Here is a 144,179-nt window from a genome sequence, read left to right on the forward strand (position 1 = left end):
ACCCTAATGGTTAGGGTTAGGATTTCGGGAGGGTAAGCTGATCCTAGATCTGTGCCAGCTGCCTAAGGGCTCTACCTATCCTCTGGGAAGTCCTCCAGTGAGTGTCAGGAAGAGCAGCACAGCCAGTAACATGTCTAGGTAATTACCTTTTAGTTACCAAAGTAATTACAGAGCAATTACATGTGAGGGTAACTTGGTGTTAAGTGCTGCCTCAATCCCTTTGTCTTTGAGTCGAGACAACACAATCACCTTAAAAAACGCCAGATCACCATTATTTTAGATTAGTGAATGAGGGAGTGAAGGGGTTACAGGTCAGGGTTCATCCCATGGCTGGTTGATCTGGCTGATCCCTATGGTGGAAGTGAGATCTGTTGATGTTAATTACCTGCATCTCCACATAGCTCAGGTCTCAGGACCAAAAGACAGAGACCAGTGTGTTCGGCAGACCTGGGTTCAAATGGTGTCTTTTCTCTTTCAAATACATTAGCTGAGTTTGATTGAGCTTGCGTGACGCAATTGGGCCAATGAAATAGTCCCAAAAGTGCAAACCCCCCCATGTGACATCTCGCACCCCAGGCACACTCAATCTAACGCTCAAAAAAGTACTTGACAGAAAACCAAGACTGTTGGAACCCAGGTAGGGCTGGTGGATGGTGGCTAATCTGTTATAGAAGCAGTGTTAGACCCCGGCCGTCAGAGTAGAAAGCTACGCTTTAAGACAAATCCTCAACTAATGAGTCATCTCTCAGTTATAATCTCGTGACATAGCCGTCTTTTTTCTCTCCTCTTTTAATCCCTCCATACTGACACTTCACTGCTGGCAATATCTCAATAACATCTTATAACAGGCTGGGAAAAGAGTGGGCTCTTTCTAGTACGCTATCCTTCTATGATGTTACCTAATCAACTATGGCTGTTGGCTTATCAGGAAGGCATAAATCAAGTAAAATATTGAATGTATCAGTAACCTTGAGGACGTACCTGAGAAGTTGAAAGGCATTTACATACTTCACGTTGACATAGTTAAATGAAATAGCTAATGAATAATAAATGTAAGTCGAGGCAAAGAGAACAAACATACGAGCACCACAGCATTTAACTCATGTTATTCAGTATTCACATTACAACATCCACATTGTTCAGCTAGTGACAATTTCTAATTATCTCAATATACTGTATATTTACTTTGTAATACATTATACCAAGAGGCACTTTCAGTAATTCTGGCCAAAAAGGAGCTACAGTATAGTGTCTAAATTACAAAAACAGTAAAAATAAATAAAGTTCATCTAAAAGACTTTTGTTGTCGTTTTAATTTGTTATATCTGTACAGCATATATTTTGTACAAAATGGAACAATAAACCAGTAATAAAATGAAATACTTCACAAATACTGGTGAATCACACGTCTGTTTTCCCCATCCTACAGGTATTGCTACATGTGTTAAGTGCAAGATACAAGAGAGAAGAAACAGTAATAATTATTCAGTTTGTGAAGTGCCGGCTATAGACAAATATAGAAAACAAGTCTCTTTTAAGAAGGTGTAAAGCTCGTTTGGTTCTCGTTGTGCCTAATATGTGAGCCGATGATGATTATGGTTATCAGACATATGCCCACAAAGAGAGAGACATATTGTTCCTTCCAAATGGCACCCTATTGCCTATACTGTATAGTGCACTACTTTTGACCAGAGACATATGGGCCCTGATCAATAGGGAGCCATTTTTTTATTTAGGACACAGACAGAATGAATGGCACCGACAGGACTACATTAACTTGGCAATAGCCTGAAAAAACATCACACAGGACAGAGTTAAAACATGAAGCAAAGTCTGAGGAAGGATATTGGGCTTCAAACTGTGTCTGTTGTTGTTTAAACCACAGGAGCTCAATGCTTTCAATGCCCAATTGCCCATGTTTGGTTCCTATTGTAGAGTTGGTGCTGCCCACTGATAGGGTGGAATTATGGGAATAGTAGTACTCTGAAAGAAATGTGCCAACAATAGCATGTGACCACTATCATGTCCATCAATTACTAAATGCCAAGATATTATTCTTAGTCTAAGGTTCTGTTCTAAATAAGATGTATTAGACACACTTTGGAATTGCGTGCAAGTGAGCTCTTCTAGACAATTGCACATTACTTTGTAATTGCACGAGGCAGTCTACAGTTGGTGTGTGTGTGTGTGTGCGCATGTGTGTGTGTGTGTGTATGCGCGTATGCGTGTGTGAGCTCCCCCAAGCACAGACAGATGGAATCGGAGCAAACAGAGCTAACCTCTCATCTGATTGGTGGTCACATGAATAACCGTGTTCTCACACACACATAACCGCAACACATACTGTATAATCTACATGTTGAAATATAAATCATGGGTGTGTTTTGAACAACATGCATGTATAAGAGAGATCAAAGATAGAAATAGAGGGCTAAAAAAAGAGAGATAAAGAAGGAAGAAATGTACTGGAGGACAAACATTTGGAGGGTTTCTCTCTTTAGGCGCTCAGAGGACTGTCAGACCATGCAGTCAAGCTGACAAACACACACATGCACACAGGGTGCCATTTGAGACACAGCGAGTGTCACTTAAAGACAAACCAATTATCCGCTATGACACACAACATCCCTCTCTCTTCTGCTGCTGTCCCTCCCTCTCCTCTCCCGCTGCCTCCCTGCTCTGTATCCATTTGTCAGGGACGCACGGTGCTGTTGCCAAGGATCATATCCATCCTGCGTTTACCGATACAGAAAGAAGCTAGCATGCAACAATAGACAAGAAGGAGGGAGGTAGAAGACAAAGTGTAAAGGATGAATCGTTGTTCCAAGACCCAGCATTTGAAATGGCCCTCACCCTATTTCCCTATATATTCACTCCTTTTGTCCACAGCTCATTAAGGAATAGCGTACAATTCCGGACTCTTGTCTCTCTCCATCTCCCCTCCACCTGTGGTAGTCTGGAAACCAAGCAGTGGAGAAACTGATGTTTCTAGAAATCCACGTAGAAATATACCACTCCAAAAGCTATCTGAAATCACTGTTGGTGACGGAACTCATTGGTTTTCTCTTAGGTTAGGTGTTGTCAGACTAGAACAGATACAGTGGAAGTGTGGTCACGTTGAGGAATTAGAGATGGACTATTCATACATATTAGGAAGAGCAATATAGTGCTGTAGCTGAGCTGGTAGAGCACGGCGCTTGTAACGCCAAGGTAGTGGGTTCGATCCCCGGGACCACCCATACACAAAAAAAAAGATGTATGCACGCATGACTGTAAGTCGCTTTGGATAAGAGCGTCTGCTAAATGGCATATTATTATATTATTATTATAGTATCTTATTAATGTTGGCCACCAAATCACATTCACAATATCCCTTGAACAAATGCTACCGCAGAACACACACCACGCACAGGTCATCATAGGCTGTGAACATTGATTTTGCATTCACTCCATTGGTCTGTTACTGTTCACTTCCCCTAGGCCACACTGAAATCGTGAAAGGCTTTATTCAGATGAGGCAGTGACTCAGCAGATGTATGGGTCGGGGGTTGACTAGCAATGTCTGATTCCTCTTCTCTGTATCGTTTAATATGGGCCAATAACTATTATAACGATTCACGCAACCACCTGGCCTCTAGCCCATCACAAGATGTTATGTCAGCTACAAAACTAAATGCCACTGTTAGATAATGACCCATAACAGATTACACAACAAAGAGGTTGGTGTTTGAGAGACAGAGAGCGAGAGAGAGAGAGAGAGAGAGAGAGAGAGACGCACATGATTTGGATGAAATACAAGAATTTGGTACATAAACTCGAGTTGCAGTGTTACATAAGACATGGTTTCCCTTGACTTCGCAGCTCACGAAGTACAACTCAAATGCTCCAGATACGGAATATGTGTCAGTATTGCTTTAAACATTGTCATCCTACAAATACTTTTTCCTGATAATATTAACGGCTACAACAAGCTGTCAAGGGTCGAATCTCAAAGGAGAACCAGACAGACAGACAGACAGACAGACGGACGGACGGACATACAGCTGAAGTCGGAAGTTTACATACGCCTTAGCCAAATACATTTAATCTCAGTTTTTCACAATTCCTGACATTTAGTCCTAGTAAAAAAATGTCCCTGTTTTAGGTCAGTTAGGATCACCACTTTATTTTAAGAATGTGAAATGTCAGAAAAATTGTAGAGAGAATGATTTATTTAAGCTTTTATTTCTTTCATCACATTCCCAGTGGGTCAGAAGTATACATACACTCAATTAGTATTTGGTAGCATTGCCTTTAAATAGTTTAACTTGGGTCAAATGTTTCGGGTAGCCTTCCACAAGCTTCCCACAATAAGTTGGGTGAATTTTGGCCCATTCCTCCTGACAGAGCTGGTGTAACTGAGTCATGTTTGTAGGCCTCCTTGCACGCACACGCTTTTTCAGTTCTGCCCACACATTTTCTGTAGGATTGAGGTCAGGGCTTTGTGATGGCCACTCCAATACCTTGACTTTGTTGCCCTTAAGCCATTTTGCCACAACTTTGGAAGTATGCTTGGGGTCATTGTCCATTTGGAAGACCCATTTGCGACCAAGCTTTAACTTCCTGACTGATGTCTTGAGATGTTGCATGATGCCATCTATTTTGTGAAGTGCACCAGTCCCTCCTGCAGCAAAGCACCCCCACAGCATGATGCTGCCACCCCCGTGCTTCACGGTTGGGATGGTGTTCTTCGGCTTGCAAGCGACCCCCTTTTTCCTCCAAACATAACGATGGTCATTATGGCCGAACAGTTCTATTTTTGTTTCATCAGACCAGAGGACATTTCTCCAAAAAGTACAATCTTTGTCCCCATGTGCAGTTGCAAACCGTAGTCTGGCTTTTTTATGGCGGTTTTGGAGTAGTGGCTTCTTCCTTGGTGAGCGGCCTTTCAGGTTATGTCGATATAGGACTCGTTTCACTGTGGATATAGATAATTTTGTACCTGTTTCCTCCAGCATCTTCTGGGATTGTCCTGGGATTGATTTGCACTTTTCACACCAAAGTACGTTCATCTCTAGGAGACAAAACGTGTCTCCTTCCTGAGCGGTATGACGGCTGTGTGGTCCCAAGGTGTTTATACTTGCATACTATTGTTTGTATAGATGGACGTGGTACCTTCAGGCATTTGGAAATTGCTCCCAAGGATGAACCAGATTTGTGGAGGTCTTGTGGAATTCTTTTTCTGAGGTCTTGGCTGTTAAGCTTTAACTTCCTGACTGATGTCTTGAGATGTTGCTTCAAATATCCAGTACTTGCGTACTATTGTTTGTACAGATGAACGTGGTACCTTCAGACATTTGGAAATTGCTCTCAATGATGAACCAGACTTGTGAAGGTCTACAATTTTTTTTCTGAGGTCTTGGCTGATTTATTTAGATTTTCCCATGATGTCAAGCAAAGAGGCACTGAGTTTGAAGGTAGGCCTTGAAATACATCCACAGGTACACCTCCAATTGACTCAAATTATGTCAATTAGCCTATCAGAAGCTTCTAAAGCCATGACATCATTTTCTGGAATTTTCCAAGCTGTTTAAAGGCACAGTCAACTTTGTGTATGTAAACTTCTGACCCACTGGAATTGTGATACGGTGAATTATAAGTGAAATAATCTGTCTGTAAACAATTGTTGGAAAAATTACTTGTGTCATGCACAAAGTAGATGTCCTAACTGACTTGCCAAAACTATAGTTTGTTAACAAGAAATTAGTGGAGTGGTTGAAAAACGAGTTTTAATGACTCCAACCTAAGTGTATGTAAACTTCCGATTTCAACTGTACATTTTAATTGGCTCCTCATTCAAAGTGACGTTTTCACAGAGACCATCAGTGAACAGAAAAGAGACATCTGACCAACCTCAGAAAACCCCCACACGCTTCTCTTCCTCCCCTCTTCATCTCCCTTTCTCTCTCATCCCCTTCCTTCTCCTATACCATTCCGTCTTATCTGCTCGGAATGGCTCTCTCTCATCTCCTCTCTCCTCTCTCCTCTCCTCTACCTTTCCCTCTCATCCTTCTGTCACCACCAATTTGTCTCTCTCTCTGGACATCAAATGGGGCTATGGAGCTATGGACAGCCATGTGGAGCCCAGCACTGGTCCATGTGCTGACTGCAGCATGCTGCCTGCTTCAGGCTGGCTGGCTAGTCCACGTGGGCTTTGTCCCAAATACCACCCTTTTCCCTATATACTGCACTACTTTTGACCAGGGTCCCTAGGGCTACGGTCAAAAGTAGTGCACTATGTAGGGAATAGGGTGCAATTCGGGACGCACACCTGCTTGAGCCTGATCTGGCTGGTCATGTCATGGAGCTGGATGTATAGGGAGAGATGGGATAGCTGCAGGTACAGTATCATGTGATAGCTACAATTGGGTAGCTACAGTTCAACCATATTGGCCTTCTTCGACAGGTTCCTGGTTGAACCAGTTGGACCTATGGTTGAAATGTTAAAACTATCAGAAAGGTAATAAATACATAACTTCTTTGTGGGAGTCAGCAAACACACACTAAGCAGACATCTGTCTTTCTGGGCATGGATATTTTTTACTGCATTCTCTTTCTTCATACTTTTGTTTGCTTTGCATTCAGCCTCATGAGTGATTCACCATGTCCTATAGAGCAGCACAGTCTCTCTGAGGGTTTGTGGAGTATAACTGTAACCTTGTTCTCTTGGTTGAACATCTGGGCTCCTCCACATCTCCTTCAAGGCTTTCCAAGGTCCACTCAGCAATGAACTTTTTTTGATCACTTGACTAGCTGAAAGCTATTGGAGCCCAAGGCCTGTTATCATTTCAGCCTGATGGAGAAAAATATGATTTCCCAGAGTTAAATAGAAAATGCCTGGTTACGACTGTAACCTTGGTTCTCTGGATCTGAGTGAGACAGCTCACTCTATGGGGAATGATGCTCGCTGAAGAAACTGAAAGAGAATCTGTGTACTTTCGACATTGGCTCTCTTGGCTGAACTTCCTGTCAGGGTATTGGGTGGTAGATCCCATTGTGAAAGAGGACAGAAAGACAGGCTAGAGGTCAGTTAACCATCAAAAGAGTTCTACGAGAGAGTTCTACGAAAGAGTTTATCAATGAAGACGGCTGTAGAGAACCTTTCAAAAAGGTGAATCTCCTTTTCAGTGTCATTGTCAGATTGACATCCAGAGATTAATCCTAATTTGAATGCTTCTTCTCTAGTGAGGTGGTACATGTCTTCATCTACTGGGTCAAGGCTATGAAGAGAGACATTCTGCACTTATAAAAGCATCTTATATTGGAATACGTAACTAGGCTTCTGAATAAAATAAAGATATAACTCTATAAGAAACCATGTGATTCAGATTCAAAGTGATTCCCTTTGCGGGTGCAGATAATCAAGATACAGGGTACGTAAAATAAGAAAGGCAATAAAATAAAGTCCCACACCATATTTACAAAACACAAACGCCACAGAGTGAAAATCTTACGGCCAATGTTAAAACAATAAGAAAGTAAAGCCACAAACCAAACATAGGAAAGAACAATGACTTGTGTTGGTTGAAGCAACAATGACAAAGGGTACAAGGACACTGTGATGAGGGGTCTGTGTTGTGTCCCATTGGGCAGATGTCAATTCAATGCCAATTCCACTATGGTTCAACGTAATTTCATTGAAATGAAGTGGAAACAACATTGATTCAACCAGTGTGTGCCCAGTGGGGTGTGTCTGTGTTCCTGAGTCCTGTGGAACTGTGTAGGAGTGAGAGGAAGAAAGAGTCTGATGGACACAAAAGTGGAGTGAGTGAAATAAAGAATGAATGAAAGACAGAAAGAGAGAAAACATGGTATATTGGGAACAAAGCGAGAGATGAAGAATGTAAAGAAACACTGTGCTGTGTTTGATTTTTTCCTCCAGTGAGTATAAAGCTTTTTCAGAGCTACAGGTTTCTCTGTTAGACTTCCCATTCCCTCTTCCTGGGGTAGCTAGAAAATCTTCTGATGGGTTTGTGTGTGTGAGTGTGTGTGTGTGTCTGCCTCCATGCGTGGGTGTGAGCACACTCTGTATCAACACTGGCCCTCCTCTCCCCAGTCCTCAGTCCTCTCCTCGCTCCCTGAGAACCAACAAACAGCAGACACAGCTTTTTCCCTCACTTTCATCTCATTGTCCTCAGGAGCTAGTACTTGTACTGTCTATTCAGTACAGTCCACTGTGTACACCTTGGTTCTGTGGGGGCGGACAGGTGGATGCGGACCACTAGTATGTGTCTTGAGGCTGGCAGTGGGGTCAGTGTTCTGTGGGCCCGTATTGCAGTGTGGGTACCTCGTCAGGGAGAGGGCTTCTGAAATGGAAACCTGATCCAATATAATATGTATTTAAAACAATAAATCCCACCCCTCTCTCATCCTCATCCTCAGCTCCTCCCCCCACCCTGTTTTCTTTAGGCACATGTTACTCCAAACTTCTACAGTGTTGTGTCTAAGTGATTTGCTGGCAACCAAATATCAGGGGCTGCGTCTCAAACAACACCCCAATCCCTGTATAGTGCACTATTTTTGGCCAGCTAGTGCACTACATGGGGAATAGGGTATAATTTCTGACACGAGTCAGAAAGTCTAGTTGGGAGAGGGTATGAGTTTGGATAAATGTTCAGTTTCCTGATCTTCAAGGGTCAAAGATAATCCTCTCACTCCAGCTCCTCCTCCCTTTTCTCTGCAGTCTCTTATTGCTTGGCCACTTCCTCTTCCTCTGCAAGCCCCGTCTCTTCCCCTTCTGTCTCCTCTCCCTGGACATCTATTGGCTCCTCCTTGCTGGCTGGCTCCTCCTCCTCCTCGTGGATGGCTGTGATTGGCTCGGCGGGGTTGCTGTGGCAGTTAGGCGCCTCTCTATCTGGCGTGTCCTGGGTTTCAGAGGCGATGACTCTCTTCCACATTTCGTGGTTGTCCAGTAGGTGCTGAGTGATGGGACAGAACACTCTCCTCCTGCTCTTCTTAAGCTTCACCACGTTCTTCTCTGTAGAGAAGAAGAAAACAATCCCTCAAAACAAAACCTACTACATCTCTATCCCCTTATACTGTACATGCAAACCCTTATTATACAACCTCTGGACAGGGGTTACAAAGCAGGGTCTGATAACCTGGGAAGACCAAATACACTTAAGGCAGACCAGGTAGCCTCGTGTTTTTGAGGCTTCTACATCTACTACTAATTATAAACCTGGATGCTTATTGGCTGACTTGGCTTACTTGTTTACTGTTCTATTAATGTTGGTAACCGCAGGGGTTTGTGGTATATGGCCAATACACCACGGCTACGGGCTGTATCCAGGCAATCCACTTTTTGTCATGCCAATATACCACACCACCTTGGGCCTTATTGCTTAAATCCACTACATGCATTATCGATGGGCACTATGTCAACAACTCAATACCTGGGCCATTTCAAGCTGAGCTTTGATTTCAATAGGTTTCTGTTAACTGAGTTCTTTCAACTCAAAGAAGTTCAACATGAACGTCAACATGCTCTTACGGGAACTCTCAGAGCTAGTCGATGCATCCTCCTCTGCTGTATCCTCCTCTTCCCCCTCTGTCTCTCGTTCCCCCACCTCCTCTCCCTCCTTCCTCCGTGCGTTGGCGGGGTCGACCCAGTTCCCCGGCATGAGGGCGGCGGAGTCGTAGGAGGAACAGAGCGGACCCACGATGTGCGTGATGAAGGACTCCTGGAGCTTGGCGAGCTGTGGCGCAGAGCGGTCCATGAAGGGGCTGATGGGAAGGCCCAGACTTGCCTCCTCATCGCCCTGAGGAGTGGTGCAGTATGGGTAAACATGGCAGAATGTTAGATATAAACGTCTGAAAACCCACCTCTTCACAAAGTATTATGATTAATCCAACAGCACCACCCCACCCCCCCACCCCATTTTTTTAACCTTTATTAAACACTTGTCTTTTCATATTAGCACTGACTTTGCTGATAGCTACTTTATTGAGAATAAATGTACTTACTATGACTGTGATATATGGTTGTGCACTAACTAAGTCACTCTGGGTAAGCACTTCTGCTAAATGACAAATGTAAATATAATATGAATTACCTCTTTACATCACCATTTGACACTATCTGAGGAAACTCAATCAATCAATCAACCAGCCAATGATATGAGGGAAATTTGAATCAAATGCACTGAGGGAGTCACAGCTAAGATACTACTACATGTAGCTCAGTTGATAGAGCATGGCGTTTGCAACACCAGGGTTGTGGGTTCGATTCCCACAGGGGGTATGAAAAAAATTATGTATGCACTAACTGTAAGTCGCTCTGGATAAGAGCGTCTGCTAAATGACTAAAATGTAAATGTACACAGAGAGAGAAAATGACCATCAGAAATGATGTAAAACTACATTCAACTGCATTCTAATTGATGGTAGAAAACATACCACCATTTGTAACTCTCTCCTTTTATTATTCACCAGCCAGCCAGTCTCTAAGCTGGTAAACCAACAGCAACCAGCAACCACCAGCGCTCAGAGCCTGTGGGATTAGCTACTGAATAATCAAAGCTGCAAACTGGGTCAAGAAGATAAACAGCAAAACACACACGTCAATCTAGAGGAAGCCTACAAGTTCATCTATAGGTCCAGCATTGGCTGACTGACAATATCATGTATATGCATGTATAGTAAAGTGATGTATAGCAGGATACATATATATGTGTCTATTGACGTCAGGGGCTTATACACTCAAAGTGGACCGCAGCAGGCAATGTCTCCTGTTGCCATAGTAACCAGCGGAGCTTTCGTCAGTCAGTGCAGTGGACTGAAATTAGTGTCTGAAGTGAAGAGGGAGAGAGAGGGGGTAAAAGAGAAAGAGAGAGAGGTGCTACTCTAGAGTAGAGGGGCATATTGAACCATTTAAACGTCTTCTAAAGACAGGTGTCAAGGAGAAGGTAAAGTTACAACCTAACCACTGATACAGGGTCAGATCTTTAAGCTGTTTTCACCGCATTAATGGTCAGCGTTAGGATTGTGGGTATCCTACTACTGACCCCAGTGTGTTTATGTGTGTGTTCTCCTGTGTGTGTTCTTTGTGTGCATGTCTTGAGGGATAGTGCAGTCAGTGCAGTTGAGTGCTCTGTGATCTGATGTGTTGCTGCTGCTTTATCGCTGTCTGTGTGAATGAGGACTGTCACTGATGACACAAGTAGGTCAGCTATACTGCAGTACAACAACACTTTCTCTCTCTCTCTCTCTCTCTCTCTCTCTCTCTCTCTCTTTTTCCTCTCTCTCTCCTCCCTGTCTTTCACTTCCCTGTCTTTCTATCTCTCCCTCCCTCCCCCTTTATCTCTCTCTCTCTCTCTCTCTTCCTCCCTCTCTCTCCAAGGACACAAGCAGATCTGACATTTGAACAAGGGTTTGGGTTTTATCATTGAGTGAGCTCAGGCTTTGAAGAAACAGACAGACAAAAACAAGATGACTGCACTGTCAATCACAGTAGCACTGATAACCTACACACTTGGTGCTCCTATCACTGTAGAGTGACATATTGTGCATTTTGTTTGTCAATAAATCAACACTCTCCATTCCAAGTGACAATCTAATTTTCTCTCCATCAATGCCAGGGTCCCATTTTGAAGAGATTATGCATTATGCAGTACATTGCCTACATACAAGGATGGCTTCTTCAATTAATGTGTATTGATGGGTGTTACATCAACATTACTGATAAAGAAACAGAAGATGTTGGGTATTTTTTCAGTAGACCATACAGAGCCATGGTACCGAGTAGTACCCAAGATCAGACCATAGGTTAAAAATAGTAAATCTTTCTAGACTATAAAGGTTAAAATATAGCTAATTATAAAGACAGAGTGTGGTACAGAGTGGTACAGAGGATGAGGCAATAAGACTAAGTGATGTGGAGTGTGGTACCAAGTGGTCCACAAGGAGGGAGTCTGAGCCAGAGTCAGGAGATGGCTCTTGATTGATTATACTGTTATGTATGAGGCAATGCATTAGGAAAGTCTTAAATGTATATGGTTGAGAATGGGTTATGGATCTGCTATGTTTAAACCATATTCAATTATCGATTGATGGGTTTTGGAATAAACAGAGCAGAGCCGGGAGATGGCTCTGTTATTTTTTACATGAGAAAGTTTGGTTTGGCCACCATTGTATCCAAACTAAATAAATATATGAGGAGAAGTCAGATTTCGCCACTATCATAAATTAAGAGAGTGGGTGGAGCGTTCAAAAGATGAACGTTTGGAAACAATGGTGGAGAACTGAACTGGGAGGGTTTTAAGCTAAAAAGTATGTAAAGTGAGCAGGAATGGCCATTGTATATAAACTGAGGGCCGAGTGTTGTGAGTGAGTTGCTCTGCAGACCAGCTCGGCTTCTGTTGCTCTATGTAATAAAGTCTATCTTGATTCTACAAAAACTCTGGAAGAACTTTGATTTTTAATAAGTATAGTGATAATTTTCCACGACAAAGAACAAAAGTAGTTCTACATTTCACATTATTCCTCACAGTCTATCAATGGTCACTGAATAGAATGGTGTTTTTCTCATTGAGTACCCCCAACCAGTCCACTTATTATATGGTCAACTAATCATCAAGCCCCTCATTAGTTAAAAGTGTTAGTTCTGAAATACATCAAATAAGTGGACTGACTTGGGGTACCCGAGGATAGGTTTGGGAAACACTGGCATAGAATATTCCAGAAGTGGTAGACCCAGTATGGCCACGATTCCACACTTCACATCAGAGAACTTTGATTTGAATGGGAGTATCCATTGGTTCTACCTATTCTGATGATGGGACTACACCAGAGATGCTTTTGAGGAGATGGAAACTCCATTGGAATCGTATTAACGGCCATTGTTTACGTTGCCCATGCGTCGTCAATGGGCCACGCGGTGCATTCTGGGCGATTCTGGGACAAGAAGAGCACTCCTTCAAGGAGTAAATGGGAGTCAATTGGGGGCTAGTTCAAAAACCTAACATTAGCATGAATTATGTGAACAATAAGTACAACATTACAAATATTTTCCGAGATGTGAGATAATTAACTTTGTCTCTGCAATATCGTATAGCTTTGGAATCGTGACATTACGTACTTTTGAGGAAAATAGGCAGGTTTCTTGACTCATACCCTGACTTTTAGAAGGGATTGCATGACAATTAGCTTAGCAACCTCATGACACAGCATGACAACGTGAACGCGATTGGTTGACAGTCTGCTAAGTGGGGTGTTATACGTTCCTCCATTCATTGCCCAATAGGATTCCTATCTCCTCCTTTCTGTAATATCTCTGCCTACATGCTAATCGCTCTCTGACCACTTAGAGTCTCTCTTCCTGATCAGTGGTGTGGTTGCTAGGCACCTGTCCTTCTCTGACTAATGAGCAGCATTGTTACTGGAGAGTGGGCTGTTTCCAGGCACCTGTACCTCTTCACACTAAGCAGTACTGTGAAGGACTAATGAAGTGGCCTGCCTTCTATTTTAGTACCAAGTGGAACACATGTCAATGTCATTTGATGGAGAAATATAATTGCACCTCTACGCCCTCTCAAGTCTATCATAGCTATTTATGCAGAAGGTAGTGTAATGACCATTTCATGATCAGGCAGTTTCATGGGGTGGGACATGGGTGCACAAGAAAGACAACAACAACAAGGCAACTGTATACATCTCGTCATCGTCATTCACCCAATTTCCACTCTGGGGATCAATAACGTTTATTCAATTCAATACAGGTCACCCTAGTGGTGGCTACTGCTAGCTAGTATGAGGACGAAAAGGGCAGTTTTCCGGGAAAACTAGCAGAATTTCAATCTTCTCGATGGAGCAGTGTGGATAAAAGTACAATTTAGAGTACAGTGGCATATCCCATTCCTGCACTGAGGTATGTTTTCTGACGCATATCTCTCGCCGGCTCCATGGTGTCTTAATGTAACCATGATTGCATTCTGACCCCAGTGCAGCTCAGTGTAAACAAGCGTAACGGTAGGGTCGGTATCTTCTGGCAAACCTAGACCTAATAGATGTACCTGTTTGTAGAAATCTTTGATGATGCCCTTGGTCCACTGTAGATGCAGGTCCTTGTGTTTCAGATCTAAATCAGTGGCTAGGGTGTTAGGGCTAGGGTGTAAGGGCTAGGGTGGGCAAACCTTTTGGCTCAAGGGCCACATTGAGTTTTTGAAACCAAGTGAAAGGCCACATACTATATGCGTGACAAAACATGTGAAGCCTTTATTAATTTTCACATTGACACGCAACTACTAGTGTACTGTAGGTGTACATATGCTTGCAGAACAATTCTACCCTTGTACCATCTCTACCCTTGTTTTTTGTGAACAATTTTCACAAAATGGATATAATTTATAACATCACAGACACACTCAAATACACACACAGATCCTGCATCTCTACCCTTGTAAAGTACAATCAAACTTACAGTCACAATATGCAAACTTAAAATATATATATATATATATATATATATATATATATATATATTATATGACTGGAGACATGTAACAGCAGATGTGTAAAAAATAACTATTCTTAAAATTTGAGTGAAACATATGGTAAGAGCATCCGCTTAATTTGGAATGGTCTGTTTTTGAAAGCATATTAAGGAACAATTCTCATCTCCATTGTGAGCCATATTTACAGTTATCCAATCACTTCAGCCCAAGTCTGACTGATTAATTATTAAGTGTATCCAAGTGCATTGCTGGATAATTCTCACTGCATAACCATCACCGTGAAAAAGCATAATCCTTGCCTACCCCAGTCACGGTTATTCGAGTCTTAATGTGAAAAATGGGTCTGGTCACCTCTCTTGGCAAGGGCATCAAAGTCTGGTGTCAACTTTGATGTAGAGATGCTCAGAACAGCTGAGCATTTGTTAAATTTGACCTGTGTTGTAATTCATGACTGAGAACATTTGTTCACACACATATGTGGACCCGAATAAAACAAGCATCCTTTGGGCGTGCTTTTTAATGTTTGGAAACTTTGTTTCATTCAGTGAGCCATAGAACTGGTCTATTGTTGCTGTTTTGTACTTCTCCTTCAAAGCACTGTCACATTGGATGTCGATGTGCTCCAATTGTGTGTCTGGTGGTGCTTTCTCACTGTCGAAAGACAGGGGGCATGATACAAGCTCCAGCTCAGTCTCAATCTTGGTGAAGTCTGAGAAGTGGCAGGAAAACTCAGCATGCAGGTCGATCAAAGTGCTACTGTATGTCTCAGTGTAGCAATGCGATGTGGGCGCGTTCAGTGCGGCCAGTGTCGGAAAATGAGCGAGAGACCGGCTGCTCATTTGTCTGGAGAACAACATAAGTTTGGCATTGAATGCTTTCACGTTGGAATACAGTTCATGCACAAAAATACAATTTCCCTGCAGTTTGACATTTCGATCGTTCAGATGCCCCAATATGTCCACACCAAAAGCAAAGTCGCCCAGCCGGTCTGTGTTTTTCAACTCTGAGAAGTCGTCAGCTTTACCAACCGTATCAAGGAACATACCTATCTCCCCTCTCAGTTCCCACACATGGCAAAATACTTTTCCAGGCTTAGCCAGCGCACATTTGAATGGTACAACAAGTCCTGGTGCTCTGCCTCTGTGTCATTGAGCAGTTGAATGAACTGACGATGGCTAAACCCCCTTGCCCGTATAAAGTTGACAAGTTTTACAACCACTTTGACAACATTTTCCAGCTTTAACACACTTTTACACAGGGCTTCCTGATGAATAATATAGTGAATAAATATAAATTCCTCAGAGTTAAGGCTTTCTTCTTTTACTTTGTCTTGTAATCTTTTTAGTAGGCCAATGTTTTTAGCAGTTAGATTTGGTGATCCATCTGTTGTGACGTTTGTCAGTTTGCTCCATGGTAGATTCATTTTTTCCAAGCAGGCAGACACCTTGTCATATAAGTCAGAGCCCCTGCTTGTTCCCATCATTGAATCCATTGCAAGAAGTTCCTCTGTTATTTCAAAGTTCTCATTTATTCCTCTGACAAAAATTAAAAGTTGAGCAGTGTCTCTGATGTCAGTACTCTCATCCTGTGCAATGAAGTGGCTCTGTTGACTAAGCGCATTCTGAATCTGACTATAGGCCCAAATGCAGAGCGTGCTGCCAGACTATAGCGCCATCTATTGGAGGTTGTTTGTATATCATGGAATGAGTAATTTTAGGCCAAAAATCGTAACTCAAATATAATAATATTTAATACATTAAAAAAATGTCTCGTGGGCCGTACTTTGCCCCTCCTTGGTGTGGAGGGTGTAGGGGCTAGGATCGATTTGGATCTCACCTGTTCATAGAACTCATTGACGATGCCCTCGGTCCACTGTAGATGCAGGTCCTTGTGTTTCAGTGGGCCGTTGATGTCCGCCAGTTTAATGCACATCTGACACACCAGCAACCGGTCATTCTCATTGGACCAGTCGATGCCCAAGCAGCCGTTAGCACCCACCTGGAGAGAAGCAAGGGGTAAATGAATCTCAAATGTCTTTCTCGCGTCCTCACATCCTCTATCCCTACCTCCTTTCAATTTATCAGAGAGAAGCGAGGAGAGCATAAGGGAAAAAGTTCTGAGGAAAAGAACCTCAGATCTTCTCCTACAGGCTTGTTCCTGACATACTGTAAGTTGTCAACCATCAGAGAAAATGACATAGTGCTTCAGTCCATTCAGCTGTAGATACGTTGTACATACATCAAAGAGAAATGTATAGAATAGAAGCTCCAGACCATCGGTTGTGTTTACCTTGGCGTTGAACTCTGCCAGGAAGTCAAAGTGTTTCTTGAGGTCGGTGGCGAGGATGGCCTCGATGACCAGGAAGCGGAAGCGTTTGAACTCCACATGCTCCAGGTTGCCCAAGAAGTTGTACTCTGGCCGGGACATGAACAGGTTCCAGGCTGACGCAGCGTGGTGGTTCTCTAACACTGAGCGGTCGTTATATAGCACGGCCTACCGGGGGAGACAGAAAGCAACATGTCACTCATTAGTTATCATTGGTGCATCTCAGTGGTCCCTTTGTCTTCCTCCATTTATCTCTTCACTGATCTGAGAAGAACACAAGATATTCAAGTATTATTGGTGGACATCTACTGGGACTTTGCTTTCACCTTTCCAATTCCTTTAGTTAGATCCATCCATCCATCCAACCACCCATCCTCTCCATCCTCTCCCTCTTCTTCCTCCCTCCTTCCCTCTCTCTCTTCCTACCTGAGGAGCGCTAGTCGCCACGAGGAAAGCGTTGGTCCGTCCAGGGTGGTCGTAGTCGTGCATGGCTGCAGCCACATATAGAGCCATGAGCTCCAGCGATGGGATGAGGCCAGACAGACAGCCATAACCCTCCTCCATCACTGCAGACATCTTAGAAACCAGGAACCCTGTATGGCCTATATGGCTGGGATGGCTGGGGGTGAGGAGCCCACTGTCAGAGTCTGGACACACACACACAGGGATAGAAGGGTCAGAGAGATAGATACGCAGGTAAATGAGATGAGGGGTGATGGGCATTGTCGTAACAAATCGGAAGCTTTAGTACAAAACGCTTGGGTCAACGGGTGCAGGCACACTTGCATGTGTGTACGGTCAGCGTGCTAATGTGTGGGCAAATGTGTGTATGGGATGACATGAGCATCAGAAAACAACATAGCTAGCCAGCCTGACAGACAGCCAGTCACCCTGCCCCAGACAGACATCAGACCTCAGCCATCAGAGTAGGCCATCTGCCAGCCCAGTCAGACAGGTTGTGTAAAGATCAAACAGGTCAAGATCAACGTGTTGACATTGTGTCTGTTGTGTAACTATGACTGGAGGAGATAGGCTTCTTGTAATAGCTCTACATAGTGAACATGAGGTAAAAGAACTGTCGATGACTATGAACTAACAGTCATCCGATCTCACTGGAAACACTATTCTGTGAACTTCCACTGCCTCCAGTCTGCACACTGTAAGGCGGATGTTATACAGTATTATGCCATTTCACATAACCTACTGATGTGGTTGGTGTGTATGAATGAATATACAGCAGCTAATTGAGCCCCAGAGGGAATGGGTTTACCTGGCTCCCATCAGCAACAGGCATACAACAGTAGGCTTATAGACATAGGATATTAGCCTCCGTCAGAACACAAAGGAATTGCAAGTGGAGGAAAAGAGCCATAGTACATGATGGAAAATGTGGGGCAGAAGTTAATAAGCCTACTGTATACCTGTCCTCTTTCGTGTGTGCGCACGTGTGTGTGGTTGTGCGGTTGTATGTGTCGGTGCATGTGTGTACACTTGTATTTGCATATGCGTGTGTGTGTGTGTACTCACCAGAGTCTGAGCTGTGGTCTGTGAGGAGGTTGGGCAGGCCTGGCACGGCCTGGGTGGTGAGGTACCACACGGCATGGAGCACGTCAGTGGCATGGATCCTGTTGTGGTCTGCATGGGGAGGGAGAGGAGATGCCAACTGTAATACTAACTTAGTCCACTAGGTGATAATGACACCTCACAAACCATACAGAGACGGAGGTAGAGGGAACAGAAATAGTGCTGTGATTGCATTGAGAATGCCAATACGTCCCTCTTGTGGATAAAATAGGCAGTGCTGCCAACACAACCGCATAGAGTTTGGATTTCGGTAGTTTATTCAAATGTTTTTGATATTCTCGAGTACTTGATGTAACTGTGTGTGTATTACAAAGCCTTTTCACAAAGAGGATTGATTGTAATGTTTGCTCACATGGAATGTCCCTGTATCCATTCTCCAGAGCATGGAAATAGTTCATGAACTCCCTGACAGGAATCTTGAACATCTCAAACAGTCCCGTGTCCTCAAACAGGCGGTAGGAAACCTGGAACACACATAGGACAACAGTTATCCCATCCACCTAGTTATTCTCTTCACACCTGAAGCTGTGATGCTGCTACTGAGTCATTCCACGAAATGAGTCACTTTTGCATCCCTTTGATATTTTAAGTAGAAATTGTGCACCAATATTGAATTAAAAGCCTGTTATATTAAATCAAGTGCCCTTTAATATAGCCCCATGGAAAATTCAATACATCTGATTGTTTTATATGATTAAAGTCTTTCTGCAAAATTCTGTATTTTGACATGCATTGTGCATAGCCGGGTGAGTATGGGGGTGGGGGTCAATGTTCCCTCTATACCGCGCAGCAGCCCCGAGATTGCCGCGCAGCTCCCCAGGGACTGCCGCGCAGAAATATTAGCCCACTGAGAAGCACGAGATTGAATTCCACTCAACTTTCTAGAGCAGATCTCCAAGGCATTCCTAATTGTTCGCCAAACATTTCTGTAAAAAAAACAACGATAAAGCCTCGCGTTCCTTTTTTTCTTTTATTCGTCTCCGGCTATTGGCATTAGGTGCGCTCGATTCAGCTGCCCTGCGCGCATTTCATGTGTCTGAAGGTACAAACTCTGCCTTCCTGGCGGGCCCAGAGAGCAAATCAAGTGCACTATATGCCTACCGCTGGCCAATCGAATGGCTCAGATGACCGTATCTGCAGTAACGTAGCAGGCATAAAAGAAAGCTACAGCAAAGTTGATACTGTGAGATTTCAAAACCATGACTAGAGAGAGACTGTCAACGAATACAGCAAAGAGATTCTGTTTTTATGAGTGAGTTCATGTTTAAGTTCTTACTCTGTCAACACTTTGTATTCAACACTTTTATAAGACATCAAATGCACGTTCCTCCTATTTCCACTCAGCTCTACAACAAGCACTGCAGCAGAAATGAATGAGTAGGAAAGTGTATCTATAGGCTTGTGTTATTATTAGCGGCTTGGGCCTTTTTTAATATCGAGGAATATTTCACTTTCTCTGTTCACAGGACCATCAACATGAATTTGTGCATGAGGCAGAACTAATGAGGTGCAGGTTTCGCCATCATCTGGAAGACGGTGTCCCTTTATGGTAAGGGGGAGCGGAGGGATGTTGAGAGGCGGACCCTCAGTCTGCTGCTCGCTCCCTCCTCTGAGACTGACCATCAGATGCAGGCAACATCAGCCCAATAAAACAAGCAAATTATTTAAATGTATGCTAACTCAGCTGTGCTTCACAAGTAATACAACAACGGACCTTTTAAAATATAATTAAAAAAAATGTCCAGAACAACAATGCATTGGCAGGGCAATTCAAGCAAAGCCAATATGCGGGTATAATGTATTGGGCGTATAGCTTACTGCACAAACCTCATTGCTACAGTGCTGTTTTTAATTGGTTATAGGCTTACGTTTTTTAAGTAATGTTTTTTAAAAATCTGAGTGGTAGATTTCAGCTTGCATTTTGACTCAAAGTGATCTAGACTCAGAAAATGTTTTTTACCACTGTTCTAGAGTATTCCCTGTTAACACTATCAACATTTCCCTTTACTGTGGCAATTGTGATCGAATCCAACGCAATATTAACCACTTTCAATGCAACATACCGAAACAAAACGAACTATGCAAGAGATTTTGTTGTAGGCAGAACGCATCGGAGTAGGATTCTATTGCATTGACACTCACTACTCAGCTTGTACTCTACACAGACTGGTGTGGCATTAACAATCAGAGCTGCAGTAGGCCTATATGCAAATAGACCATTGCCATATATACGGATCTGTGCTATTTACTTTGAACTGGACTGTGTTTACAGAATGAGCGGTTGTGAGTAGATGCATTTGTTTTGAGATCAAAGCGAGAGCTGCATGTAACCACATGTGCCCATTTTGTTCACGTAAAGGCCCATGTAAAGGCCCAGTGCACTACTTTAGTGAAAAAATAATCATCACCCCCCCCCCCAAATACAAATGTTTATTAATACAAAAATCTATTCTGATTTTTCAGTGCTGCAGCACCCTCAGCACCCCTACTTCCCGTGGCTATGCCTCTGTGCACCATATGTGACATCTTGCAAGATTTTAACCCACTTAATCCCAAAATCTCTCCAAGTTTTCACCATCATAGTAAAGCCCTAGTTATTTTGTTGCTTTGATAATGTCAAAGCTTTTTATTTATTTCAGGTGATTAGTGATTAAGGTAAAAAACAACAACCCGTCCCTCATTTTAAGTTCAGCCCTGTTACGTGAAGTGAATTCTCGTTTTAATATGGTGAAACTATTCCTTTTAAATATTTGTTTCAAAAGAAAAATGTTACATCTAATAATCAAATCATATTGTAAAAGCAAGTGAGCTGGTTCTACTCTTTCTGGCCATTTTCTGGTGCTTTGTGTTGGGAAACTTAGTGGGTCGAGTATAACACGTCAACCCTGTTACCCATAGATAGATAGACAGTCTAGACATTTTTAAAAGTAACTTTACAGTGAAAATCTCACTTTTAAAATGTTATATTCTGTTAACTCATACCCAAATAATGTTGTTGACTGATCCTATACTCGTATTTGTGGCCAAAGCATAAATTGGAGAAGAAAAACATATAAAAACCTCAAATCTGTATCTCAAACAGACTGTTTCAAAAATGCTTGCTATTTCCTCATAGGGGATGAGCTGGCCAATCAGTGGTCTACTCGTATTCTGTTATTGGGGTAAGCCCACACCATTCGAACACAGAAAATATGTTTTTTAACATACTTAATTAACACAATTTGGAAGGAAAACGATTTCACTCATATTGTAATTCATTATAGGTCAATAAATAAATAACTAAATGTAAAATGTAAAATGTAATATTTCATAGAAATCTGGAAACACATAGTTACTTTAACAATTTGATTTTTGTTGGTGAAGCTTGCATTCAATTGGCCCTCCCTGTTGCACACAACAATCTTCCATTCCACCTGTCACAAGGACATTTATGGCTGATTTAAGATGAAATCGTTAACCCTGTTACGGTCAACTCATACTTTATTTGGCACTTAATAGGCACTTACTATATCATTTTTTATGAACCTCTTGAGATGGGAGAACATGTTTTTTATTAAGTTGAACATGTGCTCTTCATGACAGACTGTTAAAATTTTGTGAAATAAAAAGTTGTTTTTCACCAAGTTACACTACCCAAATGGGACTCATTTCGTGGAATGACCCTACTGCTGTCTTGGTTTGCAGTACACTGCAATTCCAATAACTTGTAACTCCTGTTTCAACCAGTAGATGGCAGTGTAATCCCACGCATATCTCACAGTGCTTTATTCACAGGCGTCACTTGATGGACAAACCGGGGAGCAGAGCATTCTCTATCTATCAAAGCCCCTCAGTTATGGAACAGCTTGCCCTGTCAGGTAAGAGGGGCAGACACCATTGAGGCTTTTACATCACCTTTAAGTTTTTAGCTTGGCCTAGTGACTGTTTTAACGTAATTTGTGTTTTATGTTATTTTAATTCATCCTTTTTACTGCTTCCTGTTAGCTTTTTATTTCATTGTATTGTCATAATGTATTTTCTTAATTGTGTTGCGATTTTAAATGCATTTTAAATAAAGTTTGATTTGAAGTCTGAGCCATTATCACTTGGACTGTTTTCACCGCAGTATGCTTACCTGTATACCTATCCTTACCTGGATGGGTCTGGGATTTTCTCACTTGGCTCAACAGTAGCTAACCTTACCTGGCTGAGGATGCAGCCTAATCGGCCGTGGGTTTTCTCCACCCGGTTGAAGACTATCCTCACCTAGCTAAGTCTCACCTGTCCTCACCTGACTAAGGCTGTATCTACATTTACGTTTACATCATTTAGCAGACGCTCTTATCCAGAGCAACTATCCTTACCTGGCTGAGGATGCAGCCAGACTGTCAGTGTGTCTTCTCCGCCAGGTTGAAGATGTGCTGTTCTCATCTGTACTCACTGGTTCTCACCTAGCTAAATCTCACCTAGCTAAGTCTCACCTGGCTGTAGCATGTTGTCACCTGGCTGAAGCCTGTTCTCACCTGGCTGAGGATGCATCCTGAGCGGCCATGTGTTTTCTCCACCAGGTTGAAGATGGGGAAGTTCCAGCTGTTGAGTTGAGTCATCAGAGGATCCAGCTCTGACATCACCAGAGGCTCCGGGGCCAGGATGGGCTGTGTGTCCTAGATGTCAGGGGTCAGGATCAAGGGTCAGGTATCATTTAAAGTGGCTATGGGTAATAGTAAGTTACAAGTAGGGTAGTGCACTGTATAGGGAAATAGCGTGTTATTTGGTATTTGCTCTTCGAATCAAGTGCATCATTTCATAATGTGTTGATTGATTGATAATGCAAGCCATGAAATGTTTAGCATATTTGTAGACCCATTTTCATTCCACTCAATGCATTTCTATAGTGGAACCTACCTCTGGAGGTGGCAGTAGGGGGTGCAGGACGATGCCCTCAGGCTGGTACGACCTGCACCCGTCCTGGGTGTCAGAGGGATTCTTGACCCCCTCCCTGTCCTCCTCGTTCTGTGCAAAGTCACTGCTGTCACTGTGGTTGGTCTCGTAGGTGCTCTCATAGTCTGACGACGCCACTGCCGGGTCATCTTATTGGACAGGACAGATCAGGGGTCAGGGGTTAAGTCAGGTGGTTGACACGTTCACGACGCGGCAGATAGAAATGTAACACTAAGAGGCAAGACATATATGGAGAATAATAAACTGGGTGGTTCGAGCCCTGAATGCTGATTGGCTGTAAGCCGTTGTATATCAGACCGTATACCACAGGTATGACAAAACAGTTATTTTTACTGCTCTAATTACGTTGGTAACCAGTTTATAATAGCAATTAGGCACCTCAGAGGTTTGTGGTATATGGCCAATCTACCACGGCTAAGGGCTGTATCCAGGCCCTCCGCGTTGCGTCGTGCATATGAACAGCCCTTAGCCGTGGTATATTGGCCATCTACCACACCCCCTCGGGCCTTATTGCTTAAGTAGATAATAGTGTCCTTTTACTGCTTACCAGGGTGGGGTATTCTGTCCCCTTTGTCAATAGATCCCTCCCCATGGCTCAGCCTGCTGTACGGTCTACCACAGCTGAGAGATAAACAAAGGATATTCAAAACATGTAAACAACTATATGAAAAAAGGCTCTCCATTCATATCTCATGGGAGAGGAGAAAAGAGAACAAGAGGATAAGAGAAGAGTTAACCGCCTCAGTAGCATTAGAGGAAGCAAGGCCAGCTAAAAGGCTAAAGAGTCCAGGTCAGTGATCACTTCTCAGATCATCAGACCAGCTGTTCTAGCTGAACCAGGATCAACAACATTATTCCTCTCAACACAACCAGATCCAGGGGTGTATTTTTGTATTTGTATTTATTAAGGATTCCCATTAGCTTCCTGGGGTCCAGCAACATTAAGGCAGTTATATACAATTAAAAATATTACATGACATTACATTTCATAACACTTTTCACAACACATTAAGTGTGCTCTCAGGCCACTACTCTACTACCACATATCTACAATACAAAATCCATGTGTACATGTGTGTAGAGTGTGTGTGTTATCATGTGTATGTGTATGCTTGTGTCTGTGCCTGTGTGTGTGTCTCTTCACAGTCCCTGCTGTTCCATGAGGTATATTTTTATCTGTTTTTTAAAATCTGATTCTACTGCTTGCATCGGTTACCTGATGTGGAATAGAGTTCCATGTAGCCATGGCTCTATATAGTACTATACGCCTCCCATAGTCTGTTCTGGACTTGGGGATTGGGAAGAGACCTCTGGTGGCATGTCTTGTGGGGTATGCATGGGTGTCCGAGCTATGTGCTAGTAGTTTAAACAGACAGCTCGGTGCATTCAGCATGTCAATACTTCTTACAAAAACAAGTAGTGATGAAGTCAATCTCTCCTCTACTTTGAGCCATGAGAGACTGACATTAATATTATTAATGTTAGCGCTCCGTGTACATTTAAGGGCCAGCCGTGCTACCCTGTTCTGAGCCAATTCTATTTTTCCTAAGTCCTTCTTTGTGTCACCTGACCACATGACTGGACAGTAGTCCAGGTGCGACAAAACTAGGGCCTGTAGGACCTGCCTTGTTGATAATGTTCTTAAGAAGGCAGAGCAGCACTTTATTATGGACAGACTTCTCCCCATCTTAGCTACTGTTGCATTAACATGTTTTGACCATGACTGTTTACAATCCAGGGTTACTCCAAGCAGTTTAGTCACCTCAATTTACTCAATTTCCACATTATTCATTACAAGATTTAGTTGAGGTTTAGGGTTTAATGAATGATTTAACCCAAATACAATGCTTTTAGTTTTTGAAATATTAAGGACTAACTTATTTCTTAGCACCCATTCTGAAACTGACTGCAGCTCTTTGTTAAGTGTTGCAGTAATTTCACTCCCTGTAGTAGCTGACGTATATAGTGTTGAGTCATCTGAATACATAACATTAGTAAAGATTGAAAAACGGAAAAGGGCCTAGACAGCTGCGCTGGGGAATTACTGATTCTACCTGGATTATGTTGGAGAGGCTTTCATTAAAGAACACCCTCTGTCTTCTGTTAGATATCGATAATGTCAAAAGCCACACTGAGGTCTAATAAAACAGCTCCCACAATCTTTTATCATCAATTTCTCTCAGCCAATCATATCCACTAGTGCAAACCGTTACAAAATGTTTCCTTTATGTCCACAGTGCCCTTCATCATTGTCTTTTTGTATTTCTTCTGTGGTGGACTTTCCTTCCTGAGATCACTCATCTTGACTGAAAATCTTGTTGCCGCTATAAAGACAACCTGTACTCCTTATCCATGTCCTCTTGTCTTAGAACATTGCAGCGTGAATCCAAACGCCTCAGAGGAAGTCTCTTTCTATTTCTCTCTCTCTTTGACTGTCTCACTCCTCTCTCTCTCTCTCTCTCTCTCTCTCTCTCTCTCTCTCTCTCTCTCTCTCTCTCTCTCTCTCTCTCTCTCTCTCTCTCTCTCTCTCTCTCTCTCTCTCTCTCTCTCTCTCTCTCTCTCTCTCTCTCTCTCTCTCTCTCTCTCTCTCTCTCTCTCTCTCTCTCTCTCTGGCGTGAGTCCATGTGCCTCAGAGGAAGTCTCTTCATCTCTCTTTGTCTCCCTCCCCCTCTCTCCCTCTCTCCCTCTCTCCCTCTATCTGTCTCGCTCTCTGTCCTCTCTCAGTACAGGCTCATGATGTGACTGGTTACTCATCTCTCTCCCATTGTAAGACACACACATGCACATGCGAACAGACAGAACAGAAACACACACAGGACAGTGAACCAGCATGATGCCATTAAACAATGTCTCATCTCCGATTCAGCGAGGCTGAGCTTATAGCTACATGCATGACTTCCTCAGTCTCTGCTTCAGTGTCTTCTAGACAACGCTGCCAATTATCAGTGAAGTAACGGGCAAGAATGCAATGTTCAATATTTTATCTGTGTGTATGTTCTGTATGTGGTACCTCTTTGTGACAGCAAAAAGGACAGTATCTGTTTTGTGTATATATGTAAGAATGTGTGTGTGTCCACATGTGTGTGTGTTACCTGCTGCAGAGCGATGGTGGCCCCCAGTGCGGTGTGGTGGAGCTAGGTGCACTGATGCTGTGTGTTAAAGCTCTGTGTGGGGCCCGGGGGGCCACAGGCCTCTCTCCCTGGCTGTCCACAGGGTCCGGTAGGTCCACAGAGCAGGACTTGGTGGTGGGGCTGGAGACAGGGCTCCCCTGGACCGGAGGGGAGTGGAGGGGAGAGACCAGAGGTGATATGTTGGAGGGGGGGTAACCTGGAGAGAGAACAGGGTTATTAGGAGGGAAGACTGATTCAACGAAATGTAACAAATCAGATCATGATTTAAACAAAGACTAAATAGAAATTGCACACACTGCCCACACACAATTACACACATGCACACACACATGCACCGACATAGGCACACACACACAGTGAATGGACAGAGAATGGGTAACCCGTCTCTTGCATCTCTTACATGGCCCCGTAAAATCTGAATCATTCTAAATTACCCGTTCTGTGCTGATGGGACACAAATGTCACTCTCTGTTTGTCACTCAGTGTCTGCTCACACACACACACACACACACACACACAAACACGCACACACACACCTGGTCTGGTCATTCGTCTGTTGTAGAGGTGGTTGGAGGTGGCTGAAGCAGCGTAGGAGGCAGACATGGAGCGACTCTTAGAGATGGTGAGCATGACAGAGCTGTTCCACGACTCACTGTTCACCATGCTGGAAAACACACAGGATATCAAAACCTCAGTCAGGAATGAATCCCAAAAGTGGTGTGCATTATCGTCTTTATGTCTCAAAGAATCCTATCATCTCAGGTTAGGTGGTTTATTCTGCATGTTCCTTACAAATAATCCTATCATCTCAGGTTAGGAGGTTTATTCTGCATGTTCCTTACAAAGAATCCTATCATCTCAGGTTAGGTGGATTGTTCTGCATGTTCCTTACAAAGAATCCTATCATCTCAGGTTAGGAGGTTTATTCTGCATGTTCCTTACAAATAATCCTATCATCTCAGGTTAGGTGGTTTATTCTGCATGTTCCTTACAAAGAATCCTATCATCTCAGGTTAGGTGGTTTGTTCTGCATGTTCCTTACAAAGAATCCTATCATCTCAGGTTAGGTGGTTTATTCTGCATGTTCCTTACAAAGAATCCTATCATCTCAGGTTAGGTGGTTTATTCTGCATGTTCCTTACAAAGAATCATATCATCTCAGGTTAGGTGGTTTGTTCTGCATGTTCCTTACAAAGAATCCTATCATCTCAGGTTAGGAGGTTTATTCTGCATGTTCCTTACAAATAATCCTATCATCTCAGGTTAGGTGGTTTATTCTGCATGTTCCTTACAAAGAATCCTATCATCTCAGGTTAGGTGGTTTGTTCTGCATGTTCCTTACAAAGAATCCTATCATCTCAGGTTAGGTGGTTTATTCTGCATGTTCCTTACAAAGAATCCTATCATCTCAGGTTAGGTGGTTTGTTCTGCATGTTCCTTACAAAGAATCCTATCATCTCAGGTTAGGAGGTTTATTCTGCATGTTCCTTACAAAGAATCCTATCATCTCAGGTTAGGTGGTTTATTCTGCATGTTCCTTACAAAGAATCCTATCATCTCAGGTTAGGTGGTTTGTTCTGCATGTTCCTTACAAAGAATCCTATCATCTCAGGTTAGGTGGTTTGTTCTGCATGTTCCTTACAAAGAATCCTATCATCTCAGGTTAGGTGGTTTATTCTGCATGTTCCTTACAAAGAATCATATCATCTCAGGTTAGGTGGTTTGTTCTGCATGTTCCTTACAAAGAATCCTATCATCTCAGGTTAGGAGGTTTATTCTGCATGTTCCTTACAAAGAATCCTATCATCTCAGGTTAGGTGGTTTATTCTGCATGTTCCTTACAAAGAATCCTATCATCTCAGGTTAGGTGGTTTATTCTGCATGTTCCTTACACATATCCAAATCTTTAGGATATACAAAGTGCTAGGAGTTAGGGGTTGGAGAGTAAAGGGTAGGAAGTAGAGGACTAGGGTCAGTTTAGGATTAGGCAACAGACTGCTGGACGCTAAAACTCTGTCTCTCTGTACAGATGTAGGCCAGCTGCCTTGGAGGAGCACTCCACAGGACTGGAGCCACAAACAGACCAGTCTCCTTCAAAGACAGACATACACATATAACATCCTACATTCTCCAGTTCAAACTCCCTCATGACCTATCCATCATTCACGACTAAGAAAATATGTCAGTGTTGCACGTGCATTATAGGTCTAATATTTCACTACTGTGACGGGCAATAAAGGAGGAGGGTTTGCAGCTGGGGAGGGCCTTATGAGGACTGCTGGCCTCAGGATGACCCCTACGAGAAGCATCTCAAGCAGCAGGAAGCAAGTCTGATGTCTGGACGTAGCGAGAGAGAGAGAAAGACGAACAGAGAGAGAGGGAGTCTATCGAAGAGGAGAGGGGCTGCTACCTGCATAGTGGTTGTCTAGGAGTGAGAGAGGGAGAAGGAGAAAAAGAGGGAAAGAGAGAGAGAGATGGAGAGAAAAAGGTATTAGGGGATAGTGCATGCTACCTGCATGGTGGACTGTCGTGGAGGGGTTTGATGCTGGCAGAGCGGTCTCTGCGTACAGGTCCTGGTTCTATGGTGGGCAGACCTGTAGCTGAGGTGGTGGTGGTCCATGTAGAGGAGATCCTTCTCAGCAGGCCTGGAGGCAGGCTCCGTCTCAGACGCTACAAAACACACAGGCACACACATAAAGTTGTTGGTCAGGTCCAGCTCTCTGAATATCGAAACAAATCTAATTGTATTGGTCACATACACATATTTAGCAGATGTTATTGCGGGTGTAGCGAAATGCATGTACTTGTAAACATTTTATTCTGTACTGTGCACTAACAACAACCTGAACGGGAGACCAGAGGTCCACCGCTGCAGACAGACATTTATGAAAGGAGAAGAACATTTGAGGTGGGCAGATGATGGTTTTCCGGTTGGGAAGGGAACGTGACAGATGGAAGACCTGGAGGAATGTCCCCAGAATCATTTGGTTGGAAAAGTGTTACTCTGTTACCACAGTAAAATGTGGCAAAAGAAATCTGTGCCATGTCAAATATTCCAATGACTGAAGGATTAAATATTCTCAGTTCAAATAACATAACACATGCTTGAGAGTTTAGATTGAATGAAAATATGAATACAAAGGACTGTATAGTCTAGTAGTAGCTTAATCTTAATGAAACTCATTTTATCCATGATTTGGATAGATATGTTTTAAAATGGAGGATAAAATCACCATTATTCATTGACTAAAGAGAGAGAGAACGGAACCAGAGAAAAGCCTTGCTGACAGGAACATTAATATTTCACTCTTTCCTAGGCTTGTGTGTGTGTATGCATATATGTGTTTGTGTGCCTCCCAGGACATTAATTCATCTGAAACACACACACACACATACACACACTGTGTGCATACCGGGACAGTCTTGTCACCCATCTCTTTCTAAAGCCTCTCTCTCAGGACCATGGATTAGTATTTCCCTTGGTTATAACATGAGTACAGTTATCGTCGTCCTTATGACATTTATATGACCTGATGGTGAGATAGACACAGTGTGATAGGCTCACAGACTCAGAGGCTTGGAGCAGGATTCAAAGGGTTACAGAGGTCCAGATGTCTGATGCTATTGAGGTGAGCCATGTCTCTTCCAGTTACTCACAAAGACAGTCTGTGTCACAGCCAAGGGGGAGGGGTCAATTCTCGTCCTATCAGGGTCTGGCCCACTTCCTCATATCAGCCCTGGTTTGTGTCTAACGGGCTCTAAACATTACCTCATTGAATCTATTCTGAAATCTATCTGGGTCTAATAGCATGTCAATACTACTTTGCTATGCATAAAGTACTAGTGAATGAAACTACACTGAACAAAAATATAAACGCAACATGCAACAATTTCAACAATTTTACTGAGTTACAGTTCATATAAGGAAATCAGTCAATTGAAATCAATTAATTAGGCCATAATCTATGGATTTCACATGACTGGGCAGGGGCACGGACATGTGTGGGCCTGGGAGGGCATAGGCCCACCCACTTGGGAGTCAGGTCCAGCCAATCAGAACAACTTTTTCCCCACAAAACAGAATTATTACAGACAGAAATACTCCTGCGTTTCATCAGCTGTTCGGGAGGCTGGTCTCAGATGATCCCACAGGTGAAGCCGGATGTGGAGGTCCTGGGCTGGCATGGTTACACGTGGTCTGCGGTTGTGAGGCCGGTTGGACATAGCGCCAAATTATCTAAAACAACGTTGGAGGCAGCTAATGGTAGAGAAATTAACATTACATTCTCTGGAAACAGCTCTGGTGGACATTCCTGCAGTCAGTATGCCAATTGCACGCTCCCTCAAAACATGATACATTTGTGGCATTGTGTTGTGTGACAAAACTGCACATTTTAGTGACCTTTTATTGTCCCCAGCACAAGGTTCACCTGTGTAATGATCATGCTGTTTAATCAGCTTCTTGATATGCCACACCTGTCAGGTGGATGGATTATCTTGGCAAAGGAGAAATGCTCACTAACAGGGATGTAAACAAATTTGTGCACAGAATTTGAGAGAAATAAGCTTCTTGTGTGTATGGAAAATATTTAATTTCAGCTCATGAAACATGGGACCAACACTTTACATGTTGCGTTTATATTTTTGTTCAGTATATTTAATACAATGAATCCATTTTCTGGTGAGAGTGCCTTGGTTTAAGGATAAGCCACTTTTTCCATATTACGCCATTGTGATATACACCTGGGATGCTGAACTTGAAGTGATTGTTTTTGTTTTTTTACTACAGTCTAATATAAAACATTGGTTTGGCTGCATTTGTCCAAGAAAAAGGTTTTGGGGAGCATTCAAGCATAAATAACTTCTCTAATCTAACCCCATTATTGTCAGAGGTACACAGTGCAAGCAAAGCAGCTTTTTCTCTGGACTGCATTTAGCCCCAGGCCCTTAGGCCCTCAGACCGAGTTACCAAACCAAATCAAATCAAATCAAACATACACATATTTAGCAGATGTTATTGCGGGTGTAGCGAAATGCTTGTGTTTCTAGCTCCAACAGTGCAGTAGTATCTAACAATTCACAACAATATACACAATACACACAAATCTAAAAGTAGAAGAATAAAATTATGAAATATATAAATATTAGGACGAGCAATGTCGGAGTGGCATTGACTAAAATACAGTAGAATAGAATACAGTATATACATATGAGATGAGTAAAGCAAAAATATGTAAACATTATTAAAGTGGCTAGTGTTCCATTATTAAAGTGGCCAGTGATTTCAAGTCTATGTATATAGGGCAGCAGCCTCTAAGGTGCAGGGTTTCGTAACCGGGTGGAAGCCGCCTAGTGATGGCTATTTAACAGTCTGATGGCCTTGAGATAGAAGCTGTTTTTCAGTCTCTCGGTCTCAGCTTTGATGCACCTGTACTGACCTCGCCTTCTGGATGATAGCGGGGTGAACAGGCCGTGGCTCGGGTGGTTGTTGTCCTTGATTATCTTTTTGGCCTTCCTGTGACATCGGGTACTGTAGGTGTCCTGGAGGGCAGGTAGTTTGCCCCCGGTGATGCGTTGGGCAGACCGCACCACCCTCTGGAGAGCCCTGCGGTTGCGGGTGGTGCAGTTGCAGTACCAGGCGGTGATACAGCCCGACAGGATGCTCTCAATTGTGCATCTGTAAAAGTTTGTGAGGGTTTTAGGTGCCAAGTCAAATTTCTTCAGCCTCCTGAGCTATCTGTGTGGGTGGACCATTTCAGATCGTCAGTGATGTGTACGCTGAGGAACTTGAAGCTTTCCACCTTCTCCACTGTGGTCCCGTCGATGTGGATAGGGGCGTGCTCCCTCTGCTGTTTCCTGAAGTCCACGATCAGCTCCTTTGTTTTGTTGACGTTGAGTGAGAGGTTATTTACCACCGACACACACACGCACGGACGCACGCATGCACACCCACATGCACTCACACACAAACTGTCCCCTTCAGGAGGGAAATCTCAAAAAAGAAAACTTCAATATTCCGGAGTAGCACATCTCTTCTCTGGAATTTCAGAAAGTGTTTTGTCTAGCAGACCGAGCTTCACGACGTCGAAACAGCTCTTACACAAGAAACAGAGACGGAACTGCACAACCAGACATCCCCTAAAACAAACCAGTATTCTGATCCGAGGGAAGGAGGAAGGAAGGAAAGGGGCAATGTGGACTGGGTAGCAGATGTAAGGGCCTCACCTCCTCACTGCGACCTTCTCTAAATTGTGCTTTGATTACTTTTAACCTTCAGAGAGAGTAAGAGAAAGAGGGGGGAGAGAGAGAGAGAGAGAGAGAGAGAGAGAGAGAGAGAGAGAGAGAGAGAGAGAGAGAGAGAGAGAGAGAGAGAGAGAGAGAGTGGTGAACTCTTGTTCCTTACATTGGACGGACACTGTTTTATTCAGATAGACTCTGTGTTGACACAGCTGTAGAGAACCCCAGAAAAAACAGAAGCAGCTCAGGAACCAGAGGCTCTCAGTGGTGTTTGTCTGCACTCAGAAACTGACACAATATCACCTTTAATTCACAGGCTGAGAGTCTGGAGTGAGTCTGGAGTGAGTGGAGACCAGAAATGTGGTCAACAGTCTAGCTAGGAGAGTAGAGCGCTACAGTATCAGATACAGTAGATGGTGAAATAGCACAGAGGAAGAGACAGAGGGGGTAAGGGGTAGTGGGGTCTAGACTGCTGATGTAAAACTAAACACACGTGTATGTAGAACTTATAGGGAGTAAGGTAAGGGTCTGGGGACCGATACAGGATCAATACATGTGATATAAGGAGCTATATGTCTGTAAAGAACTGGCTGTTATGATAAAATGACCCCAGAGATGTAATTCAAAATATATAGCATTTGACCGAACACACACTGTGCATTATGAATATGTTCATGGTTGACTAGCCACAATGAGTAGTGCAATGCCTGGGTGTCTATGAGCCATGTCATGAACCCAACGTTTTTCCTTACCTGAAAACGTGACCTGACAAGGAAAAACTGGGCCCTAGTTACAGCCTACATAACTCCATCAGCAGAATCCATAAAGAGTTCAATGAGGCTGTTTAAGTTTCTCTGGGTATCCTGCATAGCATCACACGCTTTATTTAGTCTCACCTCCGCACTAAGTGTCTGCATGCATTTTGAAGTGCTGGCCTTGTAAAACATTAAAAGCCTTCTGTGGGAATGTGCGTCACTGCTCACTACATTATAGGGTCTTTCCAGCACGGGGAGGTGAAATGGGGATGTGTGTGTGTGTGTGCATGTGTGTGTGTGTGTGTGTGTGTGTGTGTGTGTGTGTGTGTGTAAAAGGTGGTAACTAACAGAAAAGCGTTTTCATTGAAAAGTTAGTTCATTAAATCGGCAGAATTTAAATTTTCAGGTTGTTAATGCACAAAACCTGTGTGTGTATGTGTGTGTGTATTTGTGTGTGTGTCTGCGTACATACTGTACATACACTACCGGTCAGAAGTTTTAGAACACCTAATCGTTCAAGGGTTTTTCTTTATTTTTACTATTTTCTACAATGTAGAATAATAGTGAAGACATCAAAACTATGAAATAACCAAAAAAGTGTTAAACAAATCAAAATATATTTGAGATTTGAGATTTGAGGTTCTTCAAATAGCCACCCTTTGCCTTGATGACAGCTTTGCACACTCTTGGCATTCTCTCAACCAGCTTCACCTGGAATGATTTTCCAACAGTCTTGAAGGAGTTCCCACATATGTTGAGCACTTGTTGGCTGCTTTTCCTTCACTCTGCCGTCCGACTCATCCCAAACCATCTCAATTTGGTTGAGGTCGGGGGATTGTGGAGGCCAAGTCATCTGATGCAGCACTCCATCACTCTCCTTCTTGGTAAAATAGCCCTTACACAACCTGGAGGTCATTGTCCTGTTGAAAAACAAATGATAGTCCCACTAAGCCCAACCAGATGGGATGGCGTATCGCTGCAGAATGCTGTGGTAGCCATGCTGGCTAAGTGTGCCTTGAATTCTAAATAAATCACAGACAGTGTCACCAGCAAAGCAGCCCCACACCATAACACCTCCTTCTCCATGCTTTAAGATGGGGAATACACATGCCGAGATCATCTGTTCACCCACACCGTGTCTCACAAAGACACGGCGGTTGGATCCAAAAATCTCCATTTTGGACTGCAAACCAAAGGACAAATTTCCACCGGTCTAATGTCCATTGCTCGTGTTTCTTGGCCCAAGCAAGTCTCTTCTTCTTATTGGTGTCCTTTAGTAGTGGTTTCTTTACAGCAATTCGACAATGAAGGCCTGATTCACACAGTCTCCTCTGAACAGTTGATGTTGAGATGTGTCTGTTACTTGAAGGAGGCATTCCACTGTGTGCAGCTCACCGTGCACTAACATAAAGAACATGAGCACATCTACTGCTGCTAAGCTTCCCAGTAAAGCAATAAAAACAAGTAAGTGCTCAAAATAGCCCACGTTAACATATGTAGCTTAAGAAACAAGGTTCATGAAATCAATAATTTGCTAGTAACAGATGACATTCATATTCTGACTATCTCTGAAACTCACTTAGATAATACCTTTGATGATACAGTGGTAGCAATTCAAGGTTATAACATTTACAGAAAATATAGAAATGCCAATGGTGGAGGTGTTGCTGTTTATATTCAGAACCACATTCCTGTGAAGATTAGAGAGGATCTCATGTTAAGTACTGCCTCACCTAAAGCCAATTCTGGTGGGAAGCTGCTATAGACCACCAAGTGCTAACAGTCACTATCTGGATAACGTGTGAAATGCTTGATAATGTATGTGATATCAATAGAGAGGTATACTTTCTGGGTGGTTTAAATATTGACTGGCTTTCATCAGGTTGCCCACTCAAGAGAAAGCTTCAAACTGTAACCAGTGCCTGCAAACTGGATCAGGTTATCAGTCAACCTACCAACGTGGTTACAAACATATTAACAATGACAAGCCACCGGGGTCTGACAACTTGGATGGAAAATAGCTGAGGATAATAGCGGACGATATTGCCACTCCTATTTGCCATATTTTCAATTTAAGCCTACTAGAATGTGTGTGCCCCCAGGCTTGGAGGGAAGCAAAAGTAATTCCGCTACCTAAGAATAGTAAAGCCCCCTTTACTAGCTCAAACAGCCAACCAATTAGCCTGTTACCAACCCTTAGTAAACTATTGGAAAAAATTGTGTTTGACCAGATACAATGCTATTTTACTGTAAACAAATTGACAACAAACTTTCAGCATGCTTATAGAGAAGGACATTCAACAAGCACAGCACTTACACACATGACTAATGATTGGCTGAGAGAAATTGATGATAAAAAGATTGTGGGGGCTGTTTTGTTATACTTCAGTGCGGCTATTGACATTATCGATCATAGTCTTCTGCTGGAAAAATGTATGTGTTATGGCTTTACACGCCCTGCTATAATGTGGATAAAGAGTTACTTGTCTAACAGAACACAGAGGGTGTTCTTTAATGGAAGCCTCTCAAACATAATCCAGGTAGAATCAGGAATTCCCCAGGGCAGCTGTCTAGGCCCCTTTCTTTTTTCCATCTTTACTAACGACATGCCACTGGCTTTGAGTAAAGCCAGTGTGTCTATGTATGCGGATGACTCAACACTATACACGTCAGCTACTACAGCAACTGAAATAACTCCAACACTTAACAAAGAGTTGCAGTTAGTTTCGGAATGGGTGTCAAGGAATAAGTTAGTCCTGAATATTTCCAAAACTAAAAGCATTGTATTTGGGTCAAATCATTCACTAACCCTAAACCTCAACTACATCTCGTAATGAATAATGTGGAAATTGAGCAAGTTGAGGTGACTAAACTGCTTGGAGTAACCCTGGATTGTAGACTGTCATGGTCAAAGCATATTGATACAACAGTAGCTAAGATGGGGAGAAGTCTGTCCATAATTAACCACTGCTCTGCCTTCTTAACAACACTATCAACAAGGCAGGTCCTACAGGCCCTAGTTTTGTCGCACCTAGACTACTGTTCAGTAGTGTGGTAAGGTGCCACAAAGAGGGACTTGGGAAAATTGCAGTTGGCTCAGAACAGGGCAGCATGGCTGGCCCTTAAAAGTACACGGAGAGCTAACATTAGTGACATGCATGTCAGTCTCTCCTGGCTCAGAGTGGAAGAGAGATTGACTTCATCACTGCTTGTTTTTGTAAGAGGTGTCGGACACCCATGCATACCCCACAAGACGTGCCACCAGAGTTCTCTTCACAGTCCCCAAGTCCAGAACAGACTATGGGAGGCGCACAGTACTACATAGAGCCATGACTACATGGAACTCTATTCCACATCAGGTAACTGATGCAAGCAGTAGAATCAGATTTAAAAAACTGGTAAAAATACACACCTATGGAACAGCGGAGACTGTGAAGCAACACAAACATAGACACATGCATACAAACACACAATAACATATGCACTATACACACATGTACACATGGATTTTGTGTTATAGACATGTGGTAGTAGAGTAGAGGCCTGAGGGCATACACTTAATATGTTGTGAAATCTGTTATGAATGTATTGTAATGTTTTTTTAAATGTATAACTGCCTTAATTTTGCTGGACCCCAGGAAGAGTAGCTGCTGCCTTGGATCCATAATAAAATACAAATTGTTCGTCATGACATTGTGTGCTTCCTGGTGAGCCTTTTCGGAGGGCTAAATAATGAAAAATCCTAACAGTCATAAACCATGGTTCTCTTTTTACATGGATAATTTAAGGACTAGAACATTCGTCATGAGACTAACTTCTGATAAGCTAACAGTCCACCCATAAAGCTGTCTGCTCATCTGCTGACTTACTAGGCAAATCATTAATGAGTGAAAGCCAAGAAGAGGATAGAGTCTACAGTTAAAGGACTACTTAAAACCCAGTTGGCGGAAAACACTTGAACTTTAGTTCAACGCTAGAAAAGTTGGCAAGATGGCAGCATCAGAGGAGGAGCTGGAGAGGCTAAAACAGAAGCGGTCAGCAGCCCAGACTGCGTTTACTAGAAGAGCCAATTACCTCGCCTCCAGAGCTAGTGCACTGGGGGAAAGTGAAATGAGAAGTGAGTGGAGGAACTTTAAAGTGGATCACTCCAGAGTCAGAGATGCAGGGTTTGAGTATGCCACGGCCCTGAGAGAAGTGGACGACGATGAAGTCAAAAAGAAGGCGGAAAACATTGACGGAAAAACAACAGAATGTGACTGTAAGTTTTATGAAACTGAACAAATCATCCTGATCAGCTTCTGGACAAGGTTCGCTGAGGCGGAAATTACCACCCTCACTGAAGAGGCTGGATCAGCCATGGACCAGGCAGAGGCAACCGATCACCACCATATGACCAGGAGGGAATGTGAATTGATTCATAGGAACCTGGAACGGGAGGTCTACAACTTCGAACGAGGATTGGATGAGTGGAAAGATTTGATCCCTCGGTCCAAGGCAACAGAGTCAAAGGACCAGATCCGGAAGTTGAAGAAAAGGTGTGAAAAAATGTGGGATGAGTGGGCATGGAAAGGCGGTTCTCAATCCGAAGACAAAGAGAAACTGGGAAGAGTGAAAACTGTGGAGCAGGAGGAGCCAGTTGGGGCTTACAACTACAGGCCCCAGATCAGCCTAGAACGTGCACGCTTGCCCATGTTTACTGGTAATATGAGGGATTACTACCGCTGGAAAGCTGAATGGGAGGACTTGCAACGTCTGGGAAACCCTCATGGATTGGAAAATGTTGAGGAAATTCCATCTCTTGGGAAGCCTAGATGAAAGAGTCAAGAGGGACCTCGTATTGTCCAGCTGTGGATCCACCAACGACGTGTTCAGGCTCCTGGACAACAAGTACGGAAATAAGCCGAAAATAGTGCTGCTGATTGCACAAGAAGTGCAAGGACTTTTCTCCATCAAAGGAAACCATCCGAGGAAGACAATCGAACTGATTCAAGCCGTGGAGAGAGCTCTTCGTGACCTACAAGTCTTAGGGGAGGAAGATGCTGTAAAGAACCGAGTGGTTGTGCAGTCGATTGAAAGTAAGCTTCCTGACTCCCTGAAAGAAAAGTGGTTAACACACAAAAATGACCCTGGAAGCGGGTTTTCACCACGCAACCACTTTGACTGTCTACTGCAATACTTTAAAAAGCAGGAGGACATTCTTGAGGAGCTAGACCAGCTACAGCCTAGCCCGGCGGACAATACTGAGAGGTCAAGCGAAAAGAAAAAAGAAAGGAGGGCATTCACCAGAGCCACATCAGGAAACACCCTAAAGGGCTCTCAACCAAGCTCATGCATCATGAGAACGGAGGTAGGCTGTTCGCCTGCAAGGTCTTCAAGAAGCTCAATCTGACAGGCAAGAAGGCTCAGCTTAGGAGAGCAGGAGCATGCTTTAAGTGCTTGTGCCTTCATGTTGACGATGGCGGCTGCCAAAAGTATCTATGCTTAAAGGATGACTGTCAGAAAGAGGGCTCTTCAGACCACAATTACTTGCTCTGTCCAAAGCCACAGATCAAGAAGAAAGAGGAAAAGAGTGGAGAGCAGAGCGAGGCAAAATTTGGGAAAAGGTGGCTTGGACTAACCAACAAACAGGAGGAGCTCCTTGCCAAACTTTCTCCAGAGCTGCGAGCAGAGTTCAAAGAAGCCTTGTCAAATAAGATCACGACAAAAGTGTGTGCTAGCACCGGTTGTGAGCCAAAAGAGTGCCCTGTCATAATGATGCTGTTGGATGTGACGACAAACTCTGGCCAGCTAGTCGGTACGTTGATTGATCTCGCTTCAGATACTAATTATATCTCTAATAAAGCAGCAGAGCGTCTCAAGCTAAATGGTGAGAACATTAAGTTGATTGTCCAAGGTGTTGGAGGGATGGAGAAAACCATTACTACCAAGAAGTATACCCTGAGGCTGAGAGTAAAAACTCCCAAAGGTACAATAGCAGAGCACAAACTCCTTTGTTACGGCTTGGAAGATGTTGCGAAGGTGAACCAGGCTGTCACGCCACAGCATCTGCAGAAGTTCTTTCCAAATGTTCCACTCAAGGACTTGGTCCGGCCCGAAAAGATCGACCTGTTGATTAGCCACAGGGAGGGTCGCCTGGTCCCACAGCCAGTCAGAGTAGTTGGAGACCTCGTCCTCTGGGATGGCCCCCTTGGGAAGACTGTTGCTGGAACGCATCCTGACCTCTTTGAAGTGATAGACCTAGCAGTACACAGGTCTGAAACACATTTCGCTAGGTCAATGAGAACAGCTTCAAGGGCGTACAAAGAGATTCTCGTGAAGACGGAAGGACCCAGTGGAGTTTCGGTGGAAGAAGAAGACGCAATCCTCCGAAACACTGCAACTACCAACAAATACGTTTTTGAATGGTTCAAGTGGGACAGTATTGGCGCCGCCTGTGATCCTCAGTGTGGTGGCTGCAGATGCGGTAGGTGCCCCCCTGGAGGCAAGGAAATGACCCTAGGAGAGGAAAGAGACTTGGAGAAAATAAAGGAATGTCTCACCTACGTGCAAGCTGACAAGCACAGCGAATCCCCTCACTGGGACGCAGCTTACCCGTGGAAAGGAGACCCCGCAACGCTGCCTGACAATCGACGTGCAGTGGAAGCAACCTTTTTAAACACTGAGAAACGACTGGAGAGGGAGCTGGAATGGAAGGCTGCGTACAGAGAGCAAATCCACGATATGGTCTCAAGAAGGGCTGCCGTTAAAGTCACCCAAGAGGAAATCGATAGCTGGAAGGGACCTAAGTGGTATATCAGTCATTTAGTTGCTCCTAATCCTCACTCAACCACTACCCCTGTAAGAATTGTCTGGAACAGTAGCCAAGAATTCATGGGAATAAGTTTAAATTACCTACTGTACAAGGGTCCTGACGTCCTAAATCAGATAAGGGGCGTGCTTCTGAGATTCAGGAATGGGTTGTACGCCGCCCTGGGCGATGTGACATTTTTTTACAACTCTGTCTGGCTAGAAGACAAAGAAGTACACCTCCATCGATTCCTCTGGAGAGACAATCCTGAGGAGGTGATCGAAGTCTTTGCTGTCGTCAGGGTCAACATTGGCGATAAACCTGCTGGTTGTATCGCCCAGATGGCAATGAGAGAAACAGCCAACCTGCTCAGTTTGCAGCCATGGTTGAGGAGCGCAGAGTTGTGGTAGAAGATAGTTATGTGGATGACATCTTGACGTCCCACAATGATTTGCGGATACTGGAGAAAATCACCAAAGGAGTGGAAAAGATCTTAAAGGCTGGAGGCTTCTCCCTTAAGCCATGGGTCTTATCAGGCCAAAGTGGGAGGTCCGCAACCACAACTGATGCCAGTATCAGTAAGACAACTGTGAGTGTGCCCAAAACGCTGGTGTTACCCAACCAGATGCGGGACGAAGAAAGCAAAGCACTTGGAGTCAGCTATGAACCAGAGACTGACAAACTTCGTGTGATGACCTCCATAAATTTCTCAAAGACGAGAGGAAAGATGAGGACAGGAGTCGATTTGCGCGAAGAGGAAGTCAGAGGTAAAACTCCAAACCCATTGACCCGTCGGATGCTGCTAAGCCAGATCGCTGGATTCTACGACCCCATTGGTCTTGCCACACCCGCAAAGCAGAAAGGGGTGATGCTTGTGAGAGAAGCTTACCAAGAAGCGAGAATAAGCAGTCCAGTTAAGGACACTTGGGATGACCCACTCTCACCAAAACTACGGGAGGCTTCCATAAGACTCCTCGAAGAATATGTGAGACTTGCCCAGATCAGGTTCGAAAGAAGCCTCACACCAACTGGAACCATAGGCCATCCAATGGGAGTCACGTTTTCAGATGGGAGTGAGGCTTCCTACGGCGTGGTGCTCTATCTCCGTTGGGAGACGCAGAATGGGGTCGTAGTGAGGCTGGTTGAGTCAAAAGCAAAGCTTACCCCTCTCAACCAGAAAGGAGACGTGATTAAGGCAGAGGTATGTGGTGCTGTCTTTTCGATCCGCCTGAGAAAATACCTTGTAAAGCACTGCCGCATCAAGGTCGCACGCTGGGTCCACTTCGTGGATAGCCAAACAATCCTGGGGGCAATTCACAAGGATAGCTATGGCTACCAAACTTTCTTCGCTAACCGCATCGGAGAGATCCAGAAGGCTGGACCAGTGGAAGACTGGAGGTGGATTGAGGGCAACCTGAACATAGCAGACATCATCACAAGGGGAGCAACTCCTGAGGAACTCGATGAAGGGTCAGAGTGGCAACAAGGCCCAGAGTTCCTGAGTTGGCCTGATTCTGAGTGGCCTGTGAAAACGGCCAGTGAGATAGTGACCAGCGTGGCTGATGACGTTAAAAGGTTGCAGTGAAGAGCGTTCTCAGCTGTAGTCACCAGGTCTCAGGCAGATAAATTCTCAGGCCCCAGCAATACTGATGTTGGGGCAAACTTGCAAGACTCCGCACCGCAACCGCAGATGAAAGACCAAGGTCCAACTCCAGCAGTAGAGAGGCCAAAGAGGAAGCCCTGGGGTGTAGCTCTAGTGCGCCTTGTTGGGCCCGAACGATTCAGTAGCTTGTCTAAATTGTGTGGAACAATCGCCTGGGTTCGAAGAGCTGCAGAATCCTGGCTGAGGACAAGCTACCAAGCCTCGAGCTCAGCAAAGTGGGAGGTGAGGGGCCCCAGGCTGTCTGTGGGAGAGAGAACGGCGGCTTTCCAAGACCTAGCCCTTGCGGCCCAAGACGGCGTGAACTTTCAGGATACGACCTTAAACCGCCTTGTTGTGATTAAAGATGACAACAATGGACTCTTACTTTGTGGTGTTAGAGTCCAGTCTTGGAATGAAGACGGAACCGCTGTACCTTTAATCCCGTTCCGGTCGTGGCTGGGGGCCTTGCTTGCGAGGGAAGCTCACGAAGCGAATCACGAAGGGGTAGCTGCCACACTGCTGCACACTAAAAGAAAGGCCTGGGTTGTGCAAGGTCGGAGGACAGTGAAGGTGGTCAACAGGTGCATCACTTGCAAGAAGCAAAGAGCCCGGCTGTGCCAGCAAGTGATGAGCGCTCTTCCTCAGGAACGTACCAGTAGAGCGAACCCATTCGAGTATACTACACTAGACCTATTTGGACCCTTTGAAGTGAGGGACGCTGTTAAGAAAAGAACCAAGAAAAAGGTCTGGGGAGTCGTGTATTGCTGCATGACTTCCAGAGCCGTCCATGCTGATCTCGTCGACGACCAGTCTTCTGAGAGCTTTCTTCAGGCCTACTCCCGGTTCACTGCTCTGAGGGGGCATCCCAAAAAGCTATGGTCAGACAGAGGCACAAACTTCGTGGGCGCCAGGCCTGCTCTGAGAGTGCTACACAAGCACCTGGCCTGTTTGCAGAAGGCATCCGTTGAAGACAAGGCTGCCAGAAATAGCACAGAGTGGCAATGGGACTTTCATCCTGCAGACTCGCCACACAGGAATGAAGCAGCAGAGGCAGCTGTCAAGCTCCTTAAAATAGCTCTTAACAGTCTTGGCGGAACAACTGGCTGCTACACCTGGGGGGAGTTCCAGACCCTTCTCTACTCTGCAGCCAACTTGACTAATGAGCGACCCATCGACGCCAGGGCACAGGAACAAGAGGACTCAGTGGAGTACTTGACCCCCAACTCACTTATCCTGGGGCGCACCGGACAGGGAGGAGACATACACGGAATCGACATGGAAACCCGCTCTTGGCGCAGACTGAGGGCTGTCCAGGCTGGAGTCGACAGGTTCTGGAAGAAATGGAGTGAACTGGCAGGACCAAACTTGTTCATACGACACAAGTGACACAGAGCAGAGAGAAGTATCAAGGTTGGAGACGTAGTCTGGATTGCGGACCAGAACGCTCTAAGGGGGCAGTTCCGGCTCGGCCGGGTTGCTACAACATATCCAGACGAGAAGGGGGTTGTCCGGGATGCGGACATAACAACCTGCATGGGTCTTCCTGCTCCCATGGTTCCCAGGGCCCGGAGAAAGGACTCTACCATGCACACGACAATCGTCATTCGCAGGGATGTGCGGAGGTTGGTGATCTTGATTCCTGCTGAAGACCAAGAGGAGGTAAGATAAGTCCTCGCCATGGGTACCCAAAGACTGTGACTCTGTGTTCTTTGCTTAGCTAGCGGGTAACCCTGGGAGGCAACTGAGTGCTTCAAGGGCAAACCTACACTCAGTAGGAGGAAAGGTGGTGGAGCCTACCTCCTTAGTTAATACATATTTGTTTGTAAATGCCTTTAGTTTGAAATTCTCACTGAGAGACTCAAGAGACTGTGCCCTCCTTGGATCTTCGATCAGTCGGCCAAGTGGGAGGTGTTGAGACTTCTAGCTCACTCAGGAAAAGAAAAAAGAAAAAAACACACATATATATATATATATATATATATATATATATATATAAATAGATAAAAGAGAAGCAAATGGGTCTGATGTGTTCAATTAAATGGGAAACAAGTGATTTCTTTAAGTTTCTTAGATGCTCGGATATGTTACATTATGTGCGCATGCGCAGCTTCACTAGAGACTTAAATTATGGTACCTGGTAATCATTTCACGGCAGATAATCATCTGGAGCACACAGCCCGTTGGTATGTAACTGTGAACTACTCACAGTCTAGCATTAATGTTTAAGTCACTTATATGTTTGAGCACTGAACGTTTACCTCACTGTGTCGGTGTTAGTTGGCCGAGAGTAACTTGTAGCTCGCTGGGTGCGGTAGCTCAGCGACCCAGATGCTGTATAGCATTAGGCTATCATTATCAGCCATTTGCGTTGTGCTGATTGTTCAGAGCACTCTGCTGGTTTCTGGTGGCGGTGGTGATAGCGGTGGTTTGGTTCGGTGATCCATGGTGGAGCGCCGCGTTGTGTTGCGTTTGTGCGTGTGTGGGTCCTATGGACGAGGCATGTGGTGGCATGGGTTCTGTGTCCTGTGGCAGCGTCTGTGGCAGCGTCTGTGGCAACGGCGGAGTCGCTGTGCGCATGCTCCTCTGGCGCTAGGCATTCTGGGTGATGTAGTCAATGCTGTTTTAAGCCAGATTTGCCACATTTTTGATGGTGTTGTAGGCTTATTTGATTTTCATTATTTACATTATTATTATATTATATTATTTGAATAATATTTACATTATATATTTGAATAATATATTGTCATTATTTGTTTGTTGTAATTCAGGTTTATGACCTGTGGTCATTTGATTTAAAATAAAATTAAGGACAAAACACGAGTCATGACATTGTGTGCTTCCTGGTGAGCCTTTTCGGAGGGCTAAATAACGAAAAATCCGAACACAAATACAAAACTCTGTGAAGCATTTATTTGGCCTGCAATTTCTGAGGCTGGTAACTCTAATGAACTTATCCTCTGCAGCAGCGGTAACTCTGTGTCTTCCATTCCTGTGGCGGTCCTCATGAGAGCCAGTTTCAACATAGCGCATGTTTTTTGCGACTGCACTTGAAGAAACTTTAAAAGTTCTTGAAATGTTTCGTATTGACTGACCTTCATGTCTTAAAGTAATGATGGACTGTCGTTTCTCTTTGCTTATTTGAGCTGTTCTTGCCATAATATGGACTTGGTCTTTTACCAAATAGGGCTATCTTCTGTATACCCCTCCTACCTTGTCACAACACAACTGATTGGCTCAAACGCATTAAGAAGGAAAGAAATTCCACAAATTAACTTTTAAGAAGGCACATCTGTTAATTGAAATGCATTCCACATGACTACCCCATGAAGCTGGTTGAGAGAATGCCACTAGTGTGCAAAGCTGTCATCAAGGCAAAGGGTGGCTATTTGAAGAATCTCAAATATAAAATATATTTTGATTTGTTTAACACTTTTTTGGTTACTACATGATTCCATATGTGTTATTTAATAGTTTTGATGTCTTCACTATTATTCTACAATGTAGAAAATAGTAAAAATAAAGAAAAACCCTGGAATGAGTAGGTGTGTCCAAACTTTTGACTGGTACTGTACGTACATGTGTCTATAAAAGTAAATAGCCTTTACCTTTGGGATGGCCAGTTTCTCTCTCTCTGGCCAGTCCTCAGAATCGGAGCAGGTGTGTGTGTCGCTGAGTGCCTGCAGAGGGCTGATCCGAGGCCGGTGCAGCGGCTGCAGACTGATCTGGGTACTGAGCAGGTTACTGACAGCCCGCAGGGAACTGCAAGTGTTGGGGGGCAGGGAGGGGTCCGCCAGCAGGTCTGAGATCAATCCATGGGCTTCCCCCATCAACGCTATGTCCACCACCACACTGGTGCCCGACGACTTGAGGAAGAGAGAGAGAGAGAGAGAGATAGAGAGGGCGAGGGAGAGGGAGAGGGAGAGAGAGGGAGAGAGAGGATGGAGAGAGAGAGAAGGAGAGAGAGAGAGGGAGAGAGAGAGAGAGAGAGAGAGAGAGAGAGGGAAGGAGAAGGACAAGAAGCAAGGGAGTGTAGGGGAGAGAAAGATGGTGAAAGAGAGTCAGTTAGTGCATCTCCTGTTCAGGAAAGCTGACGCGGTGCAAAGGTGACGCTATCGCTTTGCTAGGCAGACGTCACGGCATGCTGACGCACACCGTTTCTGCCTCTGCCCTGATACGTACCTGTGTGTGGGGGGAGGGGGGATTGCAGAGGAGGAGAGACAAAGAGGGCCAACAATGAGGTTAAGAGAGAGGAAGAGAGAGTGAGAGAAGGAGGGGGGAGAGATATGAAAGAGAGTAAGGGGAGAAGGGGGGGACATTATATCCTCCTTTAACTAATCTCATCTCTGTAAGAGTGTCAGAGAAAACATAACCACGGAGTAAGGAGGAAGGATGAGTCTGAATCTTAGTGATTCATCCGGCCATTCCTTGGAATCCACATTCATCCCATACACATCCCAGGACAGTGTGTGTGCGTCTGTGTCACTCCAGCTCCCATTGAAAACGGTGTATTGGCAAGGCCATGATAGAATAAACAGACCAGTGGTTGCTGTGGCAACAGACTAGTTTCTGTGGGTCACACACACACACACACACACACACACACACACACACACACACACACACACACACACACACTAAACATGCTGTTTGTGACAGGGGCCTCTATGTTTTGGCAGCCAGATGCATCCACTCTGATATCTGACATTAAAGCAGACAGGAAGCCATGTCAGGGAGACAGTTTCACAGCAGGACACTGCTCTTCAATGGGATGTCTTTGTGTCTGCAACACATGTTATCCAAGAGGTGGGCTCTTGCCAGTATAAAGCTGGAGTTAACAAAGACAGCTATGGCTCAAGACAAAACTAATGCTCAACACACAGAGACACATATAAAGAAAATGCATAAAACGTTCAGACCAAATGCCAAGCTACCACATTACTGCACTAGTAATAATAATATTTAGATACGGTAGATGTTACAGCCTCTTATAAAGATGATGGAAGAGCAGCTGACATTGTTTACTCTCTAAGCATGGAAGCAAGTAATCTTATCCAAAACAACTCCTAAAGCCATACGAATCCACACAGCAATTTTGACAAGTTTGTGGTACATTTTCACAACTCTTAGTACAAAACTCAAAACAGATCATCAAAAAGGCAGTTTTTTCAGAAAGTACAACACACAAAATCACTTTTTCACCAAACTTAGTGTTTCATCTAGAAATACATGTCTCACATTGCAATACATGTTCATACAATGCTCACATTACTTTTGATATGATTCTCTTCTCTTGTTAAAATACATTTTACTATTACTTAAGGGGCCTTCACACCAAATTGGTTTGGTGCGTTTTTTCCGAACTCTGGTGCATTTACCCCCTTAGTTTGGTTTGTTTGGACTGGTGTGAACACTATCAGCACCGTGGTTCGCTCCAAAAGGGTGGTCTCGGTCCAATTCAATTCGTACTGTGGTGCGGTTCGCTGCAGGTGAGAACGCAGTCTGGACCAAACACAGGAAAATAACTGTCAGGTTTTCAGTGTGATGCGGTAGGACGAAGTCAGGCGCAGGACACAGAGCTAATCGAAAACGTACCTTACTCGTAGGTAACGTAAATAACATAACCTCCTCGCAGGGAGGAACAAACCCGCTCACCAGACGACAACCAAACATGAGCAAACATGCACACAACACAGTGGGAGCCAGAGGGTTAAATAGGAAAACAAATCATAGACATAATGGGAACCAGGTGTGTACAATGAAGACAAAACAAGTAGAACACAGAAACATAGATCGGTGGCAGCTAGTACTCCGGTGACGACGAACGCCGAAGCCTGCCCGAGCGAGGAGGAGGAGCAGCCTCGGCTGAATCCGTGACAATAACAAAAATGGCGCATTATTATTATTATTAAAGTGAAAGTAATATGAAGATTGGGACACACAAGTGATGCCTTATGATAATCATGAATTGATTTAACTTGATCATTTTTGTCCTATAAACAAATGACGTGCATGGACATGTGGTTGTTTAGGAACTTCTGTTCGTTTGACATTTGGCATTGTGAAACCAACCGGACCAAATTACAAAAATACAATGTAACAAATACTCAAACTCTGATTAGAACTGTAGCTCAAAACTATGTGTGAAACACCCTTAATCCAACTGCTCTTAATTGACAATTGCTTAAATGTTCGGTAAACCTATAGAATTGTACATGTATACTGGTTTGTCTACTACAGATTTTGAGAACTACATAATGAAAATATATGTAAAGTAGAAACAAGTAATGATGTATACTCGAATGTACTACTATGATGGTGACTATTATGATTTTTACTTTACTAAATCTGATAGACAAGATCAGAGATGTGCTGTATGTAACAAATCAAATCACAGTTTATTGGTCGTGTACACAGATTAGCAGATATTACAACAGGTGCAGCCAAAATGCTTGTGTTTCTAACTCCTACAGGACAGTAATACAAAATCAATACAATACCAATATGCAAATAATCCAGAAAGTCCAAAGCAATATTTTTTTTAATCTCCAATACAATAAACATGTATCCAAAGTATAGTATGCCTGACTAAAATGTAATTGGCCAATACAGTACTGTAATATGCCATTTATGTAGCAGACAGTTTTACCCAAAGTGACAACAGTATGCAACCCCAGTGGGAATTGAACCAACAACTCTGGTGTTGCTAGTGCCATGCTCTTATGAACTGAGCCACGTACAGGACCACTACAATACATTAGTACAATACAGGTGGAAGACTTATGATTGGGAAAGGGGTACCTAGTTAATTGAGCAACTGAATGCACTCAACCAAAATATGTCTTCAGCGTTTAAGCCAACCCCACTGAATCAGAGGTGTGGGGGTGTCTTGATCAACATCTTCAGCGGCCAGGGAGCAGTTGTTGGGGGTTAACTGCCTTGCTCAAGGGCAGATTTTTTCCACCTTGCCGGCTCAGGGTTTCAAACCAGCGACCTTTCGGTTACTGGGTCAATGCTCTTAACCGCTAGGCCACCTGCCATCCCCATGTGTGTACCAACCTCCATCAGGCCATGGATGAGGCATGGAATGATTTCACTCCAGACCCATGTCAGGCTTGGATTTGCCATGCCAAAAGGTTTTTCCCCAGGTGCATGAACAATAAGGATATTTACTGTGATTTCGATGACAACCTATGACCAAATGCTCAAGACGGCTTGATGCAAACTAGTGCTGCTAAACATGAAGTTTCTTTCATTTCTTTCATTTCTTTCATTTGATTACATTGTGAAATATGTCTTTAATGATCACACCTTTGATCACACATGGGATATATATTTTGGAAATGTGATGTTCAGTCCATTTTAATGGGTAGTGCAAGTGTATTGCCTAATGTGGAAACAGTGTAATGTATTTTAATTTACAGTACTGTAACATTCTACATTCACAGGGCAATTTGAAACATGTATCTTATTTTATTTGCTATTGGATTTACTGGTTGTTAAAATAACTCAATTGAGAAGATATCATTATGCTGTGTTTTGGTGATTAAACCAATGTACTCATTATATTTCACAGTAAACTTATATTTTGGATCAATAGTTGTGGGGTGAACGATGTCTACAAACCAAATGAATGCACAATGAAAGGTTTTTAATGTAAGACTGGCTGCGTTACAAGAGTTACCAGTTTGGAGTTTTGTACTAAGAGTTTAGAAAATTCCCCACATATAGTTCCAAAGTGATAAGAAAAACGATTTTTATCACGACATAGCACGTCCTCTCATGCATTTCTACTTCGATAATAAAACAACTGTATTGTTCTTAAGGGGATAATACACTCCGGCCAGCTGGGATCCCAATAAGAGAATGGTGGAGTCACTGGAGACTAGACTAAACCAATCTAACACATCATAATAGTACACTGTTAGAGTACTGATCCATGCTGGCTGGAACATCTCCGGCTTTATGACCATGCCTCTGTTGCTGTGTGTGTGTGTGTGTGTGTGTGTGTGTGTGTGTGTGTGTGTGTGTGTGTGTGTGTGTGTGTGTGTGTGTGTGTGTGTGTGTGTGTGTGTGTGTGTGTGCGAGCGAGTGTGTGTGTGTGTGTGTGCGAGCGAGTGTGTGTGTGTGTGACTGCTTTACTCCTACAGAGGTGATAATTGTATAAATAACCTATGGAGGATGGGAGAGGATGAGAGCAGCCTGGATAGCAGTGACTAACTCAATCACACAGGGACAGTAGAGGGAGTCACCATAACAATAACACAACATGACAACTCCACAGCTACCTGACTATGTCTGGTGAGTGTTGGTGAGACATTCAGTGGAAGAGTGGAAGAGCTGGTGTCTTATGTCGAAACCCCCTGTATCCGTCACGTGCAATCTGAGGGACCACACAGCAACTAGGACCGAGGGTTGTGAAACTCAGTTCTATACATCACATATAAGACAAGAGGGACAAATGGTGTTTTTCCTTGTTTCGGAGATGGAGATGGACCTTATTCCTGAAAGTCCAGACGTTAGACAAAACGTTACAATAAATCCATGTTGCGCTTCCGGACAATAATCAATGGAGCAGAGAGCTGAGACCCACACACCACTGTGTGTGTGTGTGTATGTGCTCCTCTCTGTGCGTGCCTGAGACCACCCAACAGCAGTCGCCAGGGCGGATCAGTGTATTGACCTGTTAACCAATACAGTACATGCTTCATGTCAAAAGGTCATCCATGCCGTGTCAGAGTTTAGCCATAATGGACGCCTGGACGCCAGATGCCTGTCAATGTCAACATGCCGCTCTCGCTGCAACAAGATCTCATAGTTTCCCTTCGAAATGCCACGTATTATGGATTAACTTTTATTTTTGAAGCATTAATTCCGTGTGGTTACAGGGTTAATTCCGCGTGGTTACAGGGTTAAAACAGAAACAACTCAAAGGTTAACAGTTTAGGCCAGGGGTATTCAACTCTTACCATACGAGGTCTAGAGCCTGCTGTTAATTTATAAAAATGTTTACCCCCCAATTTGTAGTTACAGTCTTGTCCCATTACTGCAACTCCTGTACGAACTCAGGAGAGGCGAAGGTCGAGAGCCATGCGTCCTCCGAAACACGACCCTGCCAAGCTGCACTGTTTCTTGACACACTGCTCGCTTAACCCAGAAGTACCAATGTGTTGGAGAAAACACTGTACAACTGGCGACCGAAGTCAGCGTGCATGCGCTCTGCCCGCCACAAGGAGTTGCTAGAGCGCGATAGGACAAGGACATCCCAGCCGGCCAAACCCTCCCCTAACCAATTGTGCGCCGCCTCATGGGTCTCCCAGTCGCAGCTGCCTGCGACACAGCCTGGGATCGAACCCGGGTCTGTAGTGAAGCCTCTAGCACTGCGATGCAGTGCCTTAGACCGCTGCGCCACTCGGGAGGCCAGCCTGTCGGGTTTCTGTTCTACCTGATAATTAATTGCACCCACCTGGGGTCCCAGGTTTAAATCAGTCCATGATTAGAGGGGAACAATGAAAACATTTAATGGAACTGGCTTTGAGGTCTAGAGTTGAGTTTGAGGGGTTTAGGCATTCATTCCGATTGATTAAGGTTAGGGCTATGGTTTGGGGAAGGCTTAAAACAAATTAATTAAAAACAACGCGCTATTAACATCAAGTATTCTCACAGCTTGCTAGAGTATTGTGAACTGCGGTGGTGCACGTTCTAAGCAGCAAGCTCCAGCTCCGAGCGTCATGAGTTTGCGCCCAGCGCTGGGAAATCACTTGTCATCTTTTTTGTGAGCGCGGAGGAAGGCATATATCGACGTTCTCAGGACCTTTTCAAACGTCGGAAATCAAAGTTTATTTCTAGTGATCAGGCTGCTCTCCAAACTGCCTGGCCCCCTACAGCTCCTATCCTTTTACTTCTCTTTCCTTTCCTTTCTGTTCCGTTCTGCTCTACTCTCTGTTTCTGGTCTGTACCCGTTCAGCAGACGTGTTAAGTGTCAAGGGAATAACGTTTTGTTTAGTAAAGGCACATTCACAGCAGTAGGCCTAGCTCTTTACTGTACAGAGCAGAGCTGGAATTACTGCAAGCAACGTCATTAGAATCAGCTCCAAGCACCATGAATCACTCTCCACAGCCCTGGGCACACACACACACACACACACACACAAACACACACACACACACACACTCCCCTAACAGCCTTGGTCAATTACACAGTGCTCAGGGAAAGCGTCACAACAGTCAATCTGGTATTTCCTGCCCTGAATTACTGCAAAAACACAAACTGTAGAGTTTCTTTCTGACCACTGATTCCTATGGAACCATTGCAACTGAGAGGAGAGTTTTTTTTTACCATTCATATTTCATAGTGAAGCCATTTCTGTGAAAGTAGTTAGCCACAATGAACTGTACTTCATAGGGTGAATCTCAATTGTCTAAAGTGGTCTCCTTTCCATATCTACTTTCCTTCCTACAGATGTAGGATCTTCATTTGACCTATATTGTCACAGCAAAATAATCCTGCAGCAACAGGATTTGAACGTTTAGTCCATAATGTTGCTTGATTGGTGGATAGGCTATTAGCTGGCCAAAAGTATGCTACATGAAAAGTGCAATACTGTTAATATAACTGTGTCTTAGTGTGGGTTTTCATTGAATTTATGTAAATCACGAAGCTCGTATAAATTTCCTGCAGGGCAGGAAAATACTCAGCAACAAAAGAGTGATCAATTTAAGATCCTACATCTGTCACGGTTTCGGCCGAGGCTGCCTCTCTTCCTTGTTCGGGCAGGCTTCGGCGTTCGTTGTCTCCGGAATACTAGCTGCCACCGTTGTATGTTTCATGTTCGTTTGCTTTTGTCTGTTTGTTGTGACACCTGTTTCTCGTTTAGCGTAATTAGTGTCCTATACGTTTCTCGTTGTGTTTGTCTAGTGTTGTGTGTTATTGTATTATTTGCTGTCGTTGTGTTGCTTGTTTGTTGCATTCTCGCTCGGTTGAGCTGCACTCCACTACGTTGGAGCATTTTTCGCACATGTTTAGTGCGCCGTTATTTTGTCGCCTTCGTGCGTAATTTCGCCTTCGGGCAAGTGTGTTCATATTTTCCTTGTTGGAAATATTACTAAAGTCTTTTGGACTATACTTCGGTGTCCTGCGCTTGATTCCACCACTACACCCACCTACAGCACGCTTGACAGAATAACACACCTTTTAGCATGGAATCAGCAGGAGCCGCAGCAGCCCAGGCGACGCTGGAGGACAAGGTCCGGAAACAAAGTGACCAGATCCTGCAGATGGGGACCGCACTGCAGGAGGTGATCACCACCATCCGAGGCTGGGGGACGCCTCCACCGCCATCCTCCCTGCCAGCACCATCGGCCAGTCAGCCCATTCCCGCACCGGAACCCCGAGGAGTCCGACTCTCGCTCCCGAGGGCCTACGATGGGACCGCGGCCGGGTGTCAGGGATTCCTTCTCCAGGTGGAGCTGTACCTGGCCACCGTGCACCCGGCGCCCTCGGGACATGAGAGCGTGTCCGCCCTGATCTCCTGCCTTTCCGGGAAGGCGTTGGAATGGGCCAACGCGGAGTGGAGGAGGATCGACGCGGACACCATCACATACGACGAGTTCTCCCGCCGCTTCAGGGCGGTGTTTGACCATCCCCCGGAGGGGAAAGCGGCGGGGGAGCGTCTGGTCTTCCTCCGGCAGGGGAGGAGGAGTGCCCAGGAGTTCGCCCTAGAATTCCGTACTCTAGCGGCAGATGCAGGGTGGAATGAGCGGGCTCTCGTCGATCACTACAGATGTAGTCTACGAGAGGACGTCCGTCGGGAGCTGGCCTGTAGGGACACCAGCCTCTCGTTCGACCAGTTGGTCGACATGTCCATCAGGCTGGATAACCTGCTAGCTACCCGCGGACGTCCTGAGGGGGGTCCGTCCATTTCACCCTCCAGCGCCTCCGAGCCGTGCCCCATGGAGCTCGGGGGCGCTGGCGCTAGAGAGAGGAGGGGTCGGCTTTCTAGGGGGTCTATCTCCTGCACCAACTGTGGTCGGGGAGGACACACCGCGGCTAGGTGCTGGGGATGGCCTCCTAGGGGAGAGGACGACAGGTCCCGCACTGGGGATTCCTTCCAGGTGAGTAGGCGCCCCACTCACCCAGAGCTCTCTGTTGCACATGTCTGTATACCTGTGAGTTTTCCACAGGTAGCACCTCATTCCCAGCATAAGGCGCTGGTAGATTCAGGCGCGGCTGGGAATTTTGTTGATAAGAAGTTTTGTTTAGCGTTAGGGATTCCCCTTCTTCCTGTTGATGTCCCTTTCCCCGTTCATGCCCTAGATAGCCGTCCGTTGGGTGCGGGCTTGATCAGGGAAGTCACTGCGCCACTTAGGATGTGTGCGCAGGGGGGTCATCAGGAGATGATTCAGCTATTTCTGATTGACTCGCCTGCGTATCCGGTGGTGCTGGGCATGCCCTGGTTGAGTACCCATAACCCATTTATTTCGTGGCAGGAGAGGGCTCTGATGGAGTGGTCTGCCCAGTGTGTGGGTCGATGTTTGGGCGTTTCCGTAGGGGCTACCTCGGTGGAGAGTCCAAACCAGGTGCCCGCATTGCACGTTCCCCCTGAGTATGGGGATTTGGCTATTGCGTTTAGTAAGTCGAGGGCGACGCAGTTGCCGCCCCATAGGCAGGGAGATTGTGCGATAGACCTCCAGGCAGGAGCTGCGCTCCCACGGAGCCATGTGTATCCTCTGTCTCAGGAGGAGAAGAAAGCTATGGAGACTTACATAGACAAATCTCTGAGACAAGGATACATACGGCCTTCCACTTCCCCTGCGTCCTCAAGTTTCTTTTTTGTGAAGAAAAAGGATGGTGGTTTACGCCCGTGCATCGATTATCGTGGTCTCAATCAGATCACGGTGAAGTACAGTTATCCACTCCCGCTGATTGCGACCATGACTGAGTCATTGCATGGGGCGCGTTTCTTCACTAAATTAGATCTCAGGAGCGCGTACAACTTGGTGCGCATCAGGGAGGGCGATGAATGGAAGACAGCCTTTAGTACCACCTCGGGCCATTACGAGTATCTTGTCATGCCATACGGGTTGATGAACGCTCCGTCAGTTTTCCAATCATTCGTGGATGAGATCTTCAGGGACATGCAGGGGCAGGGGGTGGTTGTGTACATAGATGACATTCTCGTGTACTCGCCTACCCGTGTCGAGCATGTGGCCCTGGTGCGCAGAGTGTTGCGGAGGCTGGTGGAGCACGACCTGTATGTTAAGGCAGAGAAGTGTCTGTTTTTCCAGGAGTCGGTCTCCTTTTTGGGGTATCAGTTGTCTGCGTCAGGGGTGAAGATGGAGGTAGACCGGGTGTCAGCCGTGCGTAATTGCAAACACCAACCACTGTGAAGGAGGTGCAGCAGTTTTTGGGGTTTGCGAATTACTACCGGAGGTTTATCCGGGGTTTTGGACAGGTGGCAGCTCCCATCACGTCTCTTTTGAAGGGGGGTCCGGTGCGTCTGCAGTGGTCTGCCGAGGCGGACAGGGCGTTTGGGAGGCTGAAGGACCTGTTTACCTCGGCCCTGGTGCTGGCACATCCGGATCCCTCTTTGCCATTTCAGGTAGAGGTGGACGCGTCTGAGGCCGGTATAGGAGCCGTGCTTTCACAACGGTCAGGCGCGCCACCTAAACTCCGCCCCTGTGCTTTTTATTCCAAGAAGCTCAGTCCGGCGGAGCGAAACTATGACGTAGGGGACAGGGAGCTGTTAGCCGTGGTACAGGCCCTAAGGGTGTGGAGGCACTGGCTTGAGGGGGCTCAACACCCTTTCCTCATTTTGACGGACCACCGTAACCTGGAGTACATCCGGGCAGCGAGGAGGCTGAACCCTCGCCAGGCGAGATGGAATATGTTTTTGACCCGGTTTACATTTAAGATCACGTACATCCCTGGGTCACAGAACGGTAAGGCAGATGCACTGTCTCGGCGGTATGACACGGAGGAGAGGTCCGTGGAGCCCACTCCCATACTGCCGGAGTCGTGTCTGGTGGCACCGGTAGTGTGGGAGGTCGATGTTGAGCTCGAGCGGGCGTTACGCACCGACCCTAGTCCACCGCAATGCCCGGAGGGTTGGAAGTACGTTCCGCTCGAGGTTCGGGATCGATTGATCTATTGGGCTCACACGTCACCCTCCTCTGGACACCCTGGTATCGGCCGGACAGTGCACTGTCTTAGTGCCAAGTACTGGTGGCCCACGTTGGCAAGGGATGTGAGGGTTTATGTTTCCTCCTGCTCGGTGTGCGCCCAGTGTAAGGCGCCTAGACATCTGCCTAGGGGTAAGTTACTACCCCTGCCCGTTCCACAACGACCATGGTCTCACCTCTCGGTGGATTTCCTTACTGACCTTCCTCCTTCACAGGGGAATACCACTATACTGGTCGTTGTGGACCGGTTTTCTAAGGCCTGTCGTTTGCTCCCCATGCCGGGCCTTCCTACCGCCCTGCAAACTGCCGAGGCACTATTCACCCATGTGTTCCGGCACTACGGGGTACCCGAGGATATTGTGTCTGATCGAGGTCCCCAATTTACCTCCAGGGTCTGGAGAGCCTTTATGGAGCGGTTGGGGGTCTCGGTGAGTCTCACCTCGGGTTACCACCCGGAGAGTAATGGGCAGGTGGAACGCGTGAACCAGGATGTGGGTAGGTTTCTTAGAACATACTGCCAGGACCGGCCGGAGGAGTGGGCAAGGTACGTTCCCTGGGCCGAGATGGCCCAGAATTCCCTACGCCATTCCTCCACTAACCTAACCCCTTTCCAATGTGTGTTAGGTTACCAGCCGGTTCTGGCACCTTGGCAGCAGAGCCAGATCGAGGCTCCTGCGGTGGATGAGTGGGCACGGCGCTCGGAGGAGACATGGAACGCTGCACACGTCCACCTGCAGCGGGCCCTCCGACGTCATAAGGCGAGCGCCGATCTCCACCGCAGTGAGGGACCGGTGTACGCACCTGGTGATCGAGTCTGGCTCTCTACCAGAAACCTGCCCCTCCGCCTGCCCTGTCGGAAACTGGGTCGGCGGTTTGTAGGGCCATTTAAAGTCCTGAGAAGGTTGAACGAGGTGTGTTACAAATTACAACTACCTGTTGAATATAAAAGTATTAACCCCTCGTTCCATGTGTCTCTTCTCAGGCCGGTGGTAGCTGGCCCACTCCAAGAAAGTGAGATCAGGGAGACTCCTCCGCCCCCATTGGACATCGAGGGGGCACCGGCGTACTCCGTGAAGTCCATCTTGGATTCGAGACGTCGGATGGGGGGTCTCCAATATCTAGTGGAGTGGGAGGGGTACGGTCCGGAGGAGCGGTGCTGGGTGCCGAGGAGAGACATTTTGGACCCGTCTCTCCTGACGGAATTCCATCGTGGGCACCCGACGCACCCTGCTCCGCGTCCTCCTGGTCGTCCCCGAGGCCGGAGTCGGCGCACGTCTGGAGCCGCGCATCAAGGGGGGGGTACTGTCACGGTTTCGGCCGAGGCTGCCTCTCTTCCTTGTTCGGGCAGGCTTCGGCGTTCGTTGTCTCCGGAATACTAGCTGCCACCGTTGTATGTTTCATGTTCGTTTGCTTTTGTCTGTTTGTTGTGACACCTGTTTCTCGTTTAGCGTAATTAGTGTCCTATAAGTTTCTCGTTGTGTTTGTCTAGTGTTGTGTGTTATTGTATTATTTGCTCTCGTTGTGTTGCTTGTTTGTTGCATTCTCGCTCGGTTGAGCTGCACTCCACTACGTTGGAGCATTTTTCGCACATGTTTAGTGCGCCGTTATTTTGTCGCCTTCGTGCGTAATTTCGCCTTCGGGCAAGTGTGTTCATATTTTCCTTGTTGGAAATATTACTAAAGTCTTTTGGACTATACTTCGGTGTCCTGCGCTTGATTCCACCACTACACCCACCTACAGCACGCTTGACAACATCTATATGGACTGATGTGAAAGGACTGGATTTGTGAACCTAGTAGATATCCACCATATCACTCTAGCATGTTAGAATTTCTTTGTCATTAATCTTGTTCTGGAGGTCACTAGCTGGCACAGCCACAAAGTAATAAAATCTGATTTTAAACCTAACCCTAAGCTTAACCTTAACCACACTGCTAACCATAATGCCTAACCCTACCCTTAAATTAAGACCAAAAGCACATTTTTGTTTTCATAAATACTTACAATATAGCCAATTTTGACTTTGCAGCTGGCCTATCTAAGGGGAAATCGCTCAGTTCTGCCTCCAGGACAAGACTCATGATAATAAACGTCAACCTGCATCACTCTAGTCTAACCCATTCTGTGCATTAAGGGCAGAGCAGATGAAGGAGAGGAGATGAGGAGATGAGGAGAGGAAGCCACTTTAGACTATTGAGACACAGCCATAGTTGGTTGTATGACTTTGTCTACGTGTGTCTGTGTGTTTCATCACAAGCTACAGGGTATGATGTGGCCAAACGGAAGAGAGAGCACAGTAACTCTATATTGAGTGATTTATTTAGAGCGTGAGCGAGAGGAGAGAGGGTAAGTGGACGGGAGACCTTGCAACTCCTTTGTGTGAGAGGCTTCCGCTCACTCCATCTCTCTCCCATCTATCCCTTATGTCTCTGTTGGCCTCCAATAATACTCCCTCTCAGTGTTCGGTAAACAGAGCAGCATCATAAACAACCGACCGCAGCAGAGCACAGGACGGACATTTCCCACATTCTCAGGTCAAACTGCTGTGTGATCAGATGAGAGATACCAGATAAACAAATACACAGACACACATGAACATGCATGGAAACAGCCACACGAGTACACACACACACACACACACACACACACACACACACACACACACACACACACACACACACACACACACACACACACACACACACACACACACACACACACAGACTAATTCTCTCTCTCTCTATCTTTAGCAGTGGAGTACACACACACACAGATTCAAAAACAGCACTTTGGAGATGTTCTATAGCAGTTACAGAGAGTTGAAACAGGGATAGACACCAGTGTCCCACTGCTGTACAGAAACTCTTATGTAAACAGTACAAATGATTCATCATGATCATCTTGCTTACTTAAACACCTAGTATTAACTCCTCAAACACACTGTAACCCTGATGACTGACTCACCAAACAGATCTAACAGCAATGCGGAGAGAGCTAATAGATTCCTCAAAGTGGCCTGATGCTCTGATACAGATACATGTGGAACAGCTAGGGTATGCGCCCCAAGTGGCACCCTCTTCCCTAAGTACTGTAGTGCACTGCTTTTGACCAGAGCTCTATGGGCCCTGGTCAAAAGTAGTGCACTATATAGGGAATAGGGTACCATTTGAGACACAGCCTATCTCTATTGCTGTGTGAAATCAGCTCAACCTGAACAAAACCCATTAGAGTTCTCTTCACTCAGGTCTTTACGACATCCTGTGGTTGTGACATTCAACCATTACCTGGCAGTAATGGACTCTGTGTGGCTGGCTAATGTCCCTGGGAGAGAGAAAGGGAGGGATGAAGGGAGGGAGGACGGGTGCGAGGGAGAGCGAGAGAAAGAGAGAGATACTGTAGATAACAAGATAGAGAGAGTGTGTCTGTGTGTATCGTCTTTACGTGAGTATGTATGTATTAAGGCCAATCAAGTGATAGTGCGAACAGTTATAGCGGAGACAGAGGTCAGGGAGTAGAGAAGTATTGATCTTGATGGGTTTAAACACCGATCGCAAACAGACCAAGAACACAGAGAGGAGTCACTGAGTACACACACACACACACAGGAGAGACCCAAGGGAACAGCATGTCAATATCTGTCATTGATTGAACAGCTTTAGGGTTGTACAAGAAGCATGTACTGTAAACCCAGGCCTTTATCTCACAGTAACTACATTATAATGGAGTTTATCTATGTGATCCTGAATACAGGTTTAAAACTGCATATAGAGGAAGAAAGCTATGCAAACTAGAGGAATCCATTTTCCAGTACACTAGAGAGCAGCTTTTGTTCTTGCCATCGAAATGGGACGTGTTCTCTCTCTCTCTCTCTCTCTCTGTCTCTGTCTCTGTCTCTGTCTCTGTCTCTGTCTCTGTCTCTCTCTCTCTCTCTCTCTCTCTCTCTCTCTCTCTCTCTCTCTCTCTCTCTCTCTCTCTCTCTCTTTTTCTTCATCCTTTCTCCTCCTCAGAGACACTGAAAGGCACATGAGACCAGTTCAGGCGTAAGCGCAGCTGTGTGTAATGTGTGAGTGTGTGTGGTTGTACATGCATGTGTGTGTGTGTGTGTGTGTGTGTGTTTGTGTGCATGCGTGCGTGCCTGCATGTGTGTGTGTACAGATGGTGAGCTGGGTCCACAGGCAGAACTGAGTTAGCCAGGTGGAAAGTGAACAGCCCGACAGTTACAGACTGACTGACATCCTCACTGCCTCACTCCACTATTACTACAGTCAACAATCCTCTAATACAGTATTACTACAGTACTCTACACTATTACTACAGTCAACAATACTCTAATACGGTATTACCACAGTACTCTACACTATTACTACAGTCAACAATACTCTAATACAGTATTACTACAATACTCTACACTATTACTACAGTCAACAATACTCTAATACGGTATTACCACATTACTCTACACTATTATTACAGTCAACAATACTCTAATACAGTATTACTACAGTACTCTAGTCTACACTATAACTACAGTAAATATACTATATGACAGTATTACTACAGTACTCTACACTATTACTACAGTCAACAATACTCTAATACAGTATTACTACAGTACTCTACACTATTACTACAGTCAACAATACTCTAATACAGTATTACTATATTACTCTACACTATTACTACAATCAACAATACTCTAATATGGTATTACCACAGTACTCTACACTATTACTACAGTCAACAATACTCTAATATGGTATTACCACAGTACTCTACACTATTACTACAGTCAACAATACTCTAATATGGAATTACCACAGTACTCTAGTCTACACTATAACTACAGTAACTATACTCTATTACAGTATTACTACAGTACTCTACACTATTACTACAGTCAACAATACTCTAATACAGTATTACTACAATACTCTACATTATTACTACAGTCAACAATACTCTAATATACTATTACCACAGTACTCTAGTCTACACTATAACTACAGTAAATATTACTCTAATACAGTATTACTACAGTACTCTACACTATTACTACAGTCAACAATACTCTAATACAGTATTACCACAATACTCTAGTCTACACTATAACTACAGTAAACATTACTCTAATACAGTATTATCACATTACCCTACACCAGGGTTCTCCAACCCTGTTCCTGGAGAGCTACCCTCCTGTAGGTTTCCAATCCAACCCCAGTTGTAACTAACCTGATTCAGCTTTTCAACCAGCTAATTATTAGAATCAGGTGTGCTAGATTAGGGTTGGAGTGAAAACCTACAGGACGGTAGCTCTCCAGGAACAGGGTTGGAGAGCCCTGCTGTACCCTATTACTACAGTCAACAACACTCACTGCTACAGTAATACTACAGTACACAACTCACATATTCCTATAGCTACAGAACAATCAGAAGAAATTGTCAAATAAAAGTGCAATAAAGCTTTGTAGTGAAGTTATCCTCCAACGACGGGTGGTTTAGCCTACTTTCAGAGGGATGCAAAAAAATGGATGTGATAAATGTCCATTGATATCTGCTTTAAAAATGTCTCCATTTATGAACATCCAAACCAATTACATCTCATAGTGAGGTCATTCAATAGACCTAATGTCCTCTGAACAAATAGTTGTTGAATTCTGCCCTGTTGTGGACTTTGGAGTAGCTTCCCCAAACCCTTCCTCACTGTTGCCGGATTAATGTTAGGGAAGGTTAGTGTCAGGCTACCTGTGTTCTACTGACTTCAACAGGTAATGTGAACCAGTGCGCCATCATTCACATTTCAAGGTATAGTTTACCATTAGGCAGGCACAGATCTCTCCAAATCCTCTAGGGGTGGAAGCCCAAACTGACCTGCTTTCCTGCCAGACACACTATCTTGGAAGCAGGTACAGATATGCCACATAACAGATAAGCCACACCCACAATTATTTTACCTTACATATCTGACACACATTGAGTATGTTAATTTACACAGTCATTATTATTAAACGTTTCTACTCCCTTATCTGGTTCACAGCATTCTTATCTTCCTGATACGCCACCATGTCTGTGTCAGTTACTAGTCTCTCATCATTGATTTGATTTACTTATTTTAGGGTTTTCTGTTTTAATGTTAATCCTTAATCACTATGATAAATAAAATAGTTTATTGAGTGTACTTTTAACAGACCTGAAATTCACTTTGAAGTGCAAAGTATAGTGATACAGGTGAAATCAGTCATTGACACAGAAATGGTGGCTTAGCAGGAAGATTGGAATATCGTGAACCAAGAGGTTGTGAGTTCAAATCCCAGGTGAGGACTTGTTGAATAATAATTTTTGTTAAAAGCACTATTTGAATTTGTGGGTGTCCCTGACATACGTTTTCAAGTTGGAGCTAAGTTTGGGTCAACCAAAAACATTTATGTTCAGCTAACACTTAGACCAAACATTTTAGTAAACTATAAAAGGCTGTGGAACAAGTTACTAAATAATAATTAGTTGAATCAACAACAAAAAAATTATTGTACACAGATGAAAACATACATGCTGCCTCACAACATACACAGTGATAAAGACCCCACCTGTTTGGGAGGATGGGTGGTCTCCTGATAGCGTCTCATGGTACCCGATTTGTACCCCTTGTTCATCATAGCCACAATGCACACAACCAGCGACCAATGTCTAACGCCAAACACCTGATGCCCGACTCCTATCTCTTCCTCTCAGCCGCAGTAGCTGTCTTCCTATGGTGTCTGTAAGACCTCACTCCTCTCCTCTTCTCTCTCCCTCTCTTTTCCTTTCTCTCTCACACCCTTCGCTCCTCTGCCCCACTCTACCACATATGCAGTCCGTCCCAACCACCCTCTGGCCCTCGTCTGCTCCTGCTCCTCAGCCAATCCCGTAAGAGAATGCTCCTAGGTGCTCCTCCACTTGTCACTCCGCCGAGGTGGGCAGACAGACAGGAAGCATTTATATAGAAAATAGCCTGTTGCTAGGAGACGCTGGGGCAAAGAGCAAAGTGAGTCCTACAGAATAAAAATAGTTGTTTGGGTTAAATTGGACGCAACAACGTGTAATCCCCTCCTACGCGTTTCCCTTTTATTATTAATAGTGTGAAAAGATGGGAAATAATAGAAGTGGGTTATTTGCGTTAGTACAGTGCTACCCACACATCACGGACGTGTTTCAGTAGTCTAAAGAGGCTTCATCCTCTCCTCGTGTCCTCTCTCTTTCATCTACAGTGACTCTGAAGACACCGCTGAGAGCAATAGGACGAAGCTTTCACCAGGTATTTGCTTTCACTAGTACAACTCTTTCTCATGAGTGAAAAATGAATAAGAAGGAGTGATGAAGGAGAGGATATGAGCAGAGGGGATGAGGAGAGAAAGCCATGTTAGACTGTTGAGAGCATGGCAGTGCATTTATCAATCAAATGTATTTTATAAAGCCCTTTTTAGATCAGCAATTGTCACAAAGTGCTATACAGATAACAAGATCTCACGGTTTGACACGGTTTGACTTCGGTATTCAACGTTTTTCCAGGTTTAGGAATGAATTCCGAATGGTTACGGTAAGGGTTAAGGTTTGGGATCGCGGCTTACACCCATCCTCCCGCCCCACCCACAACACCCTAGCAAGCCGCAAGCCTACTTAATGGTAATAGTGCTTACTGTTGTCCCTAGTGGCCGGTTTTGAAGGCATCTCCCGACGCCCTGGGGATCTGGACGAACGTCGAATATCGCCTTGGATCTCGAGCGACCTGGCTGGACACCCAACCTAAAACACCAAAGAGCAAGCAATGCAGATGTAGAAGCACAGTGGCTAAGAAAAATTCCCTAGAAAGGCAGGCTCCAAGGGGTGGCTAGTCCTCTTCTGGCTGTGCCGGGTGGTGATTATAAGAGGACATGATCATTTAGGCAAGATCGTTGTTTAAGACGTTCAAACGTTCATAGATTATTAGCAGGGTCAACAGTTCAACACCTCAGGAGTAAATGTCAGTTGGCTTTTCATAGCCAAGCATTCATATCTGGGACTGAAGAGACACTGTGGGATGAGTGATAAATCCTCTTCTTCCCCTGAGACCTGCTCTTGCTGAACTAAATCACACACATATACACACTCTCATTCCCAGATGGGACAATCTGGAATAATGTCAATAACAAGACTGGAATAATGTAAATATCCCAATATTTACCTCTTTACACGTTTCCATTGTTAGAGTTTTTTTGGGAAAGTATCCCTATAAAATCAATCAGGGTACAAAACCAAGCTGTTTCATGCACATGTTTATGCACACTCACACACATTGTTCAGCCAGTGCTCGTGTCATTGTTCCTGCTATCAATACCAAGCCTCCAGATTCTACAGGGGCTCAATACATTCTCCTCCTGCCAACCCAATCTCTCACAGACACGACACATTGTGGAAGGTTGTGATTGACTGGTCGATCAGTGTGTGTATGTCTGTCTGTCCGTGTGTGTGTGTGTGTGTGTGTGTGTGTGTGTGTGTGTGTGTGTGTGTGTGTGTGTGTCTGTCTGTCCGTGTGTGTCTGTCCGTGTGTGTGTGTGTGTGTGTGTGTGTGTGTGTGTGTGTGTGTGTGTGTGTGTGTGTGTAAAGGCTTTGCTTCCCCTACAAACTGTAATCAGTCTGAATGTATCATACAGTGCCAGCATGTCTGTACACTGAGCTAAGAGAGACTTTAGAAATGAAAACCTACAGTCCTATCAGGAACCTGTGGCAAATACAGAGCCGCAGTAAAGGGAAAGACATTTTGTGTTTTGTGTGTGTGTGTTTGTGTGTGCACGAAACTGAGTGTGTAAGCCACTGTCATAGAGATCTTTCCAGAAATAAGATACTTGATCTACAGTATCTTACCCACAATTCCTATTTGTCTTTTTCTCAACCTCTGAGCCAATTATCAAAATCACTCTACAATAACCAGTTATTCACCATTTACTGCAGTCTACAGAGATACATAATATCCTACTGTATGCCTATAGCATTACCATCACCTCTAATAACAACTAGGGAAAGGGGATACCTAGTCAGTTGCACAACTGAATGCATTCAACCGAAATGTGTCTTCCGCATTTAACCCAACCCCTCTGACTCAGAGAGGTGCGGGGGTCTGCCTTAATCGACATCATCAGCCCCCGGGGAGCAGTTGTTGTTGGGGGTTAACTGCCTTGCTCAAGGGCAGAACGGCAGATTTTTCCACCTTGCCAGCTCAGAGATTTGAACCAGCGACTTTTCGCATACTGAGGTTGACACAGATCTAGGATTAGTTTACCCTCCCCTAATCCTAACCTTAACCACTATGGGAGAAAACCACAAACTGACCTTAGATCATTGTCTAGGCATGCAATTTTATATAGCTCAGTAACTGCCTGGGTCTTAAAGGAAAACCAGCCACCTAAAGGAAAGTATTTAAGTATTTCCTGACCAGACTGAGACAGCAGAAGCCCCATCTGACCAGGGGAGAGGGGGAGGGAGAGAGGGGAAGAGGGGGAAAGGAGGAGAGGAGGGGATACGCATGTAAGCACTGGTCAGTCAGGTGGAGAAGTGAGAAGTAGCATTATCGATTTCTCGCTCAAACAGAGTTCATTCAATACGGTTAGAGAAAAAGTAGCATCCCCCATCCCCCCCATCCTTTCTCTGGCTCCACCCCATCTCCTCCCCCTCTCCTCCCTCCCCCTCTCTGTACTGACCTGAAGTGTTCATTCAATACAGAGTTAGAAAAGCAGGTTCCCCATTTCTCCCCCCTCCCCCTCTCTGTCCTACCTGGGATCCCCGGGCACCCCTCTTGTGGTCCCATTCAGGCTGTGAGATCATCTGGAGACGAGAGGGAAACACCAGTTTAGAGGACATTCACCATTCTCCTCCATTCACCTCCATTCACCCCCATTCACCTCCATTCTCCTCCATTCACCTCCATTCACCTCCATTCTCCTCCATTCACCTCCATTCTCCTCCATTCACCTCCAGTCTACTACTGCCTACTACTGTTCACTACTGTCTACTACTGTTCACTACTGTCTACTACTGTTCACTACTGTTCACTACTGTCTACTACTGTTCACTACTGTCTACTACTGTTCACTACTGTCTACTACTGTTCACTACTGTCTACTACTGTTCACTACTGTTCACTACTGTCTACTACTGTTCACTACTGTCTACCACTGTTCACTACTGTCTACTACTGTTCACTACTGTTCACTACTGTCTACTACTGTTCACTAATGTCTACTACTGTTCACTACTGTTCACTACTGTCTACTACTGTTCACTACTGTCTACTACTGTTCACTACTGTTCACTACTGTCTACTACTGTTCACCACTGTCTACTACTGTTCACTACAGTTCACTACTGTCTACTACTGTTCACTACTGTTCACTACTGTCTACTACTGTTCACTACTGTCTACTACTGTTCACTACTGTCTACTACTGTTCACTACTGTTCACTACTGTCTACTACTGTTCACTACTGTCTACTACTGTTCACTACTGTCTACTACTGTTCACTACTGTTCACTACTGTCTACTACTGTTCACTACTGTTCACTACTGTCTACTACTGTTCACTACTGTCTACTACTGTTCACTACTGTCTACTACTGTTCACTACTGTCTACTACTGTCTACTACTGTCTACTACTGTTCACTACTGTCTACTACTGTTCACTACTGTCTACTACTGTTCACTACTGTCTACTACTGTTCACTACTGTTCACTACTGTCTACTACTGTTCACTACTGTCTACTACTGTTCACTACTGTCTACTACTGTTCACTACTGTCTACTACTGTTCACTACTGTTCACTACTGTCTACTACTGTTCACTACTGTCTACTACTGTTCACTACTGTCTACTACTGTTCACTACTGTCTACTACTGTTCACCACTGTCTACTACTGTTCACTACTGTCTACTACTGTCTACTACTGTCTACTACTGTTCACTACTGTTCACTACTGTCTACTACTGTTCACTACTGTCTACTACTGTTCACTACTGTCTACTACTGTTCACTACTGTTCACTACTGTCTACTACTGTTCACTACTGTCTACTACTGTTCACTACTGTCTACTACTGTTCACTACTGTCTACTACTGTTCACTACTGTTCACTACTGTCTACTACTGTTCACTACTGTTCACTACTGTCTACTACTGTTCACTACTGTCTACTACTGTTCACTACTGTCTACTACTGTTCACTACTGTCTACTACTGTTCACTACTGTCTACTACTGTTCACTACTGTTCACTACTGTCTACTACTGTTCACTACTGTCTACTACTGTCTACTACTGTATTACAGTTTCTTTGAGCTTTCTTCTCTATCATCCCCTACTATCTCTCTCCTCTCCTCCTCCTCCTCCCCCTCTCCGCCGAGGGCTAAAAATAAATGCGAGGCGGTGCTGATGAAGAAAATAAAAGAGTGCATCACGCTTGCTGGCTTCATCATCCTCCCTCCCTCCATCCCCTCTCCGTCCTCCCTTCTATTCCTCTATCCAACACTTTCTATTTTGTTCAACAAGGCTAGGCTGTAATGTAATTTCACAGTGAGGCTGGGGCGTACTGAACCTTTCAGCACAGCATAATGGCCTCCGCCAGGCTGAAACTTGAATCACTCTAATTAGCAAATATACAACACACAGTACTAATATACACACACATACACACACATACACACTAACCTCCCTCCCAAAGGCACGCCGTGCTAAGTGCAGGCTCGTTTACACTCGCATCGCCAGACAGGAAGCATCGCAGGATCAACATCACTGCATTACAGCATCATTGCCATTTAGGACACACATACAGAGACTAGTTTACCCTGGCATAATGTCCATGGTAAGGCAGGGGCAGGAGAAGAGGGAATCCACAAACTGACTGAAACATACAGTAGCTTGAATATTCTCACAGGTTTGAACCGATGTACAACAAGGTGAGCGAGTCCCCAGTTACATTGTCTCTGATTTGAGTTTCAGCTTGCAGGGAGCAAAAAGAGACAAGGTGTCCTAGTATTATAAGTGTCCAGTCTTTTACAGTCTGATGGGGCAACTTAACTCAGCTGTTGAGAATTTGCTGATTGGCTGACTAGCTGACTAGCTGACTGTCTGTCTGTGGACAGCTGTCTGTATGTTACACACAGTAACATTACATACCACTTCTTATTGGTGGGGTCCTCACTCAGATTCCCATTGAGCCACAAACTCAACCATGATTATTTTAACACTTAACCTTTTCAAAGAGGGAGAGAGAGAGTCAGGGGAAACATTTTTTATCTATATAAGGATCATTCAGTTCCTTATTCTCTCTGTGTTTTTTGGCTCTTCCTCTCTCTCGTCCTCTAGCATAGAGGAGAGGATGGTACTGTAGTCGTCTCCCTCCCTCAATAACAGTGACCCCAATCTGTGTCTTTGTCCTGAGTCCCCTTATCCTAACCCATACTAATGACAACTCAACAACAGTCAAGCCACTTACCACCACTCAACATCCTGGTTAACTAGACAGGTGTTGTGTCTCCTCAATACAGCTGAAAAAAGAATATTCTGCTTCTCTCCCTCTGTTACCACACTTTAGTTAGCTGCGTATGTCGTTACAATATAAATACATAGGTTTTAATACCATGAAACATACAGAGAGACCAATGATCAGAGAGAGAACCACCTGATCTTCTCCATGGTTGGATGGTGAGTCTCAGTCAAGTACCCATTAAGTTAACCAAGTCTACAATGTAGGCTATGGCTGACAGCTTTGAGGTTCTCTCATCTGTCAAAGACTTCTCTCAAACGTCAACATTGTTTATGGCTGTTTTCCTGAGCTTCCAATAAAAACCTGCAGGTCTATATGTTATATTATGGTTTGGCTGGGCTGTTTTGCTAGTAGTGCAGCAGAGCAACTTTAAGTAAAAATAGACGCCCGAGACTGTACCTTTCATTTTATTGAGTTCTCTGGTAAAATCATTAGAGAAGTAGCATTTGAAACGGAGCAGTGTTCCTTTCCATGGTTCAGGATTTTAAACTGTTTCCAGTTTTATCCAGGGACAGCTTTAATGGATCATATAAATAATAGAGTCATTTAGGAGACACTTTTATCCAAAGTGACTTACAGTTGACACATGATACAGTAGCCCACTAAGGAATCAAACCCACTATACTCCAGTGTTACTACAGATGCAGCAGGAAAAGTGTGCGTCACGGTGGGATAGATACTGTGTACTAGTCACTACACTCTAATCAACTGAGCCATCAGAACCATCTAGCTCTAAACAAGTTACCAGTAACAGAGTAACTGGGTCCCATGTGGCTCAGTCTGAGTCCCGTTTTGTTAGAGCATGGTGCTTGCAAAGCCAGGGTTGTGGGTTCAATTCCTACGGGGGACCAGTATGAAAATGTATGCACTGACTACTGTAAGTCGCTCTGGATAAGAGCGTCTGCTAAATGACTAAAATGTAAAAATAAGTCCCTGGGCAGAAGAACAGGATGAATTGGACCACCACTGAACCACAGGGGAGTAAGCGGTGAGTGTACAGCTCATGAAAATCTAATGAGCAAACAGAGAGCCTGATATGTCTTCCTACTAACACTCTCTCTCTAAGTGTTTTGTTAATTTAGACAGAAAGAGACAAATAGAAAATTAAAGAACTCTCAGGGAGGATGACAAAGGATGAAGGGAGCATGACAGAGAAAGAGGAAGGATGAGGAAAGATGACGGAGGATGGGGAGGCAGAGGTGCAAACCTGAACTCTGTTTGTCTGTGTGTTATTAAATGACAGATGAGGCAATCTACCTAATAAGAGGATCATGATGTAGTGTTTAATTTACAATGAATGAAACACCACCACTGGTAATGCCTCTCTCTTCTCTCTCCAGTCTCTCTCTCTCTCTCTCTCTCTCTCTCTCTCTCTCTATAGCCTCGATCTCCATCTCTCTCTTCAGTATCTCTCTCTCTCTTCAGTATCTCTCTCTCTCTCTTCAGTATCTCTCTCTCTCTTCAGTATCTCTCTCTCTCTCTTCAGTATCTCTCTCTCTCTTCAGTATATCTCTCTCTCTCTTCAGTATCTCTCTCTCTCTCTTCAGTATCTCTCTCTCTCTCTTCAGTATCTCTCTCTCTCTTCAGTATCTCTCTCTCTCTCTTCAGTATCTCTCTCTCTCTCTTCAGTATCTCTCTCTCTTCAGTATCTCTCTCTCTCTTCAGTATCTCGCTCTCTCTCTTCAGTATCTCGCCCTCTCTCTCTTCAGTATCTCGCCCTCTCTCTCTTCAGTATCTCTCTCTCTCTTCAGTATCTCTCTCTCTCTCTTCAGTATCTCGCTCTCTCTCTTCAGTATCTCGCCCTCTCTCTCTTCAGTATCTCGCCCTCTCTCTCGTCAGTATCTCTCTCTCTCTTCAGTATCTCGCTCTCTCTCTTCAGTATCTCGCCCTCTCTCTCTTCAGTATCTCTCTCTCTCTCTCTTCAGTATCTCGCCCTCTCTCTCTTCAGTATCTCTCTCTCTCTCTCTCTTCAGTATCTCGCCCTCTCTCTCTTCAGTATCTCTCTCTCTCTCTCTTCAGTATCTCTCTCTCTCTCTCTTCAGTATCTCTCTCTCTCTTCAGTATCTCTCTCTCTCTGAATAAATGCATACAAAATCCATAAATGTATCATTCTTGCGCAATTCATATCTATAGGCTACATTTAGGTTTTTCATTCATTCTTTTTATCTGGCGTTAATGCGTAGCCTAAGCCTAAGCTTTAGGGCCTAACTGTACGCTCGACAAATACACTGCAATTTACAAATGCTTTTGGGAACTTGGGCAGAAAAAATGTACGTTGATCCACTGAGACAAAAAGGACAACGTTGGAGTGAAAAGCTGTGAAATGGAGAGTTGAAGATAAATAGATGGGAGGGCCAGAACAGTAGCCTAATGTTTGGGAAAGATTTGGTGAAGTGGTAAAAGAGGATGGTAGCTATGTTATGTGTGATGATTATGAGGCGCTATACATACTCAACAGTCACAAGACAGGGACTTCAAAATGGCATGTCAAGGGAACTGTAGGCTACTGTTCAGATGGGTTAAATGGAACAGTAGCCTGAAATCTGGACACTGACTGTAGGTCTATAACCTCTCACATAGCCTAATATAATATTAACCCCTGCAGAATTACGCATTCCTTGCAGTAAAATTATACACAAAAATGTACATTTTGACTCGGGAACAGGAGTGGAGAAATATGATTGACTTATTTCAGCATCTTGAGAGAATAAAGGTCTATAAAGGTGCTCTCTTTAGCAGCGTCATAAAAGCTGATAGTATTTCAAATACATAAAATATGCATCCAAGTCGAAATCATATCAGAAACATGCTGGGTAGTTTTCACAGCTTTTAATTTCTCTAAAACGGGTCAAACTGATTTTGCACGAAAAGTCTTTAGTTTTTGGGGGGTTATTGCATTTTATCCCCGGTCCCTAAAAGTCTTTGCAGCGCGAGAGAAGCAGAGAAGAAAGGGAAAACTTTACCAATGTCAACTAGATTGAAGCATTCATTCTATCGATTTATGACATTATTCTGGTGAGCAAGGACTTATTTCGTATTCTAGGGCAACAAGTAATGACAGAAGAGAAGCTGCATGTATCTAATCATAAACAAGTTGACTAACAAATAGCCTACCAAAATGAAACATAGGCCAATCTGAAAAGGCACATCAAAACATCGCTTCGTCATCTCTGACTGTACAGAGCATTTTCTATATTAGCGGGTTAGGGTCGGGCCTCAGATTTTCACTTTATCTCATATATTGTAGTTGGGCGGTTGCAGATGAGTTATTAGCAAGTGCAGTTGGGTGTGTGTGAACAAACAGCTGACCCACACATCACTAACATACACACCTCCACCTGGCCAAACCTGTATGTGGGCCCTCCACTCAGCCCCATTGCTCCCTCAGATGGCCTTCATTACAGCTCTAATGCACTTTTAATAATGTAAAGGCTATGGGAGGGTAGGAAACCACTGGGGCCTAATCCAGTGTTGTGCCAGATTACTATTCACAGCTCTATGATTCATTCATAACCAGCGTAATACTGGTTTTATGATGCCCGGGGCCACAGTAATATCATGCTCTATAGATAGCTTCATATCAATTTAGGCTCCTTGGCTGTCCAAACTCATTGCGCATTAAATGTTCACTTCCAACCTAGTGCCAGCAGGGATAACTATTCCTTCATGACTTTGCCATCAACTCTCTTCTCTCTCTCTCTCCTCCCTCTCTCTCTCTCTCTCTCTCTCTCTCTCTCTCTCTCTCTATCTCTCTCTCTCCTCCCTCTCTCTCTCGCGCTCTTCTCTCTCTCCTCCCTCTCTCTCTCTCTCCTCCCTCCCTCTCTCTTTCTCCTCCCTCTCTCTCAAGAGGCAGAGAGGAGAGAGACAACATAGAGAGAGAGAGAAGAGGGAGCGAGAGGGAGGAGAGAGAGGCAAAGTCATGAAGGAATAGTTATCCCTGCTGGCACTAGGTTGGAAGTGAACATTTAATGCGCAAAGTAGATAGCGAGTCCTGGAATGGAACTAATTGAATACCAGAGCTTAAATTACCACTGAGGCAGAGAGGAGAGAGACAACATAGAGAGAGAGAAGAGGGAGAGAGAGGGAGGAGAGAGAGAGAGATCAATCAGTTCCATTCCAGGACTTCGGATGACTTTCTCGCCATCTACTTTATTAGCTTCTCCTCATTAGAGGAGATTGCTAATGATGTGTGGTGCTGCTTTACACCTGCAGGTGGAGCTGTTATCCTGACCTGGGCCTGTATTCTAGGATCAGTTTTGCATTTAATGAATAAGATTATATGGACAGGTGGGTACCTGATCCTGGATCAGAACTTATACTCTGAGATGGTTTATGAATACGTGCCCTGGGCTGTATTAGTGTAACAGTCAAATGCTCCTCTGACCCAGCTTGAACACAACAAATAAAGCAGGGAATTTACTGCCTCTTTCCAGACTCATTCTCAGGGCATTAGACACTGTAAACTACCCCTGTATTTCAGCGAAACTCTACCCCAGATAGTCCAGCACTACTCTCCTCTCTCTCTGGACTCTGGAAAAGACCAGTCATGGACCTGAGTCTTGGGCTGCATTTCATTCCAGATAGTTACTCCCTCCCCTTTCACCAATCCATTTATCTCAGATCTACAAAGGGAAGTGAACGAGGGCAAAAGCTACAATGTTACAAAACATTTTGGAATGAAATGCAGCCCAGAGCTCACAGACGCCCTCCACTACCTGTTATTGTGGAGAAAGGCCAACTGGACATGGAATTGGACGACAGACGCTGCCAGTCAATCCCCTGGACCCTCATCAGGCCTCCTTGCTCCAGTGAGAATTGGGCCTGAAGCCTGAAACCCTGAGGGGGCTGCTGCTGCTAGACTCCTGGCATAGGTTCATTAACTCTTGGTCGGGGGGGGTCAGACAGCCAGGAGAGGAAAGGCAAATCTGCTGGAGGCTTTTAACACTTTTGGATGCTATATGTTCAGACTCACATGCAGACACTCACGGATGTGTGCACACACAAACATACACACACACTGGATCTGGAGGTGGTTTTAACAGTGTTGGCTGCTAAACAGGATCTATCTAGATGCCTTGCTAGTTACCCTCCTGAGGGTTGCAAGGCCTTCCAAGCCCATTAAGAAATAATGGTACATTCATGCTGCCCATAGAAAATACTTAGCGTGAGGGTAATTGCAACCATGGGGTTGATGGGGTTGGTGTTTCTGTGGTTCACACATATCTGCCTTGTCCTACACTTCCCTGTGTGAAAATACAACACATTCAACTGGTGAAGATGATGACAAAGTTGTGGGTTAGATTCCTGCATGGGTCACACGTACTGAATATATATCAAGTTAATACGAGTCCCTTTGAATCAAACAGTCTGATAAATGACAGTTATAAATGTCTCATAAATGACAGGTGAGGTTGATCCCAATATGTCTGCCATGGATTTTTTAGCAGCTCTCATACATGTTATGAATATTGACACATTCCACTGTGTTTTCTACCGTCTGCTTCACTCCACAGGCCTGTGTGTTACATTCCCAGTGTAAATCTTTTACAGCGCCAGCAGGTCTGTCTGACTGCTAGTATATCCTGTATGGCATCACACTGCGTCGACCAAGACCTTTAAAACCAACCAGTGGTTCCATACAGTAAATGTCCATGCAAAAACACTCAATGAAACTCAACTCTGAAAATGACTCCATGTGTTTTCCTCAATTTCACCATTCAACAAAATCAGTGGCACCACAGCAGCCTTCACACACCATATGATTACATGATGGAGCGATGGGTGAGCAATGGAAATCCTGAGGGAAGAGGGACCACATACACTGACAGAGCTGTAAAACACTAGGAGACATACAGTGGGGGGGAAAAGTATTTAGTCAGCCACCAATTGTGAAAGTTCTCCCACTTAAAAAGATGAGAGAGGCCTGTAATTTTCATCATAGGTACACGTCAACTATGACAGACAAATTGAGATTTTTTTTCTCCAGAAAATCACATTGTAGGATTTTTAATGAATTTATTTGCAAATTATGGTGGAAAATAAGTATTTGGTCACCTACAAACAAGCAAGATTTCTGGCTCTCACAGACCTGTAACTTCTTCTTTAAGAGGCTCCTCTGTACTCCACTCGTTACCTGTATTAATGGCACCTGTTTGAACTTGTTATCAGTATAAAAGACACCTGTCCACAACCTCAAACAGTCACACTCCAAACTCCACTATGGCCAAGACCAAAGAGCTGTCAAAGGACACCAGAAACAAAATTGTAGACCTGCACCAGGCTGGGAAGACTGAATCTGCAATAGGTAAGCAGCTTGGTTTGAAGAAATCAACTGTGGCAGCAATTATTAGGAAATGGAAGACATACAAGACCACTGATAATCTCCCTCGATCTGGGGCTCCACGCAAGATCTCACCCCGTGGGGTCAAAATGATCACAAGAACGGTGAGCAAAAATCCCAGAACCACACGGGGGGACCTAGTGAATGACCTGCAGAGAGCTGGGACCAAAGTAACAAAGCCTACCATCAGTAACACACTACGCCGCCAGGGACTCAAATCCTGCAGTGCCAGACGTGTCCCCCTGCTTAAGCCAGTACATGTCCCGTCTGAAGTTTGCTAGAGTGCATTTGGATGATCCAGAAGAGGATTGGGAGAATGTCATATGGTCAGATGAAACCAAAATAGAACTTTTTGGTAAAAACTCAACTCGTCGTGTTTGAAGGACAAAGAATGCTGAGTTGCATCCAAAGAACACCATACCTACTGTGAAGCATGGGGGTGGAAACATCATGCTTTGGGGCTGTTTTTCTGCAAAGGGACCAGGACGACTGATCCGTGTAAAGGAAAGAATGAATGGGGCCATGTATCGTGAGATTTTGAGTGAAAACCTCCTTCCATCAGCAAGGGCATTGAAGATGAAACGTGGCTGGGTCTTTCAGCATGACAATGATCCCAAACACACCGCCCGGGCAACGAAGGAGTGGCTTTGTAAGAAGCATTTCAAGGTCCTGGAGTGGCCTAGCCAGTCTCCAGATCTCAACCCCATAGAAAATCTTTGGAGGGAGTTGAAAGTCCGTGTTGCCCAGCGACAGCCCCAAAACATCACTGCTCTAGAGGAGATCTGCATGGAGGAATGGGCCAAAATACCAGCAACAGTGTGTGAAAACCTTGTGAAGACTTACAGAAAACGTTTGACCTGTGTCATTGCCAACAAAGGGTATATAACAAAGTATTGAGAAACTTTTGTTATTGACCAAATACTTATTTTCCACCATAATTTGCAAATCAATTCATTAAAAATCATACAATGTGATTTTCTGGAAAAAAATTCAAATTTTGTCTGTCATAGTTGACGTGTACCTATGATGAAAATTACAGGCCTCTCATCTTTTTAAGTGGGAGAACTTGCACAATTGGTGGCTGACTAAATACTTTTTTCCCCCACTGTACATGCTGCAACAGCACAACCCTGCCTCTGTTACACCAGCCACAGGACAGGAGAACCCATAGACGACTATAGAGAATGGATGAACTACAGTTCTCTGACCGTGGACGCATCAATAAAATCTGCTTGCTAGAAGCCCAGAGTTGGGGCTGGAGGTGAAGTTGGGACTGGTGCTGAAGCTGGAGAAAGAAACCGGGGTATATGTGACTGGAGCTAGGGCTGGTGTATGGGGGATGGGACTAAACAAGGGAACAGTTGTGTGAGTCACCCAAATTTACAAGTCCTTGTAAGGAATAAAGGCCCTGGAGAAGAGGGTATATGTTGTGAATGGCCTACCCCTGTATGAGGGGCTTTAGACGTTCTGAAAGTACCCCTCGCTGAATGAAATGACGGACAGGCCTGCGTCACACCGCACCTGCACGTCACGGCTACACCGCTACACTATGGAAGAACGAGAGAGAGAGTGTGTGTTTGTGAGAGAGGCAGTGAGTGAGCGAGAGAGAGTCAGAGAAAGCGGGAGAGAGAGAGAGACATAGACAGACAGAGCCCTTGGCTGAGTGACAGACAGATAGCCCTCTCTCCCTGCCCTCTGCCCTCCCTGCGCGTCACAACTGGACCACTCTAGGCCTAAAGAGGTCCCAGAGCTCATCTGCATAATGAGGTGAGACAAAGTCGGTTGGCCAGCAGCTGCTATGAGTGGCCTCAGCTGTAAACAACAGACACAGGGCCAGGGGACATTTACATCATCATGTACATCAGATAGCTAGCTACATCTCACAAGTGCAGATATTAACCCATTAAGGTCTCAATAAACTATTTGTCTCAACTTCAAATTCACTTTTGTCTGTAATGTATTTTTTGTTATGTGTCGGCACCCAGTAAGACTAGCTTTCGCCATTGGCGTCGGCTAATAGGGATCCTAATAAATCAAAAACCAAATAAATCTAAAACTTTGATTCACCACCACATTGACTCTGTACCTTAAGGACATTATTCTCCACTGGCCTCCTCCTTTATTTACCATCTGTCTAGCGCTACTTCATCCTCCTCTGTCTCCCCGCTCCATTCTTCAGTGCAGTGTGGTCTTATCTAATCATGAGTGTGTGTGTCCGTTGGTTTAGATGCAGGGTCAAGATTTTGCTTGACAGAGACTGAGGGGTCCCAAGAAAACATGCACCACTGGGAGCTTCCTTCCTAGAAGCTGGCATCGCCAATTGACCTCTTCATTTTAAGATTACAGCTTAAAGCTCAGCCAGCCCTAGAGAGGGTGAGATTGAACAGGGGAAAAGAGGGAGGGGGTGAGAGAGAGAGAAGATGGGAGAGAGAGAATATCCAGAGAGATAGCACTCGGTGTCCCCAGTGAGATTATATAAAGCATTCTTCTCCCTGGAGGAAACACCTGATCCTGCACACCTGAGTTCAGTTATTATGCTGGAACACATACTCACTACATCACAACTCCTCTCCTCCCCCACTCTTACATTCCTCCTCTCCTCACTCTCTCACATCTCCTCTTCCTCTCTTACTCCCCCTGTCCCTCACACTCTCACTCCATCTGTACTCCGCTACCTCACTTTCACATCATTTCTCACTCTCTCTGCACCATCACTCGCTCACTCACAGTGGCAGTCACTCACTGTGGCAGTCATGCTGGTGGGTTGTGTTGAAGGGACCCTTGGGACGTGCTGATGACTCAGATAGAGCACACTCATCTACGTCCCCATGGGCCATCAGCTGTGCTTACTGATGCTAATTGTGTCCGGCCATCTGTCCGTCTGTCTGTCTGTCGGTCCTGTCGATAAGTACGGAGCCTGTTCTGGGATTGCTTATTGATCACATTATCTTCCTGCATCACTCAGTACCTCACAGACCTGCTGTGTACTGGGGGAGGGAGGGGAGAGGTTGATATGACGGAGGGAGAAGAGGGAGGAGAGGAGTTGGTAGACAACACATTAGGAGCATGTGGATCCAGGTAAAGCATCTGTTAGGTCAGAAGACATTAAACTCACCAGAGCCTGAACATCAGATCGTAATCGTCTGTCTGGGGTATTTACAGTTTGAAAACTTACCAACCTACAGGCCCAATAAACTTTAATGATTCTCAATCAATGTTCTGAACTAGTATAGAGTCAATACCGTACAACAGGCTGCTAGAGGTGGAACATTGACAGGCTATTTTACTACAGTATAAATCTCATTTACACTACAGAATTAAACGAGACGTTTGCGTGCAAAGTACATCTGGTGTGATTTTCCTGACCTTGCCCGCCAGTTAAAATTACCCGTACGAGTGTATTTAATTTATTTGTTACATTTTCTCTGAGGTAGTGAACTGCAAACCACGTAGCAGGCAGAAATTAGAGAGGGCAGCTTCCAATTGGCTCATTCATCCCCCCCTCCTCTCCCCTGTAACTATTCCCCAGGTCGTTGCTGTAAATGCAAATGTGTTCTCAGTCAACTTACCTGGTAAAATAAGGGTTAAATAAAACTAAAAAATAATTTCAAAACATATCCAGGGAAAACGCACCATAAAATAAAGTATTACAATACCTTGTGCCCACATTAACGTTGTAAAGTCGGAGGCCACCCTGAACCAGGCATATTTGGGCAAGCGGGCACCTTTTTCCATCTGGGAAATGTTCACTTTTTATGACAGAGGTTATTACTCCACAGATTCACTTAACAGAAACAGACAAATCACTGGCTCTTAGTGCTCTGTGAAAACCGTGATGAACCAGAGACAGAGGTCAGACCACTACACACAGACGGACAGACAGACAGACACACAGACACATAGGCAGGTTAAAAGTCTGCTATTTGGCACTACTGCCATGGGACGTCTGAATTGGAACTACCACGTTAGAAAAAGGCCTGGATTGGCATTCATAGTGTAGTGTACTACCATGGACAGACAGACAGACAGACAGAGACAGAATCATACATAGAGAATAGAACAAACCCATTTTAAGCAAGGAACTCTCGTATAGACAAGACACAAAGAAACATTTGAGGTATAGTGTACATTAAAACAGACATGTTAAAGTATCAAAGCTGGGTGAACCAATGGAGGGTGAACCAATGGAAGATGAGATAGCATTACACCTGTAGATGGAAATGCACCACGAGGCTGCTGAGGGGAACGGCTCATAATAATGGCCGTAACGGAGCAAATGGAATGGCATCAAACATATGGAAACCATGTGTATGATGTATTTGATACCATTCCACTTATTCAGCTCCAGTCATTAACATGAGCCCCTTTTCCCCAATTAACGTGCCACCAACCTCCTGTGAAATGCACTGTAGGTGTATCACTCTGACACTGACCTGACTCTCTATCACCCTCTAGACCATGACTCACGTTGTTGCTTCCTGTGAGTGATTGTGAGTGACATCAGTCTCGTGTGTGTGTGTGTGTGTGTGTGTGTGTGTGTGTCTGGAAGCCCTCGGCCCCTGTCCAGTCCCCTGGGGCAGGTACAGTCCCTGTGGCAGGGCTACTGAGAGGGGCAGAGAGGGGCTCTGGATGACTGTGATTGGGTTAGAGCAGGTCCAATGGTCCGGCTATTGAGGAGCAACATTAACCCTCTCACCCCTGGCCTGGACACACCACTGATTACATTGGGAGCAGTAACAGGGACGTGTCTGGTGTCCTAAATCACTTCCATCAGGATGAGCAGACACCCAAGCAGCAGGAATCAGTGGTCTACAGGGACAAACAGTCATTATCTCAGCTCCAGATACGGATACATCAGTCTAAACTTAGTTCTGCCCTCTGGATCAAAAAGTGGTTTCTGTTTTCATCAGATTTGATTTAGATTCATTTCCATGCTGAAAAACACCTAAAGTAGACACACTGGTGCTATATAAATCAACTACATATCCCATGGTTCCGCTCTCTCCCTAGCTGCCTGCGTCATCAACACCAGTCCCGCTGTGCATCAGATGCAAACAATTACCCTTCTGACCTCAAAAACGCAAAGAATGAGGTTGGACTGCGTAGTCGGCCCAATCTGCTGCGGTGCACCACATAAATACGTCAATGGATCATTTCTCACTTGTCACAGAACAGTCTGAATCACGGTTAAAAAATCTTTACACAGACCAAATGAAAAACACACAATCCTAGAATGAAGCAAGGAGTGGAACAACAGACCTGAGCATGAGGCAGCTCTGCAGAGCGGTCACTAGCTGGCAGCGCCACAAAGTCTGGTTTTAAACATAACCCTAACCTTAACCACACTGCTAACCCTAATGCCTAACCCTAACCTTAACCACACTGCTAACCCTAATGCCTAACCCTAACCTTAACCACACTGCAAACCCTAATGCCTAACCCTAACCTTAACCACACTGCTAACCCTAATGCCTAACCCTAACCTTAACCATACTGCTAACCCTAATGCCTAACCCTAACCTTACATTTTTATTTTCATGAATATTTACAACATAGCCAATTTTGACTTTTCAGCTGGCCTATCTAAGGGGAAATCGCTTAGTTCTGCCTCCAGGACAAGACTCATGACAATAAACGTCAACCTGCTAGAGGAAGAAGGAGAGATGGAGAGACAGAGAGAGACAGAGAAAGACAGAGACATAGACAGACTAAGAGAGAGGGAGAGAGAGGGAGATAGAGAGAGATTGAGAGGGGGGAGAGGGAGGGGGAGGCTGAGAGTGAAAGGGAGAGAATGGTTTAGGTCACCTTCAGTAAACTAGGGGAACCTGGTTTGCTGACCATGATGACATGTTTGTGGGCTGAGGTCACAGCCTCATGACACAGCTCCTATAGGGAGACCGTTCCCGTCTCTATAAGATAGCGAGTGTGTGCTTACATGGTACATGATTATGTACTCTACCGTGCACCTTAGAGACTGCTGCCCTATGTACATAGTCATTGAACACTGGTCACTTTGATCATTTTTACATACTGTTTTACCCACTTCATATGCATATACTGTATTCTAGTCAAGGCTCATCCTATATAACTACTGCTGTACACACTTTTTCTACTCATATACTGTCCATTCTGTCTATTCACACCATTCACATATATAAATATATATATTAATTTATATTCCGGACTCTGACATTGCTCGTTGTGATAAGTCTTTATTTTATTTATTTAATAAACTTTGATTTGATTTTGTGCACAACTACATACAAGTCATCACTGTGCTGTGATGGTCGCCCGAGGGTGAGTAGGACCTAGGTGTTCGAAGTGAGCATTGCGTGTCTTTGCGCATGCGTTGGCGTGTGCGTGTGTAGATGTATGTACAATATGTATCACAGCTGGATGCCTGAGGGCAACTGTCTATATTTGTTACGTTGCGCTTCTCACTGCATGCATTCAACTGTATCTAGCGTGTAATATGTATGTATGTGTTACAGAGTTTTGCCATTTGGAAAAGGCCCTGCTCTTCCATCTAAGAGAAGTTCAAGGTCTGTTATACATTGGCCCTGAATCAGGGTTCTTTTCATAGAAAACACCAGACTGGAGATGATAGAATCATGATGCGTGGTTTCCGCAACGTGCACCCCTTCACTTCATTAACCAAGCCGCATTAAGAGGCAATCCAATGGCTTCATGCATCCAATGGCTTTATGCACACACACACACACCCTTCCTTCCACTGGTTCCCTTTGTGGAGTGTTTCCCGTGCTAATGGCAAGCCAGTCTTAGGTTACTGGCGTCTCGTAGCTCTTTACTGCCATTACTGTCAGAGAGCATCACATCACGTGCATCACGGCTCGCGAAAGCGACATCCTCCGTGACGTTCGATCCCCTTTCATCGCCCAATGTTTGATGTGGTATGTGGCATGAACGTTAGTTGAGTCATTGACTTCTCATGTAAAGTGAAGATTGAGACACAGGAACTCCATTTACTTTAATATCCCTACTGTAGGCCTATGTGGTACATGCTTCCATCTCTGAGAAGAATGGATGAAAATCTATTCCATAATGTACTAAAATATTATTTAGTCATATAATAGTATGAATTATCAAAATCATAATATTCATCAGTAGCTGAATAAAATATCTCCAAACTCCATAGTCCAATATCATCCAGCATACTTACTATTGAAATTATAACAGTTTGTATTGAAGGGTTGTATGGGTCCTTCGCACTATACCGTTTGCTCTGTGCTCGTGTTTTATAAAGAACACAGCGCCAGTGAAGTCTGACAGCTGTTTTAGCCGACGTGGAGGGGAGGAAATGTTCTTGATTATCTAAATAAACAAAGAACGCGCTATGTTCAGAGGAAGAATGGCTCTTGGACAATTTGTGCAGGATTGGAAGTGTCAACATTTTAACTGGGGGCGTGTGGGTCTCGGTGGAACAGCCAGAGTTTAGCCAGCCATTATACAAACACTCTGCCTCTGTTTTCTTAGATCACTCGAGGAGAGGGAGAGAGGGATGGAGGGAGAGAGGGAGGGAGAAACAGAAGGGGGAGAGATAGAGGGATAGAGGGATAGAGAGAGAGAGAGAGAGAGAGAGAGAGAGAGAGAGAGAGAGAGAGAGAGAGAGAGAGAGAGAGGGAGGGAGGGAGGGAGGGAGGGAGGGAGGGAGAGGAAGAGAACTGGAGGGAGAGAGAGCAAGAGGTAGAGAGAGTCGTGGAGGGGAAGAGGAAGAGAGAGGAGGGAGATGGAGAGAAAGAGAGAGAGAGAGCTTATTCACCCAAACCTGAGTGAACTAATTCAGCTCTCTAACAGTACAGAGAGAAGCTTAACAAGACACAGCTGGAAGCTACACACACACACACACACACACACACACACACACACACACACTCACACACACACTCACACACACAACTAATCTAAACAGAATTTCTGCAGTGCAGTGTTCATGGTCTTATCTAAATCATACTGTACACACATCTCATGCTGTGGCTGCATTGGAAAACTGTATTCATAAGACCAATGAACAATCCATGTTTCATATGACAGCTTGATGTGAGTACAATCAATCAGTGTCTATAACCTAGTGGTTAGAGTGTTGGGCCAATAACCTTCGGAGATCGCAGCTTACGCCCATCCACCATCCCCGTCCACAACACCTTAGCAAAACTCAAGCCTACTTGATGGTAATAGCACTCACTGAAGCCCCTAGTGGCTGGTTTTGATTGCATCTCCTGAACTCCTGCTAGGTTATTTATCATCAAATCTGATTACATAGTACCTATATTGACTGTAACAAACTGAAAAGAGAAGCTAGTTAAGTTAGCTGGGTTGGCTAATTGAGGCTTCATAGGCTGCACTTTCCCCCGTCCTATACAATTACAACAACAACTCCATAGAGATTTATCAGCCTATCTGTTGGCTCCTGGTCTTTGAAACGTATCCTTCTCATTAAACTTATAATTCCATCATTTTAAATCCATCTTCCATTGATCTACTAACTGGCTTGCCACTACACACATAGAGCCAGAGGTTAGTGCCGCTTTGATGACTCGTGATTGGCCAACAACAACAAGCTAAACGCGGTACTCTCGTGATAAGCCTGAGCAGCAGTATGATACATTTTCTTTCTCTATCTCTCTCTACTACAGTAGTTGTGTTCGGGTCTGTACGGGTCCTTACCAGCAAATCAGACCCGTGACAAACAAATCAGATCCGACACGATTCCGAGGGTCAACTACAGAATTTCGGACACGGCCCGGTCGGGTCCTGGATAATTGGGTTCGGGTAGACCCGTGAAGACATCTAGTGTGCACTGACTTCCCTGACCACCATTACGGCTCTCCTGGACCCCTCCATGTAATAGTACTCTCTCTCGCTCTCTCTAGATGCCATTACGGGTCTACCCCGGCTCTCTCTCCCTGCTGTGACCATGGATCAACCAGTGCTCAGCCAACCCAAGGAGGCTTTCTCCACATGTCAACACAGCAGGAAACTCCATCTTCACCATCCCTCTACTGGACAAAACACACTTTACTTATCTCTCTCCCTCTAGAGTCTAGACTGTGACTGCGTATGCGTGTGTGTGTGTGTCTGTGTGACCCCGGCAGGGTTGGATCTAATGGCGCTGATGGAGGTTCAGTGTTGTGGTGCTGAGGACCATGTCGTTGTCCCCCGGGGGCCTGTTTGTTGAGTGTTACAACTCAGAGATTCGACTTCAGATTCAGAGTTTTGTCCTCACGGGGCACAAGAACAGCACAAGTACACACAACCACAAGATACATGTTGGTGAAAAGAGTACATATAACTGGGTAACCACATCATGAGCACATGTGAGGAAGAAGTTTCATTTTCCTGTATAATTTGCATACATTAACGAATGAACATCCAGTTGTCTATTGTTTTCTTCAAATGCTGGCTCACACAAAGACAAGTAATATCTACTCAACAAACAATAGGTCTATGAAAAATATTAGATGACAATCTGAAGCTTTTTGAGAATAGCTGAAATAGGAAGATTCTGAGAATCTAAACTGAACCATACTAAAAATAAACTGTGTCCATAACTTTAATACCAACATAATTACATGAAAAGACCAAGGCAAGGGAAGAAGCGTGTAAGGCCGGAAATGGTGAGTGATGTTCAAGATAACCCCTTGTCACTAAGGATGTTAGTATGGGATGAAAAACCTTGAAGGAAAAACAAAGCATAAAAACTGGTTGGAACCAAAATTATTTTCCAAACATTTCATTCTGAACAGAACCATTATTTTTTTTCGTTCAATTCCACTGTTCCAACCAGCAAAATAAAGTTCTGAACCAGTTCGAACCAAAACAAAGTACTGGTTTATATTGTTCCTTTCTGTTCCTTTTTAAACCTCTGAAATCATATATTTTTTTACATTTAGCTTGACATTAAATTACTTCACCAATCATGCAGTGCGGATAGAGCAGCTTGCTTTGGAGCGGGCAAGCTATAGCTCAGTGAATTGTTTACATGCGTGATGAAAAGACAAGTGTAGGGCGCGAGAAGCAACTGAAATTTTGCAGGTGGGGAGAGAGCGAGTGAATATGGAGAAGTAGACTTGGCTTGAAGCGCTGGGCATCTTGTGATGACATGCATTATCTGAATTAGGCCCACATAATTACACCTACTGTCACGATTTAAACTGAATATGAACCCAAATGCAGACAACTACACCGAGCCAGAGAAGGTTTAACAGGTTTATTTCAAAGTTAAATTGTCCAGGTTTCCAAAAATAGGGGAAGAGCAAGTCCAGGTCTACAGGGAGGGTAACAGATCCAGGGTTCTGAGCAGGAGTGGTACCGTAACGTCCTAGTGTCCGTGGTGAGTCCAAATGTGAGGTCCAGTAGTGGAAAGCAGGATGGTGGTGGCAGGAGTGAAGCGGAGGCAGGAGTCAGGTTCCAATAATATGGTCGTCTTGACTATGATCTGACGATGAGTGGCAAGTTTGACCGGGTCTTTAAGGCTGAGGTTATTATGGTGAATGAGCTGCAGCTGGAACCCTGACTCCCGCACACCAGACTTCACTCCTGCAATTAAGAACAGACAGAGGGGAGGGGGAGAGCAGAGAGAGAGAGCTACCTAGCAGCAGTAGGCCTAACACCTACGGCGGTGAGGCTACTATGGACGAACATCGAATGTCTTTGAAATTCAGAGTTGGCTTAACGTTGGACCAGAGCTAGCTAGTTCGCTAACAAGCTTGTGTGTGCAGAGCGAATAAAAACGTCTTACATTTTTGTAGTTAATAAATCCAATGTGAAATTTGATAGCTATAGTATCCCTAACTAGCATTGTAAAAGTTAATCCATTCTTCTCTAATTAAAAATCTCTTCCCGTCTCTTCTAAATCACGCTTGTAACGTCAGTAGGCTACAGTAGACTATATATTTTTTTGTACCCCTTTTTCGTGATATCCAATTGGTTGTTACAGTCTTGTCCCATTGCTGCAACTCCCATACGGACTCAGGAGAGGCGAAGATCGAGAGCCATGCGTCCTCCAAAACACAACCCTGCCAAGCCGCACTGCTTCTTGACACACTGCTCGCTTAATCCGGAAGCCAGCCATACAGGAAACACCGTACAACTGGCGACCGAAGTCAGCGTGCATGCGCCCGGCCCGCCACAAGGAGTCGTTATAGAGCGATGGGACAAGGACATCCCGGCCGGCCAAACGCTCCCCTAACCCAGACGACGATGGGCCAATTGTGGGTCTCCCGGTCGCGGCCAGCTGCGATACAGCCCGGGTCTGTAGTGACGCCTCAAGCCTTAGTCTGTGGCGCCACTTGGGAGGCCTGGCTACAGTAGACAATGCTTCGGAGGGGGAGGGGCAGATAGCCTAGACACACCCACAGTGGCAAAGATCTTTGGAATCACTGGAAGAAATTTCTGATCGACACACAGCTTTGCATAGTCGATTTGTATAATTTTTTTGTGGGACTGAAAAAAAATACCCAGAATATAAAAGAACGTTATTAACCCATGCTTTTAAAATAACGGTTCGTTCCCGGTTTTTGGTTCTGTTCCCTGAACTGGTTCCAACCCCTGATAAAAACAGCTTTTCTAGGAAAACTGAACTATCCTAATCCTTTGCTTCCGAGTAAAACCATCACCAGATGCCCCAACGCCCATCACACCACAACAACATAATCCAATATAAGAAGGGCTCTGCCCTGAATGAGACTGGAGAGAGAGGGAGAGGGAGAGAGAGAATGAGAGAGAAGAGAGAAAGAGAGAAGAAGAGAGAGGTGAGAAAGAGAGAAGGAGAGAAAGAGAGAGAGAGAGAGAGGAATTAGGAGTGAATAGATGGCTGGAGGGAAGAGTGAATGGCTGGTGAATGGACGAGAGAGCCATCATGCCTGGAGGCCCACACTGACATAAACACAGACAGTAACAGGCCCCACGGTGCCAAACAGCACAGCTAACCACATGATCCTGATGAGTGTGTGTGTGTGAGGAAGCGCATGGTGTGTGTGTTCTGTGTGTGTGTGTTCTGTTCGTGTGCGAGAAGAAGCGCATGGTGTGTGTGTTCTGTGTGTGTTCCCCTCCTAATGGCCCGTACAGACGTCAGAGCCGTGGTCTGTCCCCTGGTCTGTTCCACAGATGAGCACTAACGATGACGCCTCTCGCAATGTCATCCCTCAGCCACAAAAACAGCAGCGCAAAAAAAGAGAAGAGAAGATGGAGAGACAAACGAGAAGACAAAGATGGAGAGAGAGAGAGAGAGGGAGAGATGGAGAGATGAGAGATGGAGAGACGGAGAGATGGAGAGACGGAGAGATAGAGAGATAGGAGATGGAGAGATGGAGAGATGGAGAGATGGAGAGATGAGAGAGGGAGAGATGTGGAGACGGAGAGATGGAGAGATGAGAGATGGAGAGATGAGAGATGGAGAGATGGAGAGACGGAGAGATGGAGAGATGAGAGATGGAGAGATGGGGAGATGGAGAGTTGAGAGATGGAGAGATGGAGAGCTGGAGAAGCGGAGAGATGAGAGACGGAGAGACGGAGAGACGGAGAGATGGAGAGACGGAGAGATGAGAGACGGAGAGACGGAGAGATGAGAGATGGAGAGATGAGAGATGGAGAGACGGAGAGATGGAGAGATGAGAGATGGAGAGATGGAGAGATGGAGAGACGGAGAGATTGAGAGATTGAGAGATGGAGAGATGGAGAGATGGAGAGATTGGGAGACGGAGAGATGGAGAGATGAGAGAGGGAGAGATGTGGAGACAGAGAGATGGAGAGATGGAGAGATGAGAGATGGAGAGATGAGAGATGGAGGGATGGAGAGACGGAGAGATGGAGAGTTGAGAGATGGAGAGATGGAGAGACGGAGCGATTGGGAGACGGAGAGATGGAGAGATGAGAGAGGGAGAGATGTGGAGACGGAGAGATGGAGAGATGGAGAGATGGAGAGATTGGGAGACAGAGAGATGGAGAGATGAGAGATGGAGGGATGGAGAGACGGAGAGATGGAGAGTTGAGAGATGGAGAGATGGAGAGACGGAGAGATGGAGAGATGAGAGATGGAGAGATGGGGAGATGAGAGATGGAGAGATGTGGAGACGGAGAGATGGAGAGATGGAGAGATTGAGAGATGGAGAGATGAGAGATGGAGAGATGAGAGATGGAGGGATGGAGGGAGGGAGAGATGGAGAGATGGAGAGATGAGAGATGGAGAGATGAGAGATGGAGGGATGGAGAGATGAGAGATGGAGAGATGGAGAGACGGAGAGACGGAGAGACGGAGAGATGAGAGATGGAGAGATGGAGAGATGGAGAGATTGGGAGACGGAGAGATGGAGAGATGAGAGAGGGAGAGATGTGGAGACGGAGAGATGGAGAGATGGAGAGATGAGAGATGGAGAGATGAGAGATGGAGGGATGGAGAGACGGAGAGATGGAGAGTTGAGAAATGAGAGATGGAGAGATGGAGAAACGGAGAGATGAGAGACGGAGAGATGGAGAGACGGAGAGTTGGAGAGATGAGAGATGGAGAGATGAGAGATGGAGAGATGGAGAGACGGAGAGATGAGAGATGGAGAGATGAGAGATGGAGAGACGGAGAGTTGGAGAGATGAGAGATGGAGAGATGAGAGATGGAGAGATGGAGAGATGAGAGATGGAGAGATGGAGAGATGGAGAGATGGAGAGATGGAGAGACAGAGAGACGGAGAGACGGAGAGATGAGAGATGGAGAGATGGAGAGATGAGAGATGAGAGATGGAGAGATGGAGAGATGGAGAAACAGAGAGATGGGAGACGGAGAGTTGGAGAGATGAGAGATGGAGAGATGAGAGATGGAGAGATGGAGAGACGTAGAGATGAGAGATGGAGAGATGAGAGATGGAGAGATGGAGAGATGAGAGATGGAGAGATGGAGAGACGGAGAGATTGAGAGATGGAGAGATGAGAGATGGAGAGATGAGAGATGGAGAGATGAGAGATGAGAGATGTAGAGATGAGAGATGGAGAGATGGAGAGATGAGAGATGGAGAGACAGAGAGATGGAGAGATGAGAGATGAGAGATTGAGAGATGGAGATATGAGAGATGGAGAGATGGAGAGATGGAGAGATGGAGAGATGAGAGATGAGAGATGGAGAGACGGAGAGATGGAGAGACGGAGAGATGGGAGACGGAGCGATGGAGAGATGAGAGACGGAGCGATGGAGAGATGGAGAGACAGAGAGATGAGAGATGGAGATACGGAGAGATGGAGAGACGGAGAAACTGATAAAAACAAGGAGTTCAGAGAGCGTGTTGCTTGTGTGATTGGGTGATGGTTTGAGACTTGTCAGTGTTCAGTGTTCAACATTAGCAGAATGTAAACTCCAACCACACAGACAACCATAACAACCATGAGTCAAACACAGTGGAACACCAACCCTGTGGGCCAAAGTGATCACCTAAATATTCTCAAACATCTGTGCACACGTCAAGCTAGGATTTGCACCAGTATGATAGCCCACCATAGAGAGGTATGTTTTGAACAACCTTGTTTTGCTTCCCATAGGGATTTATACTATGCTTGACATGCAGGGTTAAAGGCAGTGCTGCGGTTAACTACATCTGGTTATCCAATATGACAAAACCTCTGTGACCACTGTTCAACCCATGGAGGCAGGACATAGCTCCTGGGTGCATATGTCGATCATGACTTAAGCCATTAAAACACACATACACACACAAACACACAGGGTGTGTTTTGCAGGTCTGGTAGGGACTACTAGCTTCACTGCTCCTGTGTTTATTTGACCAGGCCAGCCCTTCCGTCGGCCCCCCGCCTGCCTTGTATGCTCTTCTGCACGTCTGTTTGAAATGTCAGATGGACAGAAAACGAGGGAGGGACGAGGGGGGTGTTCTGCATCGGAGCTGGACATGGAACATAAACCAACAGCTGCAAAGAGCAAATGTCTCCCTTTTAGTTGTCACAAATGTTCAAAGGATGAAAAGAGCTTTCTATTTGTTTATGAGAGAACGGTGCTCTTATGGCTCCTTCATTATTTAGAGACCCAGAGATTGGGAACACAGTTTTTACTGAGAAATGGAATCTAACAGCAGACCAGCCCAGTGAACTTACTCATCTAATGGACAAAGCTTGCATCAGACAGACAGACACAACAAGTATTAGAAAACAATTTCATCTAAACCAATTTGAGGGGCATTGAATGTTGTGGCTGAACAGCCTCCCTGCATATGGGGCGTTTGGGGTCAAAGCCAACTCTCCAGTACATGCCCTACGATGAGGACCTACTGACTGATTGGATTAGCCCAATGTTCTGACTAACGAGATTTATTGACAGTATATATTTGCATCATCAAATCATCCTTTCTGATAAGATCAGAGCAGTAGTGGTAATAAAATAGAATACAGGATAAACCTTGTAGATAGGATTTATGGATAAAGCATGGATAAATCCTTTTGCACGTACAGTTGAAGTCGGAAGTTTACATACACCTTAGCCAAATACATTTAAACTCAGTTATTCACAATTCCTGACATTTAATCCTAGTAAATATTCCCTGTTTTAGGTCAGTTAGGATCACCACTTTATTTTAAGAATGTGAAATGTCAGAATAATAGTAGAGAGAATGATTTATTTCAGCTTTTTATTTCTTTCATCACATTCCCAGTGGGTCAGAAGTTTACATATACTCAATTAGAATTTGATAGCGTTGCCTTTAAATTGTTTAACTTGGGTCAAACGTTTCGGGTAGCCTTCCACAAGCTTCCCACAATAAGTTAGGTGAATTTTGGCCCATTCCTCCTGACAGAGCTGGTGTAGCTGAGTCAGGTTGGTAGGCCTCCTTGCTCGCACAAGCTTTTTCAGTGTCACGATCGTCAGGGAAAGACCAATGCGCAGCGTTGAAGGTGAACATATTTATATTTATTCGAGTATGATCACACAATCAAAAACAACAGACGAAAACGTGATGTCTACGGTTTAACACAACCCAAATAAGAACAAGAAACCACAAACACAAAGTGAAAGACAGACAGTTAAATATGGCTCCCAATCAGAGACAACCAGCTGACACTCGTTGCCTCTGATTGGGAGTCACTCAGGCCAAAATAGAAATACAAACATAGAATTACACACCCTGGCTCAACATAACAGTGTCCCCCGAGCCAGGGCGTGACAGTACCCCCGCTAAAGGCGCGGACTCCGACCGCGCCAACTAAATACCACAGGGGAGGGACCGGGTGGGCACTCCGCCTTGGCGGCGGATCCGGCTCCGGGCCTGATCGCCACTCCCTCTCCAACCCCCCAAAGTACCCCTGGTCCGGTCTGGCCCCGCTGGCCGGAGCTGGACTGCACACTGATGGAGCGGATTGCTCTAGCTCCGGCGTAACGCATCTGACCGGTGCCGGACCAGGCACCAGTGGAACAGGCACGGGCCGTGCCGGACCGACGACGCACACCACTGGCTTGGTGTGGGGAACAGGCACGGGCCGTGCTGGACTGACGACGCACACCACTGGCTTGGTGTGGGGAGCAGGAGCGGGCCGGACAGGGCTGACGAAACGCACCACAGACTTGGTGCGGGGAGCAGGAATGGGCCGGACTGGGCTGGCGACGCGCACCACAGACTTGGTGCGGAGAGCAGGAACGGGCCGGACAGGGCTGACGAAACGCACCACAGACTTGGTGCGGGGAGCAGGAATGGGCCGGACTGGGCTGACGAAACGCACCACTGACTTGGTGCGGGGAGCAGGAATGGGCCGGGCCGAGCTGGCGATGCGCACCGTAGACTTGGTGCGAGTGGCAGGAACAGGCCGGACCGTACTGGGAACACACACCACTGGCCCTACGTGGGGATCAGGAACAGGCCGGACCGGACTGGCAACACACGCCAGTACCTCTCGCCGTGCCTCTACATCGTCCACCCCCTCTTCGACCAGTGGCCCCCGTAACCTGGCGGCCTCCTCTGCCAATCCGCTGGGCCGCTCTGCCGCGGTCTCCTGCTGGCCCGTCGTCCACGGCGTTAGCCCCCCCCTAAAAAATGTATGGGCGTCTCCCCTACCCGTGGACCAGGTCTCCATGTCCCTCGCCAGCCTTTCGCCCTTCTGCCACAATGTCAAGCCCTTCTCTTCCTCACTCGGCTTGACCCAGTCGAGGAGGCGAAGGAGATCTGTTAGGGATCTCCCTGGCGATGGCTCCTGGACACGCTGCTTGGTCACATCTTGGTGGTTTCTTCTGTCACGATCGTCAGGGAGAGACCAATGCGCAGCGTTGAAGGTGAACATATTTATATTTATTCGAGTATGATCACACGATCAAAAACAACAGACGAAAACGTGATGTCTACGGTTTAACACAACCCAAATAAGAACAAGAAACCACAAACACAAAGTGAAAGACAGACAGTTAAATATGGCTCCCAATCAGAGACAACCAGCTGACACTCGTTGCCTCTGATTGGGAGTCACTCAGGCCAACATAGAAATACAAACATAGAATTACACACCCTGGCTCAACATAACAGTGTCCCCCGAGCCAGGGCGTGACATTCAGTTCTGCCCACACATTTTCTATAGGATTGAGGTCAGGGCTTTGTGATGGCCACTCCAATACCTTGACATTGTTGTCCTTAAGCCATTTTGCCACAACTTTGGATGTATGGTTGGGGTCATGGTCCATTTGGAAGACCCATTTGCGACCAAGCTTTAACTTCCTGACTGATGTCTTGAGATGTTGCTTCAATATATCCACATAATTTTCCTTCCTCATGATGCCATCTATTTTGTGAAGTGCACCAGTCCCTCCTACAGCAAAGCACCCCCACAGCATGATTGTCACGACTTCTGCCGAGGCTGCCCCCCCCTCCTGGTTCGGGCAGGCTTCGGCGTTCGTCGTCACCGGAGTACTAGCTACTACCGATCCCATTCTCATCACTCCACTTGTCATGTCTTGTCAATCACACACACCTGGTGCTCATTCCCCTAATTAGCATGTGTATAATTGTTCCCTCTGTTCCCCTTGTCTTTGTGAGTGATTGTTTGTTGTGAGAGCGTGTAGCTCGGTTGAGCTACTATTCACTGTGTTTATGCCAAGGTGGATGTTTTCCCTTGTAATAGTTTCGTTTGACGCTTTGGGCGTTTGATTTATGTAAACAGAATAAACTCTGGACTTCGGTATTTTACCTCCTGCACCTGACTCCTTCATTCACACCTCGTCACAGAATCACTCACCTGATCTGATATGGAGTCTGCAGGAGAAGACTGCATGCCTGGAGTTGTGACAAGGGTCCAGGAGCATTCCTCGATGTTGGCCAGCTTGGGGGAAGCAATGGATCGTGTTCTTCAGGTGGTACAACGCCTGGAGAGGAGAGGATCCGATCTATCGAGACCAGCTGGTCAACCGGATCCAGCCACCTACACCCCAGCCCCTGGAGGGATCCAGATATCCCGGCCACCAGCGTTTGATGGGACGGCAGCGCGATGTAAGGGATTCCTACTCCAACTGGAGTTGTATTTCTCCAGCATCAGGCCGGCACCCCGGGAGCGGGAGAATGTATCTGTCCTCGTTTCCTGCCTTTGTGGGAGAGCCCTGGAGTGGGCCAACGCAGTGTGGAACGAGGGAGGTACCTACGGGGAGTTTGCTCGCTTCTTTCGGGCCGTTTTTGATCACCCACCTGAGGGTCGAGAGGCGGGCGAACGACTGGTTCATCTGAGGCAGGGGACAAGGACCGCTCAGGACTACACGCTGGAGTTTCGGACACTGGCAGCGGGGTCCGGGTGGAACGAGCGGGCCCTGATCGACCATTTCCGGTGCCACCTAAGGGAGGACGTCCGACAGGAGCTAGCCTGCCAGGATGCCATGCTATCGTTCTCCCAACTGGTGGACATGGCCATCCGGCTGGACAATCTGCTAGCAGCCAGAGGACGTCCTGGTAGGGGTCTGCCCGTTCCCACTCCGGACGACTCTGACCCCGAGCAGATGGAGCTGGGGGGAGCCGCCGGTCGAGAGAGCGCAGGAGGACAGCGACAGTGCCACTCTGGTGGCACGAAGGGAGAATCCACCTCATGTCGCAGTCAACTTAATTTTGGGTCTGGAGGCGGTAGGCAGGGTACTCACGCATCACCCCAGGTAACGAACACCCAAACGTGTTCAGAGCCCTTTGCGGCGCACTGTACTTTATCTATCTCCTTTCCCGATCACTTGGTAGGTTCCCAGTGTAAGGCGCTAGTCGATTCAGGCGGAGCTGGGAATTTTATGGACGGGGCATTTGCATGCCGTCAAGGCATTTCATTGGTTCCCCTAACCATTCCACTCCCCATCAGAGCACTTGATAGTCGACCATTAGGGTCCGGGTTGGTTAAGGAAGTTACGGTACCAGTCATCATGATTACGCATGAGACGCATGTTGAGCAGATCACCTTTATGATTATTGAGACTCCTACTGACCCTGTAGTCTTGGGTATCCTGTGGTTAGCCCTTCACAACCCCAATTTCTCATGGCCGCAGAGGGTTCTTACGGGGTGGTCGCGTGAGTATCCGGGTAGGTGTCTAGGTGTTTCCGTTGGTGCGACCACGGTGGAAAGTTCAGACGGTACCCCCACCGTGTGCATTCCCCCCGAATACCATGATCTGGCGCTTGCGTTTTCCAAGACGCAAGCGACTAAATTAGCACCTCATTGGGAGGGGGATTGCGCGATAAACATTCGGGTAGACGCTGTACCTCCCAGGAGTCATGTGTATCCCCTGTCGCAGGCGGAAACGGAGGCTATGGAAACATACGTCACCGATTCCCAGCGCCAGGGGTATATACGTCCCTCCACTTCACCTGCCTCCTCGAGTTTCTTCTTTGTGAAGAAGAAAGATGGAGGTTTACGCCCGTGCACTGATTATCGACCACTGAATAATGTGACGGTACGATTTAGTTATCCTCTTCCCCTCATTCCTTCAGTGATTGAGTCAATGCATGGGGCCCGCTTTTTCACCAAATTAGACCTCAGGAGTGCCTACAACCTGGTGCGTATTCGGGAAGGGGATGAGTGGAAAACAGCACTCAGCACAACCTCGGGGCATTATGAATACCTGGTGATGCCCTACGGTTTCATAAATGCTCCATCTGTTTTCCAGTCCTTTGTGAACGAGGTGTTTCGGGACATGCTTGGTCGCTGTGTGGTGGTCTACATCGATGACATCCTGGTGTATTCCACTACGCGCGCCAAGCATGTGTCCCTGGTTCGCAAGGTACTGGTCCGACTGCTGGAAAATGATCTTTATGCCAAGGCAGAGAAGTGTGAGTTTTTCCAGCAGTCAATCTCCTTCCTCGGATATCGCATTACCACCACAGGTGTGGAGATGGTGGGAGACCGCATTGCAGCCGTGCGTAATTGGCCGACTCTAACCACGGTAAAGGAGGTGCAGCGCTTCCTTGGCTTTGCCAACTATTATCTAAGGTTTATTCGCAGCTTTGGCAAGGTCGCAGCTCCCATTACTTCCTTGTTGAAGGGTGGGCCGTCCCGGCTCCGCTGGTCTGCTGAGGCTGATTTGGCCTTCAGTAGATTGCGGGGTCTGTTCATCTCAGCCCCAGTACTGGCTCACCCCGATCCATCACTACCGTTCGTAGTGGAGGTGGATGCGTCCGAGGTAGGGATAGGAGCTGTCTTATTCCAATGCTCAGGCACGCCACCGAAGCTCTGCCCCGTGCCTTCTTTTCTAAGAAGCTCAGCTCGACGGAGCAGAACTACGGCGTTGGTGATCGGAAGCTGCTGGCTGTTGTCCGAGCTTTGACGGTGTGGAGACATTGGCTCAAAGGGGCAAAACACCCTTTCCTCGTCTGGACAGACCACCGTAAACTGGAGTACATTCGGGCAGCAAGGAGGCTGAATCCTCGCCAGGCCAGGTGGGCCCTCTTCTTCACCCAGTTTTATTTCACACTCTCATACATTCCGGGTACGAAGAACGTGAAAGCAGACGCACTGTCTCGGCTGTATGACACAGAGGAGAGGCCCAGAGACAACACCCCCATACTCCCGGCCTCATGCATTGTGGTCCGGTAGTATGGGCGATGGACGCAGATATAGCTTATCCGTGATCGTCTGATCTACTGGGAACACACGTCACCCTCCTCTGGTCATCCAGGTATCAGTCGTACAATGCGCTGCCTGACCGAGAAGTACTGGTGACCTACCTTGGCTAAGGACGTGAGGGTGTATGTTCCCTCATGCTCAGTGTGCGCCCAGAGTAAGGCACCTAGGCACCTCCCAGCGGGTAAGCTACAACCTTTACCAGTTCCACAATGACCATGATTTTCTCACTGATCTTCCCCCCTCCCAAGGTAACACCACTATCCTGGTCGTTGTGGACCGCTTTTCAAAGTCCTGCCGCCTCCTTCCTCTGCCCGGTCTCCCCACGGCCCTACAAACTGCGGAGGCTCTGTTTACTCACGTCTTCCGGCACTACGGGGTACCAGAGGATATAGTGTCCGACCGAGGTCCCCAGTTCACGTCTAGAGTGTGGAAGGCATTCATGGAACGTCTTGGGGTCTCGGTCAGCCTGACCTCTGGATTTCACCCCGAGAGTAATGGGCTGGTGGAAAGTGTGAATCAAGATGTGGGTAGGTTCCTGCGAACCTAGTGTCAGGACCGGCCGGGGGAGTGGTCGGTGTTCCTGCCATGGGCAAAATATGCTCAGAACTCTCTCCGTCACTCCTCCACTAACCTAACACCCTTCCAATGTGTTTTATGTTACCGACCGGTCCTGGCACCGTGGCACCAGAGCCAGACCGAGGCTCCTGCGGTGGATGACTGGTTTCGGCGCGGACTTGGGATGCTGCCCACGTTCGCCTCCAGCACCAGGTGTTCGTACCGGGGGATCGGGTCTGGCTCTCACCCCGGGGGTACTGTCGAGGCTGCCCCCCCTCCTGGTTCGGGCAGGCTTCGGCGTTTGTCGTCACCGGAGTACTAGCTACTGCCGATCCCAAACTCATCACTCATCATCAAGTCATGTCTTGTCAATCACACACACCCTAATTAGTATGTGTATAAGTGTTCCCTCTGTTCCCCTTGTCTTTGTGAGTGATTGTTTGTTGTGAGAGCGTGTAGCTCGGTTGAGCTACTATTCACTGTGTTTATGCCAAGGTGGATGTTTTCCCTGGTAATAGTTTCGTTTGACGCTTTGGGCGTTTGATTTATGTAAACGGAATAAACTCTGGACTTCGGTATTTTACCTCCTGCGCCTGACTCCTTCATTCACACCTCGTCACAATGATGCTGCCACCCCTGTTCTTCACGGTTGGGATGGTGTTCTTCGGCTTGCAAGCAACCCCCTTTTTCCTCCAAACATAACGATGGTCATTATGGCCAAACAGTTCTATTTTTGTTTAATCAGACCAGAGGACATTTCTCCAAAAAGTACGATCTTTGTCCCCATGTGCAGTTGCAAACTGTAGTCTGGCTTTTTATGGCGGTTTTGGAGCAGTGGCTTCTTCCTTGCTGAGCGGCCTTTCAGGTTATGTCGATATAGGACTAGTTTTACTGTGGATATAGATACTTTTGTACCTGTTTCCTCCAGCATCTTCACAAGCTTCTTTGCTGTTGTTCTGGGATTGATTTGCACTTTTCACACCAAAGTACGTTCATCTCTAGGAGACAGAACGCGTCTCCTTCCTGAGCGGTATGACGGCTGCGTGGTCCCATGGTGTTTATACTTGTGTACGATTGTTTGTACAGATGAACGTGGTACCTTCAGGCGTTTGGAAATTGCTCCCAAGGATGAACCAGACTTGTGGAGGTCTACAATTTCTTTTCTGAGGTCTTGGCTGATTTCTTTTGATTTTCCCATGATGTCAAGCAAAGAGGCACTGAGTGTGAATGTAGGCCTTGAAATACATCCACAGGTACACCTCCAATTGACTCAAATGATGTCATTTAGCCTATCAGAAGCTTCTAAAGCCATGACATCATTGTCTGGAATTTTCCAAGCTGTTTAAAGGCACAGTCAACTTAGTGTATGTAAACCTCTGACCCACTGGAATTGTGATACAGTGAATTATAAGTGAAATAATTTGTGTGTAAACTATTGTTGGACAAATTACTTGTGTCATGCACAAAGTAGATGTCCTAACCGACTTGCCAAAACTATAGTTTGTTAACAAGAAATTTGTGGAGTGGTCGAAAAACAAGTTTTAATGACTCCAACCTAAGTGTATTTAAACTGTGGGGCGGCAGGTAGCTTAGTGGGTAAAAGCGTTGTGCCAGTAACCGAAAGGTCGCTGGTTCTAATCCCCGAGCCGACTAGGTGAAAAATCTGTCGATGTGCCCTTAAGCAAGGCACTTAACCCTAATTGCTCCTGTAAGTCGCTCTGGATAAGAGCGTCTGCTAAATAACGTAAATGTAAATGTAAACTTTCAACTGTAGCTAAGACAAAGCACAGATGAAGAAGGTAGCTAAAACACGTGGCATGAAGCACAGGTCAGGTGGATGGATCCCGTCTATGTGGGACGATGTGGGTCTCCTGTGGGTGGTGGCAGGGACCGTGAACAAAGTTACGGGCCCAGGACATGGGCATTCAGTACATGGGCATTCAGTACTTTGAGAAGCAACAAGAGTGTATTTCTAAACACAACCAACCATCTCTCAGTTACCATGCTCCACCACAGCCCTACATGATGGTCCGTCACATCGGGCAAATCAGGCCAAAATGAATGCGCACGCACACAGAGAGGTCTGCCTTACATAACAGTGTGTGATGGCAGCTGAGGTTGCCATGCCGCTGCTGGCATCTGTCCTCAGAGAGAGAGAGAGAGAGAGAGAGAGAGAGAGAGAGAGAGAGAGAGATATGGAGTGGGAGAGAGAGGGGAAAACAGCTAATAAAAGAAAAATGGAGACAGAGACAGAGAAGGGAGATGAAGATGGAATGAGATAGAAAGAGAGAGACTGAAAGGGTGAGGAAGAGTCAGACTGAGTGGGAGAAAGAGAGAGAGAGCGGGACAAAAATGTACAGTTAAGCAGGCAGAGTGAGATGTAGAGGGACAGTGGTCATTGGGTCTTATGTAACGACCAGTGCAGTTTGTGTTGGTTGGTACAGGGCCTTTCCTACTCTGGTTCAAGGCAAGGGGGAGAAATGGTTGGCGCTTCATTTCATATCAGTGCCACTACAGTTAACACGTCACTGCCAGAGACCTCAGGTACTGTGTCATGGAAGTGTCATCGTCATCGTCACCTTAGAGAGTGGAGGAGAAAGAGGAGTAGGATGGGATTCTGGGGATCTCTCCAGCTCAGGGACTTGGAACACCTCCCTTCACAAAATGTCACATTCCCACTTCCCTTTTCACACCCCTAGCCGCACTCGCAATCTCCCTCTGTCACACGTAACACACTTGTAAAGTGTTTACTGTCCACACGGTACACACAGTACACTACACACACAAACACACTCTCTGTGATACACACAAATGCACTTGCTCACAAACACCAGCTGATTTTGTTTGTTTCACATGCTGTGTTGTCCCAAGTTTATTGTGTTATCTTGCATTTATAAGCAAATTCTGCACCGCGTCATCAGCCCAGCAGCTGTGAGGTAACGAGCCACCAGTCAGCCATCACACACACACACACACACACACACTTGTTATTACAGAGCATTCATCTGGCCTGGGTTTTAAAGCCACTCTCCCTGCTCTGGAACCCATTAGGCCTTCTGGAAGTAATTCATGGGAGGTGGAGGTGTGTGTGTGTGTGTGTGTGTGTGGCAGCTGGGACACACCTGAGGATGCGACGCACCCCCCCGTCCTCCACCCCAAAACAACCAACAAGATAGCTACTCCGGTTGAGAACCTGACAAAAATAAAATTAAAATAATGTTTATCCCTATGGCCTCATAAAACCTATCCAGCGTATGAAAAAACTGAGAAAATGTTGTGTGTCGGCAAAGAAAAACAAACAAATAAAAAAAAAAGGCATAATGTTCACCAGCATAATGATGTCATTTTCAAGCGCCTTCAGTCACTGTATTCAGTCACTGCATACGTCTGTGCTCAGAATGCTTTGCCTTGTGTACACAAAATGACCACCCAAATACTAGGGAATAATTACTCCAACAACACATAGAACATAGCAGGTCTGGCAGGCTGGCTGTAGGATAGGGCAGAGTGAACACCCACTGTTCTTTCTCTACTTCACTCTGTGCATTTCAGGCCTTGCATACAACACATTGAGTGCCTTCAGAAAGTATTCACACCCCCTTGACTTTTTCCACATTTTGTTGTGTTACAGACTGAATTTAAAATAGATTAAATTGAGATTTTGTGTCACTGGCATACCCCATAATGTCAAAGTGGAATTATGCTTTTAGACATTTTTACAAATTAATAAAAAATGAAAAGCTGAAATGTCTTGAGTCAATAAGTATTCAACCCCTTTAATAGTTCCAATACATCTGCATCCAACACTAGTACATTGTTGCCTTGCCAAAACAAGACAATAACTTATTGGCTTAAGTAGAAACAGGCAGGTAGCCTACTGTTCCTATCCAATCCCAGACCCATTTCTTAGTATAAAGATTTGATCTAACCTAGTGTAACCCAGCAGCAGGCTCTCTTTGGCTCCAGGAACAGACAGCTTCGTGCAATTCATTGCATTGCGCACGTCTCCATTGTGTTGTGCGTAAAAGCAGCATTACACAAGCAAGGAGAGAGGAGAGTAATGGGAGTGAAAAACACTACCAGCTGCATGTGATGCAATTACGCTGGCAATTATCTGATAGACAACCACAGTACCACGCACCGTGGAGCCTTGGAGGAGGCAGGGAGCAGGGAGGGCAAACACTGCAGCCCAACAGACTGATGACAGTGCAGAAGCATTGGGCGACTCAGAGGGATAGCCTGGAACCATCTTGGTCCACAGAAAGCTCAATTCAGAAATTTATGATATTTTATTCCGAAGCAACAACAATCTGTAATGTCAATTTTTCAAACCTTTATTTGGCCAGGTAAGCCATTGAGAAATAATTATATTTTACAATAAGGACCTGTTTATACAGTACAAACATTTATAAACACTCATCGCTCAAACACACACACACCGAAGACAGTAATGCTGCATGCTCAACTGGGCCATGGTAATCAACCACAGTGACGTGACCTGTGGACTGGAGCTATGGTTTATGAGGACTCCTCCATGGTTTATGAGGACTGTGGTCATCTGGAAGACTTCTCAAGGACAGTTATCTGATGCTGCTGCTACAGGGGCTTGAGCCATCCATTTCTTATAACTGGATGCTATTGCAGACATTTAGAGAAATGTATCATATTTTCTCATTACACTTATGATTCATCGAATTCACACGATTTATCATATTAGCTGTCTGTTCTCTCCAATGAACTGAGAAAAACGCCCTTTGCATAATTATTTAAATAAACTTGTCTTCTTTCAACAACAACAATAACAAATCTGACCATGCAGCTGTACACCTCCTCGTATGCTGACTGAGACTCCTCCACGCCTCTCCTCCTGAACATGGCATTGTGCTGTGCTGTGTTACACGGCAGCATTTAGCCCACTTCTCTCTCTAATTAAAATAGACTCAGAGAAAACAAACCCTGCACCAAAATCCTTTTTAAAAAATGTATAGCCTCTCCCTCGCTCTCACTCGTTTTCAGAAGGACAAACAGACAGATGTACAGACCTGGTTTCTGTTAAAGGCTGGCTCTCTACCCCCCCCCCCCCACCCCACCCCACCTCCCACCCCACCTCCCACCCATCTGCCGGGCATATTTTCAAACTAAAACACACCATTGAGTGGGTAACAGTACGCTCCTTGTCTGGGCCAGGGGCTCATATGACTGGCCAGCAGGGTAGACACTCTGTATATGGGCAGCGGGGAGAGGGGAGAGGCTAGCCGGGAACAGGGTGAGGGGAGTAGGAAGTTGGGAGCAGGGAGAGGGGAGCAGGGAGTGGGGAGTGGGTTGCAGGGGAGAGGGGAGCAGGGGAGAGAGGAGGAGGAGAGCAGGGAGCAGGGAGCGGGGGAGAAGGGAGCTGGGCAGCGGTCAGTCCAGGTTAAAATAACAAGCTGCCTCTCAGCAGTGCGCTTAGCAGCCCTATAGCTACAGCTAGTAAGCTAGAGTTGGGGCGCGAGCTTTATCTCTCTCGCTGGTACAAACACACACAAAAATTATCAGAAACGCACACAGATGCACAAACACATCCACATGCACATGTGGGTACACAATTATCCATTCACACTGTCACCCACCTTGCATAGACACACACATACCGGTATGTGGACAAACCAGTATAATGCTGACACACACATAAACGTGGCTTCACATTCATGCATGTATAAATACATGGAGCATACGCGTGGCTGCCCAGGCAAGCATACAGACACATCCCATCCCTCCTGTCTCACAGGTGAGTGATGTTGACATGAGGCTGATAATGAACTCCTAATGAGGAGGATAAATCAGACTGTGGCAACCGGAGGCAGAATTTCTCTTTGGGATTACTCTGGTCTCTAACTCCCGACACAATACTGGCTTTTCATAGGCTACTGTGAGACTATACAGGCATCTGCTATGTTTCATTGGTGAATGGAAAGGGAAAACAACCCAGATCCTAGTGTACCTTCAGGTACTGGATATAAAAAAGGAGTACATGAAAAAGAAGCATTGTCTATATAGGAGACACTGTCTTGGCAGCTGCAGCAGGAACTGTAGAAATATTTTAGTGTTTGGAGTGAGTGTGTGTTAGTATTTGAGCGTGGTGTCTGTTAGTGTTTTAGTGAGCAGAGCGGCGCTGTGGTGTGTTTATAATAACAGTGGTGAGGTTTCACAGGCCAGCTAGGCTGTTGTCCTGTTACGACTGACATTTTTGGTAGACTTGGCAGGAAACTGTTCTCCCTCCTCCATTTCTCTCCATCTCTCTCACGTCTTTCACCACTCTCCATCCCCCATCCTTCTCTTCCTCACTTGCTCTCTGCCCTCCATTCCTCCCTCACTCCTTCTCCACCTCTCCACCTCCCTTTGGCCTGAATGAGGCGGTCCATTCATTTTTTTTCTTCTACATAAGAGCTACAGCTGCACGCCTGGTGTCATCAGGGCTTCTCTTTCTCGGTCTTTCTTTCTCTACCTTTCCTATCCTTTACCCCTGCCTCTCTGTCTATCAATCTACATCTTCCTCTGCCGCTCCCTCTCTTCTCCCTCTCTGCATCTCCCCCTCTCTCTCTTTGCTTCTCCCTCCCACTCCCTTCTTCCCCAGCATCTCTCTTTACCTCCCTACATCGACCTCTCCGTCTCTCTTCCTCTCCAGGACCATGTATTGGTGGTGTTGTTCTCTGAGACTCGGACCGCTGTGCAGCTCTGAGTTTTTTAAATGAATGAGGTTTGGCAGCCGGCGGCCCCATCATCCAGCTGATGCTACACATTCCTCGGATGCCCTCTTACAGTCGCAGCTAGGCCCCTCTCACACACAACCAAAATAAGGTTGGCCGTGGAGAGCTTGTGTGTGCGTGTGAGTGAGAGTGTGAGTGTGTGTGTGTGCGTAAAGGATCCCTCTGTCCATTCACACACAGATAAGCTCAATTAAACAGAGAGGGCTAGGCAGACTAATAAAGTCAACATTCAGCATGTCTAGTCGTCAGGTGGAAACGACACCCTCTCTGCTTCCGACAAGATGAAAACAGGTGAATGTACACTATGACAACATGTAGTGGAATATTCTCAACACACACACGCACACACACAAGCTCGGCACGGTCAACCTGATTTTGGTTGTGAGTGAGGGGCCTAGCTACGACACACACAAGAAGCCACTACGTTAAGTACAAACCGGTTCCAAGTTAGTCTGTTTTTGTACAGATGTAGGATCTTAATTTGAGCCAGTTTGCTAAAGGATTAAAATAATCCTGCAGCAACAGGAAATGTGAATTATTATGTGGATTATAATTAATGGACATTTTTGTAGGGGTTGATAAGTTTTTCTTAAGGGAAAATCAAGTCTGAAATTTCAGAGTGGGAATTAAACTTCAGAAGCCTTTTTAAACCTCAAATACACTACAAGCTTTGCATTGCAGGAAAGTTATCCTGCAACAGGGTGATCAAATTAAGATCCTACATCGGTACACGATCCAGGCCTATTTGCGGACTATAGTCTAAACCTATGAGGGCAGATAGAATAGTCCAGCCCACTAACCTTGTATCAGTGGCACAGAAATTCAGGAATCTATGGCACAGAGCGTAATGTGGCGGGTCTCTGTGGGAATGAATGTGCGTCATTGAGAGAATAGGGTTTCCCTCAAATAGATTCTCGCTGCACCCTTTTCTCCTTCAAATTCAACTGAATCACACCCTCCCTCTCTCTCTTTCTCTCTCTCTGTCATTCCCTCCCTCTCTCTCGCTGTGGCATAGAAATATGAAGACGTTACATAATTAGGTCATCTACAGTTTGATAATTGAACAAAATTCTGAAATGTTTAGACTGTTGGAGCCTCATTCCCCAACTCTTTTTCAAGTATTCAACTATTTTAGCAGAAGTATTGTTATTATGTATGGCATTTTATAATATACATATAATATAATAATAATTATAAATATATATAATATATAATATGTGTGTGTTATTTGGGAAAATGAGAAGGAGAACTAATCTCAAATAAAATTGCTTTTTCAAATGTCCTACATACAACTTCGCTATTACTGAGCCAAAGTTTGGATTGAATCGGCCCCAAATCCACTAAAGAAGGGTATTTCCTCGAATCATATCCCTCTAGAAGCCTCTGCTAAAACACAAACATATTTTGCAGCTAGCCCCCTGCAGCGCTACCACAGAGCTACTCACACTGTCTCTGCATGCACTCAGTCTAAAATAAGATTTATATCATTCAATGCCATTAGAAGTCTTCTAATGTTCTAAGAAACCCCCCAGAAATTCATTAAAAAGCTCTTTATGGAGCAGTAATCTATCTGAAACAGTTTCATCTGACATTACAATGTGTTCATTTACATTTACATTTTAGCAGACGCTCTTATCCAGAGCGACTTACAGTTAGTGAGTACATACATTTTCATACTTTTTCATACTGGCGCCCCGTGGGAATCGAACCCACAACCCTGGCGTTGCAAACGCCATGCTCTACCAACTGAGCTACACAGGACCTATCAAACTATACATGCTATTTATACAGATGGTAATTATTTACTAATAACTGAATGTTCATTAAGCCTAGCTTACACGTCTATAAACACATCGTAAACGTGACATTATGGCTACACAGAGCAAAACAATGGCGACAGGAACGTTTGAAGAGGCAGTGGAGAACTTCTTGGAGCTGTTTGATGCTGCAATGTAAAGCAAGAACACATTCTGGCAGGCAGTCAGCGGAGGCTGGCTCATAAATACTGCAGGAGGACAGGTTTATGAAAATCTATGCTTCTCTTTTTAGCGAGAACTGTTTAGCGAGAACTGCACCCAGAGGAGAGCTACACACACAACACATACACAAACATACATGCATGCACACCTACACGCACGCAAGCACGCGCACACATACACACAAAACGAGATGAGGTTTTTTTTAACCCTTGGGAAAAAACGAAAGGCTGCTTCTCAAATTATACCCTGTTCCATTTGCATTACGCTAAAAAGCTGTTCACTATGGAGAAAACATAATAATATCCTACCATCATTGGGAATAGGTGACAATTGATAATTTCCCATACTGTACAGCACATACAGTGAACCTGCTGACCTGCGACCAGGCCCAGTTTGTCAGACAGCCTTGTTTTGATCCAGCCAATGAGCCTCTCCTGGTGTAGCTAGCCTTCTCTCTCAAGAGGCTTACGCAACTCACTTCAAGGAGACGTCGGTGGAGGACAGGACACGCTGCCTGGCCTGCCGCTCCGCACAGCACAGCACTCACCCTGACCAATCGCAAGGCCTCTTGAGTTTCAAAGCTCCCGTAACCATGTACCCTGAGAGAGGGGGGCCAATTTGTCAGACCTCGTGTCGTCGTGTGTTGTTAGTGAGGTTGATCAGCATCATTGAACACGATTCGATCATATGGCCCATCGCTAACACACTGTTCAAAAGGGATGTGCCCAAAGTCACTCAACAGTCAACACTCTTACTTAAAAATGAATCATTATATTAAAGACTACAGACAGAGTGCTAGTCCAGAGTACAAAGTACACCATCCTTGTGGATATCCATGTGGATTTTATATGTTCAATGTTGTTTTTTATGCTCCTTTGCTGTGAAACCAATTGCCCTCTGGGACAAATAAAGTTGAAACCATTTGGAGAGTGTCCGGTATCCCGTCTTTAATAGTATGACATGCCTGCTGCCAACACATAACGTCTGCTTGGATATTATCTCAACTTGGATACCTTTTTATTTTTGTTTATTCTAAACTATCACTAGAGGGCGTAACTTCAATGGGAGGCAACACAGTAGTAACTGCTGAGAAGGTGTGGAGGAGATAGAGCTGTTGTGAAAGTTTACCCTTGAAGATCAGAAACAACAAATCTAGCATTTATGAGTGAAGGGTGTTGTATGACAGATATCATTGTTGATTCACTTTGTTGTAGAAATCACAGTTGAAATTATGCTTATGAACACTACCCACAGCTCTGGTTGACATACTAGAGTACCTCAGCTTCATATGGATGTGTTCATACACATCATACATGCTGAGGAGGATAAAAAGCTTTGCCAGCAGTACAGCATGTCTTCTCTGTTGTACATCTTATAAAGGCTATATACTTGGGGAGTCCCATGCACAAAACTTGTACATCTGCATTTAAAATGTAGCAGCTGTGCTAATGTTGGATTGCAATTCAATTATGAGAAAATATATCAGGAGATATAAAAAAGTCCAACATTGCACAAAATTTGTTCTTAAAGACAGGAAACCCCTCTCAGGATACACAGTATCCTTAGACATAAAATAAACAAAGCACAAGGCCAAATAAAACAATATGCAAGGTCAGTAAATGCACTTGAATACAATAAAAAGCTATTCTAGAATGTGTACCTTCACATTTAGGATTAATTTCTTATCCATATAAGCCACATTCAAGCCGGTCTGTAGAATGCAATTCCTGGTAACTACCTTATAAAAACACATCAATTACAGTAAACCATGCGGAAATGTGTTTGATATCAGTCTCTAACTACTGATAACCTTTTAAAATTGGTGTGAGCTGACTTGAAAGCCTTTCCTCCAACCCACAGCCACCTAGCCAGGTCAAACAAAAGGCCGGGTTTGAGGGCTGGTTATCAGCCCTGACCCACCCTGGCATGACTTACTACCTGAAGGACAAAGCAATCCTTCACTAGATGGATGGACTGGACACACAGTATATACACTATCCTGACCACTGGACCGTGGCATACAGTTGTTTTTCAAAAGCACAAACACATACTTACCATTTGAACAGTGGCCTACTTTAAAATAGAAAGAGAAAAGGCAGCCAGGGTTGGAATGTGCATGCAGAGAGTATTTCCATTTAATAGTGTAGATAAAGTGCTAATGATAGAATCAGCACAAGTAAACACAGGTGTTCTATATTCAGAGTAGCCTATAGGAATATGCGTTAGAGAAGAAGCTGAGCTTTGAGGCATCCAGCAAAGTAATTCGAAGGGCCAGCCTAATGTTATAATAACAGGCGTAATAATAATAACAATAATAATAACCATAATCATAATCATAATAATAATAATACATTAGGGCACAATGCGTAAATTGTGGGCACATTTTTTTGCCATTCCCTTTACCTAACCCAAACGAAAGAAAAATACAAAAACAAAAAAAGCAAAACATTCGAATTATAGCTATGCTTTTACCTGTTCTCGTGGAATGCATGGGAGCGAGGTCCTCCGGTGGGACTTGCTGTTGCTGTGACTGTGCGCCATGTCTGAAGAGACCACCGAACTGGACCTCCGTCGCCTTTTAAACACCGGAATTATATTATCTTCCTTCCCCGCTGTCACGTAGCTACAATCCGCCCCGAGTGGCCCTGAGCCCGTCAGGAGCCGGTCAGCATACCTCGCTAGCAGGACCCCCAGCACTCCTACCAGGTACGCCAGGTAGGGTCTCCAGCTGGCCCGGACCTTGTTGAGGGAGATGAGAGACACAGTCCTGATGATGCTGATGAAGACGATGACGGAAACACCCTGTCCGAGTCTGACCACCATCAGCGCCCCGCCGGCTAGACAGGATAGAACCACAACGGTGGCGGTGAACGAGAGCAACTGGTCCTCCGCACCGTCCAGGAGAGACTGCGCCGCGGCTTCGCCCAAGTGACACACTGCCAACAGAAACACGGCGGTCCGGATCAGCACCCCGCAGCGGATCAGGTACAAGCCAACCCAAAAGAAGGCACATACGAGAGTGAAGACGGGGGACACCAGGTACCAAACGTTCAACAACAGTTCCACCACACAGCTCGCCACGAAATGAACTAGAGAACCAGACTCGCCGTTATTCTCGCTGTTACTGCGGCAACTCTGCTGCTCCACGTCCCAGTCAACCAATCTGACCAGCAAAGCAAGAATAACCGAGACAGAGCCCACACACACCGCCGACGACAGTCTCCGGGAACTCCATATTTCTGCGAGTCTCAGCCACGACTGGCAGCCCGCGTCCTGATACAGAGGGGTGACACATGTTTTCACATAGCCGTTGCGCTCCACCGCCCGCGGGCATTTCTCATGAGCGCTCCTTGATATACCTCTGCAGCTGTCAGCTTCCACTTCCATCGCCATCACACAGGGGGAAGGAAGGAAGCGGCGTGAACTATATATTTGCAGTCTGTAAATGTGAAAGGCTCAGTGCATTTTCAAACCATGTCTGACAGAGAGAGCCATAACGCGCGGCAGTGTATGGGACTGTGCGCTACTGCATGGGCGCTTCCAAATTATTGTCCAATTTCTCCCCAAAACACACACACACAAAGTAGGCTACATAAAAATACAGAACACGAATGAACGAAAAAACCTACTGGGAAAAGTAACCGTTCACTGTGTAGCCTTCAACAAACCACGTAAAATATCCCCATATTTTCTCTAGTCCTCCCTGCGCGGGAGCAGCCTCCATCCAGTGAACCAGAAAGAGCAACTCTTGGCGATTTGAACATCTAGGTCACTGCCTGCATCTCCGTCTATCTCTCCCTCCCGCACAACACTCTCCTCTCTCCTTTGTGCCGCTCCGTCTGTTTATCTCTCTCCGCGTTATTTCTCTCTCACGTTTCTTCTGCTCTTCATAGGCTAGGCTAGTACTCTCCTCTTGAGAAATAGCAGCGGAGTTTGCCGAAGCGTGGCATACTGCTGCGTGGACTTAAACCATGTTTACATAGAGATTTCCTGCCGTTTTTTTATATATATATATTTTTTTTTTACGGAGATGAAATAGAGCCCCGGTTTGGTCCGGTGGCTCAAGAGGCGTCACAAAACAAATCAATGACGATGGTGATGCAATTGATTATAATGATGATAATGAATGCAATATAATGAGGCCTATTTCCACGAACATCAATTATACCATTTTCTGTAGGCTATGCTGGAAAGAAATACCATGATGTCATGATAGTCGAAAATGGCTCGTGAGATTCTCAGTTAAGTAGGAAACCGTTGGCAGAAGATCCCACGTTTTTTCTATAGAAGTTGTTCGTTGGATAATGCGTTTTAAACTCACTTGCATCATGGGCTACGTCATCCAATCCATATCCTAGAAAGATTAGCTCAATTTACACCTCTTCTCTCAAAGTGTATTTTATGAAAGGAATGAACTTCAAAGGGTAACAATTAGGCTATCTTTCACTTTTTATGATTTTATCAAAGTAATTGAGTTTAGGGAATGAGTCAAATCTATTGTCATGAAAGAGGAGTCCAGGCAGGTGCAACTGAAGGACAATCCACATCATGTAAGACTGGATCTGAGGTTTGTGATGTGGGATGAATGGCACCCTATTCCCTATATAGTAAAAAGTAGTGCTTTATATAGGGAATCGGTGCCATTTGGGACCCAAGTTAGATTTGGTATATAAACTCCTCACCTATTTTGGAAGAATAGAACAACTTTTGGGACAATGTATTCATATAGGAAAGGTGTTTGAGAGTGTGTTTACAGTATGTCACAGGTAGAAGTCATACATGCAGGTGGTCCTCCAACCTCCCTCCCTACCAGCTCTGGGTTGTCACATTGTACCTTGTTAATGCATGACCTTACATGTACTTTTTATTTATTTATTTAACCCTTATTTTAACAGGTAAGTTGACTGAGAATACATTCTCATTTACAGCAACAACCCAGGGAATAGTTACAGGGGAGAGGAAGGGAGATGAATGAGCCAATTGGAAGCTGGGGATGATTAGGTGGCCATGATGGTATGAGGGCCAGATTGGGAATTTATCCAGGGAACCAGTGTTAACACCCCCACTCTTACGATAAGTGCAGTGGAATCTTTAATGACCACAGAGACTCAGGTCACCCGTTTAACATCCCATCCGAAAGACGGCACCCTACACAGGGCAATGTCCCCAATCACTGCCCTGGGGCATTGGGATATTTTTCTAGACCAGAGGAAAGAGTGCCTCCTACTGGTTCTCCAACACTACTTCCAGCAGCATCTGGTCTCCCATCCAGGGACTGACCAGGACCAACCCTGCTTAGATTTCAGAGGCAACATTGTACATTGGCACTCAGGTGTTATACAAAAACACTAAAATACGTTTAAATATGAACGGCAAAGCCCTGCTCTCCAACTTAACATGTTTATTGGACAAAAGAGCAGAATAGGCCTAGGCTGATGGATCTCACATGGCAAGGAGCCTTTCTCAAACCAAACAGCTCTTAGTAGTCAAAGATGAAGAGAGTGTGATGTGTCAAACAGAGACCACCGCTAATGTACCCAAGCTAAAATAAACACGTGACTGACTCCAGATCAGAACATACAAGGAGGTGTGCACACACAGACTGAGCTCTGTACATTTTGTGATTACCCTGAGTGTTTCGGTCACCTAGTTTTATGAGTGTTACACCGGAGCCCTTCCACAAAGGTTGAAATCATCTGTTTATGGTTCACAGACAGTCTTGTTATGTTTACATACACTGTAAACACACTGTACTTACATAGTTATTACAATGTTTATGTAAAGATGGCTGGTTGGAATGCAGCACCTCTCCTCTGTCTAGCCGTGCTTTGCTCAGTGGTGCTGAGGGCAGACCCCTTTTTAAAGGGTGCAGTATTCCTGTTAACGAGACACAATGGTTAGCAATCAACACAATTAGGACCAATTCCATTACGCAGTAGGACCAAATCCATTTCAAACCAAACCAAAGAGTTGCCTAGATGGTAACACTGCGTTACATTATTACAATGTTATTACTATACAAGGTCAATGTATTGCAAAATAGGACCAGTCTCTGTAACCTTAGCAGGATGGCCCTGTCTGCCTCTGCTGGACCATATAACCTTTCTCCTGAGCCTCCCAAGTGGCGCAGCAGTCTAAGGCACTGCATAGCAGTGCTAGAGCCGTCACTACAGATCCGCGACCGGGAGACCCATGAGGCGGCGTACAATTGGCCCAGGGTCGTCCGGGTTAGGGGAGGGTTTGGCCGGCTGGGATGTCCTTATCCCATCGCACTCTAGCGACTCCTTGTGGCAACCGGGCGCATGCACGCTGACTTCGGTCGCCAGCTGTACAGTGTTTCCTCCGACACATTGGTGCAGCTGGCTTCCGGGTTAAGCGAGCAGTGTGTCAAGAAGCAGTACGGCTTGGCGGGGTCGTGTTTCGGAGGACGCATGGCTCTCAACCTTCACCTCTCCTGAGTCTGTACGGGAGTTGCAGCGATGGGACAAGACTGTAACAACCAATTGGTTATCACGAAATTGGGGAGAAAAATGGGTAAAAACAACAACAACAAAAAACATATATATATATATATATATATATATATATATATATATATATATATATATATATATATATATATATATATATATATATATATATATATATATATATATATATATACACACAGTACCAGTCAAAAGTTTGGACACACCTACTCATTCAAGTGTTTTTCTTTATTTTTACAATAATTCAGAATAATAGTGAAGACATCAAAACTATGAAATAACACATATGGAATCATGTAGTAACCCAAAAAGTGTTAAACTGATCAAAATATATGTTATATTTGAGATTCTTCAAAAAGCCACCCTTTGCCTTGATGACAGCTTTGCACACTCTTGGCATTCTCTCATCCATCTTCACCTGGAATGCTTTTCCAACAGTCTTGAAGGAGTTCCCACATATGCTGAGCTGCTTTTCCTTCACTCTGTGGTCCGACTCATCCCAAACTATCTCAATTGGGTTGAGGTTGGGGGATTGTGGAGGCCAGGTCATCTGATGCAGCACTACATCACTCTCCTTCTTGGTAAAATAGCCCTTACACAGCCTGGAGGTGTGTTGGGCCATTGTCCTGTTGAAAAACAAATGATAGTCCCACTAAGCCCAAACCAGATGGGATGGCGTATCGCTGCAGAATGCTGTGGTAGCCATGCTGGTTAAGTGTGCCTTGAATTCTAAATAAATCACATACAGTGTCACTAGCAAAGCACCCCCACACCATAACACCTCCTTCTCCATGCTTTACGGTGGGAACTACACATGCGGAGATCATCCGTTCACCCACACCGCGTCTAACAAAGACACAGCGGTTGGAACCAAAAATCTCCAATTTGGACTCCAGACAAAATGACACATTTCCACCGGTTCTAATGTCCATTGCTCGTGTTTCTTGGCCCAAGCAGGTCTCTTCTTATTATTGGTGTCCTTTAGTAGTGGTTTCTTTGCAGCAATTCGACCACGAAGGCCTGATTCACACAGTCCCCTCTGAACAGTTGATGTAGAGATGTGTCTGTTACTTGAACTCTGTGAAGCATTTATTTGGGCTGCAATTTCTGAGGCTGGTAACTCTAATGAACTTATCCTCTGCAGCAGAGGTAACTCTGGTTCTTCCATTCCTGTGGCAGTCCTCATGAGAGCCAGTTTCATCATAGCGCTTGATGGTTTTTGCGACTGCACTTGAAGAAACTTTCAAAGTTCTTGAAATGTTCCGTATTGACTGACCTTCATGTCTTAAAGTAATGATGGACTGTCATTTCTCTTTGCTTATTTGAGCTGTTCTTGCCATAATATGGACTTGGTCTTTTACCAAATAGGGCTATCTTCTCTATACCCCCCTACCTTGTCACAACACAACTGATTGGCTCAAACGCATTAAGAAGGAAAGAAATTCCACAAATTAACTTTTAACAAGGCACACCTGTTAATTGAAATGCATTCCAGGTGACTACCTCATGAAGCTGGTTGAGAGAATGCCAAGCGTGTGCAAAGTTGTCATCAAGGCAAAGGGTGGCTATTTGAAGAATCTCAAATATAAAATACCTTTCTCCTGTTGCTCTGTAAGAAGCCTAGATACAGCGACAGAGTGTTTAACATTCAGACAAGATACTCCCGCCAATGCCCTGCTATCCACTGGGGCTTTGAAAAATGATCCTGCCCTTTCTGTGACTGGATCCCAGAGCCAAATCAGTGACTCTGAAACCCATTAGGTGGGACATGCAGCGGCTGGATCCAACCTGGGAGAGTGTTCAATTCTGACTGCTGGTACATCAGTGGTGCTGACATGAATCCTGTCTTGGCAGGAGACAGGCTGGGATAATAACAATCCTTAACCTTATGTCCCGATCCTCCATGTTGTCCTCTCTGGACACACTCCTGTGGTCAAATGGGAATCAAGGAATCTGAGGAGCTGGCTGACCCTGAAGACTACTGGGAGAGGAGAGGAGGATGGAGAGGGCATTGATGGAGCTGTGTCAGGAAAACGAAGGAGAGGAGAGGAGAATAATAGAAAAGAAAGGAGAAGAGAAGAAGAAATTAGAAGAGAGTGGCGGAGAGCAACAGAAAGGAAAAGGCAGGGGAGGAGAGATTAGAGGAGAGCCTGTACTACTAAACCGTATGAGCCATGTGTTATGATGCACATAGTAGCCCACTTCTTAACCTAATTAACCCCTACTAATCATCCAGAGCTCAAGGTTCAAACTCCTCTCCAACCAGCCCAACTGGATCAACAAATCAAACATCCCATTTCTGGGAACAGTGTAGCATTTGGAGGGGATACAGATTCCTCCATCCATGCAGCAAAAAGCTACTAAAAACATCCCATATTTTTCCAAACACAGCCGGTGAATTTTTAGCCTTCCCAAACGACAGTGATTCATAACCATAACAGGGTTTAATTAAGGGTAAATAATGAGTTCATATCACGCTTGAGTTAGACCGTGGTTCCTGATAGTGAGATTGACCTGTGTTTGGACCTTGGGAGCAGTCAGGCAGAGAGGCTGCTGAACTGAGGCCTGAGGCTAAGTACCTATATCTCCTGGTGGGCTATGTTGTGTAGTTAGTAGCCTGGATGCCACTTCTTTATCCATGTGTTGGCTTTAGTCAGTGTTAGCTTAAACAGAAACATTCCAAGAAGCCAGGCTAGTTGTGTAGGGACTGGATCGCTGAACTGGAGGTCACACAGGGTCATTTAACACATTATGAGGCGAGGAAGGCCTGGTTACTCTGGCTCCAGTCAACCCCCAACTCTGTGTAGCCTACAGTCTATGAATGTGAACATTTTAAACAGGCTAACAGGGCAGAGCACGCTCCCCTTGATCAATCGGCCTGACTGATGACTCATCAACCAGACAAAAGATCCACTTTCAGAAAGCACTAATGTTTCACAATGGACTTCAGCACTCAATCAACCCCATGGGCAGATCAGTATGTTGATGACAGATATCCAAGGTGGATGATCCCTAGGTATACATGACCAGGGTCCCTTTGATGTCCATGGGTCTCCTCGCCTCTCTCTCTCCTCATTACAGTTGACACACACACACACAGAGTGTTCACACACACTGCCTGCTCCAGAGTTACTTGTGTCGTGAGCTGTGAGCTTGCTGAATGAGCAGCAGCAGCATCAGCCCCTGTGTGTCTACAGAACTGAGACACGGCCCCCTGCCTTAGCAGAGAAAAGAGGACATTTAGAATCTCCATGCTCCCAATGAATCAACACAGCTGTGTCAATGCCTAAGAAACTATGCATATTAATTTTAAAAGCGCTTAATATCAACAAAATTATTTTGGTAACACTTACTCAACATTAGTTTCCACTTATACCTTACTCAACATTAGTTTCCACTTATACATGTGTAGAAACATTGTAATTACACTAGTACAAATATTGTTTTAACATGCTGTTACATAATACTAGTAATCTATACATTTTTAGATTCAAAATGGACAAAAGGAGATTTTTTAGTTTCAGGCTAAAACCCACCAAAATGCCTGGGAGGGGCTAGTCTACTGCAGCTGTAGTGGAGTGCTACCTGTTTGCTTAGCGGTCACAAGTCACTTATTCTATAACAAGATTTACACTCTCACTGTATGTACATGGAATACTTCTGCTTCTCAGGTCAATTCAGAATGCACTGCTATTGCCATAACCTTTTCAAGAATAATAATACCACAAAAAACTATTTGTCATGTTCTGACACTCTGGCCAGTGCCACGTCATAGGACGGGTGTTTGCTCAATGGCTGCCAGGAAAAACAGCCAGCATCCCCCTCCTCTTTAGGAGAGAGAGAGGGCACACCACACTGGGTTAGTGTGTGTGTGTGTGTGTGTGTGTGTGTGTGTGCGCACATGTCTGGGTGTGTGTGCATGTCTGTGTGTGCATGTCTGTCTGTGTGTGTGTGTGTGTGCGCGCCTGCGTGCATGCGTGTGTGAGGAAGGGCCTCCAGGGGCACAGAGAGAGATGACTTCACTCTCAGCTCAGTTCCTGCCGGGGCGATTAGATGTTTTCCTAAACTCAAAGAATGTCGGTAGAAGGTGCTGCTCTGATGCTCTCACTCAGTGGTCCAGGGGGCCACACTTAAAGGTGCTTAAGAAACCTCCTGTTTCACTACTTTACTCTTTGAGCCATGTCACCCACAAACAGCCTCTGTAATGTAGATTTTCCAATCTGATTCTAGAATGTAGATTTTCCAATCTGATTCTAGAATGTAGATTTTCCAACCTGATTTACTGTTGCTGCATTTTGTTGTGTTAAACGTTAGCCTGGTAAATGGAACACATTTCTTTTGTGTGACATTTTCAATAAGGTTACTCCTATTACTAATGTGGAAGGGGAAATTGTTCTTGTGCATTCATGTATAATATGAGTATATATGGAGTACTTATATCGTGATCTACCTTAATGCTACAGTATCCATACAATTATCCCTGAAGTATTGTTATAAATGGAGAAGATAAACATGAATGGGTTCTGATGATAGCAGGTGATAACAGATTCCATCTGAGGGTTTCACATGCTTAGTCTGTTGAAGAGAACATGATCCAATAACAGCATGGTTACAGCATGGTTATTATATTACTGTAATCAATGACTCATACTAATGGACACAGCAATTATAGATGGCAGTCATACCAGCTGGAGGCTCATCTGCTCATCTGCTTCTATTCACAAAGTAAGTGTGTGTGTGTGTGTGTGTGTGTGTGTGTGTGTGTGTGTGTGTGTGTGTGTGTGTGTGTGTGTGTGTGTGTGCATAGCCTCAATGTCTTACTCCTATAGCTTTAGCTGACCAATATTGTAACAAAGAGGACGTTAACCAACGCTTGACCATTTACAGTACATACCACCAACCTTCTGCTTGACCGCTTGTGGTTTTATCACACATGCAAATATATCCCTAGAAAACTCAAACTAACTGTCACAAGCCACTGTCTATCAAGCCTAGGTCTGTGGTTAGATGACACGACAGTGCATTTGCATACAGGCCACTCAAACTACTGGAGGAAGTGGACCCTCTCTGTTTGTCTTCGAGTTGCTAAGAATTCAGTGTTTTTACTATTAGAGGAAGTTGCTCCTAACCAGAGATCTAGGATGTCTTTCTTTCCCTACATTATGATTTTGTATTTTTCATCATTTTGCTGACAGGCAGAGATTATTAAACATCTACCAAGAGTCACTGGTTCCTCAGCCTGAAGATGAATGGAGGGAACTTATTTTAATATCAAAGCGTTTAAGATGCTTTCTCACTTTTTTTCAGAGAGACAATTTTGGTAACATGATTTGTGGTGAATATTTTTACAACGGTTTAGAAATCGCATTCCAAGAAAATAAACATCTGCAATTAACTTCTCACAATCCTGTTTAGGGTTTCAAAAATCCGTTAACTTTCTCAGAATTCCCTGCTTTTCCAGAAAACTCTGTTGGAGGATTCCCGGAATCATGAGGGAATAAGCTGGAAATCCAGAACCCTCCAACCAGGAATTCTGTAAAACCGGGATTAAAAACTATAATTTAATACATACAGAGGGATCTGTTAGCAGAAAAAATATTTTGTTAACAAAAATAACTTTGCTTTACATTACTTCTTTTTGTTGCAGTTTTACAGCTAATTTCCTGCAATTCTACACATTGTGCAATGACTTATGTCTTATGCCATGTTAATATGATATGAGTTAGAGTTGACAACAAAATCAATGGGGCCCCTAAGAAGTCAGGGCCGTTGGGCACGTGCCCTGCGTGCTCGGTTGGTCACAGGGCCACTGTGATTAGTAAGCATTTAGATAGCTGGCTAGACCAACTAGACTAATTTACCAATCTAAAAATGTTTTACTGACATGGGCTAATTGAGTGACTGTCAGTGAGTGCTGATGCACAACCAAGTTTCAAACTTGTGTATTCTACTATTCTAACTCTCAACAGTAAGTTGAGACCCCGACTGAGTTCCTAAAATCTCGCTATATATATATATAAAACAAAAATGCAAAGAAATTACCGAGGTCCGGACCTCTGTGTCCTCATATCTATACTGAACAAAAATATAAACGCAACATGTAAAGTGTTTGTCCCATGTTTCATGATCTGAAATAAAATATCCCAGAAATCTTCCACACGCACAAAAAGCTTATTACATTTTGTGCACAAATTTGTTTACATCCCTGTTAGTGAGCATTTCTCCTTTGCTAAGATAATCAATCCACCTGACAGGTGTGGCATATCAAGAAGCTGATTAACCCTCCCGTTGTCCTAGGGTCAAAATGACCCGCCACTGTGTTGAACCAACATTATTAAATTTTTATATTTTTTGGATCATTTGTGAGAAGGAGGCAGTGATACTTTCTTTAAAGTCTCACTGCCTCCTTCTCACAAATGATCCCAAAAATATAAAAATTAAATAAAGTTGGTTCAACACAGTGGCGGGTCATTTTGACCCTAGGACAACGGGAGGGTTAAACAGCATGATCCTTACACAGGTGCCCCTTGTGCTGGGGACAATAAAAGGCCACTCTAAAATGTGCAGTTTGTCACAGAACACAATGCCACAGATGTCTCAAGTTTTGAGGGAACATGCAATTGGCATGATAACTGCAGGAATGTCCACCAGAGCTGTTGCCATATAATTAAATGTTCATTTCTCTACCATAAGCCACCTCCAACATAATTTTAGAGAATTTGGCAGTGCGTCCAACCGGCCTCACAACCGCAGATCACGTGTAACCACACCAGCCCAGGACCTCCACATCAGGCTTCTTCACCTGCGGTATCATCTGAGACCAGCCACCCGGACAGCTGATGAAACTGAGGAGTATTTATTTCTGTAATAAAGCCCTTTTGTGGGGGAAATGAATTCTGATTGGCTGGGCCAGCTCACCAGTGGGTGGCCCCTGCCCAGTCATGTGAAATCCATAGATTATGGCCCAATGAATTTATTTCAATTGACTGATTTCCTTATATGAACTGTAACTCAGTAAGATCATTGAAATTGTTGCATGTTGCGTTTATATTTTTGTTCAGTGTAGCTACGGCCCTGACAGCTTTGTCCTGTGCCTGTGTTTCAATCCAACAAACCCCAAATATAAGAACGACAAACTATTCACAAGAAATGATGTAAACCTAGCACAGAGCAACTTCAACATTGCTATAGATTTTAAATCTATACACTTTAAAGATTACCACCAGTAATTCCTGCTTCAAAGCTTCCTCTTTTCCCCAGGAGAGAGTAAAGTGATTCACATTCAAACTGGATTAGACTTTTATTATCTTCCTTACTGCTCTGCTCTTCTCCTCTGCTAATTGTTTCCTTACGATAGAGGACTTGTTTATGTGTTAGTGGAGCAGAAAATTCTCCATTTCCTGTTTTCTCTCCTGTACTGCAGTGTAAATTACACAGACAGCCCGGTTCACACCAACAGTATGGTTAACATTATAACGTGAAAGACTGTCCTCCATGGATTGCTGAAATGCCTGTATTTCTTGAGCCATGATGTATATCTATGTGTGCTCAGTAAGGGCTTGTTAGAAAGGGAATGGAGTTATTTTAGACTACTTTAGACTATTGAGATATTATCCACACTCATAATGATTTTGACCTTTGACCTCTAAAGTATTACAGCTGGTAACAGGTCATTTCCTGCCCCACGTCCTCTGTGTGCTGCCTCAGTTGCATTCTAGACTTCTGCTCCTTTCCTTAGAGAGATGGATTAAGTTGTCCAAACTTCCTAGTCCCTAGACACTGATCTTAGGTCAGTTTAGTAGCCCCTCCCCTAATAGTTAAGTAAGGATTTGGGTAAGCCAAGCTGATCCTAGATCTGTGTATGCATATGGTCAACCCCGACTACCCATAGTGAGATAGGAGACTTCCAACCCACTCAGTCAGTGACGTCCTTCTCCTCTCTCAGCCCAGACGTTTCCATCACTCTGTGATCTAATCTGCACAGCTGCAGGAAATCCAAGGAAAACCTATTATTCTCACTAGCTGGTCTAAATAGAAAAAACAGCCTTTGCTCCGGGCGGCCCAGTGTGGTGCGGTGCGGTGCGGACCTCTCTTGCGTCAACAGGAGATAAGCCAGGGCTGCTAACCCTTTAGGAATCCAAGGATGAAAGGCTGGTTATCAGCAGCTGATTGGGGCTGCTCGCCCCTCCTTCCCTCCCTGTCTGTGTCCCTGCTTAGAGACAACTACATACAGGTCAGGTGAGAGAGAGTCTGGAGTCTGGGAACGTGACCTTGCGTATGTGTGTCTATATGTTTGCAGATAGATACAAACGTCCCTGTCCATGTTTCTTTGTGACACACACACATTAACTAATCAGAGAGGTGAGAGAGGGGGAGAACTAGGTGGATCCTAGTGACCCCCATCCAATCACTCATCTTCCATCTCCGCCACATTAGTTTGCTGGTCTCTCTCTCTCAAACAGATTTTCACCTGACCTTCATCACGACTATAGGGATCACTGAAGTAGCCAGGGATGGTTTCCTACCACCTGCAAACATAGAGGAAAAAAGCTGAATGCCATCAAGGACCTATATACCAGGCGGTGTCAGAGGAAGACCCTAAAAATTGTCAACGACTCCAGCCACCCAAGTCATAGACTGTTCTCTCTGCTACCGCATGGCAAGCGGTACCAATGCACCAAGTCTGGAACCAACAGGACCCTGAACAGCTTCTACCCCCAAGCCATAAGACTGCTAAAAAGTTAACCAAATACTGTAGCTACCCGGACTATTTTCATTGACCCTTTTGCATTAACTCTTTTGACTCATTACATACACTGCTGCTACGGTTTACGATCTGTCACTTTATTCCTAGTTACAGTGCATTCAGAAAGTATTCAGACCCCTTGACCTTTTTCCACATTTGGTTATGTTACAGCCTTATTCTAAAATTGATGTTTTTTATTTTTTATCCTCATCAATCTACACACAAAACCCCATAATAACAAAGCAAAAACAGCTTAAAAACCTTTTTCAGACCCTTTACTCAGTACTTTGTTGAAGCACCTTTGGCAGCGATTACAGCCTCGAGTCTTCTTGGATATGACGCCACAAGCTTGGCACACCTGTATTTGGGGATTTTGTCCCCCATTCTTCTCTGCAGATCCTCTCAAGCTCTGTGAGGTTGGCTGGGGAGCGTCGCTGCACAGCTATTTTCAGGTCTCTCCAGAGATGTTAAATCGGGTTCAAGTCCGAGCTCTGGCTGGGCCACTCAAGGACATTCAGAGACTTGTCCCAAAGCCACTGCTGCGTTGTCTTGGCTGTGTGCTTAGGGTCGTTGTACTGTTGGAAAGTGAACCTTTGCCCCAGTCTGAGGTCCTGAGCGCTCTGGAGCAGGTTTTCATCAAGGATCTCTCTGTACTTTGTTCCATTAATCTTTTCCTCAATCCTGACTAGTCTCCCATTCCCTGCCACTGAAAAACATCCCCACAGCATGATGCTGCCACCACCATGCTTCACAGTAGGGATGGTGCCAGGTTTCCTCCAGACGTGACACTTGGCATTCAGGCCAAAGAGTTCAATCTTGGTTTCATCAGACCAGAGAATCTTGTTTCTCATGGTCGGAGAGTCCTTTATGTGCCTTTTGGCAAACTCCAAGCGGGCTGTCATGTGCCTTTTATTGAGGAGTGGCTTCCGTCTGGCCACTCTACTATAAAGGCCTGATTGGTGGAGTGCTGCAGAGATGGTTGTCCTTCTGGAAGGTTCTCCCATCTCCACAGAGGAACTCTGGAGCTCTGTCAGAGTGACCATTGGGTTCTTGGTCACCTCCCTGACCAAGGCCCTTCTCCCCTGATTGCTCAGTTTGGCTGGGCGGCCAGCTCTAGGAAGAGTCTTGGTGGTTCCAAACTTCTTCCATTTAAGAATGATGGAGGCCACTGTGTTCTTGGGGACCTTCAATGCTGCAGACATTTTTTGGTACCCTTCCCCAGATCTGTGCCTCAACAGAATCCTGTCTCGGAGCTCTACAGACAATTCCTTCGACATCATGGCTTTGTTTTTGTTCTGACACGCACTGTTAACTGTGGGACCTTACGTAGACAGGTGTGTGCCTTCCCAAATAATGTCCAATCAATTGAATTTACCACAGGTGGACTCCAATCAAGATGTAGAAACATCTCAAGGATGATCAATGGAAACAGGATGCACCTGAGCTCAATCTTGATTCTCACAGCAAAGGGTCTGAATATTTACACTACCGTTCAAAAGTTTGGGGTCACTTAGAAATTAGTTTTCGAAAGAAAAGCAATTTTTTTGTCCATTAAAATAACATCAAATTGATCAGAAATACAGTGTAGACATTGTTAATGTTGTAAATGGCTATTGTAGCTGGAAACGGCTGCTTTTTAATGGAATATCTACATAGGCGTACAGAGGCCCATTATCAGCAACCATCAGTCCTGTGTTCCAATGGCACGTTGTGTTTGCTAATCCAAGTTTATTGTTTTAAAAGGCAAATTGATCATTAGAAAACCCTTTTGCAATTATGTTAGCACAGCTGAAAACTGTTGTGCTGATTAAAGAAGCAATAAAACTGGCCTTCTTGAAACTAGTTGAGTATCTGGAGCATCAGCAATTGTGGGTTCGATTACAGACTCAAAATGGCCAGAAACAAATAACTTTATTCTGAAACTCGTCAGTCTATTCTTGTTCTGAGAAATAAAGGCTATTCCATGCGAGAAATTGCCAAGAAACTGAAGATCTCGTACAACGCTGTGTACTACTCCCTTCACAGAACAGCGCAAACTGGCTCTAACCAGAACAGAAAGAGGAGTGGGAGGCCCCGGTGCACAACTGAGCAAGAGGACAAATACATTAGAGTGTCTAGTTTGAGAGACAGATGCCTCATAGGTCCTCAACTGGCAAATTAATTAAATAGTACACGCAAACACCAGTCTCAACGTCAACAGTGAAGAGGCGACTCCGGGATGCTGACCTTCTAGGCAGAGTTGCAAAGAAAATGTTCAGTTTCTGTGTTATTTTGCCCATCTTAATCTTTTATTTTTCTTTGCCAGTCTGAGATATGGCTTTTTCTTTGCAACTCTGCCTAGAAGGGCAGCATCACGGAGTCACCTCTTCACTGTTGACGTTGAGACTGGTGTTTTGCGTGTACTATTTAATTAATTTGCCAGTTGAGGACCTGTGATGCATCTGTTTCACTGAATTTGCGCTGTTCTGTGAAGGGAGTAGTACACAGCGTTGTATGAGATCTTCAGTTTCTTGGCAATTTCTCTCATTGAATAGCGTTCATTTCTCAGAACAAGAATAGACTGATGAGTTTCAGAAGAAAGTTATTTGTTTCTGGCCATTTTGATCCTGTAATCGAACCCACAATTGCTGATGCTCCAGATACTCAACTAGTCTCAAGAAGGCCAGTTTTATTGCTTCTTTAATCAGTACAACAGTTTTCAGCTGTGCTAACATAATTGCAAAAGGGTTTTCTAATGATAAATTAGCCTTTTAAAATTATAAACTTGGATTAGCAAACACAACGTGCCATTGGAACACAGGACTGATGGTTGCTGATAATGGGCCTCTGTACGCCTATGTAGATATTCCATAAAAAATCAGCCGTTTCCAGCAACAATTGCCATTTACAACATTAAGAATGTCTACACTGTATTTCTGATCAATTTGATGTTATTTTAATGGACAAAAAAATTGCTTTTCTTTCGAAAAATATGAAATTTGTAAGTGACCCCACATTTTTGAACGGTAGTGTATGTAAATAAGATATCTGTTTTTTATTTTAAAATAGCACATTTTTTAAATAAAAAAAAACAGTTATAAGGCTGTAACTTAACAAAATGTGAAAAAGGTCAAGGGGTCTGAATATTTTCCGAATGAACTGTATATGTATATATTTACCTCAATTACCTTCGTACCCCTGCAAATCGACTCGTTACTGGTACCCCGTGTATATAGCCAAGTTCTCGTTACTCATTGTGTATCTATTATTACGTGTTTTACTTTTCTATTATTTCTCAATTTTCTCTCTCTGCATTGTTGGGAAGGGCCCGTAAGTAAGCATTTCACTGTTAGTCCACACCCGTTGTTTATGAAGCATGTGACAAATACAATTTTATTTGGAATGTCACCTAGGTTTGCCATTTAAACTGAGTAAATATTGAAGAGTTGTGTTTATAAATCAGGCTGCTCTTGTATCTGTCACGCCCTGGCTCTAGGGACTCTTTTAAGTTGAGCCAGGGTGTGTAGAGTTTATGTTTTGTGCTCGTTGTGTCTAGTCTAGTTTTTGTATATCTATGTTGGCCAGAGTGGTTCTCAATCAGAGGCAATGAGTATCAGCTGTTGCTGGTTGTCTCTGATTGGGAACCATATTTAGTCAGGTGGTTTTCCCACAGTGTTTGTGGGATCTTGTTCCGTGTTGGTTTGTGGTTTGCACCTGTGGACGTCACGTATCGATTTGTTGTTTTGTTCGTGTATCATTTAATAAATAAGTATGCTCACCTTCCACGCTGCGCCTTGGTCCTCTATATCCGACGGTCGTGACAGAAGATCCCACCAATACAGGACCAAGCAGCGTGCCCAGGCAGGAGAGGAGAAGCGGCGCCAAACGGGCAGTCGTCGGACAGGCGAGGGGCACCCCCATGACATTTTTAGGGGGGGGCACATGGCAGGGACGACGGGGCCACTGGAGGCAGATAAGGGGAGCCATTGGTGTATAGAGGGAAGGAAAATGTAGAGGCACGGCGAGAGGTACTGAAGTGTGTTGCCAGTCCGGTCCGGCCCGTTCCTGATCCCCGTGTAAGGCCAGTGGTGTGTGTTCCCAGTACGGTCCGGCCTGTTCCTGTCCATCGCGCCAAGCCTATGGTGCGCGTCGCCAGCCCGGCCCGGCCTGTTCCTGCCCCTCGCACCAAGCCTATGGTGCGCGTCGCCAGCCCGGCCCAGCCTGTTCCTGCTCCCCGCACCAAGCCAATGGTGCGTGTCGCCAGCCCGGCCCGGCCTGTTCCTGCTCCCCGCATCAAGCCAATGGTGCGCGTCGCCAGCCTGGTCCGGCCTGTTCCTGCTCCCCGCACCAAACCTGTGGTGCGCATCGCCAGCCCGTGCCCGTTTCACCGGTGCCTGGTCAGGTACCGGTCAGCTGCTCCACACCGGAGCCTGAGCAATCCGCTCCACCGAAGTCCAGTCCAGCTCCAGCCAGTGGGGCTAGACCAGACCAGGGGCACTACGGGGGGGTTAGTAGAGGGTGGTGGTCAAGCCCGGAGCCGCCTCCGAGGAGGAATGCCCACCCAGCCCTCCCCTGTTCGGTGATTTTTAGGCGCGGTCGCAGTCCGCGCCTTTAGGGGGGGGTACTGTCACGCCCTGGCTCTAGGGACTCTTTTAAGTTGAGCCAGGGTGTGTAGAGTTTATGTTTTGTGCTCGTTGTGTCTAGTCTAGTTTTTGTATATCTATGTTGGCCAGAGTGGTTCTCAATCAGAGGCAACGAGTATCAGCTGTTGCTGGTTGTCTCTGATTGGGAACCATATTTAGTCAGGTGGTTTTCCCACAGTGTTCGTGGGATCTTGTTCCGTGTTGGTTTGTGGTTTGCACCTGTGGACGTCACGTATCGATTTGTTGTTTTGTTCGTGTATCATTTAATAAATAAGTATGCTCACCTTCCACGCTGCGCCTTGGTCCTCTATATCCGACGGTCGTGACAGTATCCTTTACCAAATGCCAGTGAAATTGTGACTCAATGAATTAATATTACATATTGTCAGTGGATGAGATAACTATGCACAAGCCAAGACTGCTGATTTTGATTATGGTGGACATTGGACAATAATGCCAGCAGTTGCACATGGGATAAAGGGTGGACACCTGTGAGTGAGTCTGCACTGAGGAAACCTGAAACTGTGAGTCAACTGCATGTTTTCAATTATTTCCTTTGATGAACTGGAACATTTCAGATCTGGAGAGAATAAACTTGTTATTGAAGCTCAACGTTAGAGAAGCCTGAGCTAGAAAACGGTCAATTCAAATCGCCGGTGTGTGTGTTCATAACCCCAACTGATCTGATTTTCATCACTCTGTGTTTCCAGCCAGAGGCCATTGCCAAGGGAATGAATAAAACACACACACACACACACACACGCGTGCACATACATAACACACGCATTAAACAGACACACACAACCTCAATATCCATCCATGCCTTTCATCAATATGTAAATCAAAACATTTGCATAACTGGCCAAAACAAAAACCCTTGAACATGGTTCGATTGGAGCCAACTGGTAGTATTAGAGCTGTGGATTAGGAGATAGGGGAGATAGTAGGAAATGAGGGTAGAGCCCGGCTTAAAGACTGATCATCATTTACACATACATGCTCATGCGCACACGGATGCCTGCACGTGCGCACACACACACACTAAACCAGACTGTACTTGAGAAGGGGGAGGATGATATCAAGACTCATCAGCATTGTGTGTTTTACTAAGAGCCCTTATAGTCATCCTGGCATGGAGCCGCAGCATCATTCGACTCTCTGTTTTGCTTTGAACATTATGCTAATTGCAATACCTGATTGGTATTCAGGATTATCTGTTGTTTATCCCACAACAACAAGACTAGATGACATGCACTACAGTTAGGAGAACCATTGTTTTGCTAACCCTCTTACCTTGCTACAAAGAATAGATGTGGCCTGCACTTTTATTCAATAGATTTATTAAATGTATTCACCTATATTCTTCTTCTTAGACATTCCCCACTGGGCACACACTGGTTTAATCAACGTTGTTTCCACGTCATTTCAATGAAATTATGTTGAACTAACGTGGAATAGACGTTGAATTGACATCTATGCCCAGTGGGATGGCTCTTCTGAAAAGGAGATTCCTATCTCAATGGCACTCACCTGGTTAAATAAAATATGGTTATAAAGTATAAAATGTCAATTTCTCTGTACTTGTTCTTCTCAAAAAGCATTCTGGGGATTTACATTATAGGAAAGGATGTAGCAATCACAGGAGCATACTCTTGGGGTATATATATATATATATATATATATATATATATATATATATATACAAAAAAATCTGTTTTACGCCCAAAAGGCTAAATGCTAAGCTTACAGAATGAGATGGAATGTCGGCTGTTGGATTTGTTGTGTTTGAAAACCTTATCCCAGAATCCTTTGGGAGAGAGAAAGCAGGGGTCAAAAGGACATGTAACAATATTTATCTATTGTTATTTTCTTGTTCTTTAGCTAAGAGGATTTATTAAGATTATCACCCTCTCTAATGGCAGTTTAGGAACCACTGCATGTTGACTATCAACCTAATGTGTTCAGAGGGCACTAGATATATTTGTATTACTCTTAAAGTTACCACTTCTCTATAGGGATTACGTCAAGTTCAGGTATTGCAAAAAGGCATCATAGCAAAATATCCTCACGTCAGATGTATGGGACAGTCATCCATGCAATATCAAATAGAACATGATAAGGAATACCAATATTTGATTGAATGAAGAGATTGTCATTTCAATGCTCAGTATGCCATTTCATCCTTCAGGAAAGTATAATCTTGTGTTGTTATTTACTTTGTGAATATAAGAGAGAATACCTGAGCAATCATAACCTCCTGGTGTGGGAAACACAGCAAACAGCCAAGATAGATATACTGTATGTTGTCAAAATAAGGAGTAAATTACAGTCCCGTGTAGCTCAGTTGGTAAAGCATGGTGCTTGCAATGCCAGGGTTGTGGGTTTGATTCCCACGGGGGACCAGTATGAAAAGAAAAAAAATATGTATGCACTCACTAACTGTAAGTCGCTCTGGATAAGAGTGTCTGCTAAATGACTATAATATAATAATATAATATAGTTGTAAAGGAGTTTCAGTCCAGGACGAATGTGTCTTGAGAAAGTTTGGAAGAAAACAAGCTTTGATCTGGTCCCATTTCCGCTCAACAGAGGACATGTTCAACGTTTCCGTTCCTTTCCAATCAACAGCCAGCCAGGGCGGCATTCCCAGTTCTTCCACAGTCAGTCCCAACCCCAGCCAGGATCAGTAAGAGAAGGTCCAGAAATGTCAGCGTTGTCTGGCTCTGGTGATGTCATTATCAGCTGACATAGTTTGGGACAGATAGAAACACTACAGACATTCCCTGTGGTCTAGTCCACAGGGAGACGTCTGGGAATGGGAATGGGACTGGGACAGCGATTACAGTTTCAGACATAGATCTGGCTGCTAAAGGGCCTGATACAAACAGACAAACATACTCACTTTATAACGTGGCTCAGTTGGTAGAGCATGGTGCTTGTGGGTTCAATTCCCATGGGGGACCAATATGAAAATGTATGCACTCACTACTGTATATTGCTCTGGATAAGAGTGTCTGTAAAATGTCAAAACATTCAAGCAAAGTTCCATTATCAATTCAGGAAATGAGTTACAATGTCAATTCAATAACTAAAAAGTGTTGATTTCCATTTATTGAACTCGAATTTCAACATGTCCCTGAGCCTAAACAGACAAACATTCTATGAAGTCAAAAACATCATCTGGCAGCTGAGGTGCCACTTGTGGACACGTACCAGAAGGGTCTGTAGGGACATTTGTCATGTAATGTTTTCACCAAGCATCTTGTTGGCATCTTTTATGGCAATAACCAAACATGGACACCTCACACATACTGTAATTGGCAGTACTTATTGGTCATTTGATTTCTGGGGTGTGGATATACTGTATATTTCGTCATTTTAGGCAGGTTCAGTTTCCCATGGAGCTGTCAGATCCGCGATTAATTAGGCGATGTCCTCATTAATCAATGTTTGGGCTAATGAGAAGTGATCACAGCTGTGATTGGCTGACCCTAGAGCTGGCTAGTTTAAACAGCTATGTCATATCGATGTGACACTTGAACCTGGAGTCAAAACCACTCAAAAACAGGAGTGCTGATCTAGGATTGGTTTTTGCATTTTAGATTGTAATTAATAAGATGATATGGTGATCTGATCCTAGATCAGCAGACTTACTCTGAGATGCTTTTTGAATACCGATGAACCACCCCATTTAGTATGATATGTTATGATATGTATTAATTTGTGGATGTCGATGACCCAATTCGTATGAAATGTTACGAATTGCAATTGTATCATATGTTACGAATTTGCAAAACATACAATATGTAGCGAATTTGGTAAATGTAGTTTATTTTACGAATTCTAGCTAAGTGGCTAGTGTTAGCTCGCTGGCTAACGTTAGCTAGGCTAGGGGTTAGGGGTTAAGGTTAAATGTAGGAGTTAGGTAAAGAGTTAAGGTTAGGGTTAGGGGAAGGGTTAGCTAAAAGGGTTAAGGTTAGGGTTAGGGGAATGGTTAGCTAAAAAGGTTAAGGTTAGGGTTAGAGTGAGAGTTAGCTAACATGCTAAGTAGTTGCAAAGTCGATAAAAAGTAGTAGAAAAGTGGCTTATTAACTGAAATGCTATAGTTGTCCGTGATAAGAGTTGAACTCACAACCTTTGGGTTGGTAGACGTTCGCGTTATACACCCACACATCCACACTGACCACATGCTTTTGTTTTTGCCTTAAGTAACCATCTGTCTTATTTAACCCTACCAAACGTAACATATCATACTAATTTGAGTGTCCCAGATTTAAATGTAATATGTTATGGCTAGTATATGAAACCAGGCTGTTTTGTGACACATACACAACACACTCTAAATCACCTTTTTATCTGCATTTCCCAAAAGCAATAGCCTCATTTATGACCTTAGTAATTTTCAAAGGGGGTGTCTGAAATGGCATCCTATTACCTACAGATGTAATATCTTAATTTGAGCCAGTTTGCTAACACAGGGAAATAATCCTGCAGCAACAGGAAATTTGAATTAATTATAATTAAATTGACATGTTTTGTAGGGGTTGATACAATTTTTTAAAATTTAAGGTGGAAATTACAAACTTTAGAAGCCTTTTCTCTAACGTTCCTGCTGTGCAGGAAAATTCTCAGCAACAAAATAGTGATCAAATTAAGATCCTACATCTGTATACAGTCACTACTTTAGTCCAGAACAAAAGTAATGCACTATATAGGAAATAGGGTGCCATTTCAGCCACAGTCACAGTCCAACCTGTGGGAAGGTCCAGTCTCTGGCCTGGCTGGCAGAAGTATTGAGTTGATAAAGTTTATAACAGCCCACAGGACATTTACAGGCTGTTATGAAGCCATAAAGACCTCACACCTAGCAGACAGCCTGTCCACCCAGGGTACTCATTAACCTCTAGACATACACCACACTCTACAGAGCTGGGATTGGCTCTGAGGCAAAGAGTTTGATTAAAGAAAAAACATGCACAGTAATACCTGGAACTAGGTTAATGAACTTGCAAAACTCAGAGTTCTTGTATGAATCAGCTCAGACAGGAGTTTATACCTGCAGGAAGGGACTGTACCTGGAGGCCTATACAACACCTTTACTGAGCAGAGAGGGAGAGAGAGGGAGAGAGAGACAACGAGAGAGAGGGGGGGGGGAGAGAGGGGGGGGGAGAGAGAGAGAGGGGGGGAGAGAGTGAGAGGGGGGGAGAGAGAGGGGGGGGAGAGAGGGGGGGAGAGAGAGAGAGAGAGGGGGGGAGAGAGAGTGAGAGAACGAGAGAGAGAGAGAGAGAGAGAGAGAGAGAGAGAGAGAGAGAGAGAGAGAGAGAGAGAGAGAGAGAGAGAGAGAGAGAGAGAGAGAGAGAGAGAGAGAGAGAGAGAGAGAGAGAGAGAGATGGAGAGAGAGACGGAGAGACGGAGAGATGAGAGATGGAGAGATGGAGAGAAAACAAATCCAATTTTGATAAACTATTGGGTGAAATACCACTGTGTGCAATGACAGCAGCAAGATTTGTGACCTGTTGCCACAAGAAAAGGGCAACCAGTGAAGAACAAACACCATTGTAAATACAACCTATATTTATGTTTATTTATTTGCACATCATTACAACACTGTATATAGACTTAATGTGACATTTGAAATGTCTTTATTCTTTTGGAACTTTTGTGAGTGTAATGTTTACTGTTCATTTTTATTGTTTATTTCACTTTTGTTTATTATCTATTTCACTTGCTTTGGCAATGTAAACATATGTTTCCCATGCCAATAAAACCCTTAAATTGAATTGAATTGAATTGAGAGAGAGAGAAGGGGGGGGGGAGAGACAAGAGAGAGAGAAAAAGAGAGAGAGCGAGAGAGAGAGAGCGATAGAGAGAGAGCGAGAGAGAGCGCGAGAGAGCGCGAGAGAGAGCGTGAGAGAGGGAGAAAGAGGGAGACAACAAGAGAGAGTGAGGAAAAGAGAGTGAGAGAGAGCGAGAGAGAGAGAGAGAGTGAAAAAACAAACAAGTCAATATAACTGTGCCAGACTTGATAAACATCAAACCCAGCTCATCACCGCCAGTCGTACAGCAACACAGTCATAAAGCTCTCAGTCTCAAGACAGTGTTAATTTGGTTCCCACAGAGGACCTCGCTCTCTGCATCTGCCATCTATCACCTCTCTGTGTACAGTGATCACTCTGAGAACCATAAACACTACAGGCCAATAAACCATGGCACTAATCAAAGCTGCTAACGACACAAAGTCATCCAGCACCGGTACTCCCAGCTTCACTAGAATAGAATCGGAAAGCTTTGGGCCAAACAGTGACAGTGGAGGGAAAGTCAGTAACAATATTAAAAGCTAATGAATTAGCTATAGATTTGGACTTAGCTTAAACCCTGTAATTCACTTAGTATGTTCCAATGATGATAAATGGCTTAACAACTGATTGATTAAACCTATTAGTTGGCTGCGATTCACCATTCATGTTTAAAACAAGGTTGTTCTAGCATTTGTAGAACACACAAAGAGCATGCATGGCTGGCGGAAAGAGTAGTTCTACACACACACACACACACACACCACAAACACACACACACACACAGCATAACAAAAAGGAGCGCAGAATCCTCCTGGCTCTTGTTATTAGGTCAGTGTAGCCCCCAGGCAGTAGCTCCAGTATGTGGATGGGAGGAGAGGGGAAGAGAGGCAGAGCAGAGGACAGTAAACGGCTGTCTTTGACACTCATCGTTATTGAAGGGGAGCATGTTCCCCAGACCTCACAGCTCTGCTGACAGAGCTGCTCCCTCACCTCCCCTCTCTCCTCCTGTCCCTGACTGACCTTACCCAGCCTTACACATAGAAAATCACAGGCATGCAGACACAAACGCACTAATGCATGCACGGACACACACACGTGCACAGACACACACGTACACACACTCTGCCGCTTATCTTGTGTTGTCACGTTGACACCAGAGGAGGCTGGTGGGAGGAGCTATAGGAGGATGGGCTCGTTGTAATGGCTGGAATGGAATGAATGGAACAGAGCCAAACATCTGGTTTCCACATATTTGATGTTTGATACTGTTCCATTTATTCTATTGCAGCCACTACAATGAGCCCGTCCTCCTATAGCTCCTTCCACCAGCCTCCTCTGGTCGACACACTTCTCTCCCTCTCTCTCCCCTCCACCCTTCCACTATTTCTCTGGGTGCCTTCTTTAAAAGCATTCAGCACAGGAGGGAGAGTCCTAACAGTAGGTCCCACAGCATACACAGTCCTATACACTGCTGTAAGGGTCATTAGTAGTGTTCAGTCTCTCTGGGCTAAATCAGTCCTGGGTGACTGCTCTTAACACAAGGTAAACAACACTGCAAACTGGCCGGCCTCTGTTCCCTAGCCAAATGCATCTGTTATGCAGCCAAAAGTGGAAATGAGGTATGGAAGCTCCGGTCTCCCTGGGGAACATATTTACTGTAACACCGCACATTGTTTTTATGTGAATCAAACTTTTTAATCGATGGCGGTAATCAGGGGTTAGGGTTGGGAGCCCTGGGATACAGACAGGCATGTAAGGTCCGCGGTTCGCCTGGTGTGATCTGAACCTGCGAGGGCCATGGGACGTGATGCATTGGTCATTGCTCCCCTGCAAATCAGAATAGTATCACAACGGGAATCTCCAAAATAAAAAACCTGAAAATACAAACAGCTTCTCCACTCAGTTGGAGTCAGTATGTGGACACAAAACACACAACCTAAGATGTGCCAGAGTGCCAGGGCTGGTTTCCTTCACTCTCCTCCCAGGTTAGAAATGGTATCTGGCTAAGAAGAGATAAGGTCAGGCCTCTCCTCTACAGTCCAGATCCACAATAATAATCCTGACTCATAGTTATTACGTAACTAAAAGAGATATATTGATCGAGAGAAAGAGCGAGATAGATGGAAGAGAAGGGAGAGAGGGGAGAGAGAAAGAGATAAGGGGGAGGGGACAAGTCTTCATCTCAGCTCTTAGCCCTGCCCAGTGTGTGTGTGTGTGTGTGTGTGTGTGTGAGAGAGAGAGAGAGAGAGAGCCTTGGAGCCCTTTTCTGCCTGAGTGGTCCTGATAAAGACCTGTCCAGCATCACTCTAAACCACCACCTATCTTCTCAACCTCCTCATACATAATTATAGCCATTAACATATACTTAAGACACTTAACAAACATATCGCCTCTACGACAGCAGGACAACCTTAAATGAACTGTACTCTTAAATGTGATGTAAAAATGCAGTTATCTAAACTAAAGTGGTGCCATTTACATTACAGCGAGCCATACCACTCTTCCTTCATTATCAACACACCCCTAAATACATAAAGATCTTTATATAATTCATAATGTCTTCTAAACACAAGTACCCAGTATGTGTGTCACGTGTACACCAGTTGCATGAGAATTAGACTACTGCATTATAATGTAACACTGCCTCTCTTCTCCTCTGTCAACAGAACTCGTTCCCACTGGAGGGATTTTCAGGGATCACAGTCACACAAGTAAACCATTTCAACACCCATCTCAAGAGCAGAGCCCTCCACTATTTTAAATCCAGAGAGAAATCTTTGATGGAGGACCTGAAGTATTTATCTAACTCATGAGAGCGAAGGAGGATGAAGATGAAGAGAAGGAGGAAGAGGAAGTGGTGGAGGAAGGAGAAATGTTAGGTGGTTTGAAGAGACAGGTGCATAGCCGCGGGAAGATGTTTGGGGGGTGGTTGGGGTGCTGCGATTTTTTAGCTGTGGGTAGGGGGGGGGGGGGGGGGGGGGGGGGCATAATTATTTTTTGGTCCTCGCTCCAGATGGCTTTATCGTTCTGCTAACACAGGAAGAGTAAAGGCCCAGTGCACTACTTTTGTGAGAAAGATTATTATAATTTTTATAGATACTGTATATACAGTACCAGTCAAAAGTTTGGACACCTACTCATTCAAGGGTTTTTCTTTATTTTTACTATTTTCTACATTGTAGAATAATAGTGAAGACATCAAAACTACGAAATAACACATATGGAATCATGTAGTAACCAAAAAAGTGTTAAACAAATAAAAATATAGTTTATATTTGAGATTCTTCAAATAGCGACCCTTTGCCTTAATGACAGCTTCGCACACTCTTGGCATTCTCTCAATCAGCTTAATGAGATAGTCACCTGGAATGCATTTAATTAACAGGTGTGCCTTCTTAAAAGATAATTTGTGGAATTTATTTCCGTCTTAATGCGTTTGAGCCAATCAGTTGTGTTGTGACAAGGTAGGGGGGTATACAGAAGATAGCCCTATTTGGTAAAAGACCAAGTCCATATTATGGCAAGAACAGCTCAAATAAGCAAAGAGAAACGATAGTGTTGCTGTCGTTGTTGATAAACTGTTTATTGACAAACAAATGTTCCGCGACACAAAGACTACTCCATAGCTATTCTGAAAGTTCTAATAGGGGAGTCGAATAATGGAACACCCAATACTAGTCATGGTAGGGATTGTAATAATAAAAAGTATAAGTAATTTATAAAGGGATAAGACAGTATTACAAGAAAAGATAACAAGCTAAATAATAAATCTTCAAATACAACTAAATTAGAACACAAGTACTCAATCTACATAGTGGAGATAAAAAAAATAGCAAACAGAAGACATAAAAGGCACAGTATGTGGGTATGTGTGGATGAATTGTGATTGAAGGCGTGGTGTGCGTTTTGGTGTTTGAATAAGTGTGGCGTTAGGTGAGTGAGATAGGAAATGGTTGCATATCCCAGAACCAACATGTGGTTGTGAGAGAGAGCTTTCAATTTTGTGCAGAGGGGGTCACACTCGGACAATCAGAGAGGGGGCTTATCATTGTGGCCCAGGTGGCACAAAATAATCAAAGGTCTGACTGCACGGAGATGCTTGGGGAAAATGGTTACAACGGGGGACCAGAGTGTTTGTGTCTCAGGTGAAGAGGGTGGATCTGATCTCCATCACCTAGGACTTGACATAGATTAAATAGATTAATCAAATCTCACATTGTTTTCAATTTCTGCTCAATCTTGCATGCTTTCTCAATCAGCTGTAACTGTATACAGTGGGGGAAAAAAGTATTTAGTCAGCCACCAATTGTGCAAGTTCTCCCACTTAAAAAGATGAGAGAGGCCTGTAATTTTCATCATATGTACACGTCAACTATGACAGACAAATTGAGGAAAAAAAATCAAGAAAATCACATTGTAGGATTTTTTATGAATTTATTTGCAAATTATGGTGGAAAATAAGTATTTGGTCACTTACAAACAAGCAAGATTTCTGGCTCTCACAGACCTGTAACTTCTTCTTTAAGAGGTTCCTCTGTCCTCCACTCATTACCTGTATAAATGGCACCTGTTTGAACTTGTTATCAGTATAAAAGACACCTGTCCACAACCTCAAACAGTCACACTCCAAACTCCACTATGGCCAAGACCAAAGAGCTGTCAAAGGACACCAGAAACAAAATTGTAGACCTGCACCAGGCTGGGAAGACTGCATCTGCAATAGGTAAGCAGCTTGGTTTGAAGAAATCAACTGTGGGAGCAATTATTAGGAAATGGAAGACATACAAGACCACTGATAATCTCCCTCGATCTGGGGCTCCACGCAAGATCTCACCCCGTGGGGTCAAAATGATCACAAGAACGGTGAGTAAAAATCCCAGAACCACACGGGGGGACCTAGTGAATGACCTGCAGAGAGCTGGGACCAAAGTAACAAAGCCTACCATCAGTAACACACTACGCCGCCAGGGACTCAAATCCTGCAGTGCTAGACATGTCCCCCTGCTCAAGCCAGTACATGTCCAGGCCCATCTGAAGTTTGCTAGAGTGCATTTGGATGATCCAGAAGAGGATTGGGAGAATGTCATATGGTCAGATGAAACCAAAATAGAACTTTTTGGTCAAAACTCAACTCGTCGTGTTTGGAGGACAAAGAATGCTGAGTTGCATCCAAAGAACACCATACCTACTGTGAATCATGGGGGTGGAAACATCATGCTTTGGGGCTGTTTTTCTGCAAAGGGACCAGGACGACTGATCCGTGTAAAGGAAAGAATGAATGGGGCCATGTATCGTGAGATTTTGAGTGAAAACCTCCTTCCATCAGCAAGGGCATTGAAGATGAAACGTGGCTGGGTCTTTCAGCATGACAATGATCCCAAACAAACCACCCGGGCAACGAAGGAGTGGCTTCGTAAGAAGCATTTCAAGGTCCTGGAGTGGCCTAGCCAGTCTCCAGATCTCAACCCCATAGAAAATATTTGGAGGGAGTTGAAAGTCTGTGTTGCCCAGCGACAGCCCCAAAACATCACTGCTCTAGAGGAGATCTGCATGGAGGAATGGGCCAAAATACCAGCAACAGTGTGTGAAAACCTTGTGAAGACTTACAGAAAACGTTTGACCTGTGTCATTGCCCACAAAGGGTATATAACAAAGTATTGAGAAACTTTTGTTATTGACCAAATACTTATTTTCCACCATAATTTGCAAATAAATTCATTAAAAATCCTACAATGTGATTTTCTGGATTTTTTTTCCTCATTTTGTCTGTCATAGTTGACGTGTACCTATGATGAAAATTACAGGCCTCTCTCATCTTTTTAAGTGGGAGAACTTGCACAATAGGTGGCTGACTAAATACTTTTTTTCCCCACTGTATGCATTCGTAAATCAGGTCCTTTCTTGAGTTGGGCTCTGGGATGTAACAACCGTTGAGCATCTGATTTTATGGTTGATTGTGGAGGAAAGGGGTTGAGTGTGTTAGAGTATGTGAGCATGTGCGTGTGTGTTTATCCCACATCTGTTGCAAGGGGGTAAGGATGTTAGGGAGAATATAGGAAGAACCACAATAATTGTTTGCTAAAATAATAATTACTTGTCAAAAATGAAATGTAATACAATGGCAATCCGGATTATATGTTAAAATCCTACGCATGAACTGTCGACATTATTACGCATATTAATTGATAATGATGGAAAATAAGATATGCAAGATATTTGAATAAATTTATATTTTTAAATAGTTATATATATATATATATATATATATATACAGTGGGGAAAAAAAGTATTTAGTCAGCCACCAATTGTGCAAGTTCCCCCACTTAAAAAGATGAGAGAGGCCTGTAATTTTCATCATAGGTACACGTCAACTATGACACACAAAATGAGAAAAAAAAATCCAGAAAATCACATTGTAGGATTTTTAATGAATTTATTTGCAAATTATGGTGGAAAATAAGTATTTGGTCAATAACAAAAGTTTCTCAATACTTTGTTATATACCCTTTGTTGGCAATGACACAGGTCAAAGTTTTCTGTAAGTCTTCACAAGGTTTTCACACACTGTTGCTGGTATTTTGGCCCATTCCTCCATGCAGATCTCCTCTAGAGCAGTGATGTTTTGGGGCTGTCGCTGGGCAACACGGACTTTCAACTCCCTCCAAAGATTTTCTATGGGGTTGAGATCTGGAGACTGGCTAGGCCACTCCAGGACCTTGAAATGCTTCTTACGAAGCCACTCATTCGTTGCCCGGGCGGTGTGTTTGGGATCATTGTCATGCTGAAAGACCCAGCCACATTTCATCTTCAATGCCCTTGCTGATGGAAGGAGGTTTTCACTCAAAATCTCACGATACATGGCCCCATTCATTATTTCCTTTACACGGATCAGTCGTCCTGGTCCCTTTGCAGAAAAACAGCCCCAAAGCATGATGTTTCCACCCCCATGCTTCACAGTAGGTATGGTGTTCTTTGGATGCAACTCAGCATTCTTTGTCCTCCAAACACGACAGGTTGAGTTTTTACCAAAAAGTTATATTTTGGTTTCATCTGACCATATGACATTCTCCCAATCCTCTTCTGGATCATCCAAATGCACTCTAGCAAACTTCAGACGGGCCTGGACATGTACCGGCTTAAGCAGGGGGACACGTCTCGCACTGCAGGATTTGAGTCCCTGGCGGCGTAGTGTGTTACTGATGGTAGGCTTTGTTACTTTGGTCCCAGCTCTCTGCAGGTCATTCACTAGGTCCCCCCGTGTGGTTCTGGGATTTTTGCTCACCATTCTTGTGATCATTTTGACCCCACGGGTTGAGATCTTGCGTGGAGCCCCAGATCGAGAGAGATTATCAGTGGTCTTGTATGTCTTCCATTTCCTAATAATTGCTCCCACAGTTGATTTCTTCAAACCAAGCTGCTTACCTATTGCAGATTCAGTCTTCCCACCCTGGTGCAGGTCTACAATTTTGTTTCTGGTGTCCTTTGACAGCTCTTTGGTCTTGGCCATAGTGGGGTTTGGAGTGTGACTGTTTGAGGTTGTGGACAGGTGTCTTTTATACTAATGACAAGTTCAAACAGGTGCCATTAATACAGGTAACGAGTGGAGGACAGAAGAGCCTCTTAAAGAAGAAGTTACAGGTCTGTGAGAGCCAGAAATCTTGCTTGTTTGTAGGTGACCAAATACTTATTTTCAACCATAATTTGCAAATAAATTCATTAAAAATCCTACAATGTGATTTTCTGGATTTTTTTCCCTCAATTTGTCTGTCATAGTTGATGTGTACCTATGATGAAAATTACAGGCCTCTCTCATCTTTTTAAGTGGGAGAACTTGCACAATTGGTGGCTGACTAAATACTTTTTTTCCCCACTGTATTTATATTGAGGTGACAGCATTGGAAATGCTTTTGGCGGTTAACCTGCTTCTGTTTTGCGGGTGGCACTGTGTGCTGTTTCCGATGGATGGGTCCTGGCCTCTCGGGGCCCTAGGGATCCGGAGGGACGGGGGTGGGATGCCGATCACTGGGATGACGGCTCAACTTGGGATGGGGAGGGGCTTTAGCGGGGGAATTAGTGGAGAACAATTGGAGGGTTACTTAGTAGCAATGCAAATATCATGGTTCAGCTATATGGACACTCAATCATTACTGTATTTTGTATTGGTATATTTACAAACATATATAATGATAAATAGACTTGAAACTTGTATCTCATTATGGTGTATCGTGAAATAAGTATAGCCAGTTATAATTGTAATGGCTTAGCAGATAATAACAAAAGAAGAACAATATTTACATGGCTAAAAGAGAAGGAATATAATATCTATTGTTTACAGGAAACTCATTCAACAATTCTATATGAAGTTGCATGGAAAAAAGAATGGGGGGGGGGCGAAATATACTTCTCCCATGGGCAAAGAAACTCAAAAGGGGTGATGATATTAATGAATAGTAATTTCGATCCGAATGTGCAAATTCTCCAAATGTCACACCCTGGCTCTGGGGACTCTATATGTTGAGCCAGGGTGTGTAGATTCTATGTGTTTTGAGTTCTGTGTTGTAGTTCTATGTGTTCTATTTCTATGTTGGCCAGTATGGTTCTCAATCAGAGGCAACGAGTGTCAGCTGTGGCTGGTTGTCTCTGATTGGGAACCACATTTAAACAGGCTGTTTTCCCACAGTAGTTGTGGGATCTTGTTCCGTTTGGTTTGTTCCGTGTTGGTTGTGTTTAACCTAGGACGTCACGTCATCGTTTGTTGTTTGTTCGTATTATCACTAAAGATAATAAAGTATGTTCGCTCATAACGCTGCGCCTTGGTCTACTCCGTTCAACGATCGTGACAGAAGATCCCACCATACCAGGACCAAGCAGCGTGTCCAGGAGCAGGCAGCCTGGACGTGGGAGCAGATAATGGACGGGCAGGGGTCCTGGACCTGGGAGGAAATCCAGGCCGGGATGGATCGCCGTCCATGGAAGGAGACGGTGGAGGCGCGACGGAGAGAGGAGCAACGGCGTCAACAGTGTCGTCGTCGGACGGAAGAGAGGCAACCCCAAAAATGTTTTAGGGGGTGGCACACGGCATGGGCGACGGGGCAGCAGGAGGCAGCTACAGGGCGTATTAGGAGGTTAGGTGAGGAGGCCACCAGGTTAAGGGGGCTATTGGTCCAGAGGGAGCAGGAGTTAGTGGTTCAGAGGGTGGAGCTACTGGAGGCGATAAGGGAGAAGGTGAGAGTAGAGGCACGGTGAGAGGAACTGTGTAGGCAGCTGAGGGAGCGGAGGGTTATGACGAAACCCAGTCCCGCTCCTCACACCAAGCAAGTGGTGTGCGTCACCAGTCCGGTCCGGCCCGTTGCTGCTCCCCACACTAAGTTGATGGTGCGCGTCGCCAGCCCGGCCCGGCCTGTTCCTGCCCCTCGCACCAAGCCTACGGTGCGCATCGCCAGCCCGGCCCGGCCTGTTCCTGCTCCCCGCACCCAGCCAATGGTGCGCGTCGCCAGCCCGGCCCGGCCTGTTCCTGCCCCTCGCACCAAGCCTACGGTGCGCGTCGCCAGCCCTGCCCGGCCTGTTCCTGCTCCCCGCACCAAGCTAATGGTGCGCGTCGCCAGCCCGGCCCGGCCTGTTCCTGCTCCCCGCACCAAGCTAATGGTGCGCGTCGCCAGCCCGGCCCGGCCTGTTTCTGCTCCCCGCACCAAGCTAATGGTGCGCGTCGCCAGCCCGGCCCGGCCTGTTCCTGCCACTCGCACCAAGCCTACGGTGCGCGTCGCCAGCCCGGCCCGGCCTGTTCCTGCCACTCGCACCAAGCCAGGGGTGCGAGTCGTCAGCCCGGTACGGCCCGTTCCTGCTCCACGCACCAAGCCTACGGTGCGCGTCGCCAGCCCGGCCCGGCCTGTTCCTGCCACTCGCACCAAGCCTACGGTGCGCGTCGCCAGCCCGGCCCGGCCTGTTCCTGCCACTCGCACCAAGCCTACGGTGCGCGTCGCCAGCCCGGCCCGGCCTGTTCCTGCCACTCGCACCAAGCCAGGGGTGCGAGTCGTCAGCCCGGTACGGCCCGTTCCTGCTCCACGCACCAAGCCAGGGGTGCGCATCGTCAGCCCGGTACGGCCCGTTCCTGCTCCACGCACCAAGCCAGGGGTACGCATCGTCAGCCCGGTCCGGCCCGTTGCTGCTCCACGCACCAAGCCAGGGGTGCGCATCGTCAGCCCGGTCCGGCCCGTTCCTGCTCCACGCACCAAGCCAGGGGTGCGCGTCGTCAGTCCGGCACAACCCGTGCCTGGGTTACCGGTGCCTGGTCAGGTACCGGTCAGCTGCTCCACAGGAGCTTAAGCAATCCGCTCCTACGATGTCCAGTCCAGCTCCTGCCAGCGGGGCCAGACCGGACCAGGGGCGCTACGGGGGGATTATTGGAGGGTGGTGGGCAAGCCCGGAGCCGGAACCGCCTCCGAGGAGGAATGCCCACCCAGCCCTTCCCTGTTTGGTTTATGTTGAGGCGCGGTCGCAGTCCGCGCCTTTGTGGGGGGGGGGGGGGGGTACTGTCACACCCTGGCTCTGGGGACTCTATATGTTGAGCCAGGGTGTGTAGATTCTATGTGTTTTGAGTTCTGTGTTGTAGTTCTATGTGTTCTATTTCTATGTTGGCCAGTGTGGTTCTCAATCAGAGTTAACGAGTGTCAGCTGTGGCTGGTTGTCTCTGATTGGGAACCACATTTAAACAGGCTGTTTTCCCACAGTAGTTGTGGGATCTTGTTCCGTTTGGTTTGTTCCGTGTTGGTTGTGTTTAACCTAGGACGTCACATCATCGTTTGTTGTTTTGTTCGTATTATCACTAAAGATAATAAAGTATGTTCGCTCATAACGCTGCGCCTTGGTCTACTCCGTTCAACGATCGTGACACCAAATAGATACGCAAGGTAGATGGATTATTTTAAATATGTTATTGGACCATAAACAGATATGGCTCATTAACCTTTACGGACCAAATAATGATGATCCACAATTCTTTGACAATATATATAATAAATGATCAACCCTGCAAGCAATTCAAGATAATATTATTATGGTGGGGGATTATAATACTGTTTTAAATAGCTCAATGGACCGTAAAGGAAATCACACCACAAACAATCACCCTCATGCTCTTAAGGAAATCGTGAATGTCATGGATACATTAGAACTAGTAGATATATGGAGGCTTAAATATCCTGATCTAGTGAGATATACATGGCGGAGACTCAATCAAGCTAGTCGTCTTGACTTCTTTCTTATGTCATTCTCATTGGCACCAAAAGTTTAAAAAGTGTTGATAGGGGACAGAATGCGGTTGGACCATCATATAATTTGCATATACATTACTCTTACTGAATTTCCACGTGGGCGAGGATATTGGACATTTAATCAAAGCCTATTGGATGATAATTTATTTTTAACTAGGACAAAGGAAATTATAACGGATTTTTTTCCGACATAACATAGGTACAGCAAATCCCCTTATTGTATGGGACGCCTTTAAATGTGCCTTTAGAGGCCATGCAATTCAGTACTCATCTCGAAAACAAAAGCAATTTAGGTCAAAAGAGTTTATACTAACAAAGGAAATAGAAGGTCTAACAGAACAGATAGATGGCAATAAAAACTGTAACATAGAGGCTCAGAATAAATTAGAGGAAAAACAAAAAGAAATGGAGAAACTTATTCAAGAAAGATAAAGTGTAATATATTATAAAAAATAAAGCAAACTGGATGGAATATGGGGAAAAATGCACCAAATCTTTTTTAATCTTCAACATAGGAATGCTACCAAAAATAATTTTATGAAACTGGTTACAATTGACGGAGTCACCCATGATTCACCAAATTATATTTTGAAGGAGGAAACAAAGTACTTTAAGCATACGTTTTTATTTCAGTCGCCTCCATCTCCTCTAACTGAAGCTAATTGTAGAGATTTTTTTTCTATTGATAATGTGAAATTAACAGCCATACAGAAAGACTAATGTGAAGGTGAAATTACAGAGGAGAAACTTCTGAACGCAATTAAAGACTTTAAGTCCAGGAAAACTCCAGGGTTTGATGGCATGCCAGTCGAGGTATACCAAACATTTTTTGATATACTAAGAGGACCGTTATTAGCATGTTTTAACCACTCCTATGTAAATGGTAGATTATCAGACACTCAAGAAGAAGGTCTGATTTCATTATTACTGAAACATCAAGTGGAAAATATAAAGATCCAGTCCATTTAAAAAATTGGAGGCCCCTTACACTTCAGTGTTTTAATGCAAAAAATTCTAGCAAAATGTATAGCGCATAGAATTAAAAAGGTATTGTCGGACATTATTCATTCTAATCAGACAGGTTTTTTACATGGAAGATACATTGGAGATAATATAAGGCAAGTACTGGAAACAATAGAACACTATGGAAAATCTGGGAAACCAGGCCTGCTAGTCATAGCAGACTTCGAAAAGGCATTTGATAAAGTACAACTGGGGTTTATATATAAATGCCTGGAGCATTTACATTTTGGAGAATCTCTTATAAAATGGGTCAAAATCATGTATAGTAACCCTAGGTGTAAAAAAAAGTAAATAATGGCTATTTCTCAGAAAGTTTTAAACTGTCAAGAGGAGTGAAACAAGGTTGTCCACTATCGGCATATCTATTTATTATGGCCATCGAGATGTTAGCTATTAAAATCAGATCCAATGATAATATCAAGGGATTAGAAATCAAGGGCTTAAAAACAAAGGTGTCATTGTACGCTGATGATTCATGTTTTCTTTTAAATCCACAACTAGAATCCCTCCACAGCCTCATAGAGGATCTAGATCAGGGGTGTCAAACTCATTTTAGCTCAGGGGCCACATGGAGGAAAATCTATTCCCAAGTGGGCCGGACCGGAAAAATCATGGTATATATAACTTAAAAACAACAACTTCAGATTGTTTTCTTTGTTTTAATACGATCAACATACAACATAAAGCTGGAGCCTGAGGACAGTGTGTCCAAAATAGTACAAGCACAACATCACTATTAATCATAAAACACCTCAAGTTATTTGAAAGTTCTGAGGACAAAGAACACACAAACACATAATGCCTCAGTGATTAACAGAACTGTTTCACAGATCACAGAACTATATCAGGGTGTCATTTCTCAGGCAGAAATGTAGATAAAAATAATGAAATCCTGTTCCCCAAACAAGTGCAAGAACCA

The 144,179-nt window shown here is 44.9% G+C and overlaps 1 protein-coding gene across 1 annotated transcript; it reads right to left on the reverse strand.

Moving 5' to 3' along the window:
• Nucleotides 1-8,726: 8,726 nt before the first annotated feature.
• Nucleotides 8,727-108,706, reverse strand: LOC311129175 (cGMP-inhibited 3',5'-cyclic phosphodiesterase 3A-like; the record flags this gene model as incomplete). The annotated part of the gene is made up of 16 exons (XM_084161488.1): nucleotides 8,727-9,016; nucleotides 9,533-9,800; nucleotides 16,329-16,490; nucleotides 16,782-16,985; nucleotides 17,244-17,464; nucleotides 18,345-18,452; nucleotides 18,754-18,865; nucleotides 22,904-23,044; nucleotides 23,286-23,470; nucleotides 23,890-23,963; nucleotides 26,435-26,669; nucleotides 27,010-27,137; nucleotides 28,986-29,143; nucleotides 45,500-45,757; nucleotides 65,853-65,903; nucleotides 107,786-108,706. The coding sequence occupies 16 exons, from the start codon at nucleotides 108,704-108,706 to the stop codon at nucleotides 8,727-8,729; spliced, it is 3,516 nt and encodes a 1,171-aa protein (XP_084017614.1).
• Between the last annotated feature and the right edge of the window lie 35,473 nt (nucleotides 108,707-144,179).

This window comes from Coregonus lavaretus (genome assembly GCF_964263955.1).
Source record: "Coregonus lavaretus genome assembly, chromosome: 5".
NCBI lineage: Eukaryota > Metazoa > Chordata > Actinopteri > Salmoniformes > Salmonidae > Coregonus > Coregonus lavaretus.